At 35.7% G+C, this 144,179-nt stretch overlaps 4 protein-coding genes across 5 annotated transcripts in view; 2 read left to right on the forward strand and 2 right to left on the reverse strand.

The window, feature by feature from the left end:
• Window positions 1–41,968: 41,968 nt before the first annotated feature.
• Rala (Ras-like protein A) lies at window positions 41,969–104,241 on the forward strand. 2 transcript variants are annotated; one of them, XM_089085968.1, is made up of 5 exons: window positions 41,972–42,413; window positions 66,795–67,003; window positions 78,006–78,180; window positions 88,434–88,547; window positions 100,935–104,241. In XM_089085968.1, exons 1-4 carry the CDS (start codon window positions 41,991–41,993, stop codon window positions 88,545–88,547), a joined length of 921 nt encoding a protein of 306 aa, XP_088942094.1. In that variant the 5' UTR covers window positions 41,972–41,990; the 3' UTR covers window positions 100,935–104,241. The 2 variants fall into 2 exon arrangements, with proteins under 2 accessions (XP_088942095.1, XP_088942094.1); XM_089085969.1 differs by lacking the exon at window positions 88,434–88,547 and having other exon boundaries at window positions 41,969–42,413.
• A 2,689-nt stretch (window positions 104,242–106,930) lies between these two features.
• LOC148954152 (uncharacterized) lies at window positions 106,931–107,833 on the reverse strand. Its single transcript, XM_089086174.1, has one exon. The coding sequence runs from the start codon at window positions 107,831–107,833 to the stop codon at window positions 106,931–106,933; it is 903 nt and encodes a 300-aa protein (XP_088942300.1).
• A 2,119-nt stretch (window positions 107,834–109,952) lies between these two features.
• LOC148954153 (uncharacterized) lies at window positions 109,953–110,351 on the reverse strand. Its single transcript, XM_089086175.1, has one exon. It carries the CDS (start codon window positions 110,349–110,351, stop codon window positions 109,953–109,955), a length of 399 nt encoding a protein of 132 aa, XP_088942301.1.
• A 29,264-nt stretch (window positions 110,352–139,615) lies between these two features.
• RpL10 (ribosomal protein L10) overlaps window positions 139,616–144,179 on the forward strand; it is a 75,842-nt gene continuing 71,278 nt past the window's right edge. The window contains exons 1-3 of the mRNA XM_089085971.1: window positions 139,616–139,643; window positions 141,521–141,719; window positions 143,238–143,344. Coding sequence (XP_088942097.1) covers window positions 139,621–139,643; window positions 141,521–141,719; window positions 143,238–143,344 — 329 coding nt within the window. The 5' untranslated portion in view covers window positions 139,616–139,620. The remainder of the gene's footprint in view (window positions 139,644–141,520; window positions 141,720–143,237; window positions 143,345–144,179) is intronic.

A 144,179-nucleotide genomic window follows, 5' to 3' on the forward strand; every position in this document is an offset into this window, starting at 1 on the left:
CAAACTTAATTATTTTTCCACTTTCTGACTTTGTGAGTGGCGTTATTACTAAAAAAAGGGTCAATTAGCGATCCTATTACTTGGGACTGTTGAGGCTGTTCTATTGGAGGATTAATTGGGGTGGTTCTCAGGGGAGTTGGAGGGTTTGTTGGGACCCATGTCTTGATCTTTTGAAGGTAATCAAAAAGTTCATCTTGATCGAAATCAGGATCATTTGGGTCAAATAAAAGAGGTGGAAATATGCCATTTCCCCTCCACTGTTTTACAAAATCAAAAGCAACCTTTTTGTTATATCCAGTTTCCGTCGGATCGAGAATAGGAATAAAAACTGACATATTGAGATTAAAATTTGAAAAGCAGTTATTCTAAAAATTTAAATATTTGTTTAAAACACCATTCTTTAATTACGGACGCTAAATTTTGGGAAATAACTTCACTTCTAACAACAACGGTCTAAAAAAATTTACTGGGTTGTTTAATCGTGGTAAATCACTTACGAAAGATAGTCCTTTCCAGATCCAATTGTAGTTGGTTTCAATTAAATCACTAGCGTCAAATGTAGTCACAATTGAGAATTAATTTTCGATTATTGAATTCAAAATGTTAAATTTTGGTTGGAAACTGTCAAATGTAGATCACACGTCGACTGTATAAAATCAGGTAAAATAAACCACCAACCGTAGAATCGCTAAGTGAAGGTAGAAATCAACCGGAGACTCTCAGTTGTAGAAATTTTAATTAGTAGGTAGGAGCTATCGCGAGGGAATCCATATTAGGCATTGTGTAACAGCCTATTTCAAAATGTTCATTTAAAAGAAAGTGTTTCTCAAGAAGGCGCTTTGAAATGAAGAAAGTTCAATAGCTCGTAACGTTTCGATGTCTTATTAATCAGTCTTTTGCAGTATTTGCAGCTCAATATCACAGTCTGGTAGCGGGCGAAATACTCTTCAATATGTTGCCAGTATTTAGCATAAGATGTCGTAAATACTTATAACGGTCACTGAAATGTCACTTGGAGGTTTTCCACTAGTGATATATGCTCCACTAGCTTTAACCGCTTGCCACCACTCTGTAAACCTCTCTTTAGTTCTTTGTTTATGCCCTTCTATGTTGGCAGATGTAATGGTTTACGTAAATTCCAAAGATAGACGATAAACGTTGGTACATGGTCTTTATTAAATAACGTGAGAATGCACATAGAGAAAATAAGGTAGCACAAAAACAACTAGCTAAGACGAAGGCGAGAGATGGACTGCCTTTAGAAATGAGCGAAGAATATAACTTTCCTGGAACGGAAGTTCCAGCCCTGGGAACGACCCCTTTCCCACGACTAGCTTTTAGTCCCAAGAGCTCCCCCCCTGGACCGCTATCGTTGACGCATAAATGCCCAACTAACTAAGAAAGGAGATACCCGGAAATGCTTCTCGAATTGATGTTAAATACTTTACATATATATATATATATATATATATATATATATATATATATATATATATATATATATATATATATATATATATATATATATATATATATATATATATATATATATATATATATATATATATATATATATATATATATATGGTTTTCAAAAATGCTGATTCCAATGGTACACTTTTAATTTAAACTGAATGCCAGTTTGAGTTTTAGTTGCTTTTTTAAATCACCATATATTTCTTTTCGCAATAAATTTGTATTTTCAAGATTAACTGAAATAATAGTTACGATTCCTGAATCTGTGTCAGATGGCAATTTTTTTACTAGGCTTTTTTTTTTTTAACGCGCTTTTTAAATTTTGGTTACTATGGTCTGTGGTTCGCTCTTTACTAGGTTGCGGCTACTTCTGCAACCATAACGAAGAGAGTATTAGCTTTCGATATATTATTATCCACGAATAATTAAAAAACGATTCTTTGAAAAAATGTGAGAAGCAATAAAGTGACACAATCTGTGAGACCCTTTTCTCGACACCCAAAAACAATTGCTTCAATACTCACTTGCTCGTCGTTAAAATCGAAAAGTTGTTTTCCACATTTTAAAGTGGCAGTAAAATGCCCCTTATTTACGTCACAGCCATGGTGTTCAATGAGTCCTTTTAGGTTGTATACGTCCGAATGACCATGTAGAACATCATCAAAATTAACTAAAGAATCATTTTTGACGAACCCGGAGCTAAAAACAAAAGAAAAAACAACACAAGATAGTTGTTACGTATGTCTTATGAACTACCTAAAATTAAAAATTCATGTTAAGAACGCAAGATTCAGGAGATAACCATACTTGAAAATTTGTATTTATTTTGTTATAGGGAAAGGACAACCAGTGATCAGTTTTAATAGAAGGTTGATCATAGAAGTTTTGTTGAAGTTTTTTTTTTAGAAGCTCTGACAAATAATCATCAGCATATTGAGATTTCCGAAGCAGGAGTAAAGATATAAGTTGCAATGAGCGACTACCCAGGCCTAAAAATAGTAAGAATGGCCCCATTCCTTAAAACAGTCGGGAGAATATACAACCCCCCCGAAAAGAAATTAAAACCAATGGAAATTTTGATTGTTATTTTTATTTTACTTAACCCCCCCCCCAAGAAAACTTAATAAAAAAAAGTCCTAGAAACTTCACTGGGGCTTATATATCAATTTCTACCTTCCTTCCCCTCGCCTTTCCCTTAGGACTAATTCTGAATTTATCTGAAGGTTCAAGGAGGGTTAGGGTATTTTGGCATTAAAATGTATCATTTGAGGTACCCTTCCCCTCCCTAACTGCAAAAGAATCAGAGAACCCCCTTTCAGAGGTTTAACGAAAGCTCTGGTCCTGTCTTATAAGTCGAAAGTGATTGGTGACAATTTCAGTCTTGGTAAAGTATTTTTACCGAGTGTCTTTTCTGGAGGGCTATTTCATGTGGGGCGGGGTGTCGTTTTCGCGGGGCGGGGGTAGGTTCCTAGGCGTTGGGGGTTTTACGGGGTTTAATGTCCGAGAGGGGGTATGTCCCTCGGGGGGGGGGAGGGTAAACGGCTAGACCTGGCTCCCATCTTGTACAGAGTTTATCTATCACTAACAGAGTTTAATCAGATCAAATAATAAGAACTCACCGATTTAGCTGGACAATCAGGAGACTCGGGAATTCAACTATATTCCCCCATCTTTCGCAACCTTGATTGCCACATTTGCTGCACCTTAAAAGCAAAATGAAAAAAAAATATAGCTTGCAATAATAAATTAGTGTCTCTACAAAACCTCACTTAGTCATATAACCCTTCAATTTTAAATAATTCTGGGAAGTCCGGCTTCTCTTCCGTAGAAAATTTTCTTCCCCCATACAAAACTACTCACTAGACCGAGCTTGCCACATACTCCCCTCCCCTCTGGTAAAAGTCCCCATAAAACTTCTGTAGACTATACTTCCCAATAACTAATACTATAAGTAAACCATGGGTAAAGTTCATAACTTGCAGCCCTATCCTCGGAGACTGTGTGGGGTTAAGTTATCCCCAAGGATATAGTTACTAGATTTTTAAACTACGCTTAAAAAAATAGCGATCTCAAAATTTTGATCGGGTAATTTTGGTAAAAAATGAGCGTGGGGGGGGGGGGCGAAATTCCCCCCCATATTTTCGGTCCTTTAAAATACAACCAGAACTTCTGTTTTCCCGTCGAATGAGTCCTCTACCGATTTTGTACGATCACTGAGTTGATATGATGACCCCGGGAGAAAACAAACAAATAAACACGCATCCCTGATCTATCTTGTGGCAAAAAATACAAAAGTCCACATTTTCGTACATAGTAATTTGATACCTCTAGCATAGCTTGAAAACTTTCTAGGGGAAAAGCATGTGGATGCTTTTCCTTATTTCCAAAGATTGGCGAATTTTCTCAGGCTTGTAACTTTTGATGGGTAAAATTAAATTTTATTAATTTTACATATTTTGAATAAGCATCAATGTTCGATTCTTTTCATGTACCTGTTGTGATCAAGACTCTGTTTCTTATAGTTTCAGTGATTAATAATACTCATATCTCCTTACTTACAGTTTGTTACCATGAAATGTAAGAATTAATATTCCCATTTTGAATACAAGTTCAGTGGACATTGTCCGTCACGAGTCAGCCCAAAATCATGATAGACTATCAAGAAAGAAGTGAAATTACATAATTTTTATGCACTCTTTAAAGGGGCTTCTGCCAGCTTTGGCTCTCACTCAGACAGATCTGTCTCGGCTTTTTCTCCAATTAGCGATGGCAACTTGATTTTAATTCAAATCTAAGGCCTCAAATTCCATGGAGCTAACATTTCGAACCTCTGTGGCCAATTGGCTAATTATTCTTTCCTGCATATTCTTATCAAATTAGAGAGTCAGAGGAGAAAAAAGAAAAGATTATTTTAGAGCCTTTTATCCATTGGTGCCTCCCAAACGTTAATTACCCCTCACTAATTATCGTTAAAACATACTTCAGACCAGCACAATCATATATCCAGCTATGTATATCTAAAACACGTAAAAATTACATGATTGGAATCTTTTCTGGTTCCAAAAAGCTGTCAACACATTGGTTTATACTTTTTGAAGCCAAAGGAAAGGTAACTCCAAATGTGAATTCCTTCGGCAATGTCTTTGAATATTCGCAATGGGGGCATACTAAAATATCTTCCCGGGACACTTGACAAATATCAGTTTTGGTTTCTTGTTCCATTTTGCTGACTATGAAATACAAAAACTCATGAGTATCTCCAAGCTCGTTGATCTTAAAAGGGCCAATATCTAAAAATAAACAAGTTTAAACTGATGTGAAGGCGATGGATGAAACCGCCTTTATTGAAATCAGTTGCAATTAGTTGGAATATTTGCAATTAGTGTATAAAGTCAATACTTTTAATCAATACAACTTTATTTACTAGTACAGAGTTGCTTCTTACCGGAGCCAGATCTAGAGCCAGAGCCAGACTGCAGCTTTCAATATTCTAATGTTCGTTCGGAGGATTATCTTTATATTATTAAAAAATATTTTCAAGTGTAAAAAAAAAAACACTAAGCCTTGGCTATTCAAATTTTAATTAAAAAAAAGTATTTTCAACATCAATTAAGTTAAGCAAAATTAAAACTTAAATCGCATAGAAATTAGTACGTATATGAGGCGGGGGGTCCACTGCTAAACATATCACTAAAATATTTTAAGACTTTTAAAGAAGCTTCTCATTGTTCTAATTAAACAACCCTTGTGTTCTGGGAGTCGTTATTACATAATTTGGACAAAATAAAAACGTGAGCGTAAAGGGCAAGGTTTGGAGGGGGGCGGAACGTATTTTAATGTAGGTAATAATTTATGTTCCTTTTTAGTTTTAATGTTGCTCTTAACTTTCAGTTGTAAAAACTGGTTTTTTATATTTAATTTTTGATTGTTTTTTTAAATAATGCTAGAAAATCTGGCCCAGCCTAAATGGATAACTACCCCTCCCCCAGAAAAGGGTTTCTACACACGCCAGTACGTGTGAAAATTTACTACTGATAATTACATAGCATACGTACCATAGTACAATAGACAGATGCAATAGACATAACTTCACCTAAAAATACTTTTTAAAACTACTTGTAAAACCTCACCCGTGCTACATGTACTCTTAAAAGATAAACCCATTACACCGTCACTCCCTCCGGGAGATTCCCTATCTAAATATCCTCCGCACAAAATTGGTCAATCCTCCCTCTGGATAAAATAATTTTATTCCTGAATGAATTTTTGTTTTAATTTAGACTGACAAATTTTATGGGAGACAGGAGGGGGCGCTAATCATGATTTTGCCCTAGGCACAAGAGATGCCATTACCGCTTCTGCCTTTAGCTATATTTGAGAGTTTTATTATTTTTCTATAAAAAATAATATACATATTTCAAATCTAGTGGAAATAAACTGCCACCGCTGCTTACTTACAGTTCGTTACCATGAAGTACTTGATGAAAACACAGTGCAAAAAGTTTTTAATTAAAAAATATCATTCATTTATATTTTAAATTTAATACCCCTGGGTTTTCATATCAATAATTTCACCGCCTGGCAAGTCCCCCCCCCCCCCAAAAAAAAAATTCTTGGACAACTTCAATACGAAAGTGATGATTGAAACAAAACGAAAAATCGTTCAGTTCTAAGGCAGCACTATTGCGCATGTCCATGATGAAATTAGATAACACTGACTGTACAATTTATTACCTTTTATCCTGTGTGCGATGATTCTTGGATAAATTGGTCCGGAAGACAAAATCCAATTTGATTAGAGATCATCGACGGAAGACAAAATATTGTTTTTCTTTCTAATTTTAGTAAATAGATCTTTTCTGACAATTTCAGAATTGAAAAGAACCTAAAGGAAAAAATTAATATTGGAATGAACAACAAAAGAACAGAAATTATTGTATGAACGAAAGCGAACTACCCTATCCCCACCCATAACATTAAAGTTTTCTTAGTGTTTTTTTAGGCCCCCTAATCCCCCAAAAACAAGAATTTTAATATTGTAAACTCAATAAGAAATCACCCCTTGCGATCCAATTATCCATTGCAAATGCCCATTTGACTTGTTTCCTGTAATATTTCAGAGCGACGTATAAGATATAATGCGCAAGTAACATAAAATCATTATATTTTGTCATTTATTGGCAAAAAAAATATATAAATAACTTCAATAGCTGAGCCCTTTATTGTAAAATCTCTTCCCAGCTGGCATTCCCAAGTTCTAATTGTAAAACTACACAAATCCCCAAGGTCTCCAGAAACCTGTCGTTCCCATATTCTACTGAAAAAATGCATTCTCACAGTTGAAGTACATAAATTTTCCGTACCATAAATACTGGGACAATTATCAAACCAAATAAATTACAAGAATATGCCGACCCAAAACCTCCTGAAATTTGTTAATAAGTGAAACTACTTTTTCACTCCAGTAATTACTACTGTTCATGCCCTGTCCAGCATGAGTCACTATATGTTGTGTATGTGACACCGTCATTTAGCTTTAAAAAAAAATACGAAAAAACAATTTCAGAAAACGAATACTCTTCTCATTTGAGTCCTTTTTTAGAGAAATCTTTCAAAAAAGGGTGGCCATCAACCGAGGGGAGAATTAGACCCCTCGCTGCTAGCTTGCCACATTTGTAAAATAGCACTTTTATTGTTATTAATTTAAAATCAAGGTTTCTCCATGGGAAGTAAAGAGCGAAGTTGAAACTTAAAACGAACAAAAATTATTACTTCACAGCCTATCTAACATATATCAATAAAAATAATGCAAATAAATCAACTGGTGATATTTCCCTATTTGTGTATGATTTCAGATAACTAGAACTTTACTGGATACACAAAATAATATAGGATTTTTTTTACTGTAAAAGTAAACCTTTTAAGGAGACTTTTAACAGTATAAAAGTAAAATTTTTTCAGATTGTTATTATTTTTTTTTTATTTTGCATCACTTCTACACAATGAGCTCAGTTCAATGATTGACTGTAGTTTTTGATATGAAAAGGACACTTCATGATTATTGTGTAGACAAGTTCGAAGGGAACGGATCTTACTATTATTATGATTGCAAACTTGATTTAGAATATGTATCAAAACTTAAAATCCTCTGTTTCATAGAGAAAAATAACTGGATATTCAGAGTTCCTATTATGGTTATGTTCTTTACTTCGAGTATTGATAGGTGACAACAAGATGTTATCTGATAAATAAATCCACTATTTTTATGATGTGTAATGACTTTAAGCTTTTGATTTTTATTCCTATGTTTATAAGATAATTTTTATTGTATACTGAAAGTTACTGAAATAGAAGTTCCTGTAGGACTATGAATAGTGTTATAGGCTAGTTTGTTGTTGTGAGACTGCTTATTTAGTTTTGACTCCTAAATTGATTTTAAAAAACAAAGTATTTCCAAGCAAAGTAAAGAGCGAAGTTGGAACTCAAAACGAACAAAAATTATATAAAACATATCCAACATATATTCATGAAAATCACACCATCAGATTCGACGTATCATGGAATCCAGTAGTCGAGGTTTCTAACTCTTATCTACAAAAATTATGGAGATTCGTATTTTTGCCTTAAGAAAGACCACGAATGTGGAGTGTTTTATTTTTCAGGGGTGATTGTATTGACCCAGTGGTCCTAGCGTAGGTTTTCGAGCCTTTTTTAGTGACAGAAAAAAAATGGAGAGTAACTATGCCCCCTCTCATTCTAATTTATTAACAAGAGTCACTCCAACAAAATTTTGAGATAACTAATTGGTTCAGCATAGTAGAAAAATCTAATAGCTATGTCTTCGAGGATGACTCAATCCCCCACAGTCCCAAGGGGAAGGGCTGCAAATTACAAACTTCGCCCATTTCTTACATATAATATTGGCTATTCGGAAGTATACATACGTTTCCAGCAGGGATTTCTTTTCTGGTGGTGATGGTGGTAGTGGGGGGGGTCAGGGGTGGTGGTTACGTGGGAGGATCTTTCCATGGAAATATTTGTCATGAGGAAAGGGAATTTTCCATGAAGGGGGCGCCAGATTTCCCAGCATTATTTAAAAAATTGTAAACCTTTACCCCTCCTTCCTTGTGATGTCTGGGTATTCGTGGATAATCATATAATATTGGTATGTGTGTGCTGGTTAGCGTGTTGCAAAATCTTTCAGAGCTAAGTGTTCATGCGGGAGGGGATAGAAGAAGTATTTCTTTAATAAAAACTATTCATCTATTCTACAAAATTTATACTCATGGTTTGAATACAAACAAGAGAAAAACTTTGCAGATGTACTGCACAAGGGGACCAACTTGTGACACTTCAGAAATTCGCATATAAAATTACGTTCAAGGCTCTTAGATACTCGTTCTGCTATATTAAAATTTTCAAAGTTCCATTTTCTGGTATCTTAAACCTAGTTCTTCTGATTCCAATTTCCCCAAGACAGTAGTATCGTCAATTCTATAAACACTTGGTCTACTCAAGGTTTCTTGAATCACATATATATTTTAAATATAATTTTGACCCACATTTCATTTAAATTAGGTGTAGTTTTTCATTTTTTAAGAATTGAATTAAAACTTGTCACTATTCCCCCCCCCCATTTTTAAAAATTTATTAACGACTGATTAAAAACGAATACCTTTGATCTGTAAAAAGAAACATTTTTAAATCACTAGATAATATTAAAGGGAAAAAGGGCAGGATTGAGGCGAGGCTCGGCCGAATATAAAAAATATGTACACAATGTGAGGAGCAACAAAAGTACCGAGTATGATAAAACTGTGCTTAGCACGACTGAACACAGTTCTGCCATCCTTGACACTGATTTACACAATAAGGTGGAAAGTTGACGGTTCTCAAAACGAGAGTGAAATCATAATTTGGAGTCAAAAGACATTTATGTTGTCGGGACAAAATTAATAAAATAGCGCAACTGCTATTATTTTAGTCTACATTTCTTTTATTTCTTGATTCAACTATTTGGTACTCACTAATAAGTTAATTTATTATGCTAAATCTCACTTGTAAGGACACGTTTATGTAACATGTAGTCCCGATAATAACACATCCGGCTTGAAGTCTTGGTTTAGGAAAAGGCTCACTCTTTTAAAACAATGACGACATTTTCTTGAACACAAAACACACTCACTCTTTATTAAAGAAATCACATCGGTTATAGTGTTTGTCCCATTTAATATTCAACAGTTTCTTGGCATTCATTGTATACATGTGATAAACTTGTGGACGAAAACTGCTAATGAATTTAAGTTGGATTGTGATCGTTGTCACTTTCTCAATAAAACATCTACAACGTCCAGATCCTTTTTTCGGGGCATTCATGCTCCAGAGGTATATTTAGCCACTGTCATCACTTTAGGTTCTGATACTCTAATATTCGTTAGCAGACTTTCATTACAATTCTTCAAATCTTTGTTCAAATGTGAAAAAAAACACCCTAAGAAGTTTCTATTCTAATATTAACATATTACAAAAAATATTTAAATATATAAATAATAAATATTTAGAGTAATTTTAAATTAACCAAACAAACTAAAATTTATATTTTATTAGGACTTTTTATTTTTTTTATAGTTATTTTTTTTTTTTTCAATAAATAAAAATAAAAAAAAATAAATTATAATTGAAACAAAAGAATTTAATAAAAAAATAAATTATATTATAATTTTATAATTTTACACAAAAAATTGCTATATTTTGGTTTCCAAAGTCATCTCCGGAATAATTAGCCCCCAGATTCTCCTTAAGTGCCTGGAAGTGATGTTGAATACAAAAATTATAGACGACAGTGAGCAAAAAGTCTACCTTCACAGTTAAAGAGGAGGGGGAGAATTTACCATTTAAATTTTTTTTACTGAATATACAAAAATAATTTTTCAATAAAACTGTCACTCAAAACATTTTCTTTTTAAATACAGGGGGGCAAAGAATAGAATGGGGATGGGGGGGGGGGGGTTGCCCGGTCGCAATCTAACCCAACGAGCCCAAGGTTTTATATAATTGAAAATTAAAAAATTTTGTCATCTTTTAACATTTTTTCAGTTAAAATATTTATAAATGGCAACTATTCATAATCAAACAGTTTGGGATAACGAACTGTAAGTAAGGTTCAGCCCGGCTCAATATTCTACAGAAATGGAATTTTGATACTAAAAGATATATCAAAAGAATCGGCTTATTATGCTTATTTAAAAACTATAATTTTAAATCAGTTTAGTCTTACCCATTAAAGACTACGAGCCTGAAAATTTTTCAAGATTTTCGAAAAAGTGGGAAACACCCCCTAAAAGTAATAGAATCTTAATCAAAATAATACACTCAGACATAGCGTATCAGACAACCCCTCCATTAGAGGTTTCAAGCTCCTTTCTGCAAAAATACGGAATTTTGTATTTTTTGCCAGAAGAAACATCACGGATGCGTGTGTATTAGTTTTTTTATTGTTTATTTTTTCCCCAGGGGTGACCATATCGACCCAGTGGTCCTAGAATATCGTGAGAGGGCTAATTCGAACGCAAACTAAAAGTTTTAGTGCACTTGTTAAGTGACCAAAAAAATTGGAGGGTAACTAGGCCCCTCTCCCACCCCCTTTTTTCGCAAAATCGTCTGAACAAAATTTTGAGATAGTCATTTCGTTCATCATATTTAAAATACCCACTCACTCTACCTTAGGATATCACCTGACCCCCCCCCCCCCCTCGCCCACAGATCCAGGGAAAAGGTCTTTAAGTTATAAAATTTCCCCTTTGTTTACAAAGAGCAACATTAAAACTTTAAACGAACATAAATTATGCCGTATATGGGGGGGGGAGTGGTTGATCTTCCTAAGAACCTCACTTTTACGCTAAAGTTTGAATTCTGTCCCAATTCTTTAAGAAAGACTCCAGAAACACTGTGTTCGTTTAGTTGGAACAATAAGAAGCTTGTTTTAGAAGTACTAAAACACTTCAGCGCAAAGAGGGAGGTGTTGAGGAAGATCTATCCCCCTCATATGAGTATTAATTTATGTTTTTTTTAATTTTTTATGTTGCTACATAATTTCATCTGTAATTACTTTTTTTTTTTTATTTCTGATCTTTTTTTAAATATTGACATGAAATCTAGACAAACACTGATTTTAAAATAGATTATATAAAAATAGCTACTTTTACAGAAATTATTAAATTTGTACTCCTTTGATTAAAAAGAGTTCAAATAGTACTTTGGTACATCCCCTGGGCAACCCTGTCAGTTATGCACCTCATCACAGAAACATAAAAAGTCGGCTTCTCAAATTAAATATTTTTCGCTATAATGTAATTTCCCCAGCAATAAACATGTACCAAGGTCTTCCACGCCCAATGTATAAACAGTTGGTCATCATGGCTGCAGCGGCAGCTGCAACCTAGTAAAGAGTGAACCACAGCCCAGATTAATCAAAAATTTAAAACCATGTTTTCAAAAAAACGGTCTGGTGAGAAAAAATTGCAATTTAATACTGAATCAGGGATGTTAACTATTGTTCCGGTTAATCTTAGAAGTTAAAGTTTATTGTAAAAAGAAATCTATGTTGACATTGAAAAAGAGCCTGAAACCCCTTGAAGATGGCGTCAAATCCAAATAAAAAGTGCATCATTGGAATCAACATGGCCAAAAACCTTTTGTAGGATAATTACAGTCCCCCACCTTGAACACCAAGGAAAATGACTTTTTTGCATGGGTAGCACTGATCTGTCTCCCTTTTTTTTCCCAGGACTAGTGGTTTACCAGAACATCATAAAGAGATTCTTAATGGCTCATTTGAAAGATGTTTCTCACATTTACGTGCTTTTTATAAATTCCACTATCTGCAACTGCCATATGGCACAAAAATGGCACATTTTGTGCCATTTCTCAAGAGGGGAGGCTAGCGGGCTACAAAAACATCGTATGCAGATGTTTAATAGCTCACATTAAATCTACTTCTCATATTTACGTTTTATTTCTGAAGTCCACCACCTGCAACTGCCAAATGACACTATAAATGGCACTACTGATGCCATGTCTTAAGTGGAAAAGCTAGGGGCTAGAGGGCTGCCAGGACTTCTTAGAAAGATGTTTAATGGTTGATTTGAAAGCTATTGCTCATATCTACATGATTTTAATCAGTTTTGCCATCCGTAATTGCCAAATAGCACAAATACTGGCACCTTTTGTGCCACTTCTTAAGTTGAAAAACTTTGAAGTATAAAACGGTACCATTGTAATAATTATGGTCCAAAACCCTTAATTGGAGATTTACAAGGGACCCTCACGGTATACTCCCCCTCCCAGCAGATAAACATGAACAAAAGATTCAATAATGTTATCACAAATTTTTTTTTTTCGTCTGCAACAGAAAATAGATAAAATTAGAAAAAAAAATTTAAACTGACAAACGAAAAGGAAACAATAACACTGAAATCAGATGTAGGCAATTCTTGATCTCTTACATTTTGACGAAACCACAGTTGTAACTTGCAACCAGGGGCTCCTGCTCCAGCATTTTTACTGAAGAGGGGCACGAAGGGTCCCTATTCGAATAGACTCCAAATATTTATGAAGGGACCTGCTCCTATCCGCCCCCAAACAATGCCCTTGCTTGCAACAAAAGCAAAGATTTGTACATCCACCGAGTCATAAAACACGAGGGCCGTTTAATATGAGTAGGAGGCTTTTTAAAAATTGCGATAAACTTTAGCGCAAAGAGCAACGTATGGAGGAAGGAGACAACCCATTCACATACAGAATAATTTCTGTTTGTATCGAGTTTTAACGTTACGCTTTACTTTCAGTTGAAAAATTGGTTTATTTAATTGTTTTATTTATTCTTTTATTATAAAAAAAATAATAATTTTATTAAATGAAAAAGTCAGAAAGCTGTAACAATGGGTCACTGTATATGGCATAAAAAGCCAAAGCAAGGCCAACGCCCGTTTTTTGTAATACAAGCATTTTGAATTATTTAGAAAAAAAACCTCTTTTGGGAGTAAATTGAATTCAAGACTCTTAAAAGCGATAAAACATATGTACTATGAATCAGCAATAAATGGGCTTTCAAATGAGCTACTAGTCAAGCAGACATGGTTTAATCCCTCAAAAAGTATCCTGAAAATCGCCTTGGTTCTAAACTAATTGAGTTTGGGCTCCGAATTTTGACGAGTGACATCTCGTTTGAAGTGTTTCATCTGTCTGATGAGAGTACTCCCAGTTTTGACATGAAAAGAAACCTCGTTCTAATTCCTTGGCCTGTTTACACATGAAATGTCATTACTTGGGCACTAAAAAAACAGGTTTTGTTAAATAAAAAAGTCACAAAGCCCTGTAACAATGGGGCACATATTGCATTTTATGGTAAATCTTTAGGACATTGTTTTCACTTAATAAAAACACTATATGTGGCATAATAAGCACAAGCGAGGCCAAAGTCCAAATGTATCTGATACAAACATTTTAATTTGTCAGTACCCAACATAGATTCATAATTTAAAATAAATACAAGGTCTTGTATGAAACAGCTTTATAATCTTCTTTGAAAAACGAATTGGAGATAATAGTAATTTTTAAATACTAAAGGAAATACACGAACTTTGACAAAAATATTTTAGAAGAATGAATAACCTTCATTCACAATAGAGGGAAGAGGGTAGTCTGTATGTTTTTTTGTGATAAATCACATTTATGTTGCTAAAAATTAACCTTGTTTTAATGTATATTTACTACTACTACTACTAACAAATCATCACAGCACCAAACCGCCTGAGGCCAACACAGGTATGCCCGCTCCTCCTCCATCCCAATCTATTCAAAGCCTTCCTTTTTACACCCGCCCGCGAAGTTTCCATTTCCTTTAAATACTTTCTTTATGACGTCCTCCCATCCTAGACCAGGATGACCTGATTTCCGTTTATCCCTAGACAGTTGACCGAAAAGAAAAATCTTTGGCATTCTGTCATCCTTCATCCGCACAATGTTCCCTAGGCACCTCAACCTTTTTTTCATTATAGCCCTAGATGGCGGTATTGAACCATATTTTTCGTATGGCCTATTGTTTGAAATACGATCAGTCAGCTGGGTACCCAGAACAACCTTTAACTAATTTTTTTTATGTATTTCTTTTATGATTACGTATCTTTGGTATATAATTAAATTTAAAAAAGTGTTTTCACCTGATAGTAAGAAGCAACATCAAAATTTAAAACGAACAGAAATCATTACTTACATGAGGGGGTTGCTCCTGTCTCAATACCTCTTTCTTTACGCTAAATTTTGAATTTTCTATAATATTTTAAAAGGGTTTTTATTCCAATTAAATGGCCCTTGTGTTTTATGAGTATCTTTAAAGAACTGGGGCAAAAAGGCAAATTTCATCGTAAACAGCGAGGTATTGAGGTGGGCAGCACCCCCCCCCCCATATACGTAATAATTTCTGTTCGTTTCAAGTTTTGATGTTCCTCCTTACTTTCAGCTGAAAAAAAAAATTTTTTATTTGATTTCTGATTTATAAGAAATAATAGCGAGAAATTCGGCTCCCACTCCCTGGAACGGTCGTCTCCTGTAAAATAGTCCCCCCCCCTCCACCAAGGACTATTCTGGGGGTCTATGTCAGATGAATTTTTTTTTGTAGCGCGCGTTAATATGAAAGAATATCGTTGTGTGGTTATATCAGCAGAAAATCACATTCTCGTTTTAAACTTTTTACCAAAAATACCACCGTCCGCTGCTACCTTAGACCCTTGATAACATTTATCCCATGGACACCCCCCCCCCCAACGGAAAGAGCCTCTCGACCCGTACTCCATTTCGAAAAGTCTCCTGAAAATCTGTACACCTAAGATAATATCAGCTCGAAGCATATTAGAAAAATAACATGCCTGTGGAAGCGCAAATTCATCTTGTCACCAAGTCTTTTCTTGCAACATGAAATAACAATTCTCAAAATCTAAATGGAATCAAACGTCAACATTAACGCGAGGACTGGAGGCAAATAAGAAAAAGCGCAAGGAACTCGCGAACTTACAAAATCCCATGCGATCTGGTATTTGTTTTATAATTTGTCTATGTGACCCAACCATGAATGATATATTTTGAATATTTTTAACACCCATAGTTTATCTGTCTTGTGGCATGATATGTCTCTGTGAAATACTTTTGCTGACAGAAGTCAAATATCCCCTCCCATAACTTGTTATGATCTATCTTTGTTTTGGGTCTTGGGAACGGGGCACCTTGTTTTGTTAAATAAAAAGTCACAAAGTCTTTTAACAGTGGATCACCTATTACATTTTATGTCAAATACTTTGGAAATTGTTTTTCACTTGATAAAAATATTCTATATGGAATAATAATACCGGGCGGGGTCAAGCGAGGCCAAATACCGAATGTGTATAATGCATTAATGTTCATGTGTCAGGATCCTACATAGAGTGACATATCTTGATTATTTGTAACAAAAAACTTGCCTCTTTGTGAAATTCGTTTGCCGACAGAATTCAGATCTTGCCTCCTGTAATTGATAATTATCTCTCTTTGTCATATTCACCTTGCCAACACAATGCCTTGCTGACATAAATTGAATATATCTTTGTGAGTAGTAGAATTCTTTTGTGTTTACCCTCATCGTCTGGCATTTGCTAACTTTATATATGATACTTTTCTAAATCGCTATTTAAAGAAGAAATGGACTATAAATTTGCTGTGCTAAAGGTAATGGTAGTATATATTTTTCAAGTTGAGAGCTGGGGGTTCTGGGCGCTGGGCGCTAAAGTATTAATGAATTTGGGTTCTTTGGGCGCTTAAAGTATTAATGAATTTGGGTTCTTTGGGCGCTAGTGGGCGCTGGGCTTTAAAGTATCGTTGGTTATAATCTAGAAATATATACCCTGAATTGGCATAGATATGGTGGGGGTGGGGCTAAGATTCATTTCTGATAGAAATGATTATTATATTTGTAATCAGCATAAAAAAAGGCATTGAATGGTATATTCACTTTAGTTATAACTCAACCTAATATGATTTGGTAAATATTTACCCTGTTTTCTGCTTCACAACTTTGCTCAAACCCAATTTATGAGGTTATAAAGATCTGCAAATATATTTCCTAAATTTAGAAAAAAAAACCATTGATATGGCTTAAATTCTAGTCAAAAAAAAGAAAAAAAGAATTGCATCTTCTAGAAGTAAAACCAGAGAAAAAAAAACTGTTAACCAAAAATTAAGGTAAAATGGGTAAATTTCTAGGTGGCCTGGTAAATTTTTCATGGTTCATATTATTGACTTATGAATAAAGTAAACAGGTGAAATTCTACTTTAGCAACTTTTGGCTATCTTAGAAAGGGGATAGGTTAGGAAAATGAAACTTTCAGGGATGGGTCTACAGGCTAAAGTTTGTCCTGGGAAGGTATTTTGAAGTACCTACCTCCACTCCTTCTCCCTCTAGAGGGTCCTGATCTTTGAAAATCTGTGTGTTATGAAAATGAAACCTTACAAAATAGGTCTTCTGCTTAAATAAAGGGTATAAATTTAGAGTTGGTAGTGTTGACAAGGAGACATGTTAAGAAAACAATTCCTACTTTAAAATATGTATAATGATCCTAGTTAACATATCATCCAAGGGGAGAACCTTTATCATCAAGTCTTACCTCTTTTTTCCTTCTTTTTCCACCTTAAAAGAAAAAAAAATTGAATTTTATCCACCCTAGAAATGCAATGCATAAATCTTTTGAAATTGCTGCTATAAATTTGTTATATAAATTGTTTTTATAGATAGTGTTCATCCTGGCCAAGTTCAATGGACAAGTTCCTGGCCGAGTCTGTTGATTTTGAACTGAAGTTAGGTTGTATTAATATTTTGCATTTTTGCCACTGCTCATTAAAAAAAAAACAGTATTAACAATGACCAGGATGAATGCTATCTATAGAACAACTTATTTGGCAATTCATAGCAGCAATTTCAAAAGATTTATGCATTGCATCTTAGCATGGAGGTTTATTGTAATTTTTTTCTTTTAAGCTAGAAAAAGAAGGATTTTTAGAGGAATGACTTGATGATAAAAGTTCTCCTGTTGGATAATATGTTAACTAGGATCATTATACCTATTTTAAAGTAAGAATTGTTTTCTTAACATGTCTCCTTCTCAACAGTACCAATTCTAAATTTATACCTAATAAAGTACAACAAAATTGTTTTCAGCTTTACAACTTTGCTCAATCCTAATTTATAAAGTTTTAAAGATATGCAAATACATTTCCTAAGTTCACCAGTAACATACCACTAACCAGTAAATATACCACTCAATGCCTTTTTTATGCTCTTTCCAAATATAACAATCATTTTGTCTGAAATAAATTTTATCCCCACCCCTATATACATACTAATTCAGGGTATATATTTGCACATAAGGGGGGGGGGATTTTAAACTTACCTCTCATTTACATCAGAAATAAAATTATTCCCAACCCCACTAATGTGCAAATATATACCCTGAATTGGTATATATAGGGGTGGGGGTAAAATTCATTTCTGACAAAAATGATTATCATATTTGTAAAGAGCATAAAATAAGGCATTGAGTAGTATGTTTACTTTATTTATAAGTCAATAATATAAACAACAAAAAATTTACCAGTGGCCCTATAATTTAGCTAGGGTGGAAGTGCCTTTTTTTTATTTATTTATATAACAAGCTTGTTGCACTAAACAATTATAAAAAATAAATTTATGCTCTTTCGTATACAATAATCACTTCTGGTGCAAATTGCATCTTGAGCACTTAAAGGGGCCCCAAAGGTAATCCATTTTTAAAACATAGAATCACAAAGCAAAGAAAAAAACGAGGACAATTAACAGCCAGTGAAAAAATTGAAAAATTATGCAAATATTTTGGTCAAGACCTCTGCCATCCTCAGTGCAGAATAAAACTGATAAAAACATAAAAAAAACAAACCTTAAAATAAAAACACAAAATTGGACAACCCTTTCTCAGTAACAGTGAAAGGGTAACTGAATAAAAATACAAGTCTAAATGGCATTTCACAATTTCATTTGACATAAAGCACTCTTAAAGGCTAGTTGCTTTCCAGTTTAATTATTATCAGAGATTCTAATTGATTACACAATATAATTTTGTGGATGTATGTAAAACTGATCAGAATTAATAATTTCATCATAAATGGGACTTAGAAAAGTTTCTCCAGTGTCTCTATTGAGAGCTACCTTTTGGTGAAAGTGCTTTTTTATTTCAACTGCCTCCCTGAAAACTTGCGTGAGACCTTTAATGGGGGCAACAATGGAGGTTTTGTCAAACAAAATGAAATGGTGTGGACTCTCATACACATGTTGTGCCAAGGCAGAATCAAAAACCTCAGGCCTTTGGCTTAACCTCATGGCCTTGTCCATTGAGGACCTATGTTCAATAACCTCTCCCCCAATTGCTGTTGGGTTCTACCAACATAAAAACAACCGCAAGAACAAGGAATTCTATAAACACCACTACCCAGAATGGGGCTGGTTTTATCTTTGCTGTTATTAAAAAAGTTCTGTATAGTATTTGATTTCTTAAAGGCGACATTAAGTTTATGTTTTTTAAGGATTGTTTTCAGTTTGTCAGTCAATTTTGGAATGTAGGGTAGAACAGTAAAAATTTTCTTATCATCCACCAATGGGATGGTATCTGTTGGGGTTTGTGGATTTGATGCATTCTTTTCTGCTTTTTTTTTGTCTTTTGTCTATAATGGTCTCAAATATTTTTATAGGGTAGCCATTGCAAAATAAAATGTCCTTTATATAGTTCAATTCTGACACTATGTGAGGCTCTGAGCATATTCTTATTACTTGGTCAACCAAAGAAATAACAAATCTTCTTTTTATGCAGGGATAGTGGTTGGGGGGGGGGAATGCAAATACCTATCGTTATGTGTAGGCTTTCTATAAATAGAAAATTCCAGGCCAGGAGACTTATTAAAAATTAAAACATCTAGAAAAGGGAGTTTCTGATTGTGTTCTAGTTTTAAACTGAACTGAAGGGTAAAGTCCAGAGTGTTTAGATGAGTTAAGAAGGAGTTAAGTGACTCCCCTCCATGCTCCAACACAGAAATAACATCATCCACAAACCAACCCCAGAACTGGTGTTTCACAGGAAATTTTTCAGACCAGATGTTTCAATGAATTCCATATAAAAAGTTGCCAAAAATGGTGAAAGACTTCTACCCATGGGTAGACCCCTGATTTGTGGATCAGGGATGGGGGGGGGGGGGTAAAGTTCATGGTAAATTTGCAGTGTGCCATTTAATTTAGCTAGGCCTAGAATGAAAGTAAAAGCATCATTTGATGCTTTTTTTATGCTCTTTCATAATTCATATAAAATACCTTTGGGGTCCCTTTAAGGGCTCAAGATACAATTTGCACCAGAAGCAATTATGGAATTATGAAAGAGCATAAAAAAGCATCAAATGATGTTTTCACTTTTATCCTAGCTAAATTATAGGGCCACCTAGAATCAGAAGAGGGTTAACATAGAAGCTTGGCAATATCTTCCTAGAGTAGATGCCCTGGATTCATTGCTGAAAGTTTCATTTTCCTAACCTAAGCCTTTTCCAAGATAGAAAAAAGTAGCTAAACTAGAATTTTAACCTAGGCCTATGAATTTGGAGATGATTCCATTATTGGGATACAGACTGTACAAACACACTAAATAGGGCCTTTTTTATGCTCTTTCTAGATATAGCCTAATCATTTTACTTGCAAATCTAATGTAAAACCCTTAAAGGGGTCCTTAAATGACTCTTAATTCCTTATGATAACATTCTAGCTGCATGGCTCCACAGATAAAAACATTAATGAAATCCCTCAAAGTAGCCTAAGCCTAGTACTAGGCTATTAGCCACATTCCTTATTTGATGACCCTTTTCAATACAGGCCTAATAGTTCTTATCCAGACAATACACCCCCTACCTTTGATGGTATTACACAAGGTCATACCCAGAGGGGGGTTTGAACCCTTCTTGAAATGTTTTTTTTTACTTGTAAAAACTTAACGAAAATGGATATAAACAAATTTCGTATGTGTTTTTTTGTTTTTTTTTTCTGTACCCCCCCCCCCCCAAAAAAAAAATCTTTGAGTAAAACCCCCTCCAAAAAAAATCCTGGGTACAGCCTTGGTATTACATACAGTTCTAAATAATGTTTGTCTTCAATGTTTATCATCTTAGTGTAGTATTCTTCAGGTAGGCTTTTATTTGCTGAAAAGTATGGCAATTTTGGGCAGTTTATATTACTGAACTGCAAATAAGGCAGGTATAACACTCACTTTTTTATGCTCTTTCAAATATAATAATTGCTTTACTTGGAAATTCAATTCTAAGCTCTTTACAGAACCTCAAAGATGATTCCCTTTTATCTTGTTTTAGATACTGCTCATGTACTGATGTTAGCTTAGCATTATGCTTGGGTAAAATTCTAGGCAAGCTACTTTTTGCTATCTCAGAAAATAGTTAGGTTAGGAAAATGAAACTCTCAGGGATGGATCTAAAGACAAAAGTATGTCCCAGGAAGATATTTTGAAGTACATATCTCCACTCCTTCTCTAGAGGGCACTAACTTTTGAGGACCTTTCTTTTATAAAGTGAAACCTTGCAAAACAGATCGTTACTTGGTTCATTACTTAAATTACCTTAAATTGCAGTGTCCAGCAAATTGCAGGAATTGAAAGCTTTATTTTCCTAAACTAACTGTTTTCCAAGATAGCAGAATAGCTTATCTAGAATTTTACCCACTCTTGTTTAAGCCAGGCTACCTGTACATTGAATTGACCATGTTGAAATTAGAACCAGAAAACACTTGGGAATGTATAATTCCTGCTATATTTTTGTATCTGAGGGGAGATGAGGGTAAAGTATAATGGACCTGCAGTTGAAATGTGTTAACACCAATTATTCTGCATATAATGAACTAAGAATTTTTGTTTTTAACCCTTTTATGTAGCCAAAATAAAAGAAAAAGGTATCATCTTTGAGGGTCTGCAAAGGGCTTAAAATTGAATTTCCCAATAAAGTGATTATTATATTTGGAAAGAGCATAAAAAAGGCATTGTATAGTATGTTCACTTTATTTGTAGGTCAGTAACATAAACTGCTCCGAATTTACAAAAAGTAATTGCTGAATTCTTTACTTGTAAAAGCCACTCTGTCTAAATGATTTCAACTAAGTTGGAATCACTGCTAGTGTCACTTTTGGTAAAGGTCTAGAATGCTCTACAGACGGAAACATACTAGAACAAACAGAGAGACAATTTAGATTGCAAATTTTTGTAAATTTTCTGATCAATGTAACACTGACATAGCTCAGAAATAGATGAGATAGACACAAGTTTACAATCAGAATTTTATTCTGAATTCAAATATAACATTAATTTGTTTAAAAAGGGAACTCCCTTCCCCTAATGAAGGCATATGAATAGATAGTCTCCCTGAATTGTAAATATACAATGTCTATTAACCTAGGTATAATGAGAAAACTTAAGCATTTTCCCCCTACATATGTTCTATGTCTCCTTTATTTTTCCCTTGTCCATCCATATATACTCTATTGTATTAGAGTTTGGCTTTGTACATTTGCTTCGATTGTCTGGCCTGTATGGGTTCTTCAAAATAATGCTGTTTGATTGTTGGTTGGCTTATAACCCTGAGATTGGGAACAGAAGATCTATGAGTGAACTGGAGCAAATAAGGATACTACCAGCTTCTGGGCTACAAAAGTTATATGCACTTTTGTTTATTTTTAGGCTATATGTCTCATGTTTTGACAGTTTAGTAAATATGAGATCCATGATAGATGGTTGTCCACCTGGCTGATGGAAATCAACATCAACAAAAGCCAAAAGCTAACAATAGGGAAACCTACTATCTGCTATCAATATAGACTAGGATACTTACTGATCACATCATGCCAGGAGGAGCATGACTTGGGAGTTGTCATTGAGAGCAACCTCAACTTCTAGGCCCACTATAACAGCATTATTGGGAAAGCAAATTGTGTTGCAGGATTTTTAAGGTACAATTTCACTTCTGGAAATGATAAGACCCTTTGCCTTCTCTACAAAGCTCTAGTACAGCCAATCCTTGAATATGGTCATTGCACTACACGTCCCTTTTACAACAAAGACATCAAAGCCCATGAAAAAGTTCAAAGACAAATAATAAAGTTCTGTCCAACTCTGAGAAACTTACCTTACAAAGATAGGCTTCCCAAGCTCAAACTCCCTTCACTAGCTTATTGACTGCACCAAGGAGGCCTCGGTATACAAGCTTTGTTATGACGCCTATGAAAACATCCAGGCTACTGATGTTCTCAACTTCAGCCACACGAACCCTTGTGGTCACAACCCCAAGCTTCAAGAGGAGAGGTTCCAAAAGGATATTGACCCATGGGCGTTCAAGAACCGAGTAACACAACCCTAGAACAAGCTTCCCTTCGAAGTCACCAATGCCAACTCGTTCAGGCAGGAACTGGATAAATACTACAGTGAAAGTGCCTATAACTTTGGTCAATTTAAAAGATTTTTGTAGAGGCCTACTTCAAGAATTTTTGTATACAGGAAAAATTTCGTTGTTTAGAATTAGTACAGATATGATCTGTAAACCACTTGCCAGCAACCCCCAAAAAATGGGCAGAGATAGTTTTTGAAACTAAAACCTGCAATGGATTGATTTAAAATGAGCGCCAATTCCCAGTTTGGGCTTATTTCCAAAATTGCAACGTAATTGCTACTCAGTTAAAGTACTAAGGACATTAAAATTGACCCACGTTTTGCTGGATCCAAAGTGAATCTAATCATACCTGGAAACTGCTATTTTCTATGATTTTTCTTGTGGTTGTATCAAAGGAAACCTTCAAAGGAAAGCTTGCTTTCTTATGCTGCATGTTTTTAGTTTGTATTGTCCTGATTTTTTGTACATATTTCTTCCTTTTTAATTCGACACCTGCTGCTACTAAAAAGGGTATAACTGCATATACTCTTTTTTTTTATACTCTTTTTATTTTGTTCCCTATCCCCTTTTTATCTTGTTTTTTAAACATTTGTTAATGTGTATATTATTTATTTTTTCAGTTTTATCTTTTTAACAAGTTGCCATTTTGCAGTTTTTAATATAAGTGACAAAGGAATCATATAGCATTCCGATGCCTTTATGTCTCGCTCTTTTTTTGTGTGTATATTCGCTTATTCCCCCCCCCCTTCCTTTTTTTTATGTCCTTTCAAATTCTTTTTCCGATTCGTATATGTGTAAGTTTAGTTTGGCCAGTTTTTATCTTTTTAACTTTTTAATTGACCTTTTACAGTTTTAATTATTGACTGTTAAATGATTGTTCATAATGATTTTTCTATTTCGTTGTTGTTTTGTGCATTTTGCCAGTTTTAGTGCAACCATTTATAATGTCGACTCCGAAGTCCGAATTCGGCCCTTTGTGGGCTTGTGATAGTGATCTTTTTGAAATAAATATCTTATCTTATCTTATATATAGTTTTTTTTCATTAAAAATAGAATTCCCAGTTTTTTCTGATTCTTTAAGACGTATATGGTTGAATAGGTTTCCACTTAATCAGTTCAATCAATTAGATTCCATTTTAACTGTCCTTGGCACTTAAAAGATTATGTTGTTGGCACAATCCTGTTCTTGGTGGTGTAATTGCTTTGAGTTGTGGCTAAAATTGGTTGTATGCTGATATTGGAAACCTATTATTTGTGGATTTTTTTACTTTTATTTGTTGACTACAATTTACAACTATCATTGTGGTTTTGCTCTTGTAATTGTTGGTGGTCTTTTTTTGTTTGTTTCCAGCAGCGTTGATTCACGAAAATTCTGAGGGGTAGGGGTGCAAAATATATTTTCCAATATATTCGTTAAACTCGTTCAAGCAGGAACTGGATAAATACTACAGTGAAAGTGCCTATAACTTGTCAATTTCAAAGATTTTTGTAGAGGCCTACTTCAAGAATTTTTGTATGCAGGAAAAATTTCGTTGTTTAGAATTAGTGCAGATATGATCTGTAAACCACTTGCCAGCAACCCCCAAAAAATGGGCAGAGATAGTTTTTGAAACTAAAACCTGCAATGGATTGATTTAAAATAAGCACCAATTCCCAGTTGGGGCTTATTTCCAAAGTAAATTGTCCAAAATTGCAACGTAATTGCTACTCAGTTAAAGTACTAAGGACATTAAAATTTACCCACGTTTTGCTGGATCCAAAGTGAATCTAATCATACCTGGAAACTGCTATTTTCTATAATTTTTCTTGTGGTTGTATCAAAATCATGTAGTTTTTAGGGCAGTCTCACATTTTTGTCAGTTTTGCCACACTGAGCTGTAAACTAACCTGTTAGATTTAACTGCTTTTCTTCTATTAAACTTCAAGCATCCAAAATTCATTAATTTCCAAAGACAATTACACCTTCAAAGGAAAGCTTGCTTTCTTATGTTGCATGTTTTTAGTTTGTATTGTCCTGATTTTTCGCACATATTTCTTCCTTTTTAATTCAACACCTGCTGCTACTAAAAAGGGCATAACTGCATATATAGGTTTTTTTCATTAAAAATAGAATTCCCAGTTTTTTCTGATTCTTTAAGACATATATGGTTGAATAGGTTTCCACTTAATCAGTTCAATCAATCAGATTCCATTTTCACTGTCCTTGGCACTTAAAAGATTATGTTGTTGGCACAATCCTGTTCTTGGTGGTGTAATTGCTTTGAGTTGTGGCTAAAATTGGTTTTATGCTGATACTGGAAACCTATTATTTGTTGATTTTTTACTTTTATTTGTTGAATACAATTTACAACTATCATTGTGGTTTTGCTCTTGTAAATGTTGGTGGTCTTTTTTTCGTTTCCAGCAGCGTTGATTCACGAAAATTCTGAGGGGTAGGGGTGCAAAATATATTTTCCAATATATAGTGGGTGGCAAATTTATCGTTTTTTTCAGCAAATAGCCCAAAAAATTTACAATGAAAATCCCCCCCCCACAAAAGGGAACTTCAAAATCTATGGGGGCACAGGTCCCCTGTCCCCCTCAATTGATGACAATGCTTTTTTATATTTATGCTCAATAATTCAAGTTCTTTAATAATCAATATTTTTTTTGCAAAACCATCAATTTAATGACCTGCAGTGAGGTTAACTCATGTGTGGGTTACACACTCAGCAATAAATAAATAATGCTTTTTATTGTCTTCATGGACAGATTCTTAATTAAATGAATCAATAGAAGCATAATAAGTTGTAAGTAATGTCCCAAAAGAGCCCTGGAAAATACAAATATGCTACTGAATGTGAAACATTTAAAATGCAAAAGACAATTGAAACTTTTTCCCTGTTTTTCCCTACATCTCAAGGTGTCTCACTGCAAAAATTCCCTTTTTGTTTCATAAAATTTTAATTAAGAAGGGGCCTAATGACCCTAAAGACGAAGTCCTAGAATCCAAAGACTTGGAATTGCACGCTAAACTTGAAATCCTTTGTCATTGAGGACATGGTTTCAAGTCCTGGTGTTGCTCATAATTTTGTTTGGAACATGGGCGCCCATATGGGGGGTAGAGGGGGGATCCAGCCCTCCTCTGCCCCCTATATCTAGATGCCCTCCAAATCTAAATGGGCACAGTACTTAGAGAACTCTGGGGAAGGTAAACAGGAATGGTGTGCGAAAACACAGGATGGCTGGCCTTGCACCCCCATTGCATTTCCTGGCTGAAGGGGCATGAAATGGAATCAGCACCGCCGGTTGGGACTGTAAAGTCCAATGCCCTATTCTGTATCTTTTGCTCATACCCAATGACTGCAAAGTAGGCCTACAAATAAAAAAAAAATCATTTTGATTACTAAATATCAGTATATGTATATTAAACTGACAATGCACATTCATTTGTATTTTTTTTTTAGTAAAGTGCAAATTTTCTTCTGGCCTTGGGAAGGCATAGGGGTTTTGAGCCCAGCTTCTGTTTATGTCTGCTTGTTTTGAGTTTAAATCGGTTATTTATCGTAATAACTTTACATTTTGAATTTCGTTTATTTACCCATGCTGATTTATGGTAATTTCCAGCTTGGTAGATTTTCGAATTTTAATTTTTCTAATTTTTTGTTTAATGAAGTTATTTACTTTTCTTTGAAAAACTTATTTTGTGGAAAGAGTTTTTTTAATTAATGTCTGTTCGTGTTAAATTGACAAAGTCTTTTCAGGGAAAAAGAAAATAATACTTTAGATCTTTTAATTTTTTTAAGACTTTATAGTTTGGCCTGCTATTTGTATGCTGGAGAAAAATTTTCAGCAATTTTTAACAACATACACCCTATAAAACATCTGGACAAATATAGTAGTGTTTAATTTAGTTTCATACTCCTCTAGTTGACCTTAAATAGAAAACTTGATACCATTTGCAAAATACTGTTCACTTTCTTGATAGATTGGATACACTTACGCTATTTTGATTTGGTTAAATTTTAAGAGCAGAAGTAGCCTCGAAAGTTTGAACATAATACCCTCAGTTGTCCTTGGGATACTGCTGAGATGCCTTATTGGGAATTAGCATTAACACAGTGCATTTTGATTTAATTTTAAGACAACATTTAGTTTTTAAACATAATGGGAAAATGGAAGGGTGGGGTGGGGGGGATTACTGTTCCTACGACAACCCCTTTGATACAAACTGCCCTGGTCTAAACAAAAAAAATAATAATAATAACACATTGTACCCACATTGATCTTTACTATAAAAATGTCAAGCCTTCCAATCAGTTTTGACTATTAAAAAGGGCAATAGCCCCTTCAATTCTCAATCGAATGAGCCCTTTTTGAGTTTCTACGTCAACGCTTTCTAAATATAAAAAAAACACCTTATATGCCCCCAGGACATAAATTACAACCCTTACCCTAAGGGCTGTGAGGGGGTTGTCCTCCTCAAAGACCTAATTTCCAGAACTTTCAACTACGTTAAACAATATGGCTATCTAAAAATGTTGATTGAATGTGTTTGGGGAAATGGTGGGCGTGATAGGGGTGTTAATTGCTCTTCAATCACTTTCAACTATTAAAAAAGGCACTAGCCCTTTCAATTTCCAATCGAATGAGCCCTTTTGAAGTTTCTACGACAACGTTTTCAATATAAACCTTATATGCCCCCAGGGCATAACTTACAACTCTTGCCCGCAAGGATGGGGGGAGGGGTGTCATCCTCAAAGACCTAATATCTAGAACTTTCTACTACGTTGAAGAAAATGGCTATCTCAAAATTTTGATTGGATGTGTTTGGGGAAATCGTGAACTTGAGAGGGGGGTTAGTTACCCTCTAATGACTTTCGACTATTAAAAAGGGCACTAACCCTCTCAATTTCCAATTGAATGAGCCCCTTTTGAAGTTTTTACGACAGCGCTATCTATAAAAACCTTATATGCCCCCAGGGCATAACTTACAACCTTTGCCCGGGGGCTCTGGGAGGTTTGTCGTACTCAAATACATAATTTCCAGAACTTTCAACTACGTTGAACAAAATGGCTATCTCTATACTTTGATTGAATGTGTTTGAGGAAATGGTGGGCGTGAGAGGGGGGTTAATTACTCTCCATTCACTTTCGACTATTAAAAAGGGCACTAGCCCTTTCAATTTCCAATCAAATGAGCCCTTTTTGAAATTTCTACAACAACTTTCTATATAAACCTTATATGCTCCCAGGGCATAACTTACAACCCTCGTACTCAGGGCTCTGAGGGGGTTATCATCCTAAAAGTCCTAATTTCCCGAACTTTCAACTACGTTGAACAATATGGATATCTCAATATTTTGATCGGATGTGTTTGGCGAATCGTGGGCGTTAGAGGGGGGTTAGTTGCTCTTCAATCACTTTCGACTATTAAAAAGGGCATTAGCCCTTTCAATTCTCATTTGAATGAGCCTTTTTTTAAAGTTTTGTACAACATCGCTTTCTATAAAAACCTTATATGCCCCCAGGGCATAACTTACAACCCTTGCCCTGAGGGCTGTGGGGAGAGAGATTGTCATCCTTAAAAACCGAATTTCCAAAACTTTCAACTATGTTGAATAAAATGGCTATCTAAAAAATTTGATTGGATGTGTTTGGGGAAAAGGTGGGCGTGAGAGGAGGGTTAGTTGCCGTCAAATCACTTTCGACTATTAAAAAAGGGCACCAGCCCTTTGAATTTCCAATCGAATGAGTCTTTTTTGAAGTTTCTACGACAAAGCTTTCTATAAAAACCTTATATGCCCCCAGGGCATAACGTACAATCCTTGCCCTGAGGGTTTTGGGAAGTGTCCTTCTCAAAAACATAATTTCTATTTGGAAATCAACTACGCTGAACAAAATGGCCATCTCAAAATTTTGATTGGATGTGTTCGGGGAAATGGTGGGCGTGGAAGGGGTGTTAGTTGCCCTTCAATCACTTTTGACTATTAAAAAGGGCACTAGCCATTTCAATTTCCAATTGAATGAGTCGTTTTTAAGTTTCTACAACATCGCTTTCTATAAAAACCTTATTTGCCCCCAGGGCATAACTTACAACCCTTGCCCTAAGGGCTATGGGGGGGGTCTCATCCTTAAAGACGTAATTTCCAAAACTTTCAACTACGTTGAATAAAATGGCTATCTAAAAATTTTGATTGGATGTGTTTGGGGAAAAGGTAGGCATGAGAGTTGGGTTAGATGCTGTCAAATCACTTTCGACTATTAAAAAAGTGCGCTAGCCCTTTGAATTTCCAATCGAATGAGTCTTTTTTGAAGTTTCTACGACAACGCTTTCTATAAAAACCTTATATGCCCCCAGGGCATAACTTACAACCCTTGCCCTGAGGGCTGTGGGGGAGTGTCCTCCACAAAAACATAATTTCAATCTGGAAATCAACTACGCTGAACAAAATGGCTATCTCAAAATTTTGATTTGATGTGTTTGGGGAAATGGTGGGCATGGAAGGGGTGTTAGTTGCCTTCCAATCACTTTCGACTATTAAAATGGCACAAGCCACTCCAATTTCCAGTCGATTGAGCCCTTCTCCAAGTTTCTACGACAACTACTTCGATACGAAGTGTCCTAGTATGGAAAAAAAAAATAATACATTGTGCCATTATCGTTCTTTACTTAGGCAGCGCTATTGCGCTGCCTATGATTGGCTAGTAAAAATTAGATTTGTCTATTTTAAATCTTTCTGCTTTTTACCCTTACATCATCTTCATGTCCCTCTGCTCTTAGGTTCTCAACAGCCCTAAATATGCCCATGTTTATGCCTACAAATACACATTTTTATCATTCTTATGACTTTTTTTTAGTTGTTGCATTTCAACTTAACTTTGTAACTGTCAATAGGCCCTGACATCTTTAGTCAGGGCATAACTTTAAAGAAGTGCCAAAGATTGGTAATTTATATAGAAAATATTAGGCAAAATTATAAAGTATTCAGATTTCTGCTAGGCAAAGGGGGGCGGGGGCTGCTTCAAAGACCTGGTTTCCATCCCCTTTATCGTTTTTATAAAGCATACGATTTCCTAAAAAAATTTGCTTCATCACAAGTCAGCGCTTGGCGACAAATCAGAATTGCTGCTGGAATTGAACAACCGATTCTTTTTTAAAACACAAATTAATTAGAACAATTTTATGTGCTAATAGTTTAATTGTTAAAAAAGATCTTTTTTCAACCAATTTTTTTTCCAATTTTTTATTGTCTATTGGTGTTCTCTTCAATGAATGGACTAGTAAATTCATTTAGTCAACTCAACACAAACAATACAACGTTGTAAAAAAGGGAGAGCTAACCTTGTAATCATTGACTGCAACAAGCATAATAATTAACTCTTTATCGAAAACAAAAAGTAAATACATCAACAAATAAAAGGACAAACCATGTAATTAGAAAACCAAAGACTGGGCAAGAAAAGAAATGTTTCAGGTCATTGGGAATCCCAATGAAAAAAGTAGATGAGCACCATGAAAATTGACCACCGTTTTTGGTTTTTATTTAAATTTCTTAGACCTTTAGAACTTTTTTTTAATGAGTGCCTTTAAAACAGTTAAAAAAAAAAAACTAAACATGAAAAGGCTATTTAATGGATTAAGGTGTATCTGTATGTAAGGTATTAGATTAAGGTGTATCTGTATTCAAGATTGTCATCAAAATATAGGAACCGCTTCTCCTACTGAGTTTGGATCGGGCACGGACTCCTAAACGTAGGATGAGGGTGGGCACAGAATCAAACAAAAGTAAAATTGATGAATTATATGGAAAACAGTTGAAATTATTTTAGATTTTAAGAAGCTCAAAATTTAGGTGAAGTGCACGAGATTGAACCCCTCATTTCCGCGTATGCACGCGTGAGTGCCTGTTGTTCCCAGTCTTACTTGATTAATCCTTAATTCATCTAGATTACAAGGAAAACCGATAGATCCCTCACTTTCGAAAATCACATGTACCATGCGACGCGTGCCAAGCGTGGCAGAAACTGTGCTAAGTGTGGTGGAGGTGTGCCGCTCGCTTGGTGTTTTGAGATTTACACCAGGGGGTAAATTGCGGACGCCCTCTCGAGAAAAACGGCGTGAGCAATAGGAGAAAGTCTATAAAAGATGTCCATTTTAGAGCTTAAAATTTAATTAAATGTGGCCCTGGAAGTATAAACAATGAGCTTTTTGACACTTTGAATTTGTTATTTAGACTTATATGCACATACTATCGATACATTAATGGGAAAGATGGGTCAAAATAGGTGTGCCAATTATTTTAATGCTATATTGTCTTGTCATGATAATTACCTTCTTATTAACGGATTTCTGTTTGCAAGTGCCTCGCTTTAATGGTCTTTATAATTCATAACGGTATCATTCTAAAACCTAAAAGTTGACAGTCGTGGCTCAGAGGTGGACATAGGCCACAATTTCATGCAATGATAAGAAGATTTTCTTGTGTTTTTTTTTTTTTTTGGATGAAGGGTATGATGCGTCGGATTGTGTATTTTAGGATCTTATTTCTGCAATTTTTATGGGAATTTTTTGATTTTTTTGGGGGGGGGGGGTTCTTTTTTGTGCTGTGTGAAGGGATGTCTTGGTCTCTTGTGCTAATTAACCTGTGAGCTAATTAAAGTGAAGATACTGTGAAATCGCAAATAAATCTAGCATTAGCGCGCTTTCCCCCTCGTTTAACGTACTTATCTGTCTACATAGTTTACTTACTTATTCTCAACTAGGACGAAATCAGGGTTGCGAGAAAGTCAAACAAAAAACAAGCCCGAGCCTTTGAAAAACAAGCCAAAATACGCCCGAGCCTTTGAAAACCAACTGCCATCATAGTTAGTATATAAAGTTCTAAAATTGCCCAAATTTTCAGTGCTAGAGCCAAAAAAAATTTTGCGTGTGTTGTGGCTTAGGCTACAACTCGCGCATGGCTTGATAAGTTTAGTTGCATTAATTTCTAGATCAGTTTTTTTGTCCGGATATTTAAAACTTAACACCAATCTTTTGAAACAAGCACGGCAAAAAGGTGATTCTGGTTAAATCAAACTTCGCACAAATCTCTCAAAACAAATACGGAAAAATGCGGTCCAAACTTTTTGTTAATTCCTTAACCTTTTTCAAAATCCTCATCATTTCGTCCATGACAAAATTAAAAGATTGTGTTACGAAAGTGCTACAAATTGAAGCACGTGCTACATTGCTAGAAATGATGAAATAGTGCTAAAATAGTTCTTTCGTGCTTAAGTCAGAAAAAGTTTTGCCCTAATCTAATTCTACTTTTATCTTGCTTGCTTACCCTTTGGTCATCCTGCTCCACTTTCACGGAAGAACAACGATTTATGTGATCCTCCAAAATTCATCTGTTTTTAGCTGCAGTTTTATGCGTCATAATTGTTAAACAGCTGGGAACTCTTTATATTAACTTTTAGAATTTAATATGACTTATTCCAATGAATACGCTAGTAACAACCACAGGCCGGAGACATACAATATCTATGAATTATTATCGCATAAAAATTTTTGGTAAACGTTAATTGGTACAATTGCAACACAATATTTAAAGATAACTGTATGATTAAAGTCAGGACTCAAAATAAAACGTAAGAACGGGGTTAATACAAAAGCCTTCGTAATCCCAAGATGAAATAATACGTACAGATGAAAAACAAAAAAGAAAGGCACTTAGATCCATAAAGCACTAAGAGATTTAAGACTCAAAGGAGGCTTTGGATATTATCTAGATCGACTAGATCAGTTGTTTGGCCAGTTTCTTCGACTTCACAAACCTTATAAATATCACTATTGAAAATCAGCATACACTTTGTAGGCTCAAACGTCAAGCAACAAAAGCCCCATGCTGACAACCACAACCTGAACACAAGTATTGAGTTCAACATGGGCAAGACCATACGGTTTTGGAGCTTGCTCTTAATGACATTCATCATAGAAAAGTACCGTTCTACTTTCGCATTGCTATTTGGCAAACTCAACAGGGCCAATGCCCATCTGGCTAACTTACGAAAAGGAAATGTCCCAACAGCATCAAGATAATGTAGAATAGCTATCCAGAACTGAGAGGAATCTTTGGGGATTGTTCCTCCACACACAAATTACTAATTAACGTCCAACAGTTTCCTCCACTGATTCTCCAAGGTACCGAGATCAGTGGTAGCAACAATTCTCAATGGCAAGTCTCCAAATCGGTGTCGAAACATAGACAAGCAAATCACAGGGGATAAAAATTTCAGTTTGAGGAGCGAATCTAGAGCAGGAGGCATTCGTTTAAGCATCGCTTTAGCCGCAGTTTTCAGGAACGCAAAACACCGTATTTTGATTTTGCTCTTATGTGTGTCTGAAAGTTTAGATTTGGCCAGTTCAATCAGAAACTCGTGTCCGTAATCAAATTGATCTGGCGGCAAATAATTGATTCCGAAGTCCATATTAACCATCAAAGACACTGCAGATGAGCAGAGTATCCTACGCAGAAGACTTAATATCAAACCCTACAGCTCTTCAAAAGACAAAATTGGTCAGCGTGTGTGTGCTGAAAGAGCAAGTTGACCCTTTGAAATTCGGACAGCAATGGCTTCAAGAACACTTCGGACAAGCAATGGCTTCAAGAAATTTCTGTTTTGCTCATCTTGATACACAGCGTGTAGCACTCTGGCAGTATAGCAACGTTCTTTCTCTTTGGTTAGACTAAAGTGTGTGGTGAGCTCCACGTACTGCTAATGTATGCGAACCAAGGCATTGTACCGAGAGAGCCAACGAGTATTTGAGGGAGAAATAATACGTATGGGTGAATTTCCTTCATTTATCAGTTTAATTGCATGTTGATATGTCTCCCTTCTAAGGGGATTTACATTAAACCATTTATATGTTTCGGACATCATAAACTCTAGGTTCGAAGAGAGTTCACAGACCGCCTCTGAAGCACTATTCTAGACAAGCTACTTTTTGATATCTTGGAAGAGTTAAGTTAGGAAAACAAAACTTTCAGTGATGAATCCAGGGCCAAAAACATACTCTGGGAAGGTATTGCCATTCTACTCTGTTAATCCTCTTCCGACTTCTAAGTCTTGGAATTTTGACAAAATAACATTTTATATTAATTTTGAGTTTCTTTTTCTCTGGTTTTATTTTGAAAAAACCATCCCTGTTGTTGGAATAGAATTTTAAGCCACATCAAGGGTTTTTTTCTAAATTTGGGGAATGTGTTTATACATCTTTGAAACTACACAAAATTGGATTGAGCGGAGTTATAAATCTGAAAACAATTTTTTTGTTCTTTTTTTAAGCAGAATATCTATTCTGCAAGGTTTCACATTTATCAAACAAAGGTTTTTAAAGGTCATCAAAGGTCAGTGCCCTCTATTGGGGAAAGGAGTAGAGATGGGTTGGCTACTTAAAAATATCTTTCCAGGACATACTTTAGTCTGTAAACCCATCCCAGAAAGCTTCATTTTTGTAACCTAACCCTTTCCCAAGATAGCAACAAATAGCGTGTCTAGAATTTTACCATATATAATTCAGACTATATATTTGCATGGGCGCCCATAAGGGGGAACAAGGGGAGGGGGGAGCGCCCTCACCTTAGTATTCTTAGCATCATTAGTTACAGTAACTGTATTTGTAGTACTAAAAGTATACACATAGTGCCTTCTGGATAGTTCAAAATCCCCCACAATGTACTCTTAAAGATCTAACTTATTAATATAAGTTGTTCTTGAGATATTGCTTTGTCACCTTTTTGAAAGTCCACATGCTCATAGTTTGTTTTGATTTAGTTCAACGTCTGCCTTAATATTTCTTGTATTTGATAACTGAGGATGTTGTTTTATTCTCTTTGGACTATTGCTCTGAGGGTTGTGGGGGGGGGATGGCATTCTCAAAGTCATAATTTCTGGACCTTTAAACTATGCTGAACAAAATGGCTATCTCAAAATTTTGAATGGATGTGTTTGGGGAATTGATTGACGTGGGGGAGGGGGAGCTGGTTGCCCTCCATGAGATCTTTTTGAAGTTTCTATGACACGTCTTTCTATAAGAAGTGCCCTGGTCTAAAAAACCAAACAATATATTGTGCCCACTTTGCTCTTTACTTAGGCAGCACTATTGTGCTGTCTATGATATTTTGTCTTGAGATTTTAATTATACAGCACTGGAAGTGCCAATTAGAACAGGTTAGCCCCCCCCCCTATAATTAAGCCAATGGGTGCCCATTTATATTTCCACATTATGGGGGGGAGGTAAATTATAATAAATTTGCAGTTAAAAAGTGTTAATTAAAACAGTCTAGAGAAAGACATGTAGAATTCATAATATGCAGAATAATTGTAGATAACACATATTGCATGTATCTCAGCTATACTTTATCCCCAACTCCTTCCCCTAATATGCAAATATATAACCCAAATTATATATTTCCAGTGCATTCTGCCACCCATTAGTAACTTGTTTTTCTGGTTTTTCTTTTGTCACAGTTGATTAAATTTACTGGTGAATTTCAGCCATGTATTTGCAAATTAAGGGGGAGGGCCCGGGGCTAATGTATAGCAGGGCTACAAGCAAGATATCACCATCAATTATTTCTGTATATTAATTATCAAGTATGAATTGTTTTCTTAACATGTTTCCTTCTCTAGGTATATACCATTACATGTAGCGAAATCTGTATATTGCAAAGTATAAATTGTTTTTTTTAACATGATTTTTTTGCAACAGCCCCAATTGTAGACTAAGCAAAGGCCACAAAAAGGTTGGGCCAGATCTGTCAAATATATCAATAAATAATAGATCTGCATAAAATTCATGTCTTGCCTTAATCTGACCAGCAATAAAATTCCTTGTAAGACTCCTAACGCAGAGCCATCTCAGCCATGCAGAAATAAATTCCTAATGGGGAAGCGTTTCAGAATAGAAAGCGTTCCACGCGCTAAAGGAGGGCTCTTGTCTTTTTGGTGCATAGCCACGGCTGAGCCACCGTAATTTTGGAATTTTTGTCTGGTTCCAAACTTTCAGTCAAAATAAGCCCAAAATAAGCCCATTTAAAAAAAAAAACCACGTTCTCGCCCCACGGCCCCCACGTTCACTCCAAAATTCAACCCGCCCCTGACGGCTAAAACAAGCCCACGGGGCGGAAAACAAGCCCTCGGGGCGGAAAACAAGCCCATCTGGCAACACAGGATGAAATAGGCAAAATTCATAGGTAGTCCTGAATTTTTAGCAAGTTAGCAATGCCAGTAATTTGCAATACTAAATAAACTTAAAGTTTATGAAGTTAAAACTGAAGTCTGTGTACTGCATTGTAATTAAAATTGTAATGTGTGAAAATAACTAAGTGAAAATACAGGTTTTCAATCAGGGGCACCAATTCTAGTAAATATGTGGGGAGGTGGTGGAAGGGGCAAACTACTCTTTTCGAAATCTAGTGGGAGATGATTTTTTTTCGATTTTGCTTAAGTGGAAATTTCAAAAAAGGTATTGTTCATTGAAAATACCATTTTTTTTCAAAATCTAGGATGGGTGTTGGCAAAATTGACCCCCCCTTCCCAATCGACGCCACTATATGCAAGTCTATTTCACAAATTAAACTAATTACTTTGTTTTATTTGAATTTAATGGTAAAGGCACGGGACTGCATCTTTTTGATTGATAAATTAAGTTGAAATTCTAACAGAATTAAATCAGACCAATTGAATTTAAATCTAAAAATTGAAATTCAAAATCACTATTGAAATTTGAAATTTAATCGAAATTCTCTGGTGTAAAAAAGGAACAATAGTCGAAAATGAAAAAAAAAGTTCTAATTTGCATTTTTGTGGAAGTCCATACTCTAATGCAGGGGCTCCCATATGGGTGCTCGCGTTCCAAAAGACGTGAGATGAGACTTCCGGGGATGATTCTAAAAGTATTTCTATACAGTTACCTAAGCCCCCGCCATAATTGGTACAAGATATGCCACAAGGATTCTATGCCTTAGGAAGTATTTACAAAAATTGCGGAGGGCAGATTTCTCCTTGTCTTAATTAACATATAAGACTTTTAGAAGATATTGCACCTTCCTGCCCTTTCCAAACAATACCCACAACAAACTTCTAGCCATTCTTGCTCCCCCCCCCATACCCTCTGAAAAAGATGTCTTAAATACCTAAATGAATAAGAAACATAGAAGGGTGTTCTACTTAGGATTATTCACGCCTATATACCTTATTCGTGTTATTGTCCAAAAATTAAAGATCCTTAGCACCTTAATTTGTTACTTAAGACACTTACTGGATCAACTAAGACAGAGCTTCATATAACTGATGTTCTGGATCGGACAGAAGTAACTCAATAATTAATTTGATTTTGTTTGTCTTCTTTCGGCTTTTATTTTGAACGTTTTATAAATTTTATGTTGTCTTTGCGTCTTTGTTATCAATTTTTTCCCTAAGTGCGCATTTTTTTCACTGTTCTTTGAATTTATAACTATGTTGTTTTTTTTAATGTTCAGGAGGTCTTAATGATTATGAAGGTGAAACACCCGCTTCCATACTTGTCAAAGTATATTCTTCCTCTTGAAGTCAGTGGATTTATTTTGTTTGGTAATTTCACTGTCCCTTGTAATGTCCTTTGGTAATGTACATGGCAATTTCATAGTATGGCATAGTATGGTAATTTCACTGTCACTTGAGCAGGGACCTGCTCAAGTCCCTTGTCATAGTTTTTTTTTTGAGTGTGTGCATGTGTGTGTGTGTGTGTGTGTGTGTGTTTTGTCATGGTTGGTCATTTCGGCTTTGTATCTTTCCAAAACACATCAATAAACAAATATTGGACTGTCCTTGATGAGCCAAATCAATTATAAGGATCGCCATGTACATTTTTAATACTACTACTACTAGTGACCACTCACCGCAGCACCAAGCCGCCTGAGGCCAACGAAGCTACGCACGCTCCTCCTCCATCCCAATCTATTTAAAACTTCTCTCTTTACACCCTCCCAGGAGGTTCCCATTTCCTTTAAATCTTTCCTTATGACGTCCTCCCACTCCAGATGAGGACGATCTGCTTTCCTTTTAGCCCTAGACGGTTGGCCGAAAAGGAAAATCTTTGGCAATCCATCATCCTTCATCCGCACAACGTGCCCTTGCCACCTCAACCTTTCTTTCATTATAGCTCTAGAAAGCGGGTTTGAACCATAGTTTTCGTACAGCCTACTGTTTGAAATACGGTCAGTCAGTCGGGTACCCAGAACGATCCGTAAGCAATTTCTCTGGAAAACATCTAGAAAACCTTCATCCACTTTTCGGAGCGTCCATGCTTCAGAGCCATATTTGACCACTGTCATCACTTTAGCTTCTAATATTCTGATCTTGGTTTGCAGACTTATCTTCCTATTCTTCCAATCTTTTTTTTTTTAACTGTACTGATAAATATATAATTTTTTTTACTTTTATAACTTTAATAAATCAAATGATATTAACATTTTGATTTCTAAATATGAGTATATGAATATTAAACTGACAATGCACACTCATTTGTATTTTTTTCAGTAAATTGCAAATTTGGTTCTGGTCTTGGGAAGGCATAGGGGTATTGAGCCCTACTCATGTTAATTTTTGCTCGTTTTGAGTTTGAATCGGTTATTTATTGTAATTTCTGTTCGTTTTGGGTTTCATTTATTCATCGATGCTGATTTGTGGTAGTTTTACGCTTGGTAGATTATTTGATTTTATTTTTGCTCATTTTTGGTTTAATGGAGTTCTTTACTTTTCTTTGAAAAACTTATTTTGTGGAAAAAGTTTTTTTAATTAATTTCTTTTCGTTTTATATTGACATGGTCTTTTGAGGGAAAAAGAAAATAATACTTTAAATCTTTTCGTTTTTTAAGACTATAGTTTGGCCTGCTATTTGTATGCCGGAGAAAAAATTTTCAGTAATTTTTAACAACATACACCCTTTTAATATTCTGAACACAAATAGTAGTGTTTAATTTAGTTTCATACCTCCTCTAGTTCACCTGAAATAGAAAACTTAATACCATTCGCAAAAAAAATCTGTTTACTTTCTTTGGTAGCTTGGATAGACTTACGCTATTTTGACTTGGTTAAAATTTAAGAGCAGAAGTAGCCCCGAAAGTAAATCTTTTCATTTTTTTAAGACTATAGTTTGGCCTGCTATTTGTTTGCCGGAGAAAAAATTTTCAGTAATTTTTAACAACATACACCCTTTTAAAATTCTGAATTTTAAAATTCAGGTATTGACTAGGGGGCGAGCCCCTCGTATACCTAATAATTTCTGTTCGCTTTAAGTTTTAATGTTGCTCCTTACTTTCAGTTGAAAAAAAATTGTTTTTTTATTTTATCTTGTGTTGATCCTGCCAGTCTCCGGTTTTTTTTCATTTTATCTTGTGTTGATCCTGCCAGTCTCCGGTTTACTATAACATAATCAATAAGGTTTGCTGTCTTACCTTATGGACCATTTTATGACCAAACACCGTATTGGTTATAACTAGATTGTTATACCTACAAAATTGCAAAAGTCTGTATCCATTACTGTTTTCTTTTCCTACACCAAATTTACTTATTTTTGGATTATCCCTATTTCTACCGACCTGGACGTTAAAATCTCCTGGTAAAAACATCATATTTCTACCTGGGACCCTGTCTATTTGCTCCTGTAACTGTAAGTTAAATTTCTCTGAGTCACTAGTATCTCCGTCAGCCGGTTCTACAGGGGTATATACTGCTATAACTGATATCCTGAAGTTTTTAGTCATAAAATGAACAATTAGTATTATATTATTAATACCTTCCCAGCCTAAACAGGACTTAGCAGCTTCCTTATTCATCATGGGCCCTACTCCCTGTCTATGTACCATCCTTCTTTCCTGAGTAAAGAAATTCTATATTACCTAATTTCATGCTTCCTACCCCTAGGGTATGAGTTTCTGAAACTCCTAATAAGTGCAATTCGAATCGTCTGAATTCGTCAGTCAAAATGTCGACACCATAGTAATTTTTTAACGTCGTAACATTCCAATTTCCAATTTTCATGTTTTTTAAATCATTGAAATTATTTTGGCCTCAGGAAAAGCAATTATCCCGGATACCAGTGCAGTTCGGGGATCACATATCTTCTCAAGTCTACACCAAAGTGCTTAAGCCGGATTAGAACCGAACAGCAAGAAGTCCCTGGGACCTCCAGTATGAATGGAGGCTTTGTGCAATCCTGGGCCCATGTTGGTCACAACATGGTTTTCAGCACTTAGCGATGCTCTTCTATCAACAAGAGTCGAACTCCTGCACAGATAGTCTCAAGCCTATTACCTCCGACTCGTCATATATTCATGCCTACAGATATTATGCTACTACGGGGAGGCAGCTCATTGTAGATAGATCAGCTAGGAAGAGGTATTTCAGCCCGAAAACGCCCGTCACAAATGACCAAGCCCAGAAGAATTGTCCATTAATCAGAATCCCGTGCGAACGCTGCGTCGTTTACTAGGCTGTAATTCCCTTGAGGGGTGCTACTCCTCAAGTGGGAATGGAGATGACCGCAAGGTCCCAGTCCTGCAGGTACCCCGAAAGGGTCGAGGCAGCTCTTTGCAGAGGCCGTTGTCCGTAGATCTGGATCTTACGCCCTGTCGTAGTTGTCCTCCTATAGAGGATCCTCCCGCGATGGTGTTCTGCGTCACCATGCAATTTAACCCATTACTGGGAGAAGGTTTGCAACTCATGGGACGTGTGGACACGCCGGTGGGCCCTATTGAGTTTACATTTGAGGGGCCTTCTTCCTCCTCCACCTGTATTTATGGCCCTGGGCGAGGGTTCTCCAGTTTCTATTTTGAACCCCGAGGGACAAGGTCTCCCCTTGGTCCATGCCTCCTATGGGGGGTACCCTACGTATCTGTTGGGTGTTTCCCTATTGCCACCTGAATGTACATTTTTGGAAGACGGATTTTTAGATTTCCTTATTCCACGGTGTACGAATTAAAACTTGATCTTTTTTCGGGGCTGTCGAGTCGGTGATAAGTTATAACCAACTCCGACTTTAAACATTTTCTCTACATAAAGAACGATAGCTCCTACTCCCTACTGATTTTGGTCGAGATCAGACGACCCTTTCTGAAAAGATCTTCCTTTAATCTCCCTGACTCCCATAAGGTAGAAATTGCACATGACATGTTACTTCTGATTGTTTTGTTGAGATCTGACAAACGTTTCTGGTAATTTTTCTGGCACCGCGAACTTAGGAATTTCCCCTCTAGCACCGAGTTGGCATCCGGTCTTGACCCCCAAGAGGCATCACTAGGACATTAGCTCTTACTTCGCACCAAGTTTTGGGAAGAACTGTCAGCTCCTTCTCAGAAATGCCCTGATTAGGGACGCCTTCCTTATCCTGTATATCAGGTACCAAAACTCGAAAAGGTAGAACTAGGACACTTACTCCTGCGTTCCATCAAGTTTGGATGGTATCGAGACCCGGCACCCAATTCTGGCAGATGTATTGATGACAAGAATTTCTGGACCTTCTCCCTCCAAAGAGGTAGGGAATACAAAAATTTTTCTTCTTCTTTTCCCAATACCAGACATATATATATATATATATATATATATATATATATATATATATATATATATATATATATATATATATATATATATATATAATAATATTTTTCTTTTACGTCTTAAATAAGTTTGTTTATGATACATAACACGTAACTAAAGATACAAGTGTAATTCAAGGCCTTTTGAATTTACGATATTGACACGCTATCAATTATGCTGGTAGTTTTAAATTAGACTAATTTGCCTTAAAGTCAAAAGATCATAACCTTCTCAATTTCATTACTAAGAAGGCTTTTTTTTCTTTAATTAGGTTAGTAAGCAAACGAAGCCACAGAGTCTCTGCTTTGTTTTGAGCGACACACGAAATTGGTTTTTAGTTTTATTTTATTTGTAGTGTTGTTAACATCAAAATGAGTAGTTTCGAATCTAGATTTAAATCAATATCGATTGAAAATATTACCGATTGGAAGACAGGCAAATTGAACATTCAAAACGTGGGATCAAAAGCGCGACAGTTTTCAGGGGTTTTTACAAAAACGAGTGGTCGGATTTTTGACAGACTATTTTCTAAACAGGATGAGGTTGTGAACCCCCGCCCGCCGTTGAATACAATCAAAGAACGTCAAGCACAAGAAAAGAAGAAATACTACCCATCTGTGCAGGATTTAAAGGGGTTGTTTACGTTACCTGAAAAGCCCAAATTGAAAGTGAAGTTACAGAAGAAAATGGCAGCAAAAAAAACAACAGGCCAGCCTGCTTTACATAAAGTGATTATGGTAGGAAGCGGAGGTGTTGGTAAATCTGCCCTGACTTTGCAATTTATGTACGATGAGGTAAGAACATTCTGCTTGCTACATACTTACTGAAGGCAAACAGAGGGCCAATGCCCACCCTAAAAGTAGTTAGAGAACCCGTTTAAAAGGGGTGCTTATACTAGGAGATTGCAGTGTGGGTAAATCTGCCATGATTTTGCAATTTCTGTATGTCGACGTAAGAAAATTCGGTACTAATTTTTCAATTAGTAAAAAATTAGTACCGTATTTTAAATTGTTCAATGAAAATCAAGGCTACATCCAGGATTTTTGTGTGGCAGGGGGGGGGGGTCTCGAAAACAACCTTAAAAAACGCACCAAAAATTTGTTTCTATGCATTTTTGTTAAGTTTTTATCAAATTTCGGGATAAAATATAAACAAAAAACTTTTTATATGCTTTTTTGTTACGTCTTTATTACGATTAAAATTTTTTGGGCTCAAACACCTTTCAATATCAAGAAAAGCGTTTTTTTCAAAATTTAAAGGGGGGCTCCCCCTCGGTTGACGCCACTGGGGAAGTTAGTCTTTCCTAATAGTAGACATATTTAAGGTAAATTCTTAAGGATGTTGTTGGGATTTGTTTACCTGTTTGAAATCCAGGTGCAGTTGAAATTTCGGTTTTGTCTAGAAAAGAAGCACAGTGAACTTTTCTTTCGAACTCCAAAACCTGTCTCTATGGTCTAATTTCTGTTTCAGTATAATGCAGGCATTAAAATTATAATATTGAAATTAATGCGTCTTAAAATAATTGAGGAAATGAATACGTGTTTACCTCGTAATATGTTTAAATCAACCTAGTCGAGAAAGTGAGGAAATCAAAGGTTAATTAACCAAGGGAAACCGCGAAACAGACAAAAGATTAAATTCGTTTTTGTTTCTGTGGATATTTATAGTGTCGTAGATGTGACCCATAGTGTAAATCCAGAGAACCAAGAGAGTTTCAGAGGAAGGTATGTGTAAGTAATTCTATGTAAACAATTCAATTTTATAATCAAAACAAATAAAATCGAAGGGCTTCCCAGTTTCCGTCATCTTGTGTAAATCATGGAGCGCCAGTTTTGGCACTCGTGGCACTGTTCTGCAACGTTGGACATAGTTCCGCCATACTTTCGCCGCGCTTGGGACATGCCACCTCGTTTATGTGATTTCTGAATCTGCGTATGGCACCTCGAGGTAGTTTTTTTTTGCACGATAATGAACAATAATAATAACTTGTACAAATAATGATAAGAGTGGATCCTTCGGGTTCACATCCAGAGGCCTGCATCAACGGGAAGAAAAAATAGCTGAAGCAACTATATAAAAAGGATGAGAAAAAATAGCAAAAAAGCGCTCAGAGGCTACATAAAAACAATAGAAAATGCACAACTAAAACAAAGTCCATATGACTATTATTTTTTACTTTGTTTTATACAGGAGTTTTCTTTTTCTTTCTCATCTTTTTTGTAAGGTTGCTTGTGATAAGTTTTATTCCCGTTGATAAAGGCTTCTGGAAGTGAAGTCGAAATATTCGGGCTCTTATCATTATTTGTACAAAAAGATTTCAATGTTTCCATTTTGTTTTGATTGGTTTGTGTGACAAAATGTTTATTTGAACAGTTAGGAACCTGAATCCCTGGATAAAGGAATATACTTTTGAATGTTCACAGTTTAGTCAGGTATGTGGTTTGCAGTAAAACGTTCACAAGATCGACTTAGTAGATCAGTTTCTGAAAGGCTGCTTGGTTGAAAAGAAAAGTGAAAGTAATAACAGATATATCAGCTGGATATTACCGCTTTAATTTTCTTTATTTATTTTATTTTTGCCTTTTGCTTCATTTTATATTTTCTTTTAGTGCAGAAGATGTCTTTGATAACATTCAGTGCAAACATTTTTTATATATTTTCTCATTAAATGTGAGTGTTACGTTTATTTTCTGGGCCCAAGAACCCTTCTAAAAACTCTCACCAAAATCCTCTTCGTGATTGAAATACCATGTCACGAACATAATTATGCAGAGACTCCTTCTTGGGTTAAAAAGGGGGCACAAATTAAACAAGATGCAAAAAACAGGAAGTATATATATATATATATATATATATATATATATATATATATATATATATATATATATATATATATAGAGGTAGGAGAGACGTATACCCAAAGCCCCATCCCCCTACGTGCATGCATGCGACATTTCTCCTAGTCGAGCCTATGTTTGCATTCTTCCTGTAATTTATAAATTTGTATGAAAATTAATTAATGAACAAAACACGCCATTTTCTGGGGCTTTCAAGAAAACTGTATGTTGGGTGGATGTGTGCTCTATGTGTGCTACATCATAAAATCCTGCCAAATGGAGCGTCCTGCCAGTTGAAATTCGTACAGCAGCAGTTTTTTGTTTTGTTATTACCATGAGTTCAGAAAACCAACAAAATAAGATTGAAGTCCTTTTTTTCTATAAAGAGGACTTATCCTATGCTGTTATATAGAGAGTAATGGATCAGCTTAAGTTCTCAAATTTACTCAAAGTTAGCGCACGAACCACACAGAAACTAGAATAGGAGCATGCCCTACCAGGGGAAGGGGAGGTATCCAAAAAAATTCGGGGGGGGGGTACAAGAATTTGTATTTGAAGGATTTCAGGTTTTTTTTACCTGTATTTTTAATAAAATTATATTATTTAGAAGGTAAGTGGCTTCACTAGCATATTACTAAAATTTAAATTTTAGCTATGCTAATTTACTATTGCCACCGTGAGGCCACTTGGATTGTTGTCCTATTACCAGCAGTGTTGCCACGTATGGGTTTAAGATTTCAGTCCGAGTGAATTATCTTATAAATAGCAAAAATGTTCAAACCTTTAGCAGACTTCGGCTTTCCTAGTTTTAGTTGCATCCCAGAGCCCAGTGTACCCCTCTTGTCGATTGGTTACTGCACTATACGTGGTTTGTAGTCAAAAGGTTCCGTCCGTGCCATTACCTCGACCCCACTGGCTAGATGATTGATTATAATTGGAACAAGTTACTTTTTCAATTTCATGTGAATACATTGCGCATCACGGTCACAGGCAGCGTAGAAAAACAGTTCTTAGGGAATCTCAGACTAAAGCCTCCTCAACAAAGCTACTTCGGGGACTTAATGTTCGTATAAAAGCCTGAAAGGGTTTTACAGGATGCATAAATACTCATTTTTGTGCACTGGAGTCGGTTAAACAATACGACGAGCCCTAGCTTCCTCTAAAAATGCAGATTTTCTCACGGATCGGTCAGTGAGTCAAGAAACTTTCTGTTGAAGCTTCGTCAGCCGCACGTAAAAAGAATGTATGTAAAAAATTTTTTGTGTTTTCAATTTTTTTACCCCTCCCCCCCCCTCCTGAAAAATATCGATTTCCCGAACAAAATTCCTGGATACGCACTTAGCCACCTACATAAGAATTTATTGTGAAGTGGGGCAATTAATACAGTCACGATGAAGATACATACGAAATTGTAGGAACATAATATATTTTTGGAGAGGATCACAGGCCCCACCCTTGACATAAATCGCTTGCCGCGTACTTTGATATCAGAACGTTATGACTCCCCAGCTGTTACTTAATTTATTCAGTAGCTATAATATAAAAATAACCTTTCAATGTCTGTAAAAGCATACGTCAAGGCCTCTTCATGTCAATATCTAGCTGAAACTTTGGTTTCTTCTTGAAAGAGTTGACAGGTGAAAGTAGAATAAACAAAACCACACTTGGAAATCATTCAAGTAGGAACATCAAGTAGGAACTTTTTGTGTAAATGGGGGGAGGGGAATCCATTAAATTGACTGATAGGCAAACTATATGAAAATGCATTAATAAATTATAAGAAAAATATTGATATTTTTAGGAGGGATCCCAACTACTTGTGTCAGCGCACTATCCTTTGCTTCGTATTTTGGTATCGGAACGTGATGACTCCCACCAGCTGTAACTTAATATATTCAGTGATCAAACAGTTGTGTCAACCATATACAAATTGGTTGGTTCCGATACCGGTTGGAACTGAACCACCGTGCAACTCAAAGTATAAACACATACAAGTACTGACAAAACCTATCCTCTCCACACAAAAAAAGTGACCCTTTGTCCGCGTCTCCGGAGACGATTCCATACTTATGCGAACCTGGGGGATAAATTCACAAGTTCCGTAGGTGATTATACTTGTTCCGTATAAGCTGTATTAAATTTAATTTATTGGCTCGGAGCGATTAAGTAGTACAGCATTTTTCCTCTAGAGGCGCTGAGGTACGCGGGGTCACTTTTGGAGAGTTTTGTCAGTACTTGTCAGTATGTGTTTATACTTTGGTGCAACTGAACCCTCGTATAACTGAACTCTCATGCAACTCAGGCACCAAATTTACATTGGGTAAAACGCGAGTTAGAATCTTTACATATTCAACTTTGTTGCAATTGTTTGCTTTTTAAAGTCATTAATTAAAAAAACTTTTTCCACAAAATAAGTTTTTCAAAGAAAAGTAAAGAACTCCATCAAACGAAACTCAGAGAAGAGAGAACAATGAATAAAATAAGGGTGAAAACGAATTTGTCAGCCAGCAACCATGAAGAAGACAAAATATAAGCAAATTTCGACAAGATCGCCTCAGTGCAACAAAAACAAAAAAGAGAAAAAAAAAAAAACGAGAATCTAACTTTCGAAGTTTCCTGACAAAGCAGAATAGACACTCTGTCTATTGTACAGGAAACTTCGAAATTAGATTCTCGTTTTTTTTTTTCTTTCTTCTCTTTTTTGTTTTTTAGCACTGAGACGACTTGCGAGGTCTCGAAATATTTGCTTATTTTGTCTCTAGTGACAAATCTCGTTTTTTCACCCTTTGATTTTATTTCATTTTGTTACTTCTCTTCTCGAGTTTCGTTTGTCATATAGCCAGTGTGGTCTAAGAATGTATTACTCCATTAAACAAAAAATGAGCAAAAATCAGATAATTACCAAACTAAATCAGCATCGATAAATAAATGAAACCAAAACGAACAGAGATTACAATAAATAGCCAAGTTAAACTCAAACGAGCAGAAATTAACACAAGTTGGGCGAAAAACCCTATGCCTTCAAGGCCAGAACAAAATTTGCACTTTACTGAAAAAAATATAAATTTTTTTACTTTTATAACTTTAATAAATCAAATAATTTTTACATTTTGATTACTAAATATCAGTATATTAAACTGACAATGCACATTAATTTGCATTTTTTTCAGTAGAGTGCAAATTTTGTTCTGGCCTTGGGAAGGCATAGGGATTTTGTGCCCAATTTATGTTAATTTCTGCTCGTTTTGAGTTTGACTCGGTTATTTATTGTAATTTCTGTTCGTTTTGGGTTTCATTTATTTATCGATGCTGATTTGTGGTAGTTTCGAGTTTGGTAGATTATTTGATTTTATTTTTGCTCATTTTTTGTTTAATGGAGCTCTTTACTTTTCTTTGAAAAGCTTGTTTTGTGGAATAAGTTTTTTAAATTAATTTCTGTTCGTTTTATATTGACATAGTCTTTTCAGGGAAAAAGAAAATAACACTTTAAATCTTTTTGATTTTTAAGACATTATAGCTTGGCCTGCTGTTTGTATACTGGAAAAAAAATTTGAGCAATTTTTAACAACATACACCATTTTAAAAATCTGGACACAAATAGTACTGTTTAGCTTAGTGTCATACCTCCTCTAGTTGACCTGAAATGGAAAACTTAATACCATTCGCAAAAAAAATCTGTTTAATTTCTTTGATAGCTTTGATACACTTACACTATTTTTATTTGGTTAAACTTTAAGAGCAAAAGTAGCCTCGAAAGTTTGATTATAATACCCTCAGTCGTTCTTGGGATACTACTGAGATGCCTTATTGGGAATTAGCATTGTCACAGTGCATTTTCATTTAATCTTTAGAAAGCATTTTTTTTTAAAAGGTAATGGGCCAATGGATAGGTGGGAGTGGAAGGGGAATTTGTTAACCTCCAATCCATGTAGAGTAGTAAAAAGGGCATCGAACCTTCCTATTTTTAATCGAATGAGACCCATTCGAAGTTCCCACGACAACTCCCTCGATACGAAGGGCCCTGGTCTAAACAACAACAACAAATATCACTAAGCACTTTCGACTGTTAAAAAGGGCACTAGCCTTTGAATTTCCAATCGAATTAGCCTTTTTTGAAGTTTCTACGACAGCGCCTTCTATAAAAAACTTACTTGCGCCCAGGGCATAACTTAAAACCCTTGTCCTGAGAGTTGTGGGGGAGTGTCTTTCTCAAAAACATATTTTCTATCTGGAAATCAACTAGCCTACGCTAAACAAAATGGCTATCTCAAAATTTTGATTGGATGTGTTTGGGTGAATGATGGACGTGGGGGGGGCTAGTTGCCCTCCAATCACTTTCGACTATCAAAAAGGGCACTAGCCCTTTGAATTTCCAATCAGATGAGCCCCTTTTGAAGTTTCTATGACAAGGCTTTCTATAAAGACTTTGTATACCCTACGACATAACTTAAAACCCTTACCCTGAGGTTTGTTGGGGATTGTCCTCCACAAAAACATATTTTCTATCTGGAAATCAACTACGCTGAACAAAATGGCTATATTAAAACTTTCATTGGTTGTGTTTGGGGGAATGATGGGCGTGGAGGAGGGGCTAGTTCCCCTCCAATCACTTTTGACTATTAAGAAGGGAACTAGCCCTTTGATTTTCCAAAAGAATGAGCCTGTTTTGAAGTTTCTACGAAAAAGCCTTAAGAATCCTTCTATGCCCCCAGGACGTAATTTAAACCCGCTGCCATGTGGGTTTTTGGGGTGTGTCTTCCTCTTAAAAAACATATTTTCTGTCTGCAAATCAACTAGCCAACGCTGAACAAAATGGCTATCTCAAAATTCTTATTTGATGTGTTTGGGGGAATGATGGGCGTGGGGGCTAGTTGCCCTCCAATCACTTTCAACTATTCCCAATCGAATGAGCCTGTTTTGAAGTTTCTACGACAACGCCTTCTATAAAAAAAACCTTATATGCCCCCAGGGCATAACTTAAAACCTTTGCCCTGAGGGTTGTGGGAGAGTGTCCTCCTCAAAAACATATTTTCTATGTGAAAATCAACTACGCTGAACAAAATGGCTATCTCAAAATTTTGATTGGATGTGTTTGGGGGAATTATGGGAGTGGGGGGGGGGGCTACTTGCCCTTCAATCACTTTCGAGTATTAAAAAAGGCAAACGCCCTTTGAATTTCAAATTGAATAAGCCTGTTTTCAAGTTTTTACGGCAACGCCTTCTATAAAAACCTTTTATGCCCCTAGGGCATAACTTAAAACCCTTGCTCCGGGGGTTGTGGGGGATTGTCCTCCTCAGAAAGATATTTTCTATATGGAAATCAGCTACGCTGACAAAATGCTATATCTCAAAATTTTGATTTGATGTGGTTGGGGGAATGATGGGCGTGGGGGGGGGCTAGTTGCCCTCCAATCACGTTTGACTATTAAAAAGGGCACTAGCCCTTTGAATTTCCAATCGAATGAGCCTGTTTTGAAGTTTTTCTATAAAAAGCCTTATATGCCCCCAGGGCTTAAGTTAAAACCATTGCCCTGAGGGTTGTGGGGGAGTGTCCTCCTCAAAAACATATTTTCTATCTTGAAATCAACTACGCTGAACAAAATGTCCAACTCAAAATTTTGATTGGATGTGTTTGGGGGAATGATGGGCGTGGGGGGGGGGGGCTAGTTACCCTCCAATCACTTTCGACGATTAAAAAGGGCACTAGCCGTTTGAATTTCCAATTGAATCAACCTGTTTTGGATTTTCTACGACAACGCCGTCAATAAAAACCTTATATGCCCCCAGGGCATAACTTAAAACCCTTGCCCTGAGGGTTGTGAGGGAGTGTCCTCCTCAAAAACACATTTTCTATCTTGAAATCAACTACGCTGAACAAAAAGGCTATCTCACAATTTTGATTGGATGTGTTTGGGGAATGATGGGCCTGGGGGGGGGGCTAGTTGCCCTCCAATCACTTTTGACTATTAACAAGGGCACTAGCCCTTTGAATTTCCAATCGAATGAGCCTGTTTTGAAGTTTTTACGACAACGCCGTCAATAAAAACCTTATATGCCCCCAGGGCATAACTTAAAACCCTTGCCCTGAGGGTTGTGGGGTAGTATCCTCCTCAAAAACATATTTTCTATCTGGAAATCAACTACGCTGAACAAAATGGCTAATTCAAAATTTTGATTGGATGGGTTGGGGGGAATGCTGGGCTTGGGGGGGGCTAGTTGCCCTCCAATCACTTTCGAGTATTAAAATGGGCACTAGCCACTCCAATTTCCAATCGAATGAGCTCTTTTCGAAGTTTCTACGACGACTCGGGTATGGAGCCCGGGTATGGAGAAAAAAAAAAAAACACATTGTGCCCACATCGTTCTTTAATTAGGCAGCGCTAGCGCGCTGCCTATGATAATATAAATGACTTAAATTCATAAAAAAAAGCTCAGATTTTTTGTCACAAAAACAAAGAAAATCGGACATCACAGACTTTTAAAGCCAGATTTATTTCTCCTTTTTTTGTCTGTTAATGGGCTTTCCTTTAACTCAGTCACTGTCTACGGGTATAGGTGTTTACCCCCCCCCCCCCCTCTCCAAAGGAAATGTCTTTCGCTGGAAAATACCCACTCGTGGAAAATAGGGTTTTCCAAAATGGAATATTTTATTTGGGTTTTGTTATTTTTTAGTTTAGCTGAGAAGTGCTAAGGATAGTGGAAAAGATGAATTTATGTGTAAGTCTTGCCCCCCCCCTCCTCCGTGCAAAAATGGTCGTCTCGTGGAAAACCAATGACAAAGACTATCTGTAAGCAATGTAGAAATTACAAAACTTAAAAAGGTACTTAAACTTCCGCAATGGGGTTCTCTGATTGTTTCGTAGCTACGGAGAGAGGAGATACCTCAAAGGGTGCATTTTAATGCCAAAACATCTCAACTCTCATTGAGCTTTCGGATAAATACAGAATTAGCTCTAGGGAAGAGACGAGAGGAAGACGGAGGTAGAAATCAGTTATAATCTCTAGGCAGTTCTAGTCTTTTTTTATAAGTAGAAAGTGATTGGATACCAACTAACTGCAAGGGGTATTTTTCGGGCAGAAATTTTTCACGGGGAGATAATTTCCAGGGGGGAGGGGATTTTCCGTGAGGTGGTATTTCCCGGAGGTGTTTTCCACAGGAGTTGTTTTTCTGGGGGGGGGGGGGGGTTGTCTTCCAATCACTTTTTACTTTTAAAAAGGGCACTAAAACTTTCAATTTCCAATCGAACAATTAAACGTAATTAACAAAAAAAAAAAAAAACAGAGTCCACGGGGCAAGGGCTGTAGGTTATTGCAAGTTACCCATTGTTAAAATTTAAGGATTTCATACAAACTTTGGAGAAGGCTCATTCGACTGGAAATTGAAATTTCAAGTTCAATTTTGAAAAATCAAAGGTAATGAGAAAACAATCAGCCTCTCCCTCTTAACCACCATTTTCCCCCAAATGCATCCGATCAAAATTAAGAAAAAAATTGTTTTTTTTTTCAAAATAGTCTGAAGGTAAAAAAAACCATGCCTCTGAGGTTAACAGGCCCACCAGCAGCTCCCGAAGCAAGGGCTATAAGTTAAGCTAGTTCTTCAATGTTAACAAATAAGGTTTTTATGGATAAGATTTTTTATGAACTTGGGGGGGGCCCATGCGATTGGAAATCAAAAGTTCCAGTGCACTTTTTAAGAGTTAAAGGTGATCGAAGGGCTTCCACCCCATCCTCTTTTTTCTCCAAATACATCCGATCGATAATCTTGAGATGACGATTTTAGTTAAATCAGATTAAAGGTTAAATAACTATGCATCCAGGATTCACAACCCTTAGCCTCTGGTGCAAGGGTTGTAAGTTATGCAAGTTGCCTATTGTTAACATTACAAGGTGTTTTTTTTTTTTATCAAAAAGAGAGGGCGTGCTTGATCCTATAAATAAAAAAAAAACATTGAACGTTAAAGTCAAACCTTAGGGGAAAATGTCAAGAAGAATGCCAAACACAATCAAAAGACGTAAAGAAAGAAAAACGAGCAAAAATTGGATTTTTAAAGGCAAAATGAAAATACTGACAAAACACAACAAAGCGAATATTTCGTGGGGAAAAACGCCTCTCTTCTTCAGCGCAAAACGAAAAAATATAATCAATGAGAGTGCCAAAGAACAAGCTAACAAATAAAACTAATGAGAGACGAAACCTGCCAGACGGGTTATTTTCAAGAGACCGCTATTGAGAAATAGAATGCAAAGCGTAGTTTTCATTGCGTTTACGATATTTAAACAGTTGTTTTGGGGTTTAGGGGGGGAGGTACCTAGGTTAGGTTAGGTGATGTATATAATATATGCTATGCTTTACCACCCCAACCCCCACCCTACTGTGCAAATATATAGCCCAAATTTGTTTCTAAACTATTATATATACATCCTATTTTATTTTATTTCATTAGCATAAACCAAAGTTGACTTCTTTAGAAGTGTCGTTATAATGCACCAGTACCAAAAAAGGCATCGTTCATAAATATTGCCTTTTAATCTCTGTTGTTGTTATTATGATGTGGCTTGGGCATAATACTTCAAAGATGCACTTGCTTTTTTCCCTTTCCTGTGAAAATAATTGTCTCTTGAGACTTGAGAATAAATATATAAGCTACCGTATGTGTATGATACAAACCAGATTTCCAAATTTATGCTGAATACATGACAACAAAATCGTAATCTGAAAACTGTCCAGATGTTCACCGATGCATGAAGCTATTTTTCTTTTTTTTTGGGGGGGGGGGGGAGACATTTTGCAGTTTTTAGAGTAAAAATAAAAATAAGGGACTTTTCAAAACCTATGGGGGAGTATTTTTTTCGAATTTGTCAATGAAAATACCTAAAAATTGGTGTGTTCCATTTTCTGAGGCTGAAAATTACCCCCTCTCCCTGTCACTCCCAGATGACACCCGTGGATGTGGACGGGGGGAGGGTTTTGAAAAGCGTTGAATCATATGAAAAATGAGAACAAACCACAAAATAGTATAGATATAATCACAACATACTTGGGCTACAACACGGAAGTCGCCCCTCCTCCCGGAAAATAAGCCTACCACAAGGAAAATTCCTGCCCTGGGAAAATCTCCCCACGTAAAATTGAGCAGCCAAAGAGAAAGTACAAAATAGGTACCTCTTCTATTGCAGTATAATATCCAATATTTTTTTAGTTTGACTACGTGTTCTTTAAATATATATATATATATATATATATATATATATATATATATATATATATATATACCTCTTAAATTAGATATATATATATATATATATATATATATATATATATATATATATATATATATACTAATTTAAGAGGTATATATATATATATATATATATATATATATATATATCTTAAATTAGATAGTTCTTTTATTTTGGCATATTACCGTTTTTTTTTTAGTTAGGTTGCATGATCTTTATATTATATTTTAAAGAGAAAAACAAAAAAATGCTCTTTAAAGTAGATAGCTCTTTTATTTTGGCATAATACCCTATATTTTTTAGTCACATCACATGTTATTTAAACTTTTGGATCTAAACTTGGCGAAGCAGCTTAAAAATAAATAAACAAATATTAATACATTGAAGGATTGAACCCTTATGGCTCTTAACTATGGGAAACAGTATATGATTGCCTCTGACTTTAACAGGTGAGTAGAACTTTCGATTTCCCTTCTAATGAACAACCGAAGTTATCCAGGGGGATATGACGAAGGGGAATTATCCGGGGGAAGTTTTTCCAGTGGGAGAAACGCCTAGAACCTTAAACCAGACCGATGAAAATGTGGTACTGCACTAAAAGCTTCGTTATTTTGATACTATCAAAAGAAAAATTGGAGAAAATTGGGTTTTTAGATATGAGTAGACTTGAGATGGATCCGGGGGGTGAAAATGTTTTATTTTAATTTCCTTGATATTTCAAAATTTAAATCATTGTCTAAAAAAATCGAGAAGCTTTATAAAATATTTTAGTACTCATTTCCAGGTCAGACCAGAAATTATTTAACCTGAAATAACGAACAAATAACCACCAATCATCTGAATAAACTACAAGCAGTCGTTTGCAATAATACACTACCGACTGATTTTAACATTGAAGATTAAAAACCTTTCCAGGATTATATTCTCACCAAAACTTCGACCGTGCATGTAAAATTATTTTTGTTCAACTTATTTTGCTGGTTGAGGATCAAGGCCATTCGTCTAATTTGAGATATTCGAGACCACAACTTTTCAGATTTATAAGCAATATTGTACATTGTTAATGTAGTCTATATTTTTTTCGTTGACAGATTACTATTTTTTTATTTTTTTTTTATATTTTTTTTTATGTATTTTTTGTTTGAGTTATTGAGGATGGATTTGTTATTGTTTTTTTTTTTTTTTTTTAAGGCGATAACGAGTTTTATCAATTATCTATCATTTGCTAATATGTTTTATTGGTTTTTATTTACAGAAAATTGATTTAGACTTCAATGATCCCTAGCAACAAACTTAAATGAGCTTTTGCACAATAACTCACTGACAGGCACGTATGCAGAGGGTAAACCTTCGAGCCCATCCCCCTGAATTTTTTTTTTACATTTTCTTCGTTAATATCTTATTTTTTGTATACATAATTCACCTTTTTTAATTTGCCCCCACTCTCCAAAACATGTCTTGTGTGTGTACCTTTTTGCACAATTTTTTAAACAGGGAACTTTTTTAGGGTTATGTATTTTTTAGAATTTATATTCTCACTGATAACTAATTATGTTGTATATGTTGTCTGTATGGCACCCCTCCCACGCCCCTTTTTCCAAATGACATCCGATCAAAATTTAGAATAGTCATCGGTTCAGTGTAGTTGAAAGGTCCAATAAATGCACCTCTGGAGATGACATGAGCCCCCACAGACCCTGGTGAAAGGGTTGTAAGTTATGCAATATCCCATACAGTATTTGGTATTGGAAATTCTTTGGGGGATTTCCTGCGGGTGGGGGAGGCTCATGGGGAGAATTTTCCGTGGGTACGAAAATTTCAAGGGAAATTTTGCCCGGGGGAAATCCTCACATGATTTGAAAAACGGTTAGAAATTAAATAAAAAATAGAATTTTCTTGTAGTAAAATAAGGAGCAACATTAAAACTTAAAACGAATAGAAATTATTCCGTAAATAAAGGGGGCTGTCCCTTGCTTATCTCTCGCCCTTTACGCTAAACTTTGACTTTCTGTTACAGTTCTTCAAAAAAGACTGCCTAAACAGGCAGACAAGGGCAGTTGAATTTGAATGAAAAATATTTTTAGAGAACTTTAAGACTTTAGAGTAAAGGGCGAGGGATGAGGAAGGACAGTCCCCTTCATATTCTTAATAAATTCTGTTTGTTTTCAGTTTTAATTTTGCTCCTTACTTTCAGTTGAAATTTTTTAAATTAATTGGTGGAAAAGGCTCAAGATTTTCCCCGCACTAAGTTCTGATTGTTTTTCTGTCCTTCAGGATGTAATTTCTTTGTTAATCGACTTTGCTATGTCAAACAGATCGTCGCTCATTTATATGTAGATATTACCGTTTATTTTGCAACGCAGGTGCTCTGCACATGTGACCACTGTTGTAGCTACTACTAGTGTGTCAGAAAGGTAATTATTACCCTGCCCCAGCGAGTAAGTAGAGCAGTACGATAGATCCACGTCTTTTAATTTTCACGTCTTGGTTTAGCTAATAGTACGTGCCAGATGTCTACGTCATTACATACTTTTTTTGGAGGGGGGGGGCACTAATACTTATACATGCAAAAGTAGGGGATTTGTTTGAAATATATATGAAACTTTTAGGAAAGTATTTTATTATTTTTGTTTTATGGGGAGGTGGTTTAAGTCTTTTTAACACAAACTAAGGAATTAACACAAATTATTTAATGGAAATTATATTCGTTTCTCATCTTACTGCCGAATTTGCACAATGACATCTTACTGCCATTACTGCCGAATTCGTAATGCTAAAGTCTCAGTCCATGCATTACAAGAAAAGAGACTATTTCACATACCTTTTCAATTTGTTAATGATTCGTTAAATTGAGGGAAATATTCACACGTAGCAATCATTTTGAATCGTTCAGAAGTCAAATCGACTAAGTTTACTTCTACTTTAGATAACTATCTTACTAAAGTTACTACGTCAACTTCTATAGGTCCATTTTATGTTTTTTTTTATTTATTGTAATATAATAATTTAAGGACTTTTATTACTGTGAATCTGTTCATATCTATTTACTAGAAAAAAGAAATACTTCTAAAAGGCTTTCACCCTTGTATATACAAATTTGTTTAAAATGTAGTAGAATACAATTAATCAAGGGCAGATCCAGGATTTTTTTTTTGGGGGGGGGGTTACTAATTTTTTACTCAGTTTTCGACTAATTTTACTGATTTTTACCAAGGTTTTACTAATTTTCGACTTATTTTCGACTCGGTCAATTTTTTTTTGGGGGGGGGGGGTTCAAACCGGGTAACCCCCCCCCCCCTGGATACGGCCTTGCAATTAATTGATTTTAATTTGTAAAGTTTTAAAGTTAGCTATAGGGCATGTTTTTTTTTAGACAGTTCTTTTGTATGTGTTTTTTTCTTTTTTTATTGTTACTTCACTTTATTATCATGTTAGTGCGTCAAAAATAAAATTTTTATTACTAGTATAGGCTTTTCTGTATAAGCTATTTTTATTTCAAGACTTGCACACGTTGCAACTGTCATCAAACAGTTTGTGGTAACGAACTGTAAGTAAGGAGCGACCCGACTCAATGGTATCCGAAACTCTAGAAAACGGTATTTTGATACCAATAGATACTTCAAAATCAGATCAGATTTTAATGCTGATTTCAAATATATAAGTTTTATCAAGTTTAGTCCTACCCATCAAAAGTTACATGCCTGAGAAAATTTGGCTGATCGAAAAAAGGGGGAAAGACCCCTAAAATTTATAGAACCTTAATGAAAATCACACCATCATATTCAGCGTATCAGAGAACCCTACTGTAGAGGTTTCAAGCTCCTATCTACAAAAATGTGGAATTTGCATTTTTTGCCAGAAGATAGATCACGGATGCGTGTTTATTTTTTTTTCCCAGGGGTGATCGTATCGACCCAGTGGTCCTAGAATATCGTGGGAGGGCTCATTGGATGCAAAATTATAAGTTCTAGTGCCCTTTTTAAGTGACCAAAAAAGTGGAGGGCAACTAGCCCCCCTCCCAAGCTCATTTTTTTCCAAAGTCACCCGATCAAAATTTTGAGATAGCCATTTTGTTCAGCTAGTTCGAAAATATGATAAGTATATCTTTTAGCATGACTTAATCCTCCGAAGTTCCCGGGGGACGGCTGAAAGTTGTGAACTTTACCCAATTTTAACATATAGTATTGGTTATTGGGAAGTATACAGACGTTTTCAGGGGGATTTTTTCTGGTTATGGGGGGTTGGGTGGGTCGGGGGTTATGTGGGAGGATCTTTCCATGAAGGAAGTTTTCATGGGGGAAGGGACATTGCTATGAAGGGGACGCTGGATTTCCCAGCATTATTTAAAAAAGATCAGAAATTAAGTATAAAAAAAACAAGTTTTTTAACTGCAACAGCAGCAACATCAAAACTTAAAACGGACAGAAACTATTACACATATTAGTGGGTTCACCCTCTAGTCAATACCTCGCTCTTTACGCCAACATTTGTTTAGTACTTTCATAAGGGCTATTTATTCTAATTAACGACCTTTGTGATTAAGCGGTCATTTTTAAAGAATTGGAACAAAATTCGAACTTTAAGCTTAAAGAGCAAGGTACTAGAGGGCGAACCCCCTAATATACGTATTAAAAATATATGAATATAGAACTTCGTTACGTAAGTTAATTCGTAAGTTACGTATATTTATTACTAATAAAAACATTTGTAAATAAAATTAAACAAGTTTCGAGAAAGCCATTTAACAAATGAAAATAAAATAAATATGCAAATTTGGTTTTAATTATTCATGTACGGTGAGCCAAAATCAAAACCTGTCTAAATTCGAAAACGTTCAAAAATTAAATAAAAAAAAGTTTTTTTTATCTGAAAGTGAGGAACGACGTTAAAACTTAAAACGAACAGAAATTATTCCGTATATGAAAAGGACTGTCCCTTCCTCAACGCCTCGCACTTTACGCTAAAGTTTGACTTTCTCACAACTCTATTTTTTAAACAATAAAAATCTTTAGCGTAAAGAGCGAGGTGTTGAGGAGGGGACAGCCCCTTTCATATAATTTCTGTTCGTTTTAAGTTTTAACGTCGTTCCTTACTTTCAGTTAAAAAAAACTTGTTTTTTTTATTTAATTTGGTTCAAGCTCCTCTATCTCATTTCTGAATTTATTGATCAAAAAACAATTTGCGGTAATCACCTGACCTGTTCAGAAGTCAAATCCATTAACTCCTTTTTTGTTAGTAATATGAGATTTTAGCTTAATTGACTAAGCAAAAACTTAATTGACTCTAAGCAGGTAGCTCTGTAGGTATGCACAAAGGGCATTTGGACCTTATCCAAAGGGCTCCAGGGGCGAACGTAGGGGGGCCGGAGACCCCCCAAGATTTTTATGATTCCCTCATTCTGTTTTTTTTACTCTTTTTTAAGTAAACTTGTGAATTTGGTCAATTATTGCTGCCGTTGTAGCATTGCCCCCTTCCCCCCAAGATTTTGCTCCAGATCCGCCTTTGAAAGGCTCAAGGACTTATGAAATTTCCTCATTGTCTTGTATTTACCCTAAAATTTGCCTTTTTTGTATTTATCGAAATTGTTTCTGCCCCCCCCCCCTAGAAAAATTCTATATGCTTGGATGTGTAGCCTATATTCAACAAGATAATCAAGCCATTCAACGATAGAGGTCTTTTAGACGTCAATTTGACTGACTGAATGCTAATCTACGTGTTCTCTAACCTGAAAAACCTAAGCAATCACAAGAAATCATTTTTTTTAAGGCAAGCAAGTTTTTAGTTTTTCTTCCTTTCCACCCAATTCTATGTTCATGTATCTTTACTAATAATACCGTTACTAGTCCTTACATAATTTTGACTCTTTTAGAGGCAACGCTGTAGCGTTGCCTATAGTAAAGGCCATACGGCTCCAATATTTTATGTTTTGTTTTTTTTTCCCCAGAGGCACTTCATATGGAAGGGGTCGTCGTAGAAACTTCAAAGGGGGCTCATTCGATTGGAAATTGAGAGTTCTAGTGCCCTTATTAATAGTCGAAAATTATTGGAGGCCCCCCCCACGCCCATCATTCCCCCAAACACATCCAATCAAAATTTTGAGATAGCCATTTTGTTCAGCGTAGTTGATTTCCAGATAGAAAATATATTTTTGAGGAAGACACTCCCCACAACCCTGGGGCGCAAGGGTTTTACGTTATCCCCTGGGGGCATATAAAGTTTTTATAGAAGGCGTTGTCGTAGAAACTTCAAAACAGGTTCATTCGATTGGAAATTAAAGGACTAGTGCCCTTTTTAATAGTCGAAAGGGACTGGAGTGCAACTAGCCCCCCCCCCCCCTACGCCCATCATTTCCCCAAACCACATCCAATCAAAATTTTGAGATAGCCATTTTGTTCAGCGTAGTTGATTTACTGATAGAAAATATGTTTTTGAGGAGAACACTCCCCCAAACCCTCAGGCGCAAGGGTTTTTACGTTATGCCCTGGGGCATATAAAGTTTTTATAGATGGCGTTGTCGTAGAAACCTCAAAAAAGGCTCATTCGATTGGAAATTCAAAAAGCTAGTGCCCATTTTAATAGTCGAAAGCGATTGGAGGGTAACTAGCCCCCGCCCCCCCACGCCCATCATTCCCCCAAACACATCCAATCAAAATTTTGAGATAGCCATTTTGTTCAGCGTAGTTGATTTCCAGATAGAAAATATATTTTTGAGGAGGGCACTCCCCCATAACCCTCAGGGCAAGGGTTTTAAGTTATGCCCTGTGGGCATATAAGGTTTTTATAGACGGCGTTATTGTAGAAACTTCAAAAAAGGCTCATTCGATTAGAAATTCAAAGGGCTATTGCCCTTTTTAATAGTGCGAAAGTGATTACAGGCTAACTAGCCCCCCCCACGCCCATCATTCCCCAAAATACATCCAATCAAAATTTTGACATAGGCATTTTATTCAGCGATGTTAATTTCCAGATAAAACATATGTTTTTAGGGGGGGGAATCCCTCGAAACCCTTGCAGCAACGGTTTTAGGTTATACCCTGGGGGCATATAAGGTTTTTATAGAAGGCGTTGTCGTAGAAACTTCAAGAAAGGCTCATTCGATTGGAAATTCAAAGGGCTAGTGCCCTTTTTAATAGTCGAAAGTGATTGGAGAGCAACTAGCCCCCTCCCCCCCCACGCCCATCATTCCTCTCAACACATTCAATCAAAATTTTCAGATAGCCATTTTGTTCAGCCTAGTTGATTTTCAGATAGAAAATATGCTTTTGAGGGGGACACTCCCTCACAACCCTCAAGGCAAGGGTTTTAAGTTATACCCTGGGTGCATATAAGGTTTTTATACACGGCGGTGTTGTAGAAACTTCAAAAAAGGCTCATTTAATTGAAATTTCAAAGGGCTAATCCCTTTTTAATTGTCGAAAGTGATTTGAGGGCAACTAATCCCCCTCTCACGCCCACCTTTTCCCCAAGCACATCCAATCAATATTTTGAGACAGCCATTTTATTAAACGTAGTTTTAAGTTCTGGAAATTAGGTCTTTGAGGATTAAATATCCCCCACTGCCCGCAGGGAAAGGGTTGTAAGTTATGTTCTGGGGGCATATATTGTTTTGTATGGACGACATGATAGTAGAAGGTTACTGGTGGACTATTTTGACTTGAAATTATAATTTATAGTTAAATTTTTAAGTTTCAAAGTATGTTGGAGGGTACCCGGCTCCGCCTCCCCACTAACTAATATTTTCCCCCATACATCTTATACAAATTTTAAGATAGCTATTTTGTTAAAAATAGTTCATAGATTATGTAACAAAAATTCCGGTGTTAGTCATAGCCCACTAGACCGGGGGCAGGCGTTATGTTATGCCCTGGGAGCATTTATGGGTCTCATGCGAAGGGATGCACGTATTAACTTTAAAGAGGTATCCATTCGATTGGAACCCACTCTGAAAGTTTGTACGAGTATCACTCTTTAAGCCATAAGAGACTGGAGTACACCTGTCCCCCAGCTCCAGCGATCCTTTTTTCTTCAACCCCATCCAATAAGAGCGTTGAGATATCTTTTTTAAATAGTTCAGAGACCGTTTATCTGATCAGACTCAGGGGTCAACAGCATCTTTCAGGGCCCGAGGGCAGGTATCGTAAAGTGAGCTTTGTGGAATATATGGTTCTTATTGAACGGATGTTCGTAACAAAACTCAGAGATGGCTCATTCGATTGGAAATTGAAATTTCTATCAGATGTATTTGGGGTGAAAAGGGTATTGGAGGGCCAGTTAGCCCTCTGACCACTTTTGACTCTCAAATAGGGCTGGATCTCAATATCTAATTTTGAGATGAGGCATCTCCGAAGTTATACGAGCATCCCTTCTCAAACGTCAGATAACATATAACTCAGGCATCAGGTCACAACGCCTGCCAGGGCCCGGGGGCAGGCGTTGTAATTGACGCCCTGGGGCATTTGTTGTTCGTACTGAAAGGGATGCTCGTATAAACTTCGGAGAGGGCTCATCTTAAGATTGGATATTGAAATCCAGCCCTTTTTGAGGTCAAAAGGGATCGTGAGGGCTAACTGGCCCTCCAAGTACCTTTTGCCCCGAAATACATCTGACTAGAAATTTCAATTTCCGATCAAGTGAGCCATCTCTGAGTTTGTTACGAACATCGCTTCAATAAGAATCATATATCACCAAGGACATAACTTTACGATACCTGGTCCTTGTCTTTAAGAATATGTTGACTTCTGAGGTTTCAGATAATACGGACTCTGAACTGTGTTGACACAAGACCCCTCCAAGCTCCTAGGGCTGGGTCAGGCGATAAAAGTATCGCTGGCTGGAGGGCATATATGGTTCTTATGGAAGCGTATACTCGTATAAACTTCAGAGAGGGTTCATTTGAATCGAATATACCCTTAAAAGTTGATAGAGTATCATTTTCATAAGAGTGAAAAATGATCGGAGGGCAACTAGCTCCTCATCCCCCTCCATGCCTTTGGGCGTATCGGATGGATAAACCCATCCGATAAAAATTTCAGGTGACTTTTTTGTTAAAAATAGTTCAACCATCAGATATTGAAACTCCAGGGTCAACACAACCTCCCAGGGCCCAGGGACGGTGTTGTAAGTTATCCTCTGGGGATTTATATGGTTTTTATAGAAGGGATACTCGTATAAACTTCAGAGAGGGCTCATTTGATTGAAAATAAAAATTTCTAGTTCACTTTTAAAGAGTTAAAAGAGACTGAAGCTTAATCTAGTCCTCCCGCACCCTTTTTCCCCAAACCCATCCGATAAAAATTTTGAGATAACCATTTCGTTAAAAATAGTTCAGACATCAGATAATAAAAACTACGAGGTGGACACAAACCCTTTTTTTTACTTTGATATTGCTACTTTGATATTAGTTTTAATACTTTGATCAATATTTAATTTTTTTTAAGTTTGATTTTGCAATAAGAAATTTTTAAAAACTTGAAATTTTTTGCAATCAAAAACGAACAAAAATTAATTGTAAAAAAGAAAAGTAAAGGCCATTTTAAACTTAAGCTTAGCAGATACAAATACCTTTTAAAATTCAAACTCAAAACGATCAGAAATTACTATTAAAAGTCTAAAACCTACTGCGTCATTGTCGCTTTACTGAAAACTATATGCGTCTTGAACAGTCTTGGAAAGTATTAACAACATCAAATTGAATATTTGATGTATAATGATAATAATTATTGAAAGATCCATCAGTTCAAGATTTTATTTCGCTTTATTTTTATTTTTATTTTAAATGCTTTAAGAACTGAAAAAGAAAATATTTTTAATATAATCCGTTTTCAGTGACGTGCCATTGACGCAGTAGGCTTTTGATTTTTATTTACAGTTAGGGAAGTAGGCAGTGTCAATCATTTTTTTATAGTAAAACTATATTCTTCTTTAACAACTTTAAAAAGAGGTAATAAATTAAACTGAGTATTTTATGTATAACGATATTAATTGCTGAAAGCTCATCAGTTCAAAATGTTACTATAATTTTAATGTTTATTTTCAGAGATAAGTACAAAAGAAAATATTTGTCACAAAAGTGGTTTTCAGTAAGCGCCAATGACGCAGTAGGTTTTTGACTTACAGTGAGAGAAGGAGGTCATACCCAAACTCTTGTTTGTGGTGATTTTTGATTGTTTCAAGCTTAATTTACATATTCAATTTCAGCTTTACTCGTTTAAAGATTTATTTATTAATTTACATTAATATCTATTGTATGTTTGTTTGCATTGATTTTTTATTTAATTTCTGTTCGTTTCAAGTTTCAGTTGAGCTTTAATAGCAAACTATTTGTTTCGGTTTAAGCTTGATTTTCATATTCAATCTAAGCTTACTCGCTCTAAGGTCTATTTATTCATTTATATCATTACTTGTTGTATGTTTTTGCTATGATTGTTTATTTGATTTCTGTTCGTTTTGGGTTTCGTTTATTCTTTAATAGTAATTTCTGATCGTTTTGAGTTTGAATTTTAAAAGGTATTTGTATCTGCTGAGCTTAAGTTTAAAATGGCCTTTACTTTTCTTTGAAAAACTGATTTTTTCGGAAAGTTTTTTTTTAATTAATTACATTAAAGAATAAGAGGACCTCTGTAAGCCGTTCGACCTACCGAATATATTTCAGGTTTTCATGTGTGTTTTTTTTTCTTACTCTGTTCAATTATTTGTCTCTATTTTAGTGAAACTCTTAATCGTGGCGGATTATGTCTGTCGGTTTTTTTTTTTTTTTTTTTTTTTTTTTTTTTTTTTAATTCAGTCCTGTTTGTTCTTTTTGCTGTTTTCATGCCTGCATCCTTATAAATACATAATGTTGAAGTACTTCATCGTGTTACGTTTTTATTTGGAATTAATCCAATCATAATTTTTGTTTTAGCGGGAATTAAGGCTACAATTTCTGGTATTCAGGCTGATGAATTATTAATTCAATAGATAGATAGATAGATATTTATTGCAAAAAAGCCACAGGGCCATGGCAACACTAAATAGTACTCTTAAAAACTAAAACAAAAACAATTCAACAACGCATACAAAATAAAATAGGGGAAAAAACAACGACGAAATACAACTTAGAATATAAAATTTTTGAAGGTGTTTTACCAACCATTTTCTTAATCTTGGCTATACTATAGATAATACTGGACAAGAAAAAGATCTGCAAAGGAAGAAAATGGAGAATATTTGCCGAAAGTTAGGAAAAAAGCGCCCCTACTGCAGGGTATATGTGGGGGGGGGGCATTAAGGACTTCCTGCTTATTCAAATGAAATTAAAAAAAATATTATTATCTCTACCCCGAAAAAAATTCCATCGTCCGCGCCTGTCCTATAGTTAAAGATGGATTTTGTGGGTGACCTTTAAATTAAGGAAAAAAACACACTTTCTCTATATAGGAGGGATTCTAATGTTCGTATTCTAATATTTATGTATAATCTCCATTTAGCATATTTTATGAACAATTTATATAAGTATTTATATTTTTGAATTTTGGAAATAGAATCATTTTGTTCTATGTAATTTTTTGGAATTGACACATTTGCAATATTTTTGAATTAGGTGAAATTAAGGCTTCAACTTGTCATATTTAGGTGATGAATGATTAATTAAATATAGAATGATTTTGAACTGTTTTTACCAACCCTGTCTTCAAATCTAACTGCACTATAGACAATACTGAACAAGAAAAACTTGCAAATGAAGAAAATGGGAATTATTTCCTGAAAGCTTTGAGAAATAGCGCCTTATACCTGTATATACGCAGGGGGATTGTGGTCCGGAGCCCCCAGGAATCTTAGACTAACCTGAATTTCTGTGAACTGCCAATTCAAATTATATGAAAAAATATTATTATCCTTGCCCCTGAAAACATTCCCGCGTTCATGGCTGTCCTATAGTTAAAGATGAAACTTGCAAGGGAGGAAAGTAGGGGTTGATGAACCACTAATATGAAATAAATTGATCAGTTATATGCCTTTCATTATGTTGAGGACTATGGGGTCAATATATCTTTCAGTTTTTTCAAGGGGTCCTTCTAATTCAGTTTAAATGTGTCTTAGACGTCATCTGGGGACCAAACACTTCTGGGACCTTCAAAATGAATCAATATGTGAAATAAATTCATTAATTATGTCAAATAAATAAATTATATAAGGTAAACTAATCATTTAGGTATCTTTCAGTTTGTTGAAGACTATGAGCCAACAAAAGATTATTCCTACCGTGATTATATATCATTTATATATGCATTAATATATATACTAAATGTGCTGATTCCTATGCTAATTATATATTATATACGAATTATATATAAAATAAATTATATTAGGTAAACTAATCAATTAGGTATCTTCCAGTTTGTTGAAGACTATGAGCCAACAAAAGCTGATTCCAATCGTAATTATGTATGGATTTTATATAATATGTAATTGCATATTATACGTAAATTATATAATTATATATAAATTATTATATGTATTATACAATATTATTACTTTCGTAATTATATATTATATACGAGTTATGTATAAAAAAAATCATAAATTATATAAATTAAATAAATTACATAAGATAAACTGATTAATTATCTATCTTTCAGTTTGTTGAAGACTATGATTCAACAAAAACTGATTCGAATCGTAATTATGTATGGATTTTATATAATATGTAATTGCATATTATACGTAAATTATATAATTATATATAAATTATTATATGTATCATACATTATCATTTCTGTCATAATCATATATTATATACGATTCATGTATTAAATAAATTCATAAATTATATAAATTAAATAAATTACATAAGGTAAACTGATTAATTATCTATTTTTCAGTTTGTTGAAGACTATGAGCCAAAAAAGCTGATTCCAAACGTAATTATACATGGATTTTATATAATATGTAATTGCATATTATACATAAATTATACAATTATATATAAATCATTATATGTAACATTATTATTACTGTCGTAATTATATATTATATACGAGTTATGTATAAAATAAATCCATAAATTATATAAATTAAATAAATTACATAAGGTAAACTAATTAATTATCCTTCTTTCAGTTTGTTGAAGACTATGAGCCAACAAAGGCTGATTCTTACCGTAAAAAGGTTATGTTAGACGGTGAAGAAGCTCAAATTGACATCCTTGACACGGCGGGACAAGAAGATTATGCAGCCATTAGAGACAATTATTTTCGTTCTGGAGAAGGCTTCCTCTGTGTGTTTTCTATCACTGAGAGTGATAGTTTTGCTGCTACTCAAGAATTCAGGTTAGTGCGTTTTTTCAATTTCAGGTTCGATTATCGATCATACCGTTTTCATCTTCGATTATTGCTTATATCGATTGTCTTTTCGATTATAAAGCAATATTTTTATACCATTATCGGTCTTATTGATTATAGTTTATTGGTTACAGAAATTGTTTATAATAGAAAAAGTGATGGTTTTTTAAGAGAATAGAACATTTAGGACAAAATAAGTAGTGCTTATTATTAAATATTATTGTCTCTGTTCTTATTTCCGTTCGACAATTATTTCCGTTCTGGAAAAAGTTTCCTCTATGTGTGTTTTATATCATTGAGAGTAGTAGTTTTGCTACTTTTTTTTACCTCAAGAGCTACTCAAGAGTTCAGCTAAGTGCTTTTTTTACCGATTTCACGCTCGATTGTCAATTATTACGTTTTTATATTCGATTATTGCTTATATTGATTTTTTTATTGTGTCTCGATTTTTCATTTAATTATAGTTTATTGATTACGAAAATTGTATGTAAGATAAAAAACATAATTTATTTTAAAGTAAATAGAATATTTTCTTTAAAGTAAGTAGTGTTTTATATATAGAATATTTTTATTTCTATATTGTCAAAGAAAGTATGCGAAGAAAATAAAATATAGAATTCTATCAAATAGAATATTTTCATTTCTTTAAATGAAAGTAAGTGAAGTATGAGTCATCTATTGCTATTATTATCAGTACCAGGAGACCGAGCTTCGCTCTCCGAAAAGGAGACAGTTTTTTAATCTGTATCCCAAAACAACTTTACATTTCATTTATTTATTCGTTGTAGAAAGTAAAACATTGTGGTCTCGGTGTATTTTTGACAGTTTCATTCATTTATTTTTTTTTTCATCTGATTACCGAGTATATCGATTATAGTTTATTGGTTACGGATATTGTTTATATTATAGAAAAATTATCATTTCTTCAGAAGAGAAATAGAGCATCTAGAACAAAGCAAGTAAAGCTTATTATTATATACGCTATTATCGTTTTTATTGCATATTTTGGTTATATTATCTTAAAAAGAATTATTGTTGTTGTTAGTTTTTTGTTTTTTGATAATTCATACATTATCCTACTGGCCGTAGAAAGAATGGGAGTAGTAACAATTTCGAAATTTGCATAGTAGATATGAAAACATAATAATGCTATCTAAAATTTTATTTTATGTCAAAATTTTTTCCTTCAGCCATTTGTACATGTCCCACCATTTGATCATTTGGATCCAATTGAGTGAAAAATAAGCATTTAGTTTTGATAACAATTAAACAAACCTTAAATTTAATGAAAATAAATGAGCATTGTGCTGTACAATTGACAACTCTATCCATGGGATGATTGAAGGCCGTTTCCAATTTAATGAAAACATAAATTGAAGAAAAGTGAAAATTGAAAAAAGGTATCTAGTTATCAGTGAAAGATCAGAAACGTCGGCTTCAGATTCGGAAACCTTTATTGAAAAAAAAGTTGACGCGTACAAGAAAATAAAAAGATAGAAACAAGTAATAAAAAAAAATTGCAACTGATAAACTATAACTCACAACTGATAAACTAAAGTTATTAACACCAAAAATAAATTATTACGGTGTTAATATTACAAGTACAAACTTATGAAGTTTTTAGTTAAGTGATGCATTTCGCGTTTAACCGTCTTCACGTTTAGCCGTGAAAATAAATAAATAGAACTGATTAGTTAAATTTTAGATCGTTTTTCGAAAATGAAAACATTTACAACCTTTTGATTCTCAAAGATATTCCTACCTTAAAAGGAAACCTACACATTCTCAAGCTGTTTAGTGACATATACTTTTTGGTTTATTTCCTTCTTATTTTATTTTTATTTTATTTTGCCCTGTTGCTACCAAAACAGAATAACTTAATATGAAGGTCTTTTCCATCAAAAATTAAATCACCGGTGCTTTGTAATTTTTTAAAGGTAAATATGGTTCTGTAATTTGATAGCAATTCAAACAATCTGGTTTCATATTATTATATTGTACTTTAACTGTGTAGGTAATGTATTTCTGGGTCTAGGCGTTTACTCCCTGGGAAATACTCCCACGGAAAATACCCCCGCGGGAAATTTCTCCCGGAAATCCCCCCGCAGAAAATTTACAAATTGTTAATGTGGACATTTATCTTAATGCTAGATTTAACTCAATTGAATCAAATGATTTTTCATGAAATTATGTTTGGTGGTTCATAATTAAGCATCAATTACTACAAAAGAGGGACGGTGGGTCATTGTTTAGGCTGGGGCGGGGGGGTGCCATATGTCTAAAAGAGCACATTTCAATGCCCAAACTCTCTATTTTTCCATGAACCTTTAGATAAATATAGGAAAGGGTCTAAGGGGGATAGGAGTTAATCTATAGTCTTCCTTCATTTGGATCAATACTGGATAAGGGTGCTGTGGGGAGATGCCGCCTTTTTATTACACAAAACGTTTCTTGTATTTATTTTAAAGTTTGTTTTAACTAAACTGGTTTTCCTCGTATTTCTTAAATATTAGGTGAAGTGATGTGTAAGTACACACCAGCTATATGAAGGAGTGACGAGGGGCAGGTGCCTCAATGAGTACATTTTAGTGCCCAAATGTTCTAACTTTTATTGAACCTCCATATAAATATAGAATAAGTTTTGGGTGAGGGGGAGGTAGGAATTGATATCTAATTCCTCTTGATTCCCGAGAATAATTTTGGTCTCCACCTTTATTATTGGTATTGGGTGGATGGGTGGGGGTAATATTATCACTGCTATTGCTACAGTTTTTTCTATGTAGTTTAAACATTACATTCAAGTGCGTACAGGAAAAGAGGGGGTAAAGGCGAGGCTGGACATCATGGACCTTGCTAGGAAATTCTTGGGGGATTAGGGGGGATAACAAGTACTACCAAGAGCTTTGTTTTCATCAATTTTATATTTTCCTATTTTCCTATGCAAAATGTTTGAATGTATATAAACATGCGTATACAATGGATTTAAACATCTGAGAACACTATTCTGGAGGTCGTGGTGGCTTTAGCCACGTAAAAGAGCAAGTCATGCAGAACTTTCATCCACATGAATAGTAATACCCGTTCCCGACCACTCGAATTCCTTTAGTGAAATTATTATTAAGAATTTATTCAACAAAACTACTGTTCATCGAAACTTTTGACTAAATAATCAAATCTTGTCTAAAATGTTACTCGCAATCCAATATTTTAATTATTAAGCAGAGAACTGAAAAAGTAGGAAGTTATCAACCAATTTACAATTATTGGTACAATACGCTTTAACAGCAAGAAATTGTGTGTTTATTGGGCTGGTAGCCCACATTATATCCAGGTTAAGCCTGGGGATGATCTGAAAAACGATCAGAAACTAAATAAAAAAAAACAGCTCTTTCCAATTAAAAGTAAGAAGTAATATTAAAACTTGAAACAAAGATAAATTATTCTGTATATGAGGGGGACTGCCCCCTCCTCAAAACCTTACTCTTTATGCTAAAGTTCGACTTTTTGTCTAAATTCTTTAGAAACGACTGCTAAAACACTCAAGGGCCGTTGAACTAGAATACGAATTTTTTAAGACACTGTAGTTGGTTACAACTCATTCAGTAGCACTTGTTTAAAAGCAGGCTAAATCTTAAAAAAGTGCACTGGAACTTTCAATTTCATATTCAATGAGCCCCCTCCAAAATTTATTCGGCCTTCTTCGCATGAAAACCTTATATCTTGACAATGGGCAACTTGCCAGAAGACAGATCACGGATGCGTGTTTGCTGTTTTTTTTTTTTCGCAAGGGTGATTGTATCAAAATAATGGTCCTAGAAGATCGGGATAGGGTGCATTCGAGCGGAAATCTAAAGTTCTAGTGCCCTTTTTAAGTGACCAATAAGACTGGAAGGCAACTGGGCCCCCTTTCACGCCCATTTTTGCCAAAAAATTATTTGATCAAAATTTTGATGTAGCCATTTTGTTCAGTATAGTTGAAAGATCCAAAAATTATGTTCATAGGTGTAAAATGACCCCCACAGTCCGTGGGAAGCCTGTTATGAAATTCGCCTGTTGTTTACGTATAGAATTTGTTATTGGGAAGTATACATACATTTTTTTTTTTTGGGGGGGGGGGGGGTTTTGCGCGTTGGGTGGATTTATATAGGGAAAATATTTCTTGGGGAGGGTGAATATTACAGGGGAAATGTGACACTGGGAGGATTTGACATAATTACTATACGAAATTATTTTTAATTGTCTTAATTCTCTTTGCCAAATTTTTCATGTGGAGATGTTCCGTGAGAATTATCCAGGGGCTTTTTTCGTGTTTTTTGATATCCAGGAAATAATTTCCACGAAAGGGAGCGTTTCTGGAGGGATCGAGAAACCGATTAGAGACTAAAGTCTTATTCAAATGAAAGAATGGAAAATTTTTCAGGCTGAAACTTCCGCAAGCAATTTTACTGGGAGCGAGGACTCTCAGCGAGGATGGAACTGTCTTGAGGGAATTTTACGGGGGGGGTGCACTTTACGTTGGATGAAATTTCCACGGAGGAGGTTTCTGTGAGGGGGAGGGATATATTTTATAGAGGTTGGGCCAGATTTATCGGCATTATTTGAAAAACGAACAGAAATTATTCCATATATGAAGGGTTGTCTCCTCCTCAATACTTTGCTCTTTACGCTAAAGTTTGACTGTTTGTCCCAATTTCTTAAGAGTGTTTACTGAAACACAGGGGTAAGAATAGGAAGCTTTTTAAAAAGTGCTAACAGCTTTAGCGTAAAGAGCAAGGTATTGAGGAGGGGCAACTCTTTATATACAGAATAAATCTGCCAAAAGTAACATGCAAATTTGGTTTAATTTCTCATGTACGATGAGCCAAATTTGAACCTCCATTAGTTAAAAAACGTTCAGAAATCAAATAAAAAACAAGTTTTTTTAATTGAAAGTAAGGAGCTATATTAAAACTTGAAACGAACAGAAATTTTTCCGTATATGAAAGGGACTCTCCCCTCCTCAACGCCTCGCTCTTTACGCTAAAGTTTTTATGTTTCAAAAAGTAGAGTTGTGAAAGAGATTCAAACTTTAGCGTAAAGAGCGAGGCGTTGAGGAGGAAACAGCCCCTTTCATATACGGAATAATGTTCGTCTTAAGTTTTAATGTCGCTCATTACTTTCAATTAAAAAAAACTTGTTTCTTTTTATTTAATAGTGGCTAAAGCCTGTGAAATTCTGAAAAATAGATTGCACGGCCTCAAAATATATTTTTCTTTTGTCAATCAAACCCCCTAAAGCTTTGCTAACTCACTTGAATTTGGAGGGAAAGGGGGGGGAGGGGTACAATTTTTTAATAAAAATAAAAGTGTTTTCAAAAGCTAGGAGGGGGGCAGTTTTTATATTTTTCAATGAAGATACCAAAAACGACATTTTCGAAACCTAGGGAGAGGGACAGTTTTCCCTAGTGGTCACCCCAATAGGTGCTCCTGTACCCAATCCCCCCATAACAGCGCTCTATACATAGTGGGATCATCGGAATGCTCTACAAAGACAGTGTACGCCTGGTGTGTATCTCGTGTTGCGGAAATGTGCGTATGGTGCAATATGAAGCTGCGAGGGAGAACTTTACCAAGAGTGGTGTGAGGTCTACATCAGGTAGTATAGATTGGTAGCCCCTCGTTTAAACACGTTCACTTTAGAACGTGGTCTATAACAAGTTTGCATTTACGATTTAGGAATGGTTCAGCATTTTGTTCGAAAATTTTCATTGTGTTTCAGACTTGATTCTAAGTTAATCTAAGTTAGGCCGCCTTGGGTTAGACTAGTCTTGTTTATGAGTAACCCTTGTATGCTTCAGAAGCCCAAAATCAACTCGGGAGTTGAAGAGATTAACGGCTTTCAAACCACATGCGTAATTTTCTCTGCTAAGTGATAAAAAAACGTTAAGCATTACTTTACACATAAACAAGTCATTTCACACTAGGCTAATGTAAAAATCCATAAAACTATTATAATAATCGTCTAAAATCATCAGAGTTATCATCAGCTAACTATTCTAAAATTAAAAATGCGGATTCGACATGGAGATTTAAGCTTTTATATAGCGTGAAAGGCTCTCTAGTAAAAGATCATTTATAACTTTTCAAATTTATAAATTGGTCATCAATAAATTCCATTTTGTTGCTGCTGCGTTGAATTTTTCTTGACGTAACATAAACTTACGTAACGTAAGACACTCACAAGAGCTCAACTCTACCTAGCACTAATTGTTTTACGGACAATATTTCCTCCTTAAGATTACAGCACGTAACGTAAAGCTCTAAGTTATGTTAGTGTGAAAGGGTCTATGGGCGTAGTGTGAAAGAACCATCAAAAACCCTTCGGACGAGAAAAATTGCTCCTGTGAATAAAATAAAAACCGTATTCTTCTGATAAAAAACGCACGTAATAAAAGAAAATAAAAAATAAAAAACACGGTAACAAAAGCTCTTCTTTTCTAAGGAGCTGTTGTGAGTAGACCCACATTGACTATTTCAAGGAACCCGTGTTTTTGAAAGGCGTATTTAATAATGATGGTAAAGTAATCACAATCAGAGAGCAATTTGTTGTACATGTTAATTATGATGAATTATTTAATTTAATTAATATATTAGATTAATATGTTAATCAAAGAAAAATTGGATAGAATGGAGATGCAAGAGAAAGTCGGAGCAAGGTTGCTTATATGTATTTTAGTCACATTTTTACGAGTTGGACAAATTTTCGGGGGAGGGGTTCATACTCAGTACACCCCCCCCCTCCTGGATCTAGCCTTGTACTATGGCAATAATATATTTATGGCACACCCAAATAAAATAAATAATGTGCAATAAGTCTTGAGAGTGCCTTGTAATAAAAAAAACTAGTTAGCCAAATATGGCTATTCAGAATTATTTGCCAGTGTTGTCACCTGGGCCGTATCCAGGATTTATGTTTGGGGGGGGGAGTACAAAAAGACTTTAAAACTCATCAATTTTTTTGGCATTTTATTACGTTTTTACGGGTTGAACAAACATTTTTGGGGAGGAGGTCGAACTCCCTAACCTCTCCCCTGAATATGGCCTTGGTTGTCGCACAAACATAAGGTTTCAGAAATTAGAGATTAGTGCAGGTGGTCACCACGAGATAGGCGCCAAATATGAATTGGAATAGAATACGTTTCGTTTTCTTTCTTTATCTCGATCAAGTACCAGGGTAATATGACATTTGCTACATAATTAGGTAAAAGGATTATCTGTAATAAGATGCGCAAGTGACTGAGTCTTATGAAAAAGACGTAATGAGCCAATGTGGCTCTTCACATTCTTCAGAATTACATTACCAGTGTTGTTACATAAATATAAACTGTCAGAAATCAGGGTTTTTTTTGTCAGCAAACAGATAAATGTTAACGTTTTGTTTGAGCATGCCCAAAAATATTTTCAGATTTTTCGGAGCTGGTGCCTGGCAACTGTGATATTTAATATTTTTTAGAATTTCAAAATTTAAGAACATTCATAGTTATTTTTATTGAAAGGGAAAATGAAAAAAAAAAAAGAAGATGGTTCTGGTGCAATATGAGAGCGCCGCTACAAACTGTATGTAGAATTTCAAACGGGAAAAGCTACAGTCAAACGGGAGAGACAGATACCCGATTATAATGGTTTATGAAGAAAATAATAAGAATTACAAGTTACAATTATGCGCCCAGAACGCTGTAATGTCTTTCACAATCGCTGAAAAATAATTAGATAAAAGGATTATCTGTAATAAGATGCGCAAGTGACTTGAGTCTTCTGAAAAAGATATAATGGGCCAATGTTGCTCTTCAGAGTCTTCAGAATTACATTACCAGTGTTGTCACATAAATATAAACTGTCAGAAATCAGAGTGTTTTTTTTTTATCAGCAAACAGATAAATGTTAACGTTTTGTTTGAGCATGCCCAAAAATATTTTAAGATTTTTTGGAGCTGGTACCTGGCAACTGTGATATTTAATATTTTTTAGAATTTCAAAATTTAAGAACATTCATAGTTATTTTTATTGAAAAGGAAAATGAAAAAATAAAACAAAGAAAACGGTACTGGTGCATTATGCGGGCACCGCTATATACTGTATGTGGAATTTCAAACAGGAAAAGCTACAGTAAAACGGGAGAGACAGATACCCGATTATAATGGTTTATGAACAAAATAATAAAAATTTCAAGTTACAATTATGCGCCCAGAACGCTGTAATGTCTTTCACAATCGCTGAAAAATAATCTCAGCCTTCAGACTTCAGTTTCGCATGCCACATGTGCTCGGCTAAGTAAGCTGATAGATGTTGGCGGGCAGTACCTCGGTGTCGCTTATTTTGCGATTTGGCTGAGCCCCACATTCGCTCTACTTTTTGGGTGTATATATGCTTCTCTTACTCGTATAAAGTACTGACGTGTCCATTTGCGCACTCTTTTGTCTTGGGCAAAAGCCCCTTATCCTGTAAAAATTCAACTGCCTCTTTTTCTGTCTTTGGGAAATCCCAAATTGTAATTTTAACATTCATATTAGATCAATTCCACTCTAAGGACTGTTTTAGTACCGGGTATCTGTCTCTCCCGATTGACTGTAGCTCTATTCATCTAGATTGTTTGCTAGCCTGCCTAATGATCTCGTCAGAACTCGGCGTATCCTGGAATGGTTACATCGTCCGGGAGATATATGTATATTGTGTAGAGACTTCATCCTGTAGAAAATTTTTTTTAAGAAGGAACAATAAAAGTGCTGACTGACTGAAGATTGCTCAGTGGTATCAATTGGGAGAGGCCAGGTTGGGCCTATATCCCCTAGTCCCCCCCCTTTAGTTTCTGAATAGATACCTTGTTTTAGGGATTTTCGTTGAGAAAATGCCGGTTTTGGTATCTTTATTGAAAAAAATTATCAAATTTACCTTGATATTGAAAAATATATTTAGCCCCCCCCCCCTCCTAAACTTTCGCTAATTGGATGCCGCTAAGATTACTGATTAAACTACTCAGAGACATCAGATACAAAATGGGAAAATCGAAAGTCATGTGGACGCCTGCAACTCTTTACTGCGTAGCTGGGAGGGGGGGGGCGCAGATGCCTATGGGTAGTACTCTCACATTAGTTAAACTTTAAAGGTAAAGAAAAGGTAGTGGGCTTTGAGCTTTTTGCAGAACCTTTGGGGACTAATGTTTTGTGTTGGATAATCATATTTTAGGTACTTCCTAGTTGTATGCAACAGACAAAAATTATCAGACGAAATATTATTTTGCAAGACAATCGATAGTCAATAAACTTTTTCATTTTTCTAGTCAAGGTAGTGGTAAGCCTCATAAAGGTCAGGTGTTATACTAATGGCACTTCCACGCTCCAGCTCTAATGGTAGAGTTGCAGACGGTAGATCACCTTTTTCATGTTCCTAGTCAAGGCTGTAATACAGTCATAAAGGTCAGGAGGTTTACTAACGGCACTACCATGCTCAAGCTTTGGTGGAAGAGTTGTAAACCCTTTAATCCCTACTTTCAAACTCTAATGGTGGAGTTACAGGCGGTAGATGACCTTTTCGTATTCGTAGTTAAGGGGGCGGCAACCATCATAAAGGTCAGAAGGTGTACGAAAGGCACTGCAATACTCAAGCTCTGATGGTTGAGTTGCAAACCCTTCAAGCTTTTTGGTTTTTCCATTGTATTTTTGTATACCATTGTGGACTCACTCCAACTTCGGTTATAAAATCGAACTTAAAAATTGTAAATTATTGCCTTTATTTTTTTTTGAATATTTTATGAACTTTAAATCACGATTCATTGGGCCAAAAATATTCCATCCTCGTATTATTGTTGTTATTACTATTTTTAATCTTTATTTAATATATTTTGACTGTTTAGCAAATGGAAAAAGCAATATTGCATTATGTGTGATGCTGTCGTACTTAATGCCTGGAAATGCTTTTAAAGAGAGCAATACTGCACTCTTAATACATTCGCTGTAAAAAAGTTTTTCAAACATCGAACATAAAAACATAATATTAAACTGTATGTGATATTGTCATATTTTGTGCTTACAAATGTTCCAAGGATGAGCAACAGTACATTCTTTTTACAATTTATTGAAAAATACTCAAGTTTTTCAAAAAGAGAGGGAACAAATTAATCGGAATGATTCAAGTAAAATTATAAGAAAATTAATGGCATTCAAACGTGTCCCGTGTTTTCTAAGAGGCTAACAATACAGATCATCGTTTCACTATGAATAAAGCATGAACGAAGCCTTGAATTTCTTCTTCTTATGGGGGGAAGGGGGCCTCGTAAGAACGGTCAATTCAAACTCTGATGACTTCATCTGGTAAATAGCTTTTTAAGGCCCAAATGTCTACAATTTTGGTGTTTTTCAAGTTTTCTTCTGATTGATGTTTAACACATTTTTGGAATTCGTGAGGAGCAGTAAATACTGATACTGAAGTGCAGTTCCTGCGTGTGGGGGAGGACATTTGCTTGCTTTTATGCAAATCCTAATATCTTGGTGAATTTTCGAGCAAAAACAAGTCAACAATGAGCAACAGTGAACAAAAATAGTGTGATCTACATTTGCTTGCTATTATGCAAATCCTAATATCTTGGTGAATTTCCGAGCAAAAACAAGTCAACAATGAGCAACAGTGAGCAAAAAAAGTGATCAACCTAATTAAGCGATAATCCTCGACCAAGTTGTCCCCTTATCTCTATAATGTCCAATCATTCTCCCTAATACTCACAGCACGGCTCTAGGGGGACTCTTTTACAAGAGGCTAATGATACTCTTCACCATAGGTTCACATAGATCTAACTCTTCGGATTGGAGGAGACCAGAATATTTGTAGCGATATGAACATTTTAATTTTGGGCCATTGTTTTTTTTTTTTTTTTAGGGTAGTGGGTACTTCAGACCAATTACGTTTTGCTAATGTATCGGATTACTAATATGTCTTATTTATATTTTTATTTTATTATAGAGAGCAAATATCGCGGGTGAAAAACGATGAAAAAATTCCATTTCTACTTGTTGGAAATAAGTCAGATCTGGGTGCTAGACGTCAGGTTTCGCAAGAATCAGCTGAAAAAAGGGCACAAGAATGGGGAGTACCATACGTTGAAACTTCTGCCAAAACAAGAGAAAATGTAGATAAGGTAACCTTTTCCGGTATAAGTGTTTTTAGTATGTAAAAAACAAGTATTTGGGCCTAAATTCACATTAACCAAGTATGTGTTCGAAGTTTTATATGTGCATTGGGGCTTCTGTGATTCAGGGACATGCGGTTAGGAGTTTCAAACAATTTGTCGGCCTCTTTTTGGAATTCAAAGGAAATTCGAATGTCAGAGGGGGGGGGGGCAAAGAGTGAAGCTTTGGATGGAGCGGGTGAAAGAGAACTAATGTCCAACTTTTCTTTTGCTTTGCCCGACGCTTATCCTTGCCTTAGCCCAATCCCGAACGGTAAGTTAAAATTGAAATTATTGCGTCTATTTGCAGCAACTCTATATATATCTACAATCCGAGGCCTAATCCAGGGATACTGTGTCCATATCACTGTATATAAACATGTATATAACTTACATGACACATCACGACTTAGTGATTTTTGGTTACTACATCCTTAGCACGTACAAACAGCTCCTCCCATTTAATCTGCCATCGGCGGTCCACTATATTGCCCTGGGACGCGTATTTTCGCAGAAACTTTCTCAAAATGCCTTTGAAACCAACTCGAGACTTCGAAACCTACTTGCAATTCCTAAAAACATCCTAAGGTGCCTTATCACAACCTCTTCATATTTTTCTTCTAGCTCGGGTTTCTATAGAGATACTTTGGCATAGCCTCATCGCCGGAATCAAAGCGTTTGCCTTGCAGTGTCAGTGTGCTGCTGGAGCTTAGATTGAAATCCGGGTCTAGGATCATCAGGCAGATGTCAAACTCACTGCACCACCATAGGACACCCCATCAAAACTTTTTCTTCTTATTCTTCTTTTTTGGATTATTATGGTTACGGTTTCGCTTAATTTCATCACCAGAATCATATTCTGGGCCATGCAGTGGGTTCCTGCAGCTGAGACCGAACTCCGTATCCTGCATTACCAAACAGGGATCAATATTACTACACATTCAAAAACCCCTTCTTTTTCTTGTTTGGGTCATTACGGAAACGCTTTCGCATAATTTCATCACTGGAATCAAATGCCGGGCCCTGCGGTGGGCTGCTGCAGCCGAAATCTAACACCGGGTCCCGTATTATCAAGCAGAGATCAATGTCACTGCACCAGCGCAGGACTCACTATCAAAACTTCTTCTTCTTCTTCTTGTGTGGATCATTATAGTGATGCTCTCGCATCATCTTATCACTGTCTTGTCATACTTATAATCTTATCAAATCAAATTCTGGGCCTTTTGGTAGAGCGCCGTAGCTGATACAGCTACGTAGCTGATTCTCTTGTAAATTGGATTTTTTTGATTTTGCTAATAAAAACGATAAAGAACTGTGTCGAATGATTGTCTGTAGAATAGTGGAAGAAGACTTTCGAACGATAACTTCAACTCTTCCGATTCAAAAGTAACAAGAGAGATCATGCCAAGAGAAAGTTCCAAACTATGTCATTTGTGTCACAAAACGACAAATTTGACCGGAATGGAACCGAAGCGGGTCAAAGTAGCCATATAGAAATGTAGGCGCGTAATTAGGAATAGCTATATAAGATGTAGACACATAGGCAAACTGTAGCTTGCTATCCGCATGCAGCTCTTTGAAAGAATGAATGAAATGTTGTATTGGAATGGAAAAATCGATAGAAATGGAATTTGTTTCGATTAAATGAAAATAAAGGAAGTATGATGAAATATTTTATGCTGTTTATATCTACTTGTACCATCATATTGTCTCGAGATAAAAAAAAAAAGCTATTCGAATTTTCAAATTTCACTAAATCCTCCAAATTATCTAAACTGAGTTCATCAGTTTGACAATGTCCAAAAACGAGGGGATTGAGTTGTAATTATTTTTAAGCACTATAAAATCTCAACGTAAAGAGCGGGGGCTGGGTAAAGCGAAATGCACTCATATAATACGTGTTAATGTCGCACTTTTCTTTCATTAAAAAATATTTTTTGTTTTATTTAATTTACCAGTAAAAGTCCGAGTATTACTGTATTATTTCCCAAAATCTTCATCAATAGGAAGAAAAGAAGAAAAGAACTGGGTTAAACAAGCTAACACATACTAGGAAATAAAAAGTATATACAAGAATAACACCTAAATGCAATAGCCGTCACATAAAAAAAAAATATATATATATGCACGTGTCAACCAGTAAGCTGTACGAAAAACGTGGTTCCGTCCCGCTTTCTAAGGTAACAATGAAAGAAAGGTTCAGACGGCTAGGACACGTTCAGCGGATGAAGGATGACGGATTGCCAAAGATCTTCTTTTTCAGCCAACCATCTAGAGCCGAACGGAAAAGCTTGCCTCCAGAAGCTTAGTTCTGTTCTATCAGTTGACCCTTCGCATTTTACTGTTACCAAAGCTCACAGAACAGAAAATTAGTAAATGCAAAGCTAAAAAAAGTATATTAAATTATTTTTTGCACTAAAAGTCCTGTGTGGTTACTTTTTTCAGCCCACCTCAGTTCTCCCTGCCCCCCTCCCCCTAAAAAAATTCTCTGGATCGTAAGTTGGTCTTACGAAAAAATCACAAAAAATTAGGCTGCTAGCGGGAATCTTGAGAATCACTAAGCTATTAGTTCATGTGCCGCAAACGAGTTAATTCCTCAGCAAAAAGAGCAAAAAGATTGCCCGTTAAAAGATTAGTTGTTCAGTTTGTTTGGTTAATAACTTTGTGAAACTAAGAGCTATTTATAAAATGAAGGGGAATTGTCTAAATAAACCATTTTGTATAGAATAGTCCAAAGGTTGACTAACCGTGCGTCTGGGGTAAACGAAACCCTCCATAGCCCCAGGACCAGGGGTGTAAGTTAAGCAAGTTCCACATTGTTAACACAAAAGGTTTTGAAAATTTTCTAAAAGAACATTCGCAAAAAAAAAAAACAAGAAAAAAAAACAACTGAAAACTATAAAACATTATATGCACACACAAATGCTATTCTATATTGAAATATTTGAAAATTCATAAACAAGTCATAAACATTTCTATCGCGCCACATAATTTTTAAGTCAGAAGAACATCGAAGGTAAAATCTAATTTCATTTAGGACCCAGAGTCAGACGTTCAAATAACATAGGTTCTAGACTTTCTTTTTGACCACACATACAAATCGTAGAATTTATTTTTGAAAATTTAAAGGAAAATGAATTTTCAAGTTTTAAAGGGATGGCAATTAGATGACATAAAATTGATCTTTAAGGAATGAATACAAAAAAAAAATTACATACCGAGAGCCAACGGAAGCCATGTTCGTATCTAAGGCTTCCTAAGCATTATTGCAATGAAATTCAGTCATTAATTAGAATTCAGAGATAAAGGAAAGTTTAGAGAATGCTGTCTCCCTTTGGAAAATGACCCTTTTGGCGTTTTCATTGGAAAATTAAAAAAAGACGACAAGTTAACCACCTCCAAGATATTGATATATGCACTCCCCCCCCCCCTCCAACCCTGAATTTTTGTGGTTTGACGCCATTGTAGCAGAGATGAAAAATAGAAGTATCAATGGTTTGACTTCTTTTTGTTGTTGTTGTTTTTTTCCGGGTTAAATCAAAGATTACTTTCTAAAAAATTCCTCAACAAATAAATGAAATGTTATACGAGTGTACATCTGAATTTAATTTTTAAGTTTTTTGGATATACATTAGAACGATATTCCGAGACTCGGATATAATAACCTATAATGGTCAATAGTACTATAGGCTCTATACAACTTGGAAAAAAAATATTGAAGAAGGAAATTAAATGGAAAATATTAGAATTTTTGATAAAAATTGAGAACTTGGGGAGCGGGAATCTTCCCTGTCCCTGAATATCTACCTGAAGCTAATGCTTTTTTTTTTATTATATATACATCCAAGCTGTTTAACAAAAAAAATCTCAACGTTGTCATCTCAAGAGCCTGCAAATGAAGCATTACAGCCAAAGAACAATTAATTATCTAATAAGTTTGCTAAATTAAACCAAATGTGTGCTTTTTATAACTGTGTCTTAGTCAATTATCACTTTTGACCCTGTCCTTGCACCAAGAAATTCTAGGTTTTTACGAATTTTTCAAAATATATTTCATTTGTTTTGGTGTTTTGCTGAGTCGACAAAATAGGTAACGTTGATATCGAAATAGTCTAGGGCTTTTAAGGGTGTTTTAGGGCTTTAAAATCTAGCTGAGGGTAATCTTAATTTCGATGAAAGCACAAAAGATGTATTTTTTCTAAATCAAGAGGGGATGAGACGGGGGGAATATCGAAGGTGAAATTGTCGCCTTTCAAGTGGCGCTCCTGTTCAGAAACAACCTATTATCCCAGTTCTTGAAATACAATATTAATTGCCATATTGATTCGAGAATCCTTTACTAAACATTTTGTTTTACATCGGGTTTTAACATATCGTAAATTGAATAATTAAGTTTTTTGTTCCACGTTTTTACTGTTAAAGACGATAGTTATCAGTCACATACGCAGAACTTTTTTCGAAGGGGGGGGGGCGGGGGTGTAACCAAAACACTATTTGATAATTTGGATTGAAAATGCCCAGGAATTCTGAACAATTTAGGATTTTGAAGGGAGCGGGTGCTGAAAACGTTCCCTTAGGTACGTTCCTGAGTTCTGTAAATGCTATGCAAATGGTTGAGTTTGTTCCTCTCTTTTAGAAGCTTTACTGCTACCCAAGAGTCTTTGCTATATAGGAGGTTGCGCCCTTGACGGGGCATTTCCTTTTAGGACACTCCTCTCGATTCTCTTTGTTGTTTACCACACATTTGTTACTTTAAATAATGTGTAGTAGGCGCCTATGTAATACGCGTAAAGGCCAGTTTTTGGTCCCCTAGATTTATGGAAAATATATTCTTTTGCATTTTGATTCGAAAGTGATTTTTTTTGGTATTTTCTTTGTAAACTTTAAAAACAACAAAATAGCCCACCCATAGATTTTTAAAAATCGATTTTTACCCCCCCCCCCCCCGAAACATTTTTGTGTTGGTGCCACTGTCCTTTTCCTGACTAGCATAAACTGGTTAATCACCCTTTGTAAATGGCAAGGCCCTAGGCCTATCCAGTGGGGAGGGGGTATGGGGTTGGAGCTCCAACCCCTAATTTTTTTTTTGCCCGACTCGTAAAAACGTAACAAAAATACATATAAACAAATTATGTGTTTTAGAGTTTGTTTTTGTACCCCCCCCCCCCCAACAAAAATCCTACGCTCTTGCTAACTATCAAATCTTGATGGAGACAAATTTTACATTCAAAACCAACAAAGCAAAAACAAAAAATATTTTTTTAAGAATTTTTTTCACTCTCTGTGCCTTAGAGTATGCAATTTTATTTATATGTTTTGTAATTGCTGATCATGTCAACGAAACAGGGTGGAAAATCTTAAATAATTTACAAAAAGTGATGATTTTGTCTAGGGTCGACGTGTTATTGTTAAGTTTTGCTCTTAGATAATAGTGTTGTTTTTTGACTGCTTTTTGTACTTGACCAAATTTAGCGTCACTGCCAAAAATTCATTACTTTAGGTTCCAGAGAAATCTAGATTTGCCGTACTTCTTGAATATTTCGTTTTAAATAAAAACACGTTGCTTTTTTCAGTTTTTTGTTGGCAGACAACGGGATATCATAATTAGATTGACTTCTTTGGTTCTGATTAGGGGAGAATTAGATGTTTTTCTATTTTACAGTTAAAGGGATAATACTACATGCTGTGTGTCCCTTATTGATTTTTTTATGCTGATAGGATATGCTGTAAATCACGCACCTGAAACTTGCCTGTTCAAAAAGCGACGCGTTTTGAACACACCGCTGAATTTTAGCTAACTGGAAATACTGATGATATTATTTTTTTAGTTTTGTCGGCCTAGTTATAATCAGGGTTCTGGGGTTGGTAGATTCATGATACTGACTCTAACTCCTGCTCTAGGAATTTTAGCATTTTTTACCTCGAATATAACTCCTTAACTGCCAAAGGTACCGACTCCGGCTTCTAAAATCTCGGTTTATGGTAAATAAGTCAAGTTAAAGTAAATAATACAGTAATTTCAATTTTGATGATGTGGTTGGTCAGATCAAAGCAATCATGAACCCACACCAATCAGTCAAAGAATACACATCTCGATTTTTCTGTAAATTAATTTAATTAACTTTTTCCACCAAAAAAAAATTTCAAACAAACGTAAAGAGCTCCATTAATCCAAAAACGAGCAGAAATAAAGTCAAATAATCTTCTAACCGCAAAACTACCACAAATCACCATCAATAAATAATCGAGCCCAAAACGAATGGAAATTACCATAAATAAACTGAGTCAAACTCAAAATGAGCAGACATTAACATGAGTAGGGCTGACAATCCCCATGCCTTCTCAAGACCAGAACATTACTTGCACTTTACTAAAAAAGTAACAAATGATAGTGGATTGACAGTTTTATATACATATACTAATATTTATTGTTCATTTAATGTTCATTTTATTATTGAGGGGACGTCACAACCTTGAAGCATTAAAAATAAATGTTACAAAAGGTGTAGGAATCAGATTTTGTTTATTTTTATTGATTTCACATCCGAAGCCGTAAATTCTTCAACACCATTTAACACACCTAAATATTATGTTTAAAGTATATTTGTTTTTTAATATTGTAATTATTATACATTATAAATAAAAATAAGTATTAAAATGATTAATTTTATATAAAAAATCAAAGGTAAAAATTAATATTATAAATGGTTTATATATAAAATTTAGTAGATTTTATTGCTTAAAATGGTATTGGAGTGGGAGTTTGTTTATTCTCACTGACTCCGAAATAGATACCTTAAATTCTCACGACTCCCATTTCTTCAACACTAACTAAGGGGCACCTCCAACCACAAGACCCTGATTATTATGTCGGCCAAAGAAAATACAGTTCAGGGCGTCTCTCATAAATTATGTATGACTGTATTCATAGATGATCCATCTTAAATCCTAATTTGACGTTGATAATTTCGGAGACCACACTGCCTTTCCATGACGATAAAATTAAAAGTCCAAAATAGGGATAAAATCCTTTTTAATAGACAGTGTCTTTAACTGTCACTGTATATGTGACCGAAATATCTGGTATTTTTTGTGAAATTTATTATACACTGTCTATTAAAAAGGATTTTATCCCTATTTTTGGACTTTGATTTTAAATTTTAGTTTGAAGAAATCGATTTGACCGTGATCTGTTTTAAGTGAAATAGACTGAGAATATTCAAGTTAAAATATTGAATGCTATTTCTAAGGGGTCACCACTTTAAAAAAAATCTTTCAAAACAGGTGGCACGCGCGGTTAAAGAATACTATGTCTAGCGCAAAATTTGCCATGTGTGGCATAAAAAGGCATTGTGTTGCAGAAGTTTGTCATGCGTGCCGGAACAGATGGAGCTCCAAGATTTACACCTGGTGAAGGAGAGTGGGTGACCCCTTAGCCTTTTCATGTTAATGCTTATAAAAACTGTTAGTTTATGGGCAAACTTAATGGTCCAAATAGCTAGTTGCTTGATATAAATTGTTTTCACTGGCTTGGAAAAATCGATAGTAAAAAGGGAAACGCCTAATAGCACCTGGAAGAAAACAACATGAAGAATCTTATCAGAATATTTTTGTAGTTTTCACCCAATTCACCAAGAGTAAAGTAGTTACAAATAAGGACACTTGTAAGCAGGAGTGAAATCAAGAGGGGATGAACTCTTCACCGTAGGCCAAAATATGTAGACCTATGTTGTAGATCGTCACATTATCTTAGTTCAATCTTTTGGTTCCTCTCGCGAAAGGATTCATAGGGGAGTACATCCATAGGAGACAAAAAAGTTGTAATATAAAAACTTTAAAGAGAAAGAATTATTCAGGGTATCAGAGGGACAGAGGCATTAGTCCCATTCCCGCCAACGTGCCTGAAGGAGCCTTTGGCTTCGTCCTTCGTCAATTCTCTGGAAAAACTGTGGAGATACACTTAAAGTCGGGCAGATACGCAGCTTTTTTTCATGAAAAGTGACAAATTTGAAAAAAAACGTAAAAGCTCACTAACCCTGCCGGAAATTTTGCTTTATTGCTTTTACATAAAGTTGCAGCCCTTCGCATTTTCGAAAGAACCTTCCTTTTTAATGGCGTATTAAAACTCGTAAAACATTTGAAAATTATTCTGGGTCTTAGTTTCCCAACCAAACGAGATTAATTAGTTAATCTCCTTTTTTTTTGTATTTCAAGTTATTTCTTTTGATGAGAAATAGTTATAATATTCTGTATATACGAATCTTCAATCTAATTATATTTTTCTTAGTATATACGCAGGCAAGAGAGGGGGAGGGGGGCAGATTCGGACCGGCCCTGTCTTGAACCTCATTATTTTTACCTTTTTTTTTGCGATTTGGCCTATAATTTTTGTTGAGCTGGCCTTTGTTGTGTTTAAGTTTAGTTAATTTTGACTATTTCTAAATGCTGTGGATTTTTTCCATAGATTATTTGCTATTGACATGAGTAGGCTTTAAAGTGCCAAGGACAATGAAAGCGAAATCTTATTAGTGAAAACTTGTACAATTTGCGGACATCTTGGAAAATTTTGAAGTCCATTTTGTATTGAAAGGCCTCCATATGCGGTATTTTTTTTTGGGGGGAGGGGGTTCGGGAGGGGGTTAAAAAAAAGTGCATCAAAAATTTGTCTATATGCATTTTTGTTACGGTTATACGAGTCGGACAAAAATTTCGGGGGGTAGTTTCAAACCCTCTACCCTCTCTCCTGGATGCGCCCTGATATCAGGTATGAAATTTTTGGTATTGGAGGATGCTGATTTAAAAAGAGGAAAAAAACAATGTGGGTGGAAAATCAACAAAAAAAATAAGCTAAAAAATGTGGTACGGCGCAGCTTAAGAAGTCTTAGCTTACTTTTGAAGGGATAGTTATCGTTGGGAACTAATTGATTGTCAATGTTTGAATTTTTGCGGAAGATTGGCATTACCAAATATACCTGATTAATCTTGCCCATTTATTCTCACGTTGCAACACTGACGAAAATGTGGAACTATCCTAAAAGCTCCATTACCATATACATAAACTACAATAAAAGCTCCAAAATGTGGTACTGCCCTAAAACCTCCATAATTTTGAAGCAACAACAACAACCAATGTTAGCAGTGGCAGTTTTCAGGTATGAGTAAACCTAAGGTGGGGCCAAGAGACTGACAATGTTTTCATTTTTATGTCCTTGGTGCTTGAAAAAACAAATCGTAATATTAAAGGTCACACTCGTTGACGTTTCATTGCTTAAAAAACGTATAAAACTTAAATGTGTGTTAAATTTTTTCTGTAATTTGCCTCAAAAAAAAAAAAATTGTTCTCTGTTGAAATCTTTGGTCGAATCGTGCGATCAAAGTAGAAAGTGATTTAAGATTATTATGGAAATTTTATTTGTCGCTATCATGGGTATTCTATAAAAATCACGCATTTCAACAGTTGCTAGACGTAAATTTATATTTTGACGGAGGTATTTTATTATGAATTTACTGATTAAAAACTCATGGTTTCATTTTTTACTTCATTGTTGATTACTTTTCATTCCCATTCTTCTTCTTTTTTTTCGTCTTTGTTGTCAACCTTGAATTTTCCGTAGTCCCTGTGACTCAATGCAAATTCGAAGATTTAAAGTAATTATAATACATGCAGTCATAGGTACCCACATCTCTGGCTCTAGGGGTAGGAAGGGGATCGGTTATTTTTTCTGGTGTGCTGGGGGTGATTGAATTACGAGAAAGTGCATTTTTAGATGGTTATTTTTTAGTTTTTGGGTGAAGAATCTCCCCTTTTACCAATTAATTAGAATTCACTCAAAAAATCATGTTCTCCGTATAGTATTTTGCTACAAAAAAAGTAACAACAAAACAAGTCAGTTGAAAAAATAATGTCCCACAATACCCTTTTTTTGGGGGGAGGGGGGGCAATTTTTTTTGTTATAGCCAGTTTATACTCATTGGTTTTTTTATTTATATTTTTACAAGTGGTGGCTAATATTCCCGAAAATTTAATATTAAAAAAAAAAACATTTAAAGTATCCTCTTTGCAACCCTGTATCTGAAATTTTTTCTGTTAAGTATAAATGCTACGATCGTTATAAAGACGATCAAAGAGGAGGGGCAGAAATCGAAACAGTCATAAATAAAAATAAAGTTTGGATAGATACAGATTAATAATTTCTTATCGAATATAAATACAAAACTTTTAGGTGTTTTTCGATCTTATGAGAGAGATCCGGGCGCACAAAACTGAAGATTTGAAAACAACAGCAACAAAAGGATCGGAAAAACGAAAGAAGAAGTTAAAATGCACAATCTTATAGGTATATTGCTTTGCTTATTTTGCTTGAATCCCTCTCTCTCTCTCTCTCTCTCTATCTCTTTCTCTCTCTCTCTCTCGATCTCTCTCCCGCAGTAAGGGCAAGTGGAACATGTCGGATTAGTATGTGATTTATGTAAGGGGGTGGGGTGATCTGATTGTCTGCTTTTGCTGTCAAGGTTTTATTCATATTTAGTGATTCATTGAAAAGGAAAACAAAATCTTGGCAGATTAGTCTACTTCAAATAATTATAGTTTTTAAGATAGATTATTTAATTGCTTCATTCTGTCCAAAGCATAATTGCAGGCCTGCGGGAAGAATAGCAATTTCAAAAGTTGATTGCTTTATTAAACCTTTTAAAGATATACAAATTGAACGTTTAAAAAGTATTTAGAATTCAGTTAATAAATGCCACTTGCCGTGGAATCATAAGGCTTGTTTTATTAAGAAATGTTGTTAACTTACATAGCCATTTCTTTTTTCTTAGCTAAATTTAGGCAAAAATTTTTCTTTTTAAATTAAGAAGTGATACTTTCCTCGTCCAATCATGGTTGCCCCCATAGGGGCAGCCTAGTAAAGTACGAACTGTAGCTCTTAGTAACCGAAAATTTAAAACGCGTTAAAAAAATATGCCAAGTGAGGAAAACTCCATTTGAAGCTGACTCGTGAATGGTGGTGGACGTTTAACTCAACCCTGTTTAACTGAACCCTCTGTAACTCAACCCATGTAACCGGGCCCTCGTTAAACTCAACCCTCTGCACCTCAACCTCAATTTGTTTCAACCTTCATTCAATTCAATCCCGTGCAATTTAACCCTCATTTAACTCAACTTCCATGCAACTCGACCCCCGTTTAACTAAACTCTCGTGTAACTTAATCCCTAGCCTGTAAATAAGTTTGAATTAGCGCTGATTAGAAGCTCAAGATTTGCTTCTCGCTTCGCTCGCAGTTTGTAATCTGTTTATTGTTGCCCTAAACTTAAGGTGAATCTAATGTTATAATAATTAAGCTTTAAGCGAAATCAAGCTTTTAAAGGTTTTTGTGGTAAAAGCAGTGGCAGTATATTTGTCGAACGTTCAATTAATTTGCTAGCTGAAATACAAACAAACCGTTTTGCCATCCAACGCTCTTTCCAAACGTAATAATCGACACTTCGTAATTGAATCCTAGCTCAGCTAATGCCTGAAAGTAGCCTAGACTATGTATAAAATTTCGCTGATTTATTTTGTTATTGTGTTTTTTTTGTTTGTTTTTTTTTTTTTTTTTTTTTTATTGGTATTATATAGCTCTATGAACCAACTGTTAATGAGAAGTAAGTAAAACAAATAACACAAACCCAAATTTCGGTTATAGCCCTGGGCTATATCCTGTCATTAGGGGGGCGGTGGCTGGGACGCAATTGCAAAGGTGGTAATTATTACCATTCAGAAACAGCATTGATTGGCGAATCTAAGGGTTATCTTTTAGCTAACGAATTAATGGAAAGCACAGCAAGCTTATTGCTGCAACCATGAAAATCAAGCGTGTTCGGACCCTGGGAATAAAAAGTTTTGCTAATTTCAAATATATAAGACGGGAAGGCTAAATTATTGTTTTTTAGAAGGAGGAGGGGGAATTGCTTTGCATTAAAGCACCATAAAATAAAATATGAAGCACTTAGATAAGAATTAACCATTGAGTAAAGACCCTCTTATTCGATTCAACTTTTATCACTTCCGACAAAAGGGCTGAATTACATTTTCTATTTATATAGTTGATTTAAGGAGGATTCAGCTAATGGAGTCAAATAGTGTTTGGTTAATTCGGGTTGATTTGTATCAGAGTCGAGCTAAATGAGGGTTAAATATCACAGAGGTTGAGTTGACTAAGTGTTGAGTTAAAAGGGGGGTTGAATTAATCGGGTTGAATAGTACGGGGGTTGAGTTGAATGAGGGCTGAATTGCATAGGATTTCGATTGAATGAGGTTGAGTTGTATGGGGGTTTAGTTTAATAAGGTTGAGTTAGACGGGAGATGAATGAGATTTAGTTGTACGAGAGTTCAGTTAAAGAAGGGCTCAGTTGCACGGGAACCAGGAATGACGATTATTATTTTGATTAATCTTAATGATGAAAGTTCTTTGCGAAAAAGAAGTTGTGAGAATTTTGATGAATAGCCTGAAACCATACAAAATGGTGTCAGATCTAAATAAAAACTGCACCATTTGAATCACCATATCCGAAAACCCTGTTATGGAAAATTAAAGTACCCAACAAGAACAATCGCTTCTTCACATGGGATGCAGTAATGTCTCCCTTTTTTTCTGCATCTGTGTTTCTTTCTGTCGCCGTAGTAAAGCACTGAAACCTCATAGGGAGATGTTCAAGGTCTTATTTGAAAAAAAAATTGCCATATCTAGTGCAGTTTGTAAGTAACAAAAAATAATACAAAAATAAATGCAGTTTTCAGGAAATATTCATCTTTGTATACAAGATGATGTAACAAGCGTATCTCTTGATCAAGTTAAGGAATGCTAAGGATTTTCTACAATAAAACAAGAAAGGGAAGCTTAGATATTGCTGTTTGCCAAAGTTGACATCATTCCTTCATAAAACCTAGAAAGGGAGGAATGATCAGGAATGAATTAGAACGACGCTTTCTTAATCAAACAGGCCTGTAGATTTAAAAATCACCGCAATGCTCAATCAAGTAAACATCCACTACGCATTTCATAAGAATGATGGCAACACTGGTAAAAGATACATATATAAGTTCAGTGTTGGCATTGTCATGAGCTAGCAAACATCTAGACCTAGAAAGAAAACTTAGGAAACTGTGAAACGAAGAGATTGTGAAATTGCATGGGTTCTGCAGTCTCATAAATTAATGCACATAGGCTTGGAAAAGACACATGAATAGAATATTACCTGATTTGCAACTAAACTAAGAAAAAAGAATAGTAAAATCTTCGAAAAATCACTAGACTCGAGAAAAAATTTCCAAAACGGAAATTATTAAATTTGTGTATTTATTTGGCTTTGACTAAGCACAATAATTTTGTTGTTTTTTTTGTTTTTTTTTAGGATTTCGCTAGAAATTTTTTATTTATCTTTTGTTGACAAGAAGACTTAACAGGTCTTAACAATAAAATGGTCCCATCGTTACGTAGTGACGTCTTATTTGACTCTTAGTATTTTTATAAAATGACGAAAAGTTATTTATTTTTGTTGTGGGGCCCAGAACACTAGTATGTGTGTATTACGGCCCACATCTAAATTTTTATTTCGCTTAAATGCAATGAATTTATTAATTAGCTTCCCACCATACAAGGCTGAACCCAGGGGTGCGAATCGTCTTTGGTTTGAACCCCACTATCTCTTTATCCTAGCAGAAAATAAATTTCCTATTTATTATATATGCAGAGAATGCATAATTTACGTATATGCAGAGAATGCATAATTCGTGGTAGTTTAATCATAAGGACCTTCCAAAAAATGCATAACAAGATTCTTGGTGTTTTCATCTCATCTCATGCTTTCATTTCTATTCATTCATCTCTCAAATAAAATTCTTTAGAGCTACCTGGCTCAAAAAAAGAAAACTTTTTTTCAAAAAAAGAAGTTTTTTTCCCCTTTTTATGTGAAAATCCTTGAAAAAAAGGATATTTTAATTTTCCAGCTGTGGCTTAATTTTTATGTACGTTGTTTATATCTTTTATTTATTTATCTTATTTCAGGTAATAGTTTTGGCTGCAAAAAAGTGACTTGCTATTTTGTTCAAATAAATGTGGTTCTAAAAGGAAAAGTTAAAAACAATGAACGCGTAAATAACAGTATTTTACAAGGAATATGTTGCTATTCTCATGTCTGCTTAAATTAAATAAATAAGTTTAAGTTAAATGGCATCATTTAATTTAAACTGCCAATTAAATCGTAAGTATCTGAGATTCCAACACCTGACCAGTGAAAGTAAATTAAATTTAAATTACAGTTGCTTATTAAGTTTTTTTGCACCTTTTTTGCAATAAATATAGCAGCTCTTATTATTGAAAAAAACTTGAAAAATTCACAAGAAGCATCTGTTGTTTTTATGGTTCAATTTTTCCATTTCGCGGATTCCATCTTACTTAACATTGCTGTTATGGATACTTTTATGCGCTACTGGACAAATTTACTGCAAGCATCCGTTATTCTTCTTACTCAATCTAATTTTAATTTGTGTGTAAAAAAAAAAAAATACATACAGATCCCTGAGAAATACAGAGTTTACTTATTTTAAATGTCTAGGCTCAAAATTTGACATAATACATACACTGTTGGTAAATACAACAATAGGTAAGATCAGAGGGGATTGTTTGACTTCCATTTCTCACATACGCTTTAGGATAGTGCGATTGGCTTACGAAAATACGTCGTAAAACAAAACCAATAGAATTAAAGCATACTTTATAACATGAAATTATGGGATAATCATTTCTATTTTTCTCTTTGTGTAAATCGAGATGATTTCCACTACTTCGGCTAGACTATTTTTCTAGCGATAAATTTGTGTTATTAAGGTCTATGTTCCCAGTTTAAGTTTTTGGTATATTATTATTTTTATTATTATTTATTTTTGTCCTACGGTTTTATTAATGTTTCGACGCAAGGCAGCAATGTTACTATCAAGGAGGTTACCAGGATTTTTACCGGGGAGGGGGGGGGTGTACAAAAAACTTTAAAACGCATCAATAATTTCTTTTTTATAACCCACAAATGAACATAGAAAATAGCGAGTCGGCAAAAGTTTTCGTGGGGGGGGGGTCAAATCATGTTACCCCTCGCTGGATACAGCCTTGGTTGCTATCATTACATATCTGATAATTATTCTTATCCATCTGCCGAATCATGTTCTATGTAATTTGGTTTATTTATTGTTTTATATTGAAAAAAATACGCCAAAAATCATGTCAGAAATATGTGAAAACATGAAAACTTCACTACTATTATGGGAAGTTTAGGTCATATTCTAAGAAAAGGCTTAAGTAATAGCAAGATTCTGCTTTGACGAATGGATAGATCTGAAATTATTGGAACCAATGAATCAATGATATAAGTATCCTGTCTTATCGGTCCAAGTTACAGATATAGGATTGTCGCAAATCACAAGTTTAGGAGGGAATGTGTACATTAAACTAATGGTTTATTCACACTGCGCTGCCGAATCTTTCACTGCAGTATAACTTAAAACTTTATGTTACATTGTGTAATCTTGGGGAGCGAACTTTCTCTGTATAACAAAGCAGTGCCAAGTAGACTTGAGCTCTACTTATAATTTTGTGTTACAGAAGTCTTTTTCTATATTATGGTTAATATAGCAACAACAAAATTAAAATTGGTTGGATGAGCAGTTAATAATTCTGGAAATCAAATTAAGAAACTTTTCCTGGAACGACTTTCATGGCTGATCAAAACTTGAATTTTCATTCTCCTTTTTTAATTTTGAATAATTTGCCTATGATGAACCTGAAAATTTTTAACCATGACTCTGTTGGTTTTATTGATTTTTACCCAATTGGCTATTGTCTAAGGACGTGTTTAAGTTTTAAAGGATTTACGTAACTTTACCAGTTATTATAGAAGATAATGTACGTAGTATGAACGCCACTTACCGCAAATGAAATTTAGCTTCAAGCGATTTTTATATTTTTATTTACTTAAGGTTCAATAGAAAAGAAAAAAAAACTTGCAATTGATATGGCTATTATATTTTTAAAAACTATGTGACAGATTTACTGCTAACATATGCTATTTTTTGGATTTATAGCTGTTTTTATTAATGACTTATTACATCCTTCCTTTCAAGAATAGTTTATTCATACTTGGTTGGAGAAAAGTGGCTTTGTTTTCTCTGCCAATTACGGATCATTTGCGCAAACTGTAAAATAATGCTGTTGGGTCTCTTATGGTTTTATCTTAAAAGTCTGACGCCCAGGCTACATTATTGACTTACGTATCTATTAATTCAAAATTACGCGCGGCTACAGCATTGTTTGTATGCCGTCCGTAATTTCTCAAATTGAACATTGTTCAACGTCCATGCATAAAATTTGTGATTGACCAATCAGATTCAAAAGCTAAAACACAATTCATTGAAATTAGACAATCCTAAAGCTAAGAACCGCCATTCTTCTATCTGTACCAGAAATCTGACAACAGATTGAAAGACATAGTATATTAATAGTTGGGAGCGAATTATGGGGAAGGCACCTTAACATCTAAGCGTCAGGAGCACTAGCGTCAAGACATCGACAAAATCCTTCATAACATCGACAAAAAAATCCGTCAGAACCACTAACCATCATAACATTTAAAATTTTTAAACTTTAGTCATTTGGGGTTTAGGGGGGAAAAGGTGCCTAGGTTAGGTTAGGTTACGTATTTACTATATGCTACGTTGTACCCCCACCCCCCTGATGTGCATGTATATAGCCGAAATTTGTTTCTAAACTATTATATACTTGTTACTATTATATAAACTTATGTTATGACGGTTTTTAGATGTTATGACGGTTAGGGGTTCTGACGGTTAGATGTTATGAAGTTTAGTGCTTGTGCCGGTTAGTTGAAATGGTAGCATCCCCGAAGTATGTAAACTTTTCAAACTAATTTCCAAGCATTTCAATTTCCCGCTTCTGAAATACAAGTGTCAGCTTGAGTCTTGAATCTTAAATACAGCTTTTATACGTAATAAATGTGAAACATATATATATATATATATATATATATATATATATATATATATATATATATATATATATATATATATATAAACCTGCAAATAAGTTGATTCCGCTTCTAAAGCTAGAAGCTATTCATCTTTGCGTTCTCCCTGGCTAATATATTTGTAGATCCGGTTCCCTTGCAATCTTGGTGCTTTACACCTAGGAACAATGCTTTGATACCCCCCCCCCCCCAAAAAAAAAAGAAATAAAGAAAAGAAGAATTAAAAGAATATATAAATAAATCTCATGGTATGAAAACTCATTTGGAGTTTTCAATTTCCTTGCCATTCACATTGAAATTATCCCTAAATTCCACCATGTTCCCGATTGCTACTACAGAAGACCTGTTAGCATTTAATCTTTGCTTCTTCATTGCTGGATACTCATTAGTCGAATCTAGAAGTCTTTGCAATTCAGTGCCACATTTTGCCACCAACACAAAGCAAGAATTGCTTATAAAGTTTCTATATCAAGAACTACTCGCCCTGTCTATATGCGTTTTCTTGCGTGTTCCTTATTGGGAAGAAGTTCTGCCTATTTCATACTTTTCTTGTGCATCTGTTCTTTCACTTCTCTGAACCGCATTAACTCGAATAAGGAAAAGTTTTGAGTTTTTCGGTGGGGGGGGGGGGAGTATATAATACAGGGATGGATCCAAGATTTTTTTTTGTGGGGGGCAAAATAAGTTGATCCGATAAACTTGCGTTAGGAGCAAGTTTAATTAACGCAAATTTGCGTTAATTAAGTAAATTACACTACCTTAGACTACGTTAGGGGGCGCCCCCCCCCCGAATCCGTCACTGATAGAGCATGATATAAGAAATCAATAAAAGTAAGCTGGAAAGTCTGCATTCTACTGTTATGCTCTATTTATTTATTTGGAGGTTTTGATGGCACTTCTAGCAAAAACTTCTCCTTCCGGGCACTTCTATTCCTCTCTCTTCTTTTCATCTAAATATGAACTACAGATTAGCAGTAATAGGATGAACACAGCGTTTTTCCTAATTCCAGTATAATTCCAAAACAATATGTCTTTTTTAATAATAAATATTATAATATAAATAAAAAAAAGTGTCATTCTAGAAACTTGGTTTTTTTTTATCGACAGATGTGATTATTGTATGGCATTATGCTATTTGCAAAATTATTTGTGGTATGAAAACTTCAATCAGTAATAATAAAGAAAATGTGAAACTCAAAGTCTGACCTCCAAAATCTCTATTGCTGAAAATTTGTTCGGCTCAAAAGTTCTTTAGCAATGATAGTTTTTTGCTATGTCTTTAATCGATAAGCTTAACATTTTGTTTTTCCTTTGAATTGGAATTCTGAAAATTTTCTTTGAAACTTCAATCAAAACTTGATGAAACAATGCGTGAATAATCGTTTTCAGGGACAGTATTTTATGTTGTTTAAAATGATTTGTTTTGTCTATAATTTCCATTTACAAAAAACGGGTTCAGAAATTCGCAGGAAAAGAAAATCACAATTATAAACGTAGTACAATCGTTAAAAGATATTAGTGGATTCAGGAACGATCGTGTGTTCAAACCTCCTCGCTACAAAAAAAAATAAATAGTCTCACATTTATGAATCATTTCTTACTTTTTCCGTGTCACCTCATTATTGCGTTTTGCTGCCTTTTCTACGAAAGTAATTTATGCGTTTATGTCCGACATAACTAATACTTTACCATTGCATATAAATAGCAAATAAGATCATGGCTCAGTGGTTTTTGCTACTAAATTCTCGGCACGTACAAACAGCTCCTCCCATTTAATCTGCCATCAGCGGTCCAGTGTATATTACCCTGGAATACGTATTTTCGCAGAAACTTTTTCAAAATGCTTGTGTGTGTGTGTGTGTGTGTGTGTGTGTGTGTGTGTGTGTGTGTGTGTGTGTGTGTGTGTGTGTGTGTGTGTGTGTGTGTGTGTGTGTGTGTGTGTGTGTGTGTGTGTGTGTGTGTGTGTGTGTGTGTGTGTGTGTGTGTGTGTGTGTGTGTGTGTGTGTGTGTGTGTGTGTGTGTGTGTGTGTGTGTGTGTGTGTGTGTGTGTGTGTGTGTGTGTGTGTGTGTGTGTGTGTGTGTGTGTGTGTGTGTGTGTGTGTGTGTGTGTGTGTGTGTGTGTGTGTGTGTGTGTGTGTGTGTGTGTGTGTGTGTGTGTGTGTGTGTGTGTGTGTGTGTGTGTGTGTGTGTGTGTGTGTGTGTGTGTGTGTGTGTGTGTGTGTGTGTGTGTGTGTGTGTGTGTGTGTGTGTGTGTGTGTGTGTGTGTGTGTGTGTGTGTGTGTGTGTGTGTGTGTGTGTGTGTGTGTGTGTGTGTGTGTGTGTGTGTGTGTGTGTGTGTGTGTGTGTGTGTGTGTGTGTGTGTGTGTGTGTGTGTGTGTGTGTGTGTGTGTGTGTGTGTGTGTGTGTGTGTGTGTGTGTGTGTGTGTGTGTGTGTGTGTGTGTGTGTGTGTGTGTGTGTGTGTGTGTGTGTGTGTGTGTGTGTGTGTGTGTGTGTGTGTGTGTGTGTGTGTGTGTGTGTGTGTGTGTGTGTGTGTGTGTGTGTGTGTGTGTGTGTGTGTGTGTGTGTGTGTGTGTGTGTGTGTGTGTGTGTGTGTGTGTGTGTGTGTGTGTGTGTGTGTGTGTGTGTGTGTGTGTGTGTGTGTGTGTGTGTGTGTGTGTGTGTGTGTGTGTGTGTGTGTGTGTGTGTGTGTGTGTGTGTGTGTGTGTGTGTGTGTGTGTGTGTGTGTGTGTGTGTGTGTGTGTGTGTGTGTGTGTGTGTGTGTGTGTGTGTGTGTGTGTGTGTGTGTGTGTGTGTGTGTGTGTGTGTGTGTGTGTGTGTGTGTGTGTGTGTGTGTGTGTGTGTGTGTGTGTGTGTGTGTGTGTGTGTGTGTGTGTGTGTGTGTGTGTGTGTGTGTGTGTGTGTGTGTGTGTGTGTGTGTGTGTGTGTGTGTGTGTGTGTGTGTGTGTGTGTGTGTGTGTGTGTGTGTGTGTGTGTGTGTGTGTGTGTGTGTGTGTGTGTGTGTGTGTGTGTGTGTGTGTGTGTGTGTGTGTGTGTGTGTGTGTGTGTGTGTGTGTGTGTGTGTGTGTGTGTGTGTGTGTGTGTGTGTGTGTGTGTGTGTGTGTGTGTGTGTGTGTGTGTGTGTGTGTGTGTGTGTGTGTGTGTGTGTGTGTGTGTGTGTGTGTGTGTGTGTGTGTGTGTGTGTGTGTGTGTGTGTGTGTGTGTGTGTGTGTGTGTGTGTGTGTGTGTGTGTGTGTGTGTGTGTGTGTGTGTGTGTGTGTGTGTGTGTGTGTGTGTGTGTGTGTGTGTGTGTGTGTGTGTGTGTGTGTGTGTGTGTGTGTGTGTGTGTGTGTGTGTGTGTGTGTGTGTGTGTGTGTGTGTGTGTGTGTGTGTGTGTGTGTGTGTGTGTGTGTGTGTGTGTGTGTGTGTGTGTGTGTGTGTGTGTGTGTGTGTGTGTGTGTGTGTGTGTGTGTGTGTGTGTGTGTGTGTGTGTGTGTGTGTGTGTGTGTGTGTGTGTGTGTGTGTGTGTGTGTGTGTGTGTGTGTGTGTGTGTGTGTGTGTGTGTGTGTGTGTGTGTGTGTGTGTGTGTGTGTGTGTGTGTGTGTGTGTGTGTGTGTGTGTGTGTGTGTGTGTGTGTGTGTGTGTGTGTGTGTGTGTGTGTGTGTGTGTGTGTGTGTGTGTGTGTGTGTGTGTGTGTGTGTGTGTGTGTGTGTGTGTGTGTGTGTGTGTGTGTGTGTGTGTGTGTGTGTGTGTGTGTGTGTGTGTGTGTGTGTGTGTGTGTGTGTGTGTGTGTGTGTGTGTGTGTGTGTGTGTGTGTGTGGTGTGTGTGTGTGTGTGTGTGTGTGTGTGTGTGTGTGTGTGTGTGTGTGTGTGTGTGTGTGTGTGTGTGTGTGTGTGTGTGTGTGTGTGTGTGTGTGTGTGTGTGTGTGTGTGTGTGTGTGTGTGTGTGTGTGTGTGTGTGTGTGTGTGTGTGTGTGTGTGTGTGTGTGTGTGTGTGTGTGTGTGTGTGTGTGTGTGTGTGTGTGTGTGTGTGTGTGTGTGTGTGTGTGTGTGTGTGTGTGTGTGTGTGTGTGTGTGTGTGTGTGTGTGTGTGTGTGTGTGTGTGTGTGTGTGTGTGTGTGTGTGTGTGTGTGTGTGTGTGTGTGTGTGTGTGTGTGTGTGTGTGTGTGTGTGTGTGTGTGTGTGTGTGTGTGTGTGTGTGTGTGTGTGTGTGTGTGTGTGTGTGTGTGTGTGTGTGTGTGTGTGTGTGTGTGTGTGTGTGTGTGTGTGTGTGTGTGTGTGTGTGTGTGTGTGTGTGTGTGTGTTTGTGTGTGTGTGTGTGTGTGTGTGTAGTTTACACATCTAATAGCATAAATGTAAGCTTCCGCTTGGCCAATTCAAAGAATCAGGAGTAATTTACGGTCTTTGGTATTTTAATTGTTTTTTAGAAGAATTCATTTCTATTAAAGACCAATATTTACAAAAAAATCATACCAGACAGACCTACCACGTGAAGATCTATACAAATTTGTTTGTGGCAGGACTCACTATTTTACTCACTTACTACATATAGTAAGTGATATGTTACTACTAATTATATTAGCTTGTACTCTCATACTTACCTTTGCGGTTTCTTCTAGAAGTCTTTTGATTTGTTTCTATATGGAAGTCTTTTTTGCTCAAAATAGAATCCCTAATTTTTCCCAGTTTTGATATCTAAGCGCGAATATTAAATAATATATATTTACATATAATTTAAATAATTTACTTCATATATTAAATCTGATTGTTATATTAAATCAATTAACTGTTGATAATTATGTTTAATTTAAATAATAAATATGAATATATATTTAAATATGTATAGTTTACACATCTATTTTCATAAATGTAAGCTTCCACTTACCCAATTCAAAGAATTGGGTTTATTTTTCAGTCCATTGTATTTTAATGCTACTATTTATTATTTTAGATTGTACTCTCTTACTGACCTTTTTAATTTCTTCTCCGTGTTTTTTTTTTTTCTGCATGGAAATTTTTTTCACTCAAAACCGAATCGCCAATTTTTCCCACTTTTTAGATATCTAAGGGTGAATTTAATATACGAGATATATAAATGCAAATGTAAATGAATAATATATATTTACATTTAAGTTAATTAGTTTATTTAATTTACTGGATTTAGTTGTTTTATTCAATTAAGTAATTGTTAATACTTATATTTAATTCAAATAATAAATATCAATATATATTTAGATAAATATAGTTTAGACATGTAATAACATAAATGTAAGCTTCCCCTTACCCAATTCAAAGAATCAGGTTTAGTTTTCCCTGTCCTTGGTATTTTAATGTTACTACTTATTATTTTAGGTTGCATTCTCATACGTCTTCTAGATGTATTTGTCTTTGTTATGTCTTCTAGATGTATTTTTTTTTTTTTTTTTTTTCGATATTGAAGTCTTTTTCATTCAAATTTCAACTCCCGGTTTTTTCCCAGTTTTTGTATATATAAGTATGAATATATTATATTCAAATACAAGATATATTAAATGATAAATGTTTATATTTAAATTAATTTTAAATAATTTAAATAAAACTAAATTTAATTATTTATTTAATTTAATTAACTGTAATATTTTTTTTTATTTTAGGTTGTTCTCTCGTAGTTACCTTTGTAATTTCTTCTAGGTGTTTTTTGATTTGCTTCGATCAATCTGCAAAAATAAAGAAGATAAGCTAAATGTAAATATGAATGAAGAGAAGCCTACAAAATCTTGCTGCATATTATTCTGAATTTGCTTGGGATAACAGTCTTTGTGGAAATTTTAATGTTTTCTATTTTTCATGGCAAAGACATCAGGGTATGTTTGATTTTAAAATTATTTCTCATTTGCTCACACAAAGTAAGGTCTATCGGCCTTAGTAAGTAAACTTATCTTAAATTTTTTATATCAGAGTCAGAAATAATATTATTTAAATAAGTGAAATAACTATTAAAAAAATATAAATAGTTAATAAATAAGTATTTGTAAATAAGTATAAGTAGGCTACTACTAAATCGTATAATAGTATTTAATAAAATGAAATTAAATTAATGTAAAGAAATAATTAAATTGTTTACATATTATTCAAATAAAACATTATTTAAATTAATGAAATTTAATGGCCTTGTTATAGCAGTACTCAGTTTTTAGCTGGTTTCTCTCAGAATAAATTTCAGCGTCAAAATCATATTGCCTGTCAGATTGGGTTAACAAGGCTTAGAGGGGACTGTGGTTCTTTTTTCACCTTCCAGTAAGACCCTCTAAATTCGCTTGAAAACACTTGAGGTTTTTACAAGTCTTTTCGTGAAATTTCCCCAAAAGAACAAATATGGAAATTTTGTGGAATTTTTTTGAACCCTATGGAAGTTTATTTTCTCCTGAGCTATGTTCTCAAATTCCCTGATTCTGATAGAGAAACTGGTGCCACAGGTGATTCTGGCTGATGCCACTGGTGATATTTTTTTTTTTCTCCTCTCGACTAGTTTGTACAATTTAATACTTATGGGCCTTATACTAGGGAGATCAAAAATAAATTTTTAAGTTTTTCCTGCCTTTAGAAGCCTTTTTTGAATCTTCATTTTCTGTAAGATATTTTCGTTTTCAATAAAATATGAAAACCGCAGATATGCCCTTTGGTCTTTGCATCGACGTTTTGTGCACTTTTTCTTCCATTTTTGTATTTTCTAAACTGATTATCTTAAGATGATGTATCATTTTGTATGTGTTTGTTTTCCTTTTTCTTTTTTTGTAAAAACGTTTTTTTTTTCGTATTGATCTGTTGTACTTCCTTTGAATTTCTTATTGAATTATATCTGTTTATGCGGGGAATACGTTGATTTCCCCCTAAATATTGTCAGACAGCCCTATTCATAAGAAGGTTTTTACATGTCACAATTTGAATGTTTGGCCGTGAAGTGGGCACATGTGCGGGATATTTTTCTGGCGTGAGGGAGGGACGGGAACCGATTTTGAAAACAAGGGAAATCAAATGAAAATTATGGAACGTTGTGAGCAAATCGTTGAAGATATTAGATCTTAGGCAGGGTTGACATGGAGCCCACTTCCCCATTTCCTCAACACTTTTTCCAGTACATTTTATTTCAGCTTGAAGTTCCCACCCCGAGCAAAAACTTTTGATTCCCCTGAAGCTTCAGCTTTGTAGCCATGTTTTGAACATCTTTTTTCAATAATTACCCTACTGCTCGCTTAGAGAATCATAGTTCCATTGTTTATTGCACCTCCAATGTCATCAATATTATAAAGTCAAACCTGTAATATACCGTTAAAAATCGGCTTTAATTATTTCTCAACTGATTCATAGTCAACTCCTCCACTAAAATGTGTTAACTCCTCCTCAATATATCGACTCCTCTTTTATATTTAACTCCTCGTTTAGAACTTCTTTCCAATTATAAAATGGCTTATTAGATGTACTTTTTCGTGGATGCCTTTATTGTAGAGTTTCTCAGTCTGAATTACGACAATGATTTCAGGGCCAAGTATTCTTTACTCGTTTTTTTCTATGCTAGTAATCATGCTTTTAAGGTGTGAAATTTATATCCAAATATTTTCCTTCGTTTCTTAAAAAATAAATAATTAGGAACATAGTGGGTTCCACATCCAGACTCTACCTATGCACCCACCCATAAGAACTTCCACTATCCCTGGAGTTTTGAGGTTTCCAAAAGCAGAAATATGGGTTCTCCGGCACCTCCTCAAAAATTAATGGTCTAAGGATATTTGGGCTCCAAAAAATTTATGTATTACTTCTTCAAAATTAATTTACTGTATCAGATTTATAATATTTCTAAGAACGTTTTTTATACTTACTTACTTTTACTTGTACTTGCTGCGGGACCAGAAGCTGACAACCAGGGGCGTCGTTTGGGGGTGGCAAGGGGGGGGGGCAGTTGGCCCCCCCCCAATAATGTGAATAAAAAAATTATTATACATCCCTTGCCCTTTGACTATCCGGATATGGACCTCTCTTGCCCCCCCTAAATAAAAATGCCGGAGATTCGCCCCTGCTGACAACCCGGCATATGGTTGACTCCTAGTTGTCGTGATCTTGTGCCCGCTTTTCAGCAAACTGGAGCCATCAGCACTCCTTTCTGCCAAACTTCCGAAATCTACCGTGGCTCGAAAACTGCCACATTTTTATAACCATGAATAATACGAAAATAAATAACCGATTTCCAGGGGGAGCGAGGCCACTTTGATAGTTTTTGTCAAATAAACTTCACATTTTTCGGACGTTGCGTCATTAAACAGTTACACGCATAGTTGACATGAACGCAACAATAAACAGTTGGTATAGAGAAAAGAAAACAGCAAAAGGGGGGAGGGGAGACAAATTCAAAATAAAGAAGAGTTTATTTTGAAAAAATATTTTTTTGTATTTTTACTGAAAAAAGTTAAAGAAAAACAGAATTTGTGGAAAAAACTTAGAGGCTCATTAAAAATTGCTTAAAAAGATAATGTTCCTTATTTCAACCAGTTTTTGACCGTATTTAATTTAAAAAAAATTCAAAATGAACTTCAAAAATTTAACTAGTTAGATGGATAACGCGAAATTTCAGCAAACGAACAATAGTAAAATTTTTATTTTATTTTGAAACATTGACAGTGTAAGACTGCAGAAAAATAACATGCCAGAACTTACAGAAGGAGCATAACCCATTTTTTCCGATTTTTCGGATTTAATGTATCTAACACGTTGCTAAATGGCATTCATAATTTATGTTGGTGGGGAACCGAAATCATTTTTCAGTTTCACATTTATCATAATCATTTGCTTGCTCCTCTAAGATTACATTAAAGTTGCCTTTATTGCAAGGACTTGGTGCATTTTTGGTAGCCTTTATTTATTGCCATGTTATTTCGTTGCAATAGTTTTTTTTTTGCTGATTTTGTATTACATGGAAATCAAGCTTAAGTGAATATAAATGTATAAGAAATACCTTTTTTTGCAGATTATTAGGGTTTTCAGATTTCTATTACCTTTGTTGCTGACCTGGATTTGTGGTTGACAGATTTATGGGTGAATCATTAAGTAACGAATTCAAAACTTGAAATAGAACCGGACTGTGAATCTCGAAATAAACAGTTCAGCTGAAAGCCTTCTGACTTCACTCGAAATTCCCTTTGCTACTGATGCTGTCGAAAAGATAAATATTTTTTTTTTTTTTTAATCTGTAAAGATATACCACCCTTTTACTTAAAACTAAAGATTAATACAATAATTAATTTCAACGCTTAATTTAAATATTTTGGATCATATGCATGGTTAGAACATGCAATAGAACATGCCTGGTTGTTACTGGGTTTTATAACAACGTAATTAAATCAAAAATGTAATTGCTGGGGAAAAGCTGGAAAAGAAGTGTTTTTGGCACCTATGACGTCATGCAAAGTTATAAAAGATTATGAACGAATCCGAATAGCTAAAGCAAAAGGCATGACAAAAATGTGTGAGGTAATGATGAGAGAAAATTAATCACAATGATATCTGCGGTTAGGCAGTATAAATAGCGCACGTTGTTGCATGTCGAAGACATGCGACAATATTTGTAATCAAAGTAGCCAAAAAGTAGCCTGAAACCTCCTAAAATGGCGTCGAATTGAAGCAAAAGTACACTATTGGAATCGCTTTGGCCAAGAAACCCTTTACAAAAAAATTACAGTCCCTTGGGTTGAAGAACAAGGAAAATCCATTGGCTTGAACCACCATCATAGACAGTCGTTAAGGGCTCATTTAAAGGAAATTGCTAAATCTACTCGCTTTTGTAATTAATAAAACATAATATCTAAAATAAAATCACTCTTTTGGCATAAAAACAGTTATTGTACAGCAGTTTTCCCAATGTTGGTCTTTAAATTAAGTACACACAGGTAAAGCATTCGGCTATTTCTTAGCAGGACTAGTAAAGAATGAATTACGTTGACATAGCTACTCAAGGTACCCTTTCAAGTATCGTGGTTGCAGTGGTAGCTGCAACCTAGTAAAGGACGAAACACGACCAGGAGTAACCAAAAAATAAGCCTGAAGTCAAAACGACGTAGCATCGAAACAAAAAGTACACCGTTAGAACCGCCTCGGCCAAAAACTCTCTACAGGAAACTTACAGTCCCTTGGCTTGACCAACAAGGAAAATCCCGCGGCTTGAACAACAGTGAAAATCATTTTTTCTTGGAAATCACCATCAATGTTCTCTTTTTTTTCTCCTTCTCCATAGCTAGTGGGACACTGGAACATCATAGAAGGCTGTTTGGGCTCATGTTAAAGGAAATTGCAACATCCACTTTTTTGTAATCAACGAAACATAATATTTAAAATAAAATTACTGTTTCGGCAAAAAACTGCATTTTTGTATGCAAGATACAAGGGAGGAAGAACTAGGGAATACTCTGGAGATGAAGAAACATATTACAGCATATGAAAGAAGAGCAATCGGAATACCTTAAAGAAAATAAAAACTAATATACTTTAAAGGGTGTCTTAGGAAACAGTGATGACAACTTAGTTCGTTTTTTGCTAGTTCCTGCTAAGAAAAAAACGAAAGTTTTTTTTCCTGTGCGTAACATTTTGTATTAAAATGTACCAGGGCTAGGCTGAACCACTGCTCATAATAGCCAAAAATTAAAGCACTTTTTGAAATTAAAGCAGCTTGATATCAGTTGGTAATACGAGACCGAGGGTTAAAACTCAGCTGTAGCAACATTGCACGGCCGACATAATGATCTTGAAAAAGTGACTTTCCTTGTTATTGAAGCCAGGGGACTGTAAATTTCGTGTAATGGGTTTTCGGTTATGGCGATCCCAAATGGTGTACTTTTCGTTTTGATCTAACACCATTTTTAGAGGTTTTGAGCTATTTTTCGAAATTCCCATAAATTTACTTTCAAAATAGCATTATGCTATTAAAACTAATTTAGATAATGGTTACCATTCCTAAATCACCTACAGATTGTAATTTTTTTAACTTGCTAGTTTCTTTTAAAAGTTATTTTTTTAATTTTTGGGTACTATGAGCCGTGTTTTGATCCTTACTAAATTGTAGTTGCCGTTGCAACCTCGATTAAATTGAGCTAATCTTTTGTGTATCCTAAAACTGAGAAAACTTTGTAAAAATCTTCGTAATCTACGTAGTTTTTGTTAGTCAAAGCATGTATGGTTTGAAGTGGAAGAGCTTCCAGAATGTTGTTTTCAAAGCAATTTAAAGGGAGTGGCATTGATTTACTTATTCGCTTAACGCTTTTAACAAGATCTTGAACTGTGATCTTGTCATCCAAATCCTCATCAAAAAATTTAAAAATTATTGACTCTCTCATCACAGAAATTTGAGCATATTTGTTGGAGTTCTTCCATGCTCATTGTTCCATCGTTGTGAGTATCGTGGATGTAAATCATTCTATTAACCATTGCTTCATTATCTAGGTTCAGCTGATGCATAATTGCACGTCCGTCCAACTTGCCCTTTCCATCTTTATCGAGAGAGTGGAATCACTTGAGGAGTTTATTATGGTATTTCAGGAACCGTGCACTGAATTCAAAATAAGTTGAGAGAACGAATGGCACAATAAACTCCCATAATGTTACGCTAGGAGGAACCTCTATGCCATTGCCACTTTCAATACCTTTTAATGGTACCCTATCGCGTATCTGGTATACAGATCCGGGATTCTCTTCCCTACCACAGTAATTTGGAGACATAAAAATACTTTTACTAAAACCTGACCAAGGTGATCATGAAAAATTCTAGAGCCCTCGTCATAGAATTTGTGGTCACGAATTATTTCTTGTAACCCATTCCTTTCTAAGAAGTGATGTGCTGCCAAAGCTGTAAAGTCATATATCCCATCTCCTCTGCGACTATCCTCAAATAAATGTTCATGATTTTCTTCAAAGTCATCAACAGGGTCTGCCCATAATATATTTTTTAATGTTACAGACATTTTTCTTGACTCACAGAAGTGATTTTCCGTATTTAAGTCCATAATATACGGTGTATAACCTTTTTCAAAGTATGGAATACCACGATGGACACACCAATATTTGTCATTGACAACAGCCGCCACGGGCAAATAAGTACAGCACTTTATAATAAGGCTGTAAATTTTTCGTGAATATCTCATTATTATTTCCTTTTGTGCACCATATTTTCGGTTCATCGATCCTGATTCATGATTTCCACGGACGAAATAATATTGTTTGGGATAAACAAGCTTCCATGACAATGAATACAGAAATGACTCTAAGTTTTGAGGTCCTCGGTCCAAGGAGTCGCCAAGTTGTATCATGACATGATCGGCATTGGATCCGTTTTTGAACTCATTTCTGTACATTTTTCTCTGATGGTTATACTTACCATGAACATCTCCAAACAAGGTAATATTTGCTGCTTTTACATAAATGACATTAGGCTCTTTTTCTAAGATTTTAATTGCATCCTCTATCAGGCGTATTAGGTGCTCATCTTCGGGTAGGCAGAAATTCGTAAGCATGGATTCTAAATTCTCCAAAAACTCTTCATTGTATTCCATATTTTGTTTTGTTTTACTTTCTGCCAGACCTAAGTCATCATCTTATATCAATTTAGTATTTTGTATCATTACCCAAATTTATTTGGACAGCGAATGAACAAACTTCGCTTATTTGGGCTTTCTTTGATAAATGACCATTATTTTGCTCTTCTTTTATTCTAATCTGTCACAAGAGTTATATTGTTATTCTATTGTTATTTTTAGTTGTAATTACCATTTCTAAGCAAAAATTGCTGTAATACTATTCAACGAAATTTGTTATTTCAAAGATGTTGTCTAATGGATTTATAATCGCGATGAGTGGTTTGAATGAAAACAGTAGCGTTAGTGAAAGTGATACCAACAGCGTTAGAGATAAGGAGTTACCAAATGAACTTCAGGAAGAAGAAGTCCCTTCGGATTTATTCAAGCTGATATCTAGTCATAAAAAGAGTTTAGAAACAATGGAAGATAGCTTACATACCCACTGGAATTAAATATATGACGCAAACTCCAAATGGAACTGATAATGAGGTGATATTCAAAGAAATTCAGAATAGGTGACAAAGTGGATGGATTTGAAGGTGAAAAGTGGCTTAAAAGACCACTTTGCTAGCAATTTTACACTTTTGTCAATGAAACTGATGCTAGCATTCTTAGTTCGGAAGACTCCGCTGAAGTGCCCCAGAAAAAATCCACCTACATGGGACGTCAGGGTTATTTGTTTTGACGGAGAAGCAATTAAAATAAAAGGCAGGCATCTACAGAAACATTACACCCAAAAATGTGCTGGAAGCTCAAATTGGAACGGCTGATGAAACTCTTAAGACATTCGAGGTAAATGTTTGCATATTGCTCCCGTATATTTAGGGTTCAAACCTGAAAATCTGGATGGAGTGAATGGATTTGACTCTGTTCAGTCCTTTAAAGATGAATTGAATGAAGCAATTACATTACAAGATACGTCAGAAACACTTATGATTTTTAACTTCCTAAAATACTAAGTTTCTTATGTAATTAGACAAACAAAAGGAAAAAATTATTATTACATCAAAGTAACACTTAGTAAAGAACGATATGACGATTTCAGGCCACGTCACTTTACACGTGGCTACAATACCTTAGGCAAATATTTGGAAATTGCTTGCTAGTTTTCAGAGTTCAAATTGTAAAATCCTGTGACAAAGAATTCAGGGAAAGAGTTAAACCTTGAAAGGGAAACAAAGAAATTAAAATATATATTCCGAGGGGTTCAAACCTCCTACCCCCCTCCTGGATAAGGACTTCGACGAAGGGAATGAATTTGATCTTGAAGAGGAATTGAAACATTCAAAATGCGTTTCTAGTTATGCATTAGGTTTACTTATAATTTTAACTACCTTGATTTAAAAGTTTCATGTTTCATTAGTGAAAAAGAAGAGAAAAAAAAACAATGTACATATAGCAAGGCTCCCATGCTCCTTGTTTCCCCACTGAAATCCGATGAATCTTTTCAGATAGCTGTTTTATTCAGCATAGTTGAAAAGTCCAACAAATATGCCTCTGGGAGTGACATTACATAACTTATGTATTATTATTAAAAATGTACGTAATGCGCATTATGTATATCGTTTTATTTTTTTATTACGTAATTAAGTAAGTAAGTAAATTTATTGCCCGAAAATTCACATGGAATTAAAACGGAGTATAACAAAGGAAAAAGAAAAGAAAAGTCACACTAGGGGACATCACCAAAGATATTTGATGTACATTAGCAAACCTACTGGCACAGGATGGCTAGCAACGGGCTTGCTCTTCCCTTGGCGTTTATCGAAAAATTCTTGGCGTCACCGTTGACACAGACTGTTGGATTGGATACACCATAATTACGCATGATATAGGAGATACTCGTCCATGGTAGAAATCTCAAAAGAAACATGGTAAATCGAAAAAACAGAACTTTTACTTTTGCACACTAAGCGGACGACAGGTATTTCCAAAAAGGTGCTATATACAGTACATGTGGAAGGGCAATGGCATTATGCAGCGACGCAAGATATTTACGGCAGAACCGATGTCTATTACTAATAATTGACCCGTACACAATCCGGATTTTCACTTCTACGTGGCGTACATGCTACGTCCTAGTAGAGTCGAGGCTTCAACCAATTGGTAAACCAAGGTCAGTAATACTCTCAGATTGTTTCACAGTAGAATCGCCCATAGGCATATCTTTTTTGTAATGTACCGCATTGAAAAACAAGACGGCAGATTTTGACACATTAAACGACAAACCTTCGTTTTTGTAATCCCTATTCAACACATCAAAGTTCTTCGATAGTCGATAAGCGGACCTGTTCAAATTAAGCAAGTCGTCAGCATACGTCATCAATGAAACATCTATCCCTTTTGAAACACAAGAAGTAGCTACTTGGGCTTGCGCCGGCAGAACACTATTGTTGTACAAACTCGGAGATACAACCAAACCTTGTGTGACTCCTTTACGGACATCAATAGAGCCAATAACTAGTGGATCACCCTTTGCCTCAGAATCAGACATAATAGCAGCAAGGGGGAACAGAGCATCAGCACAACCGATCTCCACCGCAAAACCACACTGGTGGTTTGGCCTTTGGCCACAGTGTCAAGCATTTGACAATACAAGCATTTCTAGAAGCTTGCATAAAACTGGTGACACAGTAATAGGGTGATACGAGGAGCATAGGTTAGCTGGCTTCCCTTTTTTCAGGATGGCCGTAAGTTGCCCTGTACAGAAGCAGTTACATCCGAAACAGATAATGTAAATTTCGGAAAACTCGAGTTTGATAGTACAGATTCAAGTTCTTCGGTATACGGTCTAGGGCAAATTACGTATAGCCTACACAATTAAAAGTATTTGTTTGAGAAGAAGAGGCGTTCCTGTCTTATAGTTAAAAAGGGCAATAATCCTCTCAAGTTCAAATCGAATGAGTCGTTTTTGAAGTTTTTACGACAACGCTTTCTATAAAAAACCTTATGTGTCCCTATGGCATAATTTACGACCTTAGCCCTGTGGGCTGCTGGGGGGTTGTCATACTCAAAGACATAATTTCCAGACCCTTCTACTACGTTCAAAAAATGGTTATATCAAAATGTTGATCGGAAGTGTTTGGGGAAATGATGGACGTGGGAGGGGCATTCGCCCTCCAATTGCTTTTGACTATTAATAAGGGCACTAGCCCTCTCAATTCCCAAGTGGATGAGCCCTTTTTGAAGATTTTACGACAATGCTTTCTATAAAAATGTCATATGCCCCCGGGAAATAACTTACAACCTTTGCCCTGAGGGTTGTTTGGGGTTTGCCGTCCTCAAAGACATAATTTCCGGACCTTTCAACTACGTTGAACAAAATGGCTACCTCAATTTTTGATTGAATGTGTTTGGGTAAATGGTGGGCGGGGGAGGGAGGTTAGTTTCCCTTTAATAACTTTCGACTATTAAAAAGGGCACTAGCCCTTTCCGTTTCCAATCGAATGAGCCCTTTTTGAAGTTTCTACAACAACGCTTTCTATAAAAGCTTATGTACCGCCATTGCAGAACTTACAACCCCTGCCCTGAGGGCTGTGGGGGGTTGTCATCCTCAAAGACCTAATTTCCAAAACTTTCAACTTCGTTGAAAAAATGGCTATTTCAAAATTTTGATTGGATGTGTTTGGGGAAATGGTGGGCGTTAGAGGGGGGTTAGTTGCCCTCCAATCACTTTCTACTATAAGAAAGGACACTAGCTCTTTCAATTTCCAATCGAATAAGCCAAATCGATAAGTTTCTACGACAACCCTGTCTTTAAAACAATACGAGGCTGTGGGGGGGGGGTATCCACCCTTCGATCACTCAATCTTAAAACAGAAACTAGAACTTCTGATTACCAATCCAATGAGCCCCCCTCTGAAATATATACGACCAGTCTTTCTATATAAACCTTATCTGCCCCCAGGGCATAATTTATGCCCTGAGGGTTGCTGGGGGGGGGTGTCATCCTCAAAGACATAATTTATGACCCTTTCAATTACGTTGAACAAAATGAGTATCTCAAGATTTTGATTGGATCTGTTTCGGGAAAGGGTGGGTGTGGGAGAGGGGTTAGGTGCCCTCCGAACACTTTCGACTATTAAAAAGGGCACTAGCCCTTTCAATTTCTAATCGAACGAGCCATTTTACGAATGAGCTCTTTTAATTCGTTGAACAAAATGGCTATCTCAAATTTTGATTGGACGTGCTTGGGCAAAGGATGGGTGTGGGGGGGGGAGTAGTTGCCGTCCGAACACTTTCGACTATTAAAAAGGGCACTAGCCCTTTCAATTTCAAATCGAATGAGCCATTTTACGAATGAGCTCTTGTAATAGGTTGAACAAAATGGATATCTGAAATTTTGATTGGAAGTGTTTGGGGAAATGATGGGGGTGGGGGCGGGGTATTTGCCCTCTGATCACTTTCGACTAATAAAAAGGGCACTAGTCCTCTCAATTTCCAATCGAAAGAGCCGTTTTTGAAGCTTCTATGACAAAACTTTCTAAAAAAACCTTATATGCCCCAAGGACATAACTTACCACCCTTGTCCTTAGGGCTACCGCGGCAGAGGGGTGTCATCCTCAAATTTTCAGACCTTTCAACTATCCCTCCTGCCCTGAGGGCTGGAGGGATTTGTTATCCTCAAAGACATAATTTCCAGACCTTCCAACTACATTGAACAAAATGGCCAAATCCAAAATGTTGATCAGAAACGTTTGGGAAATGATAGGCGTGGGGGGGAGTGATTCGCTCTTCGATTAATTTCGACTATTAAAAAGGACAATAGGCCTCTCAATTTCCAAAAAATAGCCCTTTTTGAAGAATTTACGACAACATTTTCTATAAAAACCTTTTATACCCCCAGGGCATAACTTACAGCCTTAGCACTGAGGTTTTTGGAGGGTCGTCATAATCAAAGATATAATTTTCGGACCCTTTAACTACCTTCAACAATATGGCTAAATAAAGAAGTTGTTTGGAAATGTTTGGTGAAATGATGGGCGTGAGGGGAGGGGGGTATTCGTAATCCGATTCTAGTTCTAATTTCCAGAACTTTGAACTACGTTGAACAAAATGGCTATGTGAAAATTTAAATTAGATGTGTTTGAGGGAATGATGGGCGTGAGAGGGGGTTAGCTACCCTCCAATCACTTTCGACTATTAAAAAGGGCACTAACCCTTTCAATTTCCAATTGAATGACCCCCTTTTGAAGTTTCAACGACAACGCTGTCTATATATACCTCTTATACCCCAGGGCTTAACTTACAACCTTTGCCCTGGGGGCTCTGGGGGGTTTGTCATCCTCAAATACATAATTTCCAGAACTTTCGACTTCCTTGAACAAAATGGCTATCCCTAGACCTTGATTGAATGTGTTTGGGGAAATGGTGGGCTTGAGAGGGGGGGGGGAGGGTTAATTACTATCCATTCACTTTCGACTATTAAAAAGGGCACTAGCCCTTTCAATTTCCAATCAAATCAGCCCCTTTTGAAGTTTCTACGATAAAACTTTCTATAAAAACCTATATGTCCCCAGGGCATAACTTACAACCTTGCCCTGAGGGCTTGGAGGGGGTTATCATCCTCAAATACCTAATTTCAAGAACTTTCAACTATGTTGAACCAAATGAATATCTCAAAATTTTGATTGTATGTATTTGGGGAAAGGGTGGGCGTGGGAGGTGGGTTAGTTGCCCTCCGATCACTTTCGACTCTTAAATAAGGCACTAGCCCTTTCAATTTCCAATCGAATGAGCCCTCTTTGAAGTTCCTGCAACATCGCTTTCTGTAAAAACCTTATATGCCCCCAGGACATAACTTACAACCCTTGCCCTGAAGGTTGTGAGCGGGGGGGTGTCATCCTTAAAGACCTAATTTCCAAAACTTTCAACTACGTTGTGCAAAATGGCTATCTCTAAACTTTGATTGAATGTGTTTCGGGAAATGGTGGGCGTGAGAGGAGGGTTAATTACTATCCATTCACTTTCGACTATTAAAAAGAACACTAGCCCTTTCAATTTCCAATCAAATGAGCCCTTTTGAAGTTTCTACGATAAAACTCTATAAAAACCTTATATGCACCCAGGGCATAACTTATAACCCTTGCCCTGAGGGCTGTGGAGGGGGAGGCGGTTGTCATCCTTAATGACCTAATTTCCAAATCGTTCAACTGCGTTGAATAAAATGGATGTCTAAAAACTTTGATTGGATGTGTTCGGGGAAAATATTGGCGTGAGAGGGGGGTTAGTTGCCCTCGAATCACTTTCGACTATTAAAAAGGGCACTGGCCCTTTGAATTTCCAGTCGAATTAGCCCTTTTCAAAGTTTGTATGACAAAGATTTCAATAAAAACCTTATATGCCCCCCAGGGCATAACTTATAACCCTTGCCCTGAAGACTGTGGGAGGAGTGTCCTGCTCAAAGATATAATTTAAAGAACTTTCAACTGCGTTGAACAAAATGGCGATCTCAAAATTTTGATTGGATATGTTTTGGGAAATGGTGGGTATGAAAGGGGTGTTAGTTGCCTTCCAATCACTTTCGACTAATAAAAAGAGCACTAGTCCTCTCAATTTCCAATTGAATGAGCCCTTTCTGAAGTTTCTACGACAACACTTTCTATAAAAACCTTATATGCACCCAGGGCATAACTTGCAATCCTTGCCCTGAGGGCTTGGGGGGGGGGGGTGTTATCCCCAAAGACCTAATCTCAAGAACTTTCAATTACGTTGAATAAAATGGCTATCTCAAAATTTTGATTGGATGTGTTTGGGTAAAAGACAAGGCTTTCTATAAAAACCTTATATGCCCCCAGGGCATAACTTACAACCCTTTCCCTGTGGGCTGTGGGGGGATTATCCTCCTCAAAAACGTAATTTATTTCTGGAAATCAACTACGTTGAACAAAATGGCTATCTCAAAAATGTTGATTGGATTTGTTGTGGGAAATGATGGGTGTGGAATGGGTGTTAGTTGCCTTCCAATCACTTTCGACTATTAAAAAGGACACTAGTCATTCCAATTTCCAATTGAATGAACCCTTTTCGAAGTTTCTACGACAGCTCCTTCGATGCAAAGTGTCCTTGTCTAAAGGGAAAAAAGAATAATAATAAATAATACATTGTGCCAACATTGTTCTTTACTTAGGCAGCGCGATTGCGATGCCTATGATAACTTCTGTTTGTTCAGAGCTTCGGTTCTAAATATCCCGTCTTAGAATTCCATTTACTATTGGGTCTAGTCACTCTTTGCTTACAGCTCGTTTCCACGACCTGCTCGAAAAACATAAAAATTATGTTTCAATTATTCACCTGCAAGAATGAGACTCTTGGTAATACATAAATCCAATAACTTTGCTTTGGGAAATCTAGTGATGTAAGGGTACCGAACAGAAATATTCAGACTTTTTAAGACTTTTTATTCAGACTAAGTTTTTAAAATTTTACTTCCTTGAGTAATATTTATCTTTGACATCTTTTGTTAATTTGGAGCAATAAATTGCTTTGTTTTCAATAAATACTAAGTTATACCAAACTAAACTTCACGTCTTGATTTGAGGCTAATTTTCTCGGATTCAGTATAACTTTGGACTTTTGGTCCAAATTTTACCGAATAGCAAAACGTTTGAAGTGCCCCCCCCCCTCCGTTGCGACGCCCCTGCTTGTTAGAATGGAGATAGAAACCATCAAACCAGCATACACTTGCTTCTACATGCAATATGGGTTTCATTGTTCAAATTTTGTCCTAGTTAAGGCCTCCTAACTAGGTCTAACCTAAATGCTGTAAGGTATTTTTAAGACGTTGCCGTGTGTCGTGTTTCTTTCTCTTCCCCAAAATGAACTGATTCCTTAGGTTCTTCTGCGTTTTGCTGTAGACAAAAAACAAAAGCTGTTTCACTATTGTGACAAACAAGAGATTGAAAGGTATCATACGATGATTACTGGGTTTCCTTAAGCAAAACGACATCTATCATGAAAACACGGAGCCGCGGAGGGAAGTCAGCGACAGCGTTTATTATATAGTAAGAGATTAAAAAGTCTAAAAAAGAAACCTGATCCTTCAAAATTTTAGTGTTGCTGCTTGTCTCGCGTTTTCATCAAACTTATATGTGTCATTATGTTGTATGTGCCCTTGGAGTTTTAAAAGATTTTAACTAACTTATCTGTTAATTCGGATTAGAACGATACGCCACTCGGGGTATTATCAACAAATTTGAAGCCTCTACACCAGAGTTCTTTAATATGCTGACTTAGACGGTGGGATTCTAATCAAGATCACTTACCCTTTTGGGCCGTTTCTCTCCATTTTAAAATCAAGTACATTTTCTCAAGCTCGTAGCATTTGATGTGTAGTTTTAAACATAATAAATAATAATTACTTAGAATCAACGTAAAAATTAAATTCTATTAATGTATTAATTGTTATCAAGTTTTATTATTTTAGAGTTCGGTTGCTGCATTGTTTTATTCTTAAGAACCAAATAATTTGCTGGTGGAAAACTGCATATTTTGGAGGTCCAAAATGATCCAGTTCCGAAAAAAAAGATGAGGATACTGGCCAGCACACTGACACCACAAAATTGAAAACACTGTATTATACAGGGTTGCCACCCCTAGTGATTTGTTACTATTTCTAGTGATTTTTTATGTTGCCTAGTAATTTTTTTCTAGCTAGTGATTTATAGCGATTTTGTTCTAAAACTAGCGATTTTTTCTAAATCTAGTGATTTTTCACAATATACCTTTGCAACTTCCGATTTCCCACCATATGTTCATATCAGATATGACCCCAGAGCGTTATCATCAAGATAATAGGCGAACTTTGTTAATCGCAAAATTACAGAGATGTTCTATACTTCCTATTTTACAACATTTGCCCAGGTCAAATTTTTATCTTGACATTGATGGTTTTTTTCTCTGTAGTCTATCAGTTCTAACTTAGATTTTCTTCTGTTAAAACCTTTGAAAGTGGAGTGAATGGTAAATATGAATACACCCTCTATATCTGCAAATAGAACAGAAATGGAGTAATTGAAAAACAAGAAGGTAACTTATACATTAAATATAATTTTTTAAATAAAAAAAAGAAATCGTTGAAAAAGAAAATAGGGCTTATTGCTTTTTATAATAAGATTTGTAATATAACTAGACAGATTAAATCGAATGTATTTTGATGATTGAAGTAGGTTGGGAATAAGGGGGGGGGATGGTTTCTACTCTGGGAATTGTCTAATGATTTTAATTTCTACTTCTAATCCTAGGCAGCGTAATCCCGCTGCCTAAGTAAAGAACGATGTTGGCACAATATTTTTTTTTTTTCCTTAGACCAGGGTACTTCGTATCGAAGGAGTTGTCGTAGAAACGAAAAGGGCTCATTCAATTGGAAACTGAAATGGCTAGTGCCTTTTTTAATAGTCAAAAGTGATTGGAAGGCAAATAACATCCCTTCCACGCCCACCATTTCCCCAAACACATCCAATCAAAATTTTGATATAGCCATTCTGTTCAACGTAGTTGATATTCAGATAGAAATTATGTTTTTGAGGATTACACTCCCCTCACAGCCCTCGGGGCGAGGGTTGTAAGTTATGCCCTGGGGGCATATAAGGCTATTATAGAAATCTGTGTCGTAGAAACTTCAGAAAGGGCTCATTCCATTGGCAACTAACCCCCCTCTCACGCCCACCTTTTCCCTAAACACATCCAATCAAAATTTTCAGATAGCCATTTCGTTCAACTTGGTTAGAAAGTTCTGAAAATTATGTGTTTCAGGATGACCCCCCCCCCCCAAAGCCTTCAGGGCAAGGAATGTAAGCTATGCCCTGGGGCATATAAGGTTTTCATAGAAAGCGTTGTCGTAGAAACTTCAAAAAGGGCTCATTCGGTTGGAAATTGAAATGGCTAGTGCCCTTTTTAATAGCCGAAAGTGATTGGAAGGCAACTTACTCCCCTTCCAAGCTCATCATTTCCCCAAACAAAACCAATCAAAATTTTGAGATGGCCATTTTGTTGAACGTAGTTGAAAGATCTGGTAATTATGTCTTTGAGCAGGACAGCCTGCCCTCCCCCCGTAGCCTTTAGGGCAAGGGTTATAAGTTATGCCCTGGGGGGTATATAAGGTTTTTATTGAAAGCTTTGTCGTAGAAACTTGAAAAAGGGCTCATTCCATTGGAAATTCAAAGGACTAGTGCCCTTGTTAATAGTCGAAAGTGATTTGAGGGCAACTAACCACCCTCTCACGCCCACCTTTTCCCCAAACACATCCAATCAAAATTTGTTGATAGCCCTTTTGTTCAACGTACTTGAAAGTTTTGGAAACTAAGTCTTTAAGGATGACAACCCCCCCCCCCCACAGCCCTCAGGGCAAGGGTTGTAAGTTATGCCCTGGGGATATAGGAAATTTTTATAGAAAGCAATGTTGTAGAAACTTTAAAAAAGGCTCATTCGATTGGAAACTGAAAGGGCTAGTGCCCTTTTTGATAGTCGAAAGTGATTGAAGGACAACTAACCCTCCTCTCGTGCCCACCATTTCCCCAAACACATTCAATCAAAAGTATGACACATCCATTTTGTTCAACGTAGTTGAAAGTTCTGGAAGTTAGGTCGTTGAGGATGATAACCCCCTCAGAGCCCTCAGGGCAAAGGTTGTAAATTATGCCCTGGGGGCATATGAGGTTGTTATAGAAAGTTTTGTCCTAGAAACTTCAAAAGGGCTCATTTGATTTTAAATTGAAAGGGCTAGTGCCCTTTTTAATAGTCGAAAGTGAATGGAAAGCAACTAACCCCCTTCTCATGCCCGCTGTTTCCCCAAGCACATCCAATCAAAATTTTCATATAGCCATTTTGTTCAACGTAGTTGAACGTTCTGAAAATTAAAACTGTAATCGGAGGACGAATACCCCCTCCCCTCTCGCCCATCATTTCCACTAACACTTCCGATCAACATTTTGATAAAGCAATTTTGTTGAAGGTAGTTGAAGGGTCCAAAAATTATATCTTCGAGTGTGACCACCCCAACAACCCTCAGTGCTAAGGTTGTAAGTTATGCCCGAGGGGCATAAAAGGTTTTTTTGGAAAGCGTTGTTGTAAAAACTTCAAAAAGGGCTAATTTTTTGGGAATTGAGAGGCCTATTAGCCTTTTTAATATTCGAAAGTGATCGGAAGGAGAATCCCCCCCCCACGCTTATCATTTCCCCAAAAATTTATGATCAACATTTTGATATATTCATGTTGTTCAACGTAGTTGAAAGACCTGGAAATTAGAGGATGACACCCCCTCCCCCGATAGCCCTTAGGACAAGGGTCGTAAGTTATGCCTTGGGGCATACAAGGTTTTTATAGAAGGTTTTGTCGTAGAAGCTTCAAAAAGGGCTCATTTGATTGGAAAGTGAGAGGAGTAGTGCCTTATTTATTAGTTGAAAATGATCAGAAGGCAAATGTCCCTACGTCCATCATTTCCCCAAACACTTCCAATCAAAATTTGAGATAGCCATTTTGTTCAACGTATTAACGTATTAACGTTCAACGGGAGTCTTAATTGAGAGTTTCTTGTGTTAACACCTCGTTTCTGGATATTAACCTTTTAATAAAGTAAGGTATCAACCTCTGCGATTTCCTACAGAGATTTATAATCGGCTTATTTTATTTACTTGCTATTGACAGTTTGCTGCTTGAACTTAAATTCCTTTGGTATTTAGTGACTTAGCAAGTACTGAGATTCAGACAGAACGATTTAATTACCTTTGAGTATTGTACTATTTTTGCATAGCAGCGATACTGATAACATATATTAGGCAATAAGCAGAAGAGGGTAGGATTCCTGCCGCAAGCGTCGTATGTACCTGCCGGTATTTAGTTACTCTTAAATTGCGGGGAATAGGTGAGCGGGTCCCAACGATTACCTTGTTCCTAGCATTGTGATTCAGTGGACTTCGACTGTTTTTATGTGAAAGTGATGACTGAAAAGCTGGTACTCAACCCAGTTCTGAACTTTTTGAGAAGATCACTCACTGAAGGGGTGAAATTTGATCAGATTCTGAAAAGCACAGTAAACTATTTCGAACATGATACAACCATACAAGCTAAAAAGACCCTTCACAGCGAGCTGGACATTCAAAGCCGGATGGTTTCATATGCCAAAGATGAGGACAACATTACTGATATGTGCAAGTCATTAGTCTCTGTGGCAAAGCAAAATGTACCGATCCCGAAATTTGTGATATTTAGTCCGTGTGAAGTACCTGCCATCGGTGAGGCAGTTCACCCTACAGTGGTGTCCAAAGTAAACAAGCTCTCCAGAAAATTGGATGGATTTATGCTAAATACTAGCCGCTCTACAGTCACCCTGCCAGATAAATCTCAATCGTCCCAAACCACACCCCCGAGCCCACTTTACTCTGTGATACTAAAAGACCTTCCAATAGACTTAAAATGCCCAAGCGAACGCAAAGCATTTATCGACAAACTATGCCCATGTCCAGGCGGCTATATAACCGAGTTACTCCGCTCTAATACCGAGTGGAAACTCGTGGTTCGTTCCAAGCAAACCGCGAGCAAGATAGTGGATGCAGCTAAACGTGCGAAACCATCGCTCAATATCTCCCTCAAGGAACCTGCTTTTTTAGCTGCGATCAAGCGAGTGCCGGAGTATCTAGACGAACAGTCTCTTAAACAGCTAGTCCCCAAGTGCAATGAAACCCTTCAGTATGACAAGTCTCAAAAATTTACAGTCTACTTTCCGACACGAAATGACCTCGATACCTTTCTCAAAGTTTCAGTGAAAATCGGATATGAACGCCTCCCAGATGAAGGGTTCGTGTTCTTACCTTGGCGCAGCTTTAATTGCCACGCAATCGGTCACCTAGCCGCAGATTGTAAGAACGGTCCATTATGTTCCAAATGCGGCTCCGCCGATCAAAAATCTGCGTCCGATACCCCGTGTCAGAAGGCAGCCTTTTGCGTTGGTTGCAATAAGCTGGGTAATACTTGATATTGTGTGAAGGTCCAAAAAAACCGAAAGCCCGCTAACTATTTATCTCACCAATAAATCTTTTGTCATTGAATATAAACGGGTCTTCAATTAATAAACTTCCGTCTCGGGATAGGCTCTGTTCTGAATTTATTGTGATTTGTCTCCAGGAAAATTTTTTTTTACTAAACATGGTGTGAACATACTTGAGCTTGAGGATATGAAAACTTATTGTGTACCCGCTAGACAGCTGAACAATAGAGGCCGACCCTCGGGTGGACTTATTACGTTTGTGAAATTAGCTCTCCGTTCTAGTATCTTCGAAGCAAATGATTATTATATAGCTGTGACAGTGGATTGTTCTGTGTGTATTAGTGTGTATCTTCCCACAGACTACAATAATGACCAGTTTGAGCGTAAATTTGCGCTATTTTGTGAAAAACTAGGTACGTGTATAGACAAAATTTGTCACTTAGGTTTACCTTGCATTATAGCCGGTGACTTTAATTGTAATCTGTCCGAGCCGAATTCTCAAGCTTCACCGCGTACAACGCTAGTTAAGGGCTTATTTAGTGATTTCTTGTGTGTTTTAGAGAAATCGTCCATTTTTACGTACGTTCACACGTCCTCGCGAACCTCCAGCCTGGACCACGTTGTAGTATAGTCAGATTTGCGAGCCGATATAGTAAAGGTTGTGTTTGATTATCAGTTGTCTGATCATCTTCCCATAACTTGCTCTGTCGGTATGCCATCTTCTGGTCACCAAACCACACCTCTTGCTCCTTCAGCACCTCGACACCCTCGTAACTGGTCGAAAATTGATCAAGCCTTATTCATCGAGTCGGTAGATTCAGTCCTGAATAAAATCAGCGTCCCCTTTCATCTCCTTCAGAATTCACTCCAGTTACCTCAAAAAGAGGTTTCGATTTGTCTAGATATATATTGCGCAGAAATCTGCCATGCTCTCCGCTTCGCAGAAAAACAAGCTGTTCCTTTGCAACGAATTCGTAAAGGAATGATTCCCGGGTGGTCGTCAAATCCAGGTCTCCTCATTTCATGTAGTCAAGCAAAATTTTGATTCTCAGTATGGAAAGAGTGTGGACGTCCGAATATGGGTCTTGTGAACAGCATACTGATTTTCACGAATCGAAAGTTTTCTAAGGCCCTGGCTCGGCATCGGAAAAATCTAGTCAATCATTATTCTGCCCGTGCCAAACAAAATAGAAATATGATCTTCAAGTTTGTCTCTCGTTCTGCAAAAAATTATTCTTCACCATCCCCAGCCGACATCCCTAAAGATGAATGGTATGCCCATTACGAATCAGAGTTCTCAGCTCCTGACCCCTCCATCGAACAACCTTACGAGGCTGCCTTGGATCAGTTTCTATCTTCTCATCCCGATGAACATTTTATCGTCGCTGTTGAAGATGCCATCCGTAGACTCAAATGGAAAGGCTCATCGGGCATTGACGAAGTCAGTGCGATCCACTTGAAACACGTAGGCAAACTCCTCGCGGCACATCTCTCTCTTCTTATGCAGATGATTTTCTCTCAAGGGATTGTTCCTGCCTCTTTCTGCATCGGAGATTTGACTCCCATTTCTAAAAAGGGAAAATCTGAAAACAATGTACAGCATTCCGTCCGATAACTGTAGCTACCTCACAGTGCAAAATCTTCGAGTTACTGTTTATACAGGAACTCGAAAAAGTATGCTACGCTCCTCCGCATCATTTCGGCTTCAAGCGAGGAACTGGGTGTGCTGATGCCTTAACAGTCGTTGCTAATGTCTTGATAGATGCCGAATCTTCTGAAGAGGGCCTTTCCTTGGCAGGACACGACATTAGACGTGCATTCGACTCTCTAATCCATGCTGCGATGCTTTTGTAGGCTGGTAAACGTGGGTTGAATCTAGCTGTCATTCGTTCTCTCAGAAATCTGTATTCTAGATTACGGATCCGACTGAAGCTACCTCCTGACAAGGGTTTGACCCCTATCCCGTGCACTCAACTTGTTCTAGTCGAGAAAAGAGGGCGTCAAGGAACAGTCACCTTTCCCGACCTTTTCAATTGCTGTGTCCTTGATGCACAAGATTAATTTCAATCTTCGCTGATTCTGTCATATGCTAACTAGTCTTTGGTATGTTACGCGGACAACATCCTGAAACTTAGCCGAACCCCTCAGCAGATAATTGATATCTTCGAAATCCTTGAAGCCGAATATCTTAAAGTTGGACTTCAGTTCAACTCTTCAAAATCGGAAATCGTCCTATTCAATTGGAAAACTGATTTTTGTGTTCCTACCATTGCCCTTGGTTCTAGCTTTTTCCAGCCAGTAGATCACCTCATTTATCTCGGTTTACCCATAGGTTCGTCTATCCGTCATATCCGAAAACTTCTCCTCGAACAGCTTAAACTACGAATTTCAGCGTCTTACACTTCAGTTGTATCATGCAAACTCCGAATCGACTGGCCGCTTCTTGCAAGCTTGTATAACGTCATTGCTCTTCCTCACATTTTATATGCCACGCCCTTCTGGAAACTCCTCACTAAAACTGACCAAAATATAATCAGAGCAGTGTATTTTCGTTTTGCAAAGTATTTGCTTCCTCTACCTCCGTGGTATAGAAACTCGCATGTAATTGAAAAATTTAAAGTTGCAGACCCTGACGTCGCCATCGCTAGACGAATAGCAAACCAATATAGAAAAATACTCCGAAAGCAACACGTATGATCCCCTCCGCACATTTAGTGAATCAGTGGTCCGTTTTCTTTGTTGGTTCAGTTTGTTATAGTTTGTGTCTTATTTCTTTGTTCTTTTTTCTTTTAAGTGCTCCGTCTTGTTGTATTATTTGACGGGTTTTTCAATAAATAAATAAATAAATTAAAAGAGCTCATTCGTAAAAATAGCTCATTCGATTGGAAATTGAAAGGGCTAGTGCCCTTATTAATAGTCGAAAGTGTTCGGAGGGCAACTAACCCCCCTCCCAAGCCTACCTTTTCCCCAAACACATCCAATCAAAATTTTGAGATAGGCATTTTGTTCAACGTAACTGAAAGGTCCATAAATTATTTATTTGAGGATAACACCCCCCCCCCAGCAGCCCGCAGGGCAAGGATATAAGTTATGCCCTGGGCGCAGATAAAGTTTATATAGAAAGACTGATTGTATATGCTTCGGAGGGGGGTTCATTGGATTGGTAATCAGAAGTTCTAGTGTCCTTTTTAATATTGACAGTGATCGAAGGGTGGATACCCCCCCATCCCACAGCCTCGTATTTTCACGATCACGATATGGGACATAATCGGAAAGGGAATATTTGTATGCTACCATTGCTATTACAATTAATTACAACACAATTAATTATCAAAATTAGTAGTATTTTTATTCGTCGGAAATTAGTGTATACAAAACTTCGAATACCGTATCACAAAATTCATCATTTATCCTAGAATATTAGTGCAAGTCGAAAAAACTCCTTCAGCCAAACTTCAGAAGTATATTAGAACTACGGGATGTGGCTATAGTTATCGTGAATGAGAATCAACTTATCCACTCTGTTTGGACTGAGGCCATTTCTCCTCTAAGTCACTATCATAATCACTATTAGGCCTACTACCGAAAATAGTATTTTTGCTGTCACACTAGTCGCAGGAATAGAAAATAACTTTCTGGCAAGTGTGGCGACGTACGAAATTTTATCGCGACTGTGTCTCCGGAACTGAAGAACGTTGCCGTTACCATCGTCTTCGGTTTCTTCCTGTGTCTTTAAAAGGGTAAAGTATAGTGTAACTTGATTCCTGATTGTTTCCAGCTCTTCCCGAGTCCCTTCAAGAGGATTCGGGAAGAACGATGTTGGCACAATGTATTATTATTTTTTTTTCCTTAGTCCAGGGCACTTCGTATTGAAGGAGTTGTCGTAGAAACTTCAAAAAGGGCTCATTCGATTGGAAATTGGAATGGCTAGTGCCCTTTTTAATAGTCGAAACTGATTGGAAGGTAACTAACCCCCCTTCCACGCCCACCATTTCCCCAGGCACATCCAATCAAAATTTTGAGATAGCCATTTTGCACAACGTAGTTGATTTCCAAATAGAAATTATATTTTTGAGGAGGACACTGCCACCACAACCCTCAGGGCAAGGGTTGTAATTTATGCTCTGGGGGCACATAAGGTTTTTAAAGAAAGCTTTGTCGTAGAAACTTCAAAAAAGACTCATTCGAATAGAAATTCACAGGGCCAGTACCCTTTTTAATAGTCGAAAGTGATTGGAGGGCAACTAACCCCCCTCTCACGCCCACCTTTTCCCCAAACACATCGAATCAAAATTTTGAGATAGCCATTTTGTTCAACGTAGTTGAAAGTTCTAGAAATTAGGTCTTTGAGGATGACAAACCCCCCACAACCCTCAGGGCAAGGGTTGTAAGTTGTGCCCTGGGGGCATAAGGTTTTTATAGAAAACGTTGTCTTAGAAACTTCAAAAAGGGCTCATTCGATTGGAAATTGAAATGGCTAGTGCCCTTTTTAATAGTCAAAAGTGATTGGAAGGCAACCAATACCTCTTCCACGCCCACCATTTATCCAAACACATCCAATCAAAATTTTGAGATAGCCATTTTGTTCAACACATTTGAAAGTTCTGGAAATTATATCTTTGAGCAGGACACTCCCCCCACAGTCTTCAAGGCAAGGGTTATAAGTTATGCCCTGGGGGGTATATAAAGTTTTTGTTGAAAGCTTTGTCGTAGAAACTTGAAAAAGGGCTAATTCCATTGGAAATTCAAAGGGCTAGTGCCCTTTTCAATAGTCGAAAGTGATTTGAGGGCAACTAACCCCTCTTTCACGCCCACCTTTTCCCCAAACACATCCAATCAAAATATTGAGATATCTATGTTGTTCAGTATTTGAAAGGTTTGGAAATTAGGTCTTTGAGGATGACAACCCCCCCCCCCTACAGCCATTAGGGCAGGGGTTGTAAGTTATGCCATGGGGGCTTATGAAATTTTCATAGAAAGCAATGTTGTAGAAATTCAAAAAAGGTTCATTCGATTGGAAACTGAAAGGGCTAGTGCCCTTTTTAATAGTCGAAAGTGATTGGAGGGCAACTAACCCCCCTCTCACGCCCACCATTTCCCCAAACAAATACAATCAAAATTTTGAGATAGAAATTCAATCAAGCAATTCAACACATCCAATCAAGATTTTGTGATAGCCATTTTGTTCAACGTAGTTGGAAATTGTGGAAATTATGTTTTTGAGGATTACAACCCCCCCCCCCCCACACACACAGCCCTCAGGGCAAGGGTTGTAAGTTACGCCGTTGGGGCATATTAGATTTTTATAGAAAGCATTGTCTTAAAAACTTCAAAAAGGGCTCATTCGATTGGAAATTGAAATAGCTAGTGCCCTTTTTAATAGTCAAAAGTGATTGGTAGGCGACTAACACCTCTTCCACGCCCACCATTTCCCAAAACACATCCAATCAAAGTTTTGAGATAGCCTTTTTGTTCAACACATTTGAAAGTTCTGGAAATTATATCTTTGAGCAGGACACTCCCCCCAGAGTCTTCAGGGTAAGGGTATTAATTTATGCCCTGGGGGGCATATAAGGTTTTTATTGAAAGCATTGTCGTAGAAACTTGAAAAAGGGCACATTCAATTGGAAATTCAAAGGGCTAGTGCCCTTTTTAATAGTCGAAAGTGATTTCAGGGCAACTAGCACCCTCTCACGCCCACCTTTTCCCCAAACACATCCAATCAAAATTTTTACCCCATTTCCCCATAGCCATTTTGTTCAACGTAGTTGAAAGTTTTGGAAATTAGGTCTCTAAGGATAACACCCCCCCCCCAAAGCCCTCAGGGCAAGGGCTGTAAGTTATGTCCTGGGGGGATATAAGGTTTTAATAGAAAGCGATGTTGTAGAAACTTCAAAAAGGGCTCATTCGATTTAAAATTGAAAGGGCTAGTGCCCTTTCTTTTAGACTAGGGGCAAAGGTTGTAACTTATGCCCAGGGGGGTATATAAGGTTTTTATGGAAGGGATGGTTGTTTAACTTCAGAAGTGGCTCAGTCTTTCTCCATGAAAAAGACTATGTCAATTCAAAACGAACAGAAATTAATCAAAAAAACTTTTTGCACAAAATAAGTTTTTTCAAGAAAAAAGTAAAGAATTCCATTAAACCAAAAATGAACAAAAATAGAATCAAATAATCTACCAAGCATACAACTACCATAAATCAGTATCAATAAATAAATGGAACCCAAAAAAAACAAAAATTAAAATAAGTCAAACTCAAAATGAGCAGAAATTAATCTGAATAGGGTTCTAAACCCTATGCTTTCTAACAGCCAGAATATAATTTGTACTTTACTGAAAAAAAATTCAAGCGAATTTACTGAAAAAATGTGCATTTTCAGTTTAATACACATATGCTGATATTCATTCCTTAAAATCTTAATTAACTTTTGATTTCTTAAAGTATAAAAGTGAAAACATTTAAAAGAATTTTTTTGAAAAAATTTGAAAGAAAATTTTAAAATAAGTCAAACTCAAAACGAGCAGGAAATAATATGAGTAGGGTTCTATACCCTATGCTTTTTAAAAGTCAGAAAATACTTTGTACTTTACTGAAATTTTTTTTTAAATGTTTTCACTTTTATAACTTTAAGAAATCAAAAATTAATTAATATTTTAAGGAATAAATAGCAGCCTATGTTTTTTAAACTGACAATGCATATTTTTCTTCGTAAATTCATTTGAATTTTTTTCAGTAAAGTACAAATTATATTTTCGTTTTTAGAAAGCATAGGGCTTAGAACCCTACCCAGATTAACTGCTCGTTTTGAGTTTGACTTATTTTAATTTCTGTTTGTTTTTGATTTCATTTATTTATTGATACTGATTTGTGGTAGTTGCATGTTTGGTAGATTATTTGATTCTGTTTTTTTTTTTTCATTTTTGGTTTAATGGAGCTCTTTTTTATTTTTTTTTAAAATTAGTTTTTGCAAAAATTTTTTTTGATTAATTTTCTAAATTCTCTAATTATGTGTAATTGAAACACCTAAAAAGTGTAAATAACATCCTATTCTTTAAGTTTTTGGATTTGTGTTCCAACATATCAAACAATTTATGGTAGCGAACTGTAAGAATGAAGCTACAAGGCTCGATAGTAACCGAAATTCCAGAAACGAAATTTTGATATCAATATATCACCGGCTTATTATGTTGATTCCAAATATATAAGATTCATTAAGCTTAGTTTTACCTATAAAAGGCGAAGAAACTATGAAATTTTGTCTGATTTTTGAAACAGGGACGAAACACCCGATAAAAATGGAAGAATTTTAATTAAGACCAAATCATTAGATTCAACCTATCAGAGAACCCTGCTGTAGAGGTTTCAAGCCCCTGTCTGCAAAAGTGTTGAATTTTGTATTATTACCCAGAAGAAAAATCACGGATGCTTTTTATTTTTTTCCCTGCAGGGACAATCGTATCGAACCAATGGCTCTAGAACATCAGGTGAGGGTTCATTTTAACAGAAATTAAAGTTTCTGGTGTCTCTTTTATTTGACCAAAAAATCAGACGGCTACTAGCCCCCCTCCCACGTCCCTTTTTTCCCAAAAATTGTTCAATCAAAAGTTTGAGATAGTGATTTTGTTTAGCCCAATTGAAAGGTTCCTAAACTACACCCTTAGATTTAACATGGTCCACACAGCCCCTAAGGATAGGTCGGCGATTAAAAATATGCTATGAATAATAAGGATAATGTACGATCTATGAAAAACAGTTTCAAAGCCACAAAGACAAATAATGGGTGACAGAATGATTTGGACTCGTATAACGTGGGCTATATATTTGCACATTAGCGGGGCGGGGGCACGGTTAATTTACTATACCCCCACACCCCCTAATTTGCTAATATATAGCCCAAATTATATTATTGTATAAACTAAAGTATTATATTTGTATCATATTTTGGCATATTTCATTAGGATTAACATAAGTTTACTTCTTGGGTGTGTTCCATATAATTAACAAGTGCCTCCTTTTTTCAAGAAGCAATAACACAGATTAGACCCCGAAGCCGCGCCAAAGAGTCGGCGGCGCGCCGCCAAAAAAAAACGGTGGTGCGCCCCCCAGCTTGCATCAGCGCGCGGACGCCGCCGCAGATTCTATCGGCGGCGGCGTCACTAATGCGCCGCCGTTTATTTTTGTTTTTTTCTCTCTTTTTTGGTTATCGATATCGACCTCCGGGCTTCAACCGTAATCCCGGCTAATCTGTTTCTTAAAGATAAATACTGCTCGCCATGTATATCGGTTCATAGGAAGGAGAAGAAGAAATTTTTCTTGAAACAAAAATTCTACCTTCCACTTTAAAATTCTGTTCATTTTTCTTTCTGATTTTTCGGATGAAAAGAGGTAAGTAAAAGAGCAGTAGGCAATTCAGGATGTTATCTTAGGCAGTGCAAACGAGCTGCCTAAGTAAAGAACAATGTTGGCACAATGTAGTATTTTTTTTTGTTTCCATACCAAGGCAATTCGAATCGAAGGAGTTGTCGTCGAAACTTCAAAAAGGGCTCACTTGATTGGAAATAGGAATAGCTAGTGCCCCTTTTAATAGTCGACAGCGATTGGAAGGCAACTAACACCCCTTCCACGCCCACCATTTCCCCAAACATATCCAATCAAAATTTTAAGATATCCATTTTGTTCAGAGTAACTGATTTCCAGAGAGAAAATATGTTTTTTGAGGAGATTACTCCCCCACAATCCTTAGGGCAAGGGTTTTAAGTTATGCCCTGGGGGTATATAAGAACGATGTTGGCACAATGTATTATTTATTAATTTTTCTTTTAGACCAGGGCACTTCATGTCGAAAAAGTTGCTGTAAAAGCTTCGAAAGGGCTCATTCAATTAGAGACTGGAGTGGCTTGTAAATGATTGGAAGGCAACTAACACCCCTTACACGCCCACCAATTCCCGAAACACATCCAATCAAAATTTTGAGATAGCCATTTTGTTTATCGTAGTTGAAAGTTCTAGTAATCAGATCTTAGACGATGACAACTACTCTCAGAGCCCTTAGGATAAGGGTTGTAATATATGCCCTGGTGGCATATACGGTGTTTATAGAAAAAGTTGTCGTAGAAACTCAAAAAGGGATCATTCGATTGGAAATTAAAAAGCCTAGTGCCCTTTTTAATAATCGCGAGTGATTGGAAGGCTTGACATTTTTATAGTAGAGATCGATGTGGGTATAATGTATCATTTTTTTGTTGTTGTTGTTGTTTAGACCAGAGCACTTCGTATGGAAGGAGTTGTCGTAGGAACTTCGAAAAGAGCTCATTCGATTGAAAATAGAAAGGGCTGGTGCCCTATTTAATAGTCGAAAGTGATTGAAGGTAAACTAATCCCTCTCCCACGCCCACCCTCTAATTTGTCTTTATGTTTACAAAGTCAATGTTTCTTTAAGATTAAATAAAAATGCACTTTGTTAATACTGAATACCACTGATGCATCTCAACAGTATCTCAAAAACAACTGAGGGTGTTATGTTCAAACTTTTGACGCTTTTTCTGCTCTTAAAATTTGACCAAATCAAAATAGCGTAAGTGTATCCGAGCTATCAAAGAAAGTAAACAAATTTTTTTGCGAATGGTATAAAGTTTTCCATTTCAGATCAACTAGAGGAGGTATGAAACTAAATCAAACACTATTATTTGAGTCCAGATTTTTAAAAGGGTCTATGTTGTTAAAAATTGCTGAAATTTTTTTTCCAGCATACAAATAGCAGGCCAAACTATAAATTCTTAAAAAAACGAAAAGATTTAAAGTATTATTCTCTTTTCCCCTGAAAAGACTATGTCAATAGAAAACGAACAGAAATTATTTAAAAAATTGTTTCCACAAAATAAGTTTTTCAAAGGAAAGTAAAGAACTCCATTAAACAAAAAAATGAGCAAAATTAAAATCAAATAATCTACCAAGCGTGGAACTACCACAATTCAGCATCGATAAATAAATGAAACCCAAAACGAGCAGAAAGTACAATAAATAACCTATTCAAACTCAAAACAAGCAGAAATTAACCTAAGTTGGGCTCAAAACCCCTCTGGCTTCCCAAGGCCAGTACATAATTTGCACTTTATTGAAAAAAATACAAAAGTATGTGCATTGTCAGTTTAATAAACATATACCGATATTTAGTAATTAAAATGTTAATATTATTTGATTTATTAAAGTTATAAAAGTAAAAATATTTATATTTTTTCAGTAAAGTGCAAATTATGTTCTGGCCTTGGGGAGCCATAGGGGTTTTGAGCCCAACTTAAGTTAATTTCTACTCGTTTTGAGTTTTACTCGATTATTTATTGTAATTTCTGTTCGTTTTGGGTTTCATTTATTTATCGATATTGATTTATGGTAGTTTCCCGCTTGGTAGATTATCTAGAGCTAGTATAGAAATATATCTATAGAAATTTATTAAATTTTTTTTTGCAGTGAGCAGAGCACACTGAAGTTGAAGTAGCCTTAAACTTTGACTTGAAACGTCATAACTTAACCACTTCTTTCAGAAAAGAATTTTGGAGGGTTATTTCGTGTTGATAAGAAAAGAGGGTAAAGGTGGAGTTTAGTCCCTCTTGTAGTGTAGAGCGCAGGAGCCCTATGGTAAAGGTGCAGGTGTGTTCTCCCTTATAAAAACAACTTATTTCAGCAGATACAAAGAAGAAGCCCATTTGCGGCATTCTGTGGGACCCCAATGTCCAATACTAGTATCAGATCCCGCGAGTGGCAGTTTACGCTCGTAAAGTTCTGGCTGTACCGGCTACAAGTGCCCCAGCTAAACGGTTTTTAGCATGACAGGACTGATAGTGACTGCAAAAAGATCAATGGCTCCAGGCAGAGTGAACAAACTCACTTTTATTACATCAATTGTAACTGAAGTGATGTAACCGCTGATTTAAAATTGTTGGTGTTCTTAAGCCGTGGTATCTGACTTGTATACAATGTTTTTTCGATGTTGTTATTTGCTTTTTTTTCACTTCATTTTCGTATGTATTTGATGAACAGGAGATGTTTGAACTTCAAACTTTGAAATTTATACACACATTAGCCCAAATCATTAACAAGAAGAAAATGACTAAACACGGGATTTTATAGGAACAATGCGATGTTAAACATAAACACAACATAGGTTTCCCTGGGTCTAGTGGTTAAAAATGAGAATTCTAGTTGGGCTGATCGACGTTGAACATAAACAGTTTCCGCACGGCCGAACAAATTCCTGTTTTGTCATATTGTTCTTGTATGTTTTTAGCCAACCATTTAAAAATCCTTACTAAAATCGAGGTTGAACGTGCATGGTAAAGTGGAATTTTTATTATTATTTTTAATCAGAAAAATCAGTGCGCCGTGGCGCGCCGTCGGTCTAAAATCGGCGGCGCACCGCCAAAAAAATTTCGGAGCGCCTGGTGGCGCGCAGCCACCGATACTCAATCACACCGTCGCCGCCGTCATGTCGGCGCGGCGCGGCGTCGGGGACTAACACAGATACTCATCGAAATTTGTAAAGAGTGGAACTCATTTTTGCCATGAAGTTATTAAAAGGCAATCTTTAAAATTGTCGCCGGTGTTCCAGTGATTATATTAGCTCAGAGTAAAAAGAAAAATAGTTACTATATATTTGGGTAAAAAATTGGGGTTTTGATCAACAAGGGAAGAAAATAATAACATAAAGCAAACATTTCGATTAGATCACTGATACCCAATTCGGGAACATACAGGGAGGAAGCAAGGATTTTGTTCTATTCTCTGCATAAAGATGCAAAAAGGCATTTCTCAAAATTTAAATGGTAATTTTCGCTTGAGAAGAAACAAAACATAAACAAAACTAAACTAAATTTTTTTACATCTAGGGGGTGTATTCGCCCCCTTCCTGTATGTGTACCTGTATAGAACATGTTAAAGAAACAAAACAATTATTAATTTCAATGATAAAGAGTATTATAATTCTAGTGATTTCTGGTCAATAATCTAGTGACTTCTGTGCTGATTCAGTGTTGTTGGTTTTCCAAGAATCTAGTGATTTTTTCTCACCGAGTGGCAATGCTGATCTTATATTCGAGAAAGAAAAGATTTATTAGACTTTATTCCTATTGGTAAAAGGTATAGTACTATTAATCTGTTTCAATCTTACTTTTAGCTGAATTTTTAAGTTTGGTTATAGGTGTTTCTTCACACTCAGTGCAGCCCATTTAATCTGCCATGTCTTGTTTTTAACTCCGTGTCTTATTTTGAAGGTATCAATAATAATATATGCTATATTATCCATCCAAAAAAGAACTTGTTAGAATTTACTACGTCAACAAATTCGTGTCTAAGTCAGCAGGTTGACTGAAGCTCTTGGAAGGTCATAAAATATATTTTTTTTTAACTTGTCGTCAGGTCTTTAGGCTAATGTAGGGGCTCAGACAGTGCCTTATCTTGGAGAAAAGTTTAGGTGGAAATATGTTCTGTATGTAAATAATTGATGGTCAATATTTTCTGAAGCAAGCATGCTAAAGTAATAAAATTTTTACCATTAGATTTCCTATTTTATGCTAGCCTATTTACAAATTTTCCAGTTGCTAGTCTGACAATACAACCATTGACCCCCCCCTCCCCACCCTTTAAAGGTATTGTAAATTGTAAAAATTCTAGATTAGCTATTTTTTGGCTATCTTGGAATGGGGTTAGGTTAGGAAAATGAAACTTTCAGGGATGGGTCTACAGACTAAAGTATGGGTAAATATCTACCAAATCATATTATTGAGTTAGGACTAAAGTGGATACACCATTTGATGCCTTTTTTTATGCTGATTACGAATATAATAAGCATTTCTTTCGTAAATGAATTTCAGCCCCCCCCCCCTATATATACCCAACCTACCCCTGAATTGGCATATATAGGGGGGGGGCTGAAATTCATTTCCAATAGAAATGCTTATTATATTTGTAATCAGCTTTTAAAAGGTGGTCAACATCTACCAAATCATATTATTGAGTTAGGAATAAAGTGAATACACCATTCCATGCCTTTTTTTATACTGATTACAAATATAATAAGCATTTCTATTGGAAATGAATTTCAGCTCCCCCCCCCCTATATAGGCTATACCTAACCTACCCCTGAATTGCCATATATAGGGGGGGGGGCTGAAATCCATTTCCAATAGAAATGCTTATTATATTCGTAATCAGCATAAAAAAAGGCATTGAATGGTGTATTCACTTTAGTCCTAACTCAATAATATCATTTGGTAGATATTGACCAAAAAAGCATTGAATGTATTCACTTTATTCCTAACTCAATAATATGATTTGGTAGATATTTACCAAAGTGTGTCCTAGGAAGGTATTATAAAGTGCCTACCTCCACTCTCTCTATAGTGCCCTGACCTATGATGACCTTTAAAAGTTGTGTTATAAAAGTGAAAACTTGTAAAATCAATATTCTGGTAAAATTTTACTTTAGCTACTTTTGACTATCTTGGAAAGGGGTTAGGAAAATGAAACTTTCAGGGACGGATCTACAGGCTAAAGTATGTCCTGGGAAGGTATTTTGAAGTACTTACCTCTGCTCCTCCCTCTAGAGGGTCCTGGAATTTGCCTACATGACAGGTCTATTACCTGTTGAAATTTTGACAAAACAACATTCTACCTTAATTTTCAGTTATCAGTTCCTTTTTCTCTGGCTTTAGTTTAAAATACTATACCTGTTATTTGATTTGAATTTAAGCCATATTAATGTTTTTTTTTTGTTTCAAAATTTCAGGAAATGTATTTGCATATCTTTAAAACCTTTTAAATTGGGATTGAGCAAAGCTGAAAATGTTTTTATTACACTTCCTTTAAGCAAAAGATCTATTTTGCAAGGTTCCACTTTTATAACATGCAGATTTTGGTAAATTTCCTGGTGGCCCTATAATTTTGCTAGAATGAAAGTAAAAACATCATTTGATGCCTTTTTTTGCTCTTTCATAATACAATAACTGCTTCTGGTGCTAGTTGCATCTTGAGCTCCAAAGGTATTTCATTTGTGTAACCACACAAAGAAGTTAAAACCTAATCTACAAAATACTTGATTTTCAATTCAAACCTTTTTTCCTACCATTTAAAGTTTTTCACATTCTGTTGGCAAAAAAAACTTCTAAGACTTAGAACTCAGAATAGGGTTAACATTGAGGCTTGGCAATACCTTCCCAGAGTATGTTTTTGGTCCTGGATTCATTACTGAAAGTTTCATTTTCCTTGCCAAACCCCTTTCCAAGATAGTAAAAAGTAGCTAAACTAGCATTTCACCTGTACATTTTTCAGTTAACAGATTATTGAGATTCAAGAAATAGATATAGCCTACATTTAAAATACAAATTTACATTGATTCCAAATATAACATTCACTTCTGTTGTATATTTAGCTTATCTCTCTCCCCTTCCCCCTAGTGGTCAAATATATACCCTAAATTATATTCATGCAATGAATTCTCCATACATGACTCCTTCAAATTCATTTAACAGTACACAAGCAATACAACAAATGTCTATTGAATCACCCCCCCCCCCCATTTAATGGTCAAAGAAATACCCCAAATTATAGCCTATATATATGACTATTAAGGGTAGGGAGATAAGCTTTTTGTTTTTTATATAACTTAGCTAGGAAGAAAGTGAATATATCATTTGATGACTTTTTTGGTAAATTTGAGGCCATTTATACTGCTAACCTAGAAATAAAGTAAATATACTACTTCATGCCTTTTCCTAATATAATAATTGTGTTACTTTGGAAATTCAATTTTAAGCCCTTTATGGGTTTGTCAAGTTGTCAAGAACCAGGGGTCATTCAGCAAAGGTTTTTCGGAAGCGTGCTAATACAAGGAAGAGGAACCATTTCTTCTCCAACCGCATCATAAGCCTCTGGAACGATCTGAGCGAAACGACAGTGAGTTCGCCATCCGTTGACAGTTTCAAAGCCAATCTCGATAAGGAATGGGAAACCAAACTATGGCTCACGCAATGGGATGAAGCTGATGTCCCACGGCCCTATCATCATTAACTGGCGTACACTGGACTCGTCCATATCGCTGGCAAGTGCGATTTAAGGTAATTTAAGGTAATGGGCTTTTAAAGATGATTTCTTTTTCTCTTGTTTTAGTTACCACATATATACTGCTGTTGGTATCACTCTTGTTTAAACCAGCTCACCCATAAATTGGTATGACTAATGAAATCAAGAACCAGAAAACACATGGGATATATATTTGGGTTATATATTTGCACATGAAGAGGGTAGGGGTAAAGTAGGCATTGGTACATTATGCAGGCACCACAAAGAAGTCAAGTTTGGTTAATGCTAATGAAATAAAATTAAATAGGATGAATATATAATAGTTTAGAAACAAATTTGGCCTATATATTTGCACATTAGGGGGGGGGGGGGGTAAAGCATAGCATATGTTAAATACCTAACCTAGGTACCTTGCTCCATCCTAAACCCCCAAAAACAATTGTTTAGATATTGAGAAACAATGCTTTGCCATCAATTTATCTAGCAAATCACCTGTTGTCTGCTAATGAAATAGCAGTTTGACTGGTTTCTTTGATACAGTATATAGCAATGCCCACATAATGCACTAGTACCATAAAGTAAATTTAATCTGCAGTTGAAATTTGATCTAAGGCTACAATTATTTTACATATAATAAAGTAAGGATTGTTGTTTTTAACCTGTTTAGCCAAAAATAAGAGAAAAATGTATCATCTTTGAGGGTACAGACTTTACTTGGAATGTGAAAATGACCAATAAAACATGCATAAAATTCAAGGTATGTAAAATAGAATATTGAATGAAGTTCTATTAACAAGAATGAAGTTCAAAATTTGTTTTTGAAGAAGAAAAAACCACGAATATTGCTTCAGACAACAAATAATAAACCCATATTATTAAAATAAAAAAATTCCCAAGCACAAGTGACTCTAACAAATGTGGGGGGGGGTATAAGCCTAGATAAGGAAACATGTTAAGACAAAATTGTACTTCATAATATGCAGGTTAACTGTAGCTAACATATATATATATATATATATATATATATATATATATATATATATATATATATATATAGGCCAAGATATATGTTTCCAATGCATTCTGCCACCCATTACTTGTTTGTTTGTTTTTGTTCTTGTTTCATCACAATTTACAGGCACACAGGTTGAAACAAGAGAGATGCATTCAGGGAATAGATAGGAAATATAAAATTTAGGCTATATATTTGCACATTAGTTGGTAAAATATTGGAGGGCTACATGTAAGATGTGTTAGCTACAATTATTCTGCATATTATGAATTATTTTCTTAACATGTTTCCTTCTCTACAGGTCCTTCTCTAGGCAAATATCACTGGAAAGGCAGTTGCACCATTTTTATCTGTGGGAATTTCTGTTTGGTTGTAGTTAAGACTTTCATATATATTTTAATTTCTATTCATTTTGGGTTTGGTTTATTCATTCATTACAATATCTGTTTGATTTATGGAAGGAAACATTCAAAGGAAATTAAATAAACAGCAGTTTTTTCAACCAAAAGTAAAGAGAAACATTAAAACTTAAAACAAACAAAAATTCTTTTGTATGTGAAAGAATTAGGTATTCTTTTGAATACCTTGCTTTTTACTCTTTCAGTGTTTTGCTGCTTCAAAAAGCTTCTTATTCTAATTAAATGGGCCTTATGTTTCAGGAGTCATTCTTAGAAGGTTGTGACATAGAGTCAAAGATCATAAGACAAAGAGCAGGGTATTGAGGAGGGGACAGCCTCTTTCATACACAGAATAATTTCTGTTTGTTTAAGTTTTAATGTTGCTTCTTGCTTTCAATTGAAAAAAAACTTGTTGTTTTTGTATTTAATTTCTGATCATTTTTCAAATAAAAATTTGTAAAAACTTGAAACTTTTTGCAATAAAAAACAAACAAAAATTTATTAAAAAACTTTTTGAAAAATAAATTTTCAAAGAAAAGTAAAGGCTATTTTAAAAGATGCATATAGTTTTCAGTAAAGCGTCAATGATGCAGTAGGTTTTAGACTTTTATAGTGAGAGAAGGAGGCAATACCCAAAGGGAGCAATATGGATGGACTCGTTCATATTGCTAGCAAGTACAATTTAAGGTAATTTAATTTGCACTTAATAGCAAATTAAGATCCATATTGCTCCATACTGGATGATGTGGATGACCAAACATCAAATGCATCCCACTGGTACTTCTAGGGAACATCATTCCCTTTGACATCTAGTAACATCTTCATCATTGGATGCTGAGACTGTTGTATCTGAGAGACTCTTCCATTGGTTTACTTCATGGCAGGAGAAAAACTGTTGTTAGTGTCAAGTTTTAAATGCCAAGCTATAAAGTTTTTACTGAAGTTTCCACCATCATTGTAAAATAGAATATTAAAGCATGCAAGAAAGATTCATGTAAAAGTGTAAAAATTCTTTATAGCATGAAAAAAAAGTAGATATAAGTTAAAGTTGCATACAAAGGAACATTTAATTAGGTTATATTTACAAGAATGAGGTTAAAATAAGTATCAAGGGAATCAAAATAAAATCTTTTTTGACCCTTGTGTCTATTCTTGGGACTTTTTTCTTCTTTTTTTGCTATTAACATTTGAAAACCACAGTTTTCTATAAAAAAAAAAAAAAAAAAAAAATGCACAACTCTGAAGTTCTTAGGGAATATCATATTTTTGTCATTGTTGCCATGTTGAAACATGAAAACAAAGAAGCAAAGTGTGTCTATTAAATTTGACTTAGTTTCATCTCCAAAAATTTAACATTACCAGTTTGTTGATTCCCAAAGACAGTTATGCTTTCAAAGGGCCATGTCTCATCCTTGGTTTCTTTTGAATTTGGTTCCTGCTACAACTGAAACAAACTAGCATGTATGTGGACGTTTTTTCTATTATAATTTGAATTCAAATTCTTTTCTAATTTGTCAGTGTATATGGTTGTGCAAGTTTCCATATAACCAATTTAAACAATCAGATTTCGTTTTTGCCATCTTGGTACTTTAAACTTGTACAAGTAGGTGAAAGATGAATGTGTTGGTTTGAAAACATCTCCTTGGCCCCAAGTCAGGCTACAGATCAATTTCTGAAAGGTTTGTTCACCAAGCTCAACAACTTAACAGTAGCTCAAAATCAACTCACTCAAAAAAGCAACAACTCAAAAAAGCTATAATAAAAGGCCCTAAATTACAAGTTTTTGTTGAAAGAGTTTATACCAATTGACCTAGAATATAAATGTAACAAATTTTTAGTCAGCTTTTAGGCTCACTAGTATATTAATAGTTATGACTATTTCTCTTTGCTCACTTGTGTTTTTTGAAAGTAGCCCATTCACAAGGAAATTTTACTGATACTGAGAATTAGGTATCACTAATTTGAGCCCATCATGTTTTTTATGAAATCTTCTAATTAACTGAAAAATTCTGATTGGTTCAAATCAATGCTAGCTAAATCTCAGTTTATAGTAAGATCTCATTGTGAATAGGCCCATGGTTGTCTGTTAACTGTTACATTGTTTTCTTATCTTTATTTTCTGCAGAAGAAAGTAAGATTTAAAATGGCTTGTAGGAATTTCTTGAGATTTTTATGGCTTATAACTATGAAATTGAGCCTCAAGTAGTAGAATAATGTCATCTCAGTTTGAAACTTTAGATTAATAACTAAAAATTCTGGCAAATACTAAAGTTTTTTTTCTTTTTATTATAGCCAATATGGGGAGACGTCCAGCCAGATGGTAAGTTCTTATACTTTTTCCTTAACTTTATCTTTTAAATTTTCTGTTCTTTTTACTTATTTCTGTGATTTTTTTTTATTTTACATAGAACACTTGAAGTTCTTAGATACACTGCATTTGAGCCCTTTTGGGGGGTGGGGCTTAGGTATTAGGCTAAGTTTCAGTGTTTTAGAGCCAGGTCTCTGAAAATAAGTCTTAAGACAAACAATGGCTGGATTTAATAGTAAAATAGGAGAAATGAGCCAAAAAAGGAATAGTTAGCCTGTGGACAAAAAAAGAAACTTGGCAAAAACTTTGAGTTAAGCATCTTCAATGCAGGAAACTTTCAAATTAGAAAAATCATTGTAATACAAAAAAAAACACTTGAACTAAAAATAAAAGTGAAAAACTCAGATAAAAATCTATCAAGTTTGTTGTAGATAATAATTGTGTTCCTTGGCCTACCAATCAAGGTCACTTGGTAAACATAAAGGGATTAAAAAGGCTGGTCCAAGAGAATACACTCCCAGAGATTGCACAGCACTGCCACTTATTTGGCATGTTCAAAGAGAGCTTCTAGTTGATAATTGAAGTTTTTTGTGGTTACCTTTTAGAGTTAGTGTCTGTAGATTGAGTAAAGACGTTTATTCAGAGCAAATTGTTTAAACTTTATTGACTATTTGATTTGGAATTCCTCAACCTAGCTTGTGATTTTTGGGATTTCTGAGGTATATAGGCTTTTTTTTTTTTTTTTTTTTTTTTTTTTTTTTTTTTTTTTTTGCTAGTATATTTTTTTTCTCCTGTTCCTTTCTGCTCATGAAACCTTATGGTGGAGACTATGTTGAAATTGCTTTGGTTATGAATTTATTATTAATAAAAGCATTCTGAACTCAATAATTTGGAGAATTCATAACTCAATGAGTTGCTGAAAACTAGTCTAACTAAAAAAAGAGCTGTATTTGTTACTTAAAGCAAAAATATGCCTAGTCATTGTATTGCATGAAAGGGATCTTTCTTTGAGTTTTCACTTCTGAGCTTTGGCTTTTGGGATTTAATATTTTTGTTTATTTTTCTACCTCTGGTTTCTTTCTATGCTTTCATGTTTGTTTGATTATCTTTTCAGTTTAGGTAGCATTTTTGGATATAATGGGCTATTTTCCTCCTTGTTTTGACCTTAACCCTACTCATGTATGATGCTTGGAATTTGCATCTTTTTTCTCCTTTTATTCATTCCAGACGATTAAGCATGGGGTGTATTTCTTTAAAAAAAAAATTACAAATAAACAGTATATATTCTCATTTACTTTTCTTTCCTGTGCAAGGATATCATCATGGAAATTGACTTTCTTGTTTTACAGTGTAATTTGACATAATATATAATGTAATATGATGTTTAAAAAATAGTTTAAACCTTTATATAATAAAAAATATATAATAAAAAATAGTTTAAACCTTTAATAACTGTGTTGTCTCTGGTGAGGATTATTATTAGTTTTTTTTATATATTTGTTTTTCTTGTACCAAGAGCTTTGAAAGGGAAAATATTTCTAGTATCTTGTTTGGTGACACTTGAAATATTCTGAGTGTTATAATTGTTTTTCTGTCAGGAACTGAGATCAGGCACCTATTACTATACTAATTTTACCATCTAAACAAATTAAATTAATTATTCTTCTTATTACACTTAAAAAATGCGAAGTGTGACCAAATGCTAGATGACGTTTTTTTTTATCAACACTACTGCCAGTTTCCACTCTTGGAAGTTACACATACTCTTTGTTTATAGACTTAACCAATTAATGCAGCGTAAGTAGTCCTTTCAGGCCCCTCATTCTTAGACTCAGTTCAGACTACTAAACTTCCTTTTAGTTGTTTGCCAATAAGAATATTTGTTTCAGTTATCGTTACTGTAAGAACAAGCCTTACCCAAAGAGTCGTTTCTGTCGTGGTGTTCCAGATCCAAAGATCAGGATTTTTGATTTAGGCAGAAAGAAGGCATCAGTTGAAGATTTTCCTTTGTGTGTCCACCTTGTCTCTGGTGAGCTAGAGCAGCTTTCATCTGAGGCCCTCGAAGCTGGCCGTATTTGCGCCAACAAGGTAAATTCTGTCACCAGTCTGTCCCAATAAATTCCAGGGATTTCCCATATTCCACTAAATATTATCTGTGATCCTATCTACAGAAATTCTAAAATAATATGTTGCAATGACTTTTATTCTTGTTAAAAAGTTTGAACAAGAGTTTGTTCATTAAGTTTGTTGCTTAGAACTGCAAAGAATTTGATTGTCACCCATCATATGTATTTATTCGTTGATTATTTGTGAATTGTTCTCTCTCGCCCTCTTTGTCAATTATATAGAATAATTTGTTGGTATAAATAAGCAAAAAGATTTGCCAAATGAAATAAAATCTGTTTTGCGACTGGGGTTTAAAAAACTGTCTTTCTTTTGACCAAGTAAAGCTTGGTACTTCGGCACTATATGTATGTATATGTATGTATGTATATATGTATATATGTATGTATATGTATGTATTTGTCATGAAATGTCATGACAAATTCAGAAGCCATATTGACCAGCCATTACAAAATATGAAATGAAAGAAACGAAGATGGGGATTGGGGTTTTTTCATGCCAATAAAAACGCTAAACAAAACAAGATGAATATTTTGGCAAGACAACCGCTTCGCTTCTTTAGCGCAAAAAGAGAAAGTTTTAAGGAAACACGCTCAGATTTTTTGAGTGAAAATGTAAACGAAATAAGCCGGATTGAAACAAGGTGATAAAAACAAACAGTGCTAAAAAAACAACAATAGATTAAATCAAAACTAACTGAATTAGAAATTTTAAAGCCAAATTACTTGTTTTTCAAAAGCCAGCCAGTCACTAAAGCAATTGACTGAATTGATGAAGATTCTTTATCACATGCAAGTACATATTTTGGATTCGGGGGTGTTTTTTTTTTCTGGGGTGTTTTACACACAAAAAACTTCAGTAACTGCATCAAAGATTTATTTATATGTATTTTGGTTAAGTTTTTATACTCATAGACTCATTTATTTTACAACCAACTATCATAGCCATGGCCGAAACCGTGACTAAATGGCGCTGTTTAGTACATTGCATAAGACTGGTCTATGGCGGTTTAAATAACTGACAAAAAAAGGCACGAATGAATTGCTGTGATGGGTTGTTCGACACTTTGGCGGCACTAGTTGGTTTTTATGGCGGGTGTTGGCGGTTAAATGCGCAGGTGGGGGAAGCAACGAACGGTGTTGTCAGATAAAAAATCAGTCTGAAAAAAAAAGTCAGGGTGGGGTGGTGGTTCAAACCTGGTAAACTTCTCCCCTGGATAGAGCCTTGATCACATGTTGCCTAACTTTAATCAATGCTTCTGATGCACTAGATCTTTTGGTTCCGAGTGGTTGGTGGGACGTGTCATATTGTGAATGTGAAATTGATATAGGGTTTATCTCAAGTATGAATAGATTGTCACCTTCGCGCTTTAAGAAAACAAACACAAGTCTTTTATTTTAATATTTTCTTCATCTCTGTTTTCCTTTTTCTCTTGCTTTTTCCCTTTGCTTGTATGCCCTATTATTTGTCTTTTTATTGCAGTATTTGGTAAAGAACTGCGGTAAAGATGCTTTCCACATTAGAATAAGAGTACATCCTTTCCATGTGACCCGGATCAATAAAATGTTGTCCTGTGCTGGAGCCGATAGGTAAGCTTTAATTATTTTTACTACCCCAGGGACTTGTCCCTAAAGTATGCTTTTCCAGCACCAGTAATAAATTGTGCATTCCATGAAGACATAATTGGCTTTGCTTTCCATATTAGACTCGGATAAGTAAAAGGTTGTCCGTCCTTAGGGTAGGCAATTTCAACAACCAATAATAAATTGAACATTCCACAAAGATTTAATGTGCTTTAAATAAAAACTTATCCCATATTAAATAAAGTTCGTCATATAAGAATAAGAGTATTTTCTTTCCAATGAAATGTTACCGTCTCCTTCATCCAATAGCTTTAATTCTTTCTGCTGCCCTAAGGATTTGTCACTGGGGTATGATTTTCCATCAACCAATTTAGAATCTTACATTCCAACATTGTGATGTGCTTTCCTTATTAGAATAAGGGTACATCTTTTCCAAGAGACTTGGATCAAAATTTGCTCTCTGTTGCTCCTTATAGCTTTAATTCTGTCTGCTACCCCACCAATTCGTCCCTGGTGTATGCTTTTTCAACAATCAATAATAAATTTTGCATTGCAACGACATCGGATATGTTTTCATATTAGAGTAAGAAGACATTCTTTCATGTCTCTCGTATCAAAAGTTCTCTGCTGCTGCATTTGATAGCTTTAATTTTTTCTGGTACCCCGAAGTATTCGTCCCTGAGGTATGCTTTTCTATCAACCAATAATAAATCATACATTGTAACAGCATGGGATATGCTTTCCATTTTAGGAGAAGAATACATCCTTTCCAGGTAATAAAGTTCCTTTGTTTGTACTGTATTTTCTCTGTTTTTAATCGCCTATTTTTGAAGTAATATCT

Source organism: Artemia sp. Qi Xiang Cuo, chromosome 3 (assembly GCF_049724085.1).
Source record: "Artemia sp. Qi Xiang Cuo chromosome 3, ASM4972408v1, whole genome shotgun sequence".
Classification (NCBI taxonomy): domain Eukaryota; kingdom Metazoa; phylum Arthropoda; class Branchiopoda; order Anostraca; family Artemiidae; genus Artemia; species Artemia sp. Qi Xiang Cuo.

What these genes read in the sequence shown, in the direction of transcription:
- LOC148954152 (XM_089086174.1), bottom strand. Translation starts at nt 107,833, where the DNA reads ATGGAATACAATGAAGAGTTTTTGGAGAATTTAGAATCCATGCTTACG.
- Rala (XM_089085968.1), top strand. Translation starts at nt 41,991, where the DNA reads ATGAGTAGTTTCGAATCTAGATTTAAATCAATATCGATTGAAAATATT. An exon ending in TGCAATTTATGTACGATGAG is followed by an intron (nt 42,414 to 66,794) that starts GTAAGAACATTC and finishes TCCTTCTTTCAG; the next exon opens with TTTGTTGAAGACTATGAGCC. An exon ending in GCTGCTACTCAAGAATTCAG is followed by an intron (nt 67,004 to 78,005) that starts GTTAGTGCGTTT and finishes ATTTTATTATAG; the next exon opens with AGAGCAAATATCGCGGGTGA.
- LOC148954153 (XM_089086175.1), bottom strand. Translation starts at nt 110,351, where the DNA reads ATGTCTGATTCTGAGGCAAAGGGTGATCCACTAGTTATTGGCTCTATT.